This window comes from Leptosomus discolor, chromosome 2 (genome assembly GCF_034619465.1).
Source record: "Leptosomus discolor isolate bLepDis1 chromosome 2, bLepDis1.hap2, whole genome shotgun sequence".
In the NCBI taxonomy this organism is placed as follows: domain Eukaryota; kingdom Metazoa; phylum Chordata; class Aves; order Leptosomiformes; family Leptosomidae; genus Leptosomus; species Leptosomus discolor.
This window is the reverse complement of record NC_141392.1, coordinates 77,031,434-77,167,505: the sequence shown is the minus strand read 5'-3', so window position 1 is coordinate 77,167,505 and position 136,072 is coordinate 77,031,434. Positions and strand designations below refer to the sequence as shown.

The 136,072-nt window shown below is 41.5% G+C and overlaps 3 protein-coding genes across 5 annotated transcripts in view; 2 read left to right on the top strand and 1 right to left on the bottom strand.

Annotated features, from left to right (window-relative positions):
• Positions 1 to 11,097, top strand: part of NR2E1 (nuclear receptor subfamily 2 group E member 1) — a 15,535-nt gene extending 4,438 nt beyond the window's left edge. The window contains 7 exon segments of the mRNA XM_086461316.1: positions 742 to 829; positions 1,121 to 1,356; positions 2,629 to 2,775; positions 7,398 to 7,494; positions 7,880 to 8,029; positions 8,317 to 8,422; positions 10,935 to 11,097. Of these exon segments, the coding sequence (XP_086317442.1) occupies positions 742 to 829; positions 1,121 to 1,356; positions 2,629 to 2,775; positions 7,398 to 7,494; positions 7,880 to 8,029; positions 8,317 to 8,422; positions 10,935 to 11,097 (987 nt within the window).
• Positions 11,098 to 15,294: 4,197 nt separating this feature from the next.
• SNX3 (sorting nexin 3) lies at positions 15,295 to 34,183 on the bottom strand. 3 transcript variants are annotated; one of them, XM_086461313.1, is made up of 5 exons: positions 33,962 to 34,183; positions 19,948 to 20,043; positions 19,443 to 19,567; positions 19,098 to 19,157; positions 15,295 to 15,970 (listed from the first exon to the last, which is right to left on the bottom strand). In XM_086461313.1, the coding sequence occupies exons 1-5, from the start codon at positions 34,121 to 34,123 to the stop codon at positions 15,865 to 15,867; spliced, it is 549 nt and encodes a 182-aa protein (XP_086317439.1). In that variant the 5' UTR covers positions 34,124 to 34,183; the 3' UTR covers positions 15,295 to 15,864. The 3 variants fall into 3 exon arrangements, with proteins under 3 accessions (XP_086317439.1, XP_086317440.1, XP_086317441.1); XM_086461314.1 differs by lacking the exon at positions 19,098 to 19,157; XM_086461315.1 differs by lacking the exons at positions 19,098 to 19,157; positions 19,443 to 19,567 and having other exon boundaries at positions 15,864 to 15,970.
• Positions 34,184 to 40,765: 6,582 nt separating this feature from the next.
• AFG1L (AFG1 like ATPase) lies at positions 40,766 to 108,179 on the top strand. Its single transcript, XM_086461312.1, has 13 exons — positions 40,766 to 40,871; positions 48,710 to 48,933; positions 58,642 to 58,693; positions 59,311 to 59,412; positions 60,835 to 60,965; positions 66,390 to 66,489; positions 69,876 to 69,934; positions 85,473 to 85,555; positions 88,990 to 89,060; positions 89,317 to 89,417; positions 105,489 to 105,629; positions 107,062 to 107,175; positions 107,924 to 108,179. The coding sequence occupies exons 1-13, from the start codon at positions 40,766 to 40,768 to the stop codon at positions 108,056 to 108,058; spliced, it is 1,419 nt and encodes a 472-aa protein (XP_086317438.1). The 3' UTR covers positions 108,059 to 108,179.
• The last annotated feature ends 27,893 nt before the right edge of the window (positions 108,180 to 136,072 follow it).

Here is a 136,072-nt window from a genome sequence, read left to right as displayed (position 1 = left end):
CGCAGCCTCACGCTCCCTTCCCAGGGGGGTCCCGGGCCGAGGCCGGGCGCTGGGTGCCCCAGCCCGCCTCCCCCCCGGCACGTCCCCCCGCCCCGGGCCGTGCGGCCGCAGCCCACGGGGGAAGACGTGAGGGATGAGCACAGAGGGAGCGGGGCTGGCGCCGGGGGGGGGGGGGGGGGGGGCATGCAGCCAGCTCACCGGCTGACGACACGAGGGACGAGAGGGGCAGCCCCTCGCTAAGCCACAGTCCGTAGCCGCTCGATAGACAACCCACACGACTTCCACTCCAGCGGGTCGCGCCGGTGCCCGGGCGGAGGCAGCTCCGTTCTTCCCCCTTCCCGCTCCGGCTGCGCTCGTTTCTACCCACGGACCGTCCCCGAGGGGATGCGGGGCTGGGGACGCAGCGGGCCGGGAGGGAGGCGGGGGGGATGGGGGGGTGGGTGCACCGGGGACCGGGGCGCCCCGAGGGGGCGGTGCCGCCGTCGCTGTCTCGGGTGCTGAAGGCGGCCCAGCCCGCCCCGCCGCGGGGCCAGGCACCTCGGCACTGCCCGGCACGGCCCGGCCCGGCCCGCCGCGGGGCCAGGCACCCCGGCACGACACGGCAAGGTCTGGCCCGGCCCGGCCCTGCCGACGCCCCCAGGGGCGGCTCCCTCCGTGCCTCCCGCCGCCGCGGGGAGGGCGCCGGGGGCCGTCGGGGTGAGCGCGCTGCTCCCCGCGGCCCGACGGCTGGCTGTGTTGCAGGGAGGCTGCCCGGTGGACAAGACGCACAGGAACCAGTGCCGGGCCTGCCGGCTGAAGAAGTGCTTGGAGGTCAACATGAACAAAGACGGTACCTGCTCCCCCTTCTCCTGGGACTGGGGCGGCAGGAGGGGATGGGGTCTTGCTCTCAACCAGGAAGCGGTGTGTGTCACTGCAGAGTGTCCCTCCCCACCCCGGGCCCCTAATGACCCCCCATGCCGCAGCAGCCTTGCCCATTTCTCCCCAAAAAACCTCCTGGTGGGGAGGGAGGGAATGCCCAGTCACAGGGAGGGAGGGAAGTGGGGAAGCCCAGCCGACCAGTGTGGGGTACCCGGTGTGGGACGCTGCAGTGACACCCTCGCCTCTCCTTGGTGCCCCGCAGCAGTGCAGCACGAACGGGGCCCCCGGACGTCAACGATACGGAAGCAGGTGGCCCTCTACTTCCGCGGGCACAAGGAGGAGAGCGGCGGTGCCCCACACTTCCCCACCGCCGCCCTGCCGGCGCCCGCCTTCTTCACTGCCGTCTCCCAGCTGGAGCCCCATGGCCTGGAGCTGGCCGCCGTCGCTGGTACCCCCGAGAGGCAGGCTCTGGTGGGCCTGGCACAGCCTACCCCAAAGGTCAGCCACCACCCCAGCCCCCGGGTGGCCTGCGGACCTCGCTGCTGGGGTGTTCGCAAACCACCAGCTCCTTCCTGCCTCTGGGGTAAACATGGCAAAGAGCGGGGCTAGAGGCCTTGTGGGTTGTGGTGGGGACTCTTTTGTTATGGCCCTAAAAGCTCTGAAGATATAAATGCAAGGGTAAGAGGCCCTCTGCAGAAGGGATATGCAGAAGGACTGACCTATACCCTGCTCTGTACGTTTGTCTCTCCTACATCCTTACACCCTCATGGTTACAGAGGTGCTCCTCCTGCCTGGAGCCCATCCACAAATCAATCTTAAACCATGTTTGATGAGGAGGAGCTGCAATCCCTGAGTTTTCTTCAGCAAAATGCCCATCTCCATAGCAGTGTGGTCCAGAAAGCGCTATCTGTACTGACAAGAGCCTGCACCTTGTCCACACAGACACAAATGTGCCTAAGCAGGCTCTGCACTTCTTGACTGTGACATTCCTAAGCAGCCCAGTGGAAGCACTGCTGTGGCCTCAACTGCACAGGAATTAGCCATAAGGTGATGTTTTTCGTTAACCCACTTGCAATGGCATTTTGCATATTTACAGCACTTAGAAAATCAAAGAAGAGACAACTTAAATAGTTCTCCATTTCCGGAGTTGGTAGCTTGGGAGAATCCATCATGAACATGATGACAACATAGAGTTTTATATCATAATTTTGGAAAATACAAAATCAGAAATTACTTAGCAAGAAAACGTATCACATGCTTGAAAACATAACTCCATTCCAATCCTACACACCCTTTAGGTACTTAAGCTTAGCTCTACGCGTCTGCTTACAGCCTGTTGCAGTTAGGATGCCAGGTAAAGGTTAAGGCTAAATGAGCGCTTACTGCTTTGCTGAGCGAGGCTGGCACCCTAAATCAGCTTCTGAAGCACTTTCTTGATCGAATTGGTACTCTTCTAACTCTGCTACCAGAGGTGTGCTGTTGTGTAACAGAGTAAAGGATGACACCACATTTTTCCCCCTGATGTAATCTCCCTTCAACCCTCCTCCGGGAAACTGTTGCTTGTAGTACAGTTCATCCACACGGATGAGCAGCAGCGAGCAGTTTGGAGTGAACCCACTGAAAGCAATGCCCTCTGCTTGCAGAAGAAGAGAGTGCACACTCTGTGTTGGGCATGAGCACGGTGCGCTGAATGGCAGCTATAGGGGAGAGGAAGAGGAGGCTGCCTTGGAGACCTTGTATGAAGCTGCTTTATTTTCTTTTTGACACTAGTACCCACATGAAGTCAACGGTACCCCTATGTATCTCTATGAAGTGGCCACCGAATCCGTCTGCGAGTCAGCAGCCAGACTTCTGTTCATGAGCATCAAGTGGGCCAAGAGTGTCCCAGCCTTCTCCACTTTGTCCTTACAAGACCAGGTAAGGCATCTGCGGTGGGAGTCGCATCGGCCTGGCCTGCCTGTTAAAGAAGGCTCAGAGCTCAGATTGAGCCCTGAACCTTCAGCCCTAGACCTTTAAATCCATAATGGACTTCAGCAGTTCTGAAGTTCAGGGCAGAGTTTTAGTCTGTCTCTGAAAACCAGGCAGTGATTTAGAAACTATTTTTCTCCAAGTTTATTTCACGAAGCAAGTGAAAATCAAACGAAGAAAAAAATCTAATATAAAGTGAATATTATGTGAGGACAAGTTCTAGAGGAAAAGTCGCCAGGCTGCAGACCAAGCTCAGCATGTCAAAAGGGCTTTGCTACTTGTGGGACTACTGTCCCCTCCATAAAATGGGGAACAGCATCTTACTCTGCTATTTTGGGATGAGAAGTGCTTAGTTAAGCATATAGCCTCAGGATATGACTGAGGTGTTTCTGAAGACCATTCCTCCTCTCCTCTCCTCTCCTCTCCTCTCCTCTCCTCTCCTCTCCTCTCCTCTCCTCTCCTCTCCTCTCCTCTCCTCTCCTCTCCTCTCCTCTCCTCTCCTCTCCTCTCCTCTCCTCTCCTCTCCTCTCCTCTCCTCTCCTCTCCTCTCCTCTCCTCTCCTCTCCTCTCCTCTCCTCTCCTCTCCTCTCCTCTCCTCTCCTCTCCTCTCCTCTCCTCTCCTCTCCTCTCCTCTCCTCTCCTCTCCTCTCCTCTCCTCTCCTCTCCTCTCCTCTTACGCAGCCAACATTTTTTCCTCATTCATGTTGGCTTCAGTGAACTTACAATTACACCAGTATGGTGGAAGCAGAATTTGGCCAGCCCCCAATATTTTTCACCATTAATTAAAATCTTCCCTAATTTGTCTTGTTTTCCTCTATGACAATTTGCCTTTGCCTCAAGTAAATCATATGTGAACCATACAAGCTGAAGCAATTTCTTAATGACTTGATTCTTGATGAGAACTCAGTGTGCTTTGTATAATGCACTAATTTAAAAAAAAAGTAATCAGATAATTATAAAATGGAAGGGAGGAAATCTACGCAAAGCTCCAATCATAAAAGACGTCTAATACTTTGATATGATTGAGCTAATTTCTCAAAATGGTAACTAGAAACATTGTGCCTTAGATGTTACATAGCAGTCATCAGAGGAACTAGTTCCTTTCCATGGGTGCATGTTGAAGTGTTGCAGTTGGTATGCAAATACCTATTTTAAACTGGAAGAAAAGAACTTCTTAGGAAACCAAGAGTGTTTTCTACCTAAAGGTAAATAATGATCATCACAATGTGATATAAAGCTAAGGTACATTGAAATGTTCCTTCTCTAGCACCAGACCCACATTTTGAAATCCTTATTGTGAAATTAGACAAAGGGGGATGCTGCTCAGCTCTGGCTGTGGTACTGCTTCATAGTGAGCATGGGGGGAGCAATAAGATAGGGCCTGGGAGATCACACACACTGTTAGGAAGACAGCACTCCCAGTGTGGCATGCTGCTCTCTAATGCTGTCTTCTGCTGCCACTCCTCCTGTGAGGCACTGGGTCTGTCATACCAAGCAACCGAAGAAACAGGCCCAAATATCAGGGACTAGCGACAAGTGTGCTGCTTCAGCAGCAGCCTCAGCACACGGAGAGAGGCTGAGCCTATCTCTAGAGCAGTGGTGTCCACAGGAGGCTCCTTAGGCAAAGGCTATATTTGATATAATACAGATACAGTTCCCACAAAGTGATCTCTGTTAGTGTGTGGAGGAGGGAGCAGTAAGATTTGGGAGCAAGGGAAGTCTCCATTGCATGTGACCAAGCATATCTCAAACAGCAAGGCCTGCTTAGCTACCATAGCTACCAGAGTGTTCCCATTACCTTTAAATAACCCACCGCCTCTTCCACTTTCATATCAGGGACTAAGGTTAGTAAATTACATATTAAAATCCCAGCCTTTCCTTAACATCACCTTGACTTGCTGTACCTCATTGCAAGCCAGCTTCCTCAAAACTCAGAGCTGGTCAGCTCCGAAGCTTTGACCTGGGCTTCTTTCTGCATGATTCCCCTGTCATATTCAGGAAAGCTGGAGAAGAAATAATTCTAATTTTCATCACCTTATTTAATGAATAATTGGACAGTTGATTTTTATAATAGTGACATTGCATTACTTAATTTGACAACGGCCCAGCTGTAAATGTCTGCACTTCTTTTTTTTGTATTCCTGACATCTGCCTCAGGAGAGTCTAAAGCCTTTTCCTGGCTTTTACTTTTATTTGTGCCCTTCCAAAAAGGCAAGCACACTGTGATTCCAGGACTCTGTGACAGTTTCGTCTTGAAGGCAAGAAAATAAGTAGAAACCAATTTGCTGACAAAACACCAGTCTAAGGATTGCTGTGCCACTACCCTTGGTAAAACAGAGGCTGCATCCCTTCCCCAGCTCCATACAGCTAATCTCATCATGGATTGGAAGCCACACAACAAAAATGTCATGCTTCAAGTTCTGCTGGCCTGCACACCTGCCTAGCTTGCCGGCAAGACAGGTTGGCCCAATGCAGGTCACCAACAAAAGGTCGTACTCACAGGATGGGGTTGATTAAAAGGCAAAACCCAGTCCTTCAGAAAGCCTGCTATTGCTTGTTTCTTTAAAGAAGGAGGGCTGAGTATGACTTCAGCATGAATTACTGTAATTGGTGGTTTTACAGGCTTATGCATAGGCATGAAGAAACCTTCAGCTATTGGGAATAGTCTCTTATTTCTAAAGTCTTCTGACTTTAAAGACTTAGTGGGAAAGAACATATGAAATTGATATCTTCCAGGAACCACCATTCATTACCATTGTATATGCATGAATGAATGACAAAAAAAGTTTTACAAAGGCAAATGAAAGGCTGGTGAATTGTTTCCTATGCCCGATACAGAAGAACGCTGCACATCCATCAGGCAGGATTATCTGGAGGAGGGGCTGGATTCACAGGCTGCAGCAGTTAGGAGACTTATGAGCAGATTCAGCTGCTCTCAGAACAGAGCTGAGACGGGCACCACACCCTAGACACTTCCCCCTCCCCCCCCATTTCAGACAATAATCTGGGCAGATTCCAGTACTGTAAAATCCAATTTAATTTTCCCAAACAGTAATTGTATGCAAACAGAGACAGAAATACTTTCCTGTCACAATTTCCTTAGTCAGGTTATGTAGATGCTCTGCAAAGCACATGGCACAAAAAGCCTGCAGTGACAAGCTGAGAGCAGAGACTCTGAGAGCTCTTCCTGCCGCTCTGATCGGAACAGGGTGGTTTAAAACTCGTAATACTGTGAAGAGTTAGCACATAGATAAAGGATCCACGTTTACTGCATGCTTTTTGTATTATCTATTACTTTCACATATCTGACTCCAAGGAAATCATCGTTCATTTGGTACAACATATTTTTTTACTTTGTTCTTCCGTACAGACTCTTTATAGGCTTAAAATCCCTCTTTCCCATTTTCCTGAGAAGCTAAGCTGCTGCTACTTTCAGGGCCCATAGCAATATCAATGCTTGTGGTTTGTTGTTTTGGTTTGTTTTGGTTTGGTTTTTTTCTGCACGAGTTTTGGGTCGTCTCTTTTCACTGCATGGAGCCACCAGTTGATACCTCCTGAGTTCTCACCCCTCCAAATCTCTCCCACCCTACTGAGAGACATGAAGTCCCAGCAACGTGCACACACCACAGCATGTCCTTTAGACCATGAACTGAGGGCCCTCCAAACCCCTCTTAAGAGCTGGTCTAGGCTAACAATCCACAGATGCCCTCAAGACTAAACATATCTGTTCTGGCTTTGCCAGTCTGCATTACCAGCAGTCTTGTCTCCTCTTCAGATGCACCACTGCCTCTCCACAGAAATCAAAGGCATTGCCTCCAAACGGAGAAAAACACGTCCTCCGTACAACCAGGCAATGTACAAAAATGGCAGAGGACTAGCAATGCTGTCAGCGTAGTTCAGCTGCATACTCAGTTCTCTGAAACAGCTCTTAGTGCCTGGAATTTCTGAGTGATTTTAAGCAAAAAGCAGGCAAACAGGGGACACTGAGAAACCATGTGCATATCCAGACGTTGTGCCTGAAGGAGCTAAAGACTTGCTTAGTAAGGAAGGGGTTAAAGATACATATGTGCTCTAAAGCAGGGCTCTCTCCAGAGTGATGTAATATCAGGACACTGTCCAGGTTTTTCTTCACAAATCCTGCCTTCCCGAGGGAAAGGAGGGTAATCCCTAGAGAGCAATAGGAGAGCACTCGTCCAACTTGTCCTAGGACAGCTGTATGTGCCAAGGGAGAGGAGGAGAGAGCCCACGCTGTGCTGAGAAACACAGGCGAGTGTTCATGTTGTAAGCAAGCTCTCTGGGATGGGAGTTGCCACTCGCCTTTCTCTTTCTCCTCCCTTTTGGTCCACAACATGGTGCACAGTGAGCCAACCTTCAGTGTTTTTCTACACTGCATAGACTTATTTCTACACACCTTCTCAAGATGCTAAGACAAGAGCTAACGAATGCTGTGGGGAAAACACCATGACAGGCATCTAAAGTAGTTTTTAAAATAACAGAAATTTACATATTTAAATTGTTTATAAATCTATAAATTATACACTATGTTATATTGTACATCTATTGTATGACAGCTGATGCTTTTGGAAGATGCTTGGAGAGAACTGTTTGTTCTAGGAATAGCACAATGGGCCATTCCAGTTGATGCTAACACTCTACTGGCTGTATCTGGTAAGAATTGCACAATTTAATGACTTTGTTACAAAAATTACCATAAAAATACATTACTGAAAAAAGAACAACATGTAAAGAATAACAAATTCCTACTGAACAATAGAGCATACCTGTCATTTATAAATCTATATTTAAATGCAAATAATGTTGTTTTGTTGTATTCATGACTGCTTGCATTGTCATTTAAATGCAAATTACTGTGTTTGTTATCATCCAAGAGAAGATTTTATATTAACTTTCATACAATATAGTCAGTTTACATGGAACCAGATAGACAAGTGTGACAATAGAGTGGATATTGATACAGAGGATTTTGTCAGAAATCAATATAAAATAAAGCAAATGCCTTTAATATTATTTATTTAATCTGTTTCTGTTTTAGGCATGAACGGTGACAATACAGATTCTCAGAAGCTGAATAAAATCATTTCAGAAATACAGGCTTTACAGGAGGTTGTGGCTAGATTTAGACAACTTCGGCTAGATGCTACTGAATTTGCCTGTCTCAAATGCATTGTCACTTTTAAAGCTGGTAAGCAGAAAGAATCTCTTGCTCGTCTGGTCTGATAACTACAAGGTTTCTACTTTAAAGCAAAAATGATGTTTTAAAGCAGACATGATGTTTTAACCAGACATAGCTTTATATCATCCAACAGGTTTACTGGTATTGAATTCCAATAGTCAGTGTTGCATTTTGAAAGGCTGACAGTAGAGTGCTGGAGAACTAATGGGAATGTTTAATTTCCATGGATAGCACTAGCTGAACTGTTTTGATCCACCCAAGAGCCAAGTTGAACTAGTAACTGATCTGCTTTCCAGTGCCTACACACAGTGGTTCCGAACTGAGGAGTTTCCGAAACGCTGCTGCCATAGCAGCCCTTCAAGATGAAGCCCAGCTCACTCTGAACAGCTACATTCATACCAGGTGAGCGGTGTTTTCTCTCAATACTTCCTGCACGTGTCAGGGTAAATCCTGCTCTCACTGTAGCAAAGATGACATTTTCACTGCCCAGACTGTTACTGCAAGTATACATTTACTGGCTGTCAGCCTGCTGGGATTTGACATTTCCTAATGAAACAGAATCGTAGAATCATAGAAAAGGTTGGAAAAGACTCTTAAAATCATCAAGTTCAACCATTATCCTAACACTACCAAGTCCACCACTAAACCATGTCCCTAAGCACCACATCTACACGTCTTTTAAATACCTCCAGGGATGGTGACTCAACCACTTCCCCGGGCGGCCTGTTCCAGTGCTTGATAACCCTTTTGGTGAAGAAATTTTTCCTAATGTCTAATCTAAACCTCCCCTGGTGCAACTTGAGGCCATGTCTTCTCATCCTATCGCTTGTTACTTGGGAGAAGAGACCAACGCCCACCTCGCTACAACCCCCTTTCAGATAGTCATAGAGAGAGCGATAAGGTCTCCCCTCAACCTCCTTTTCTCCAGGCCAAACATCCCCAGTTCCCTCAGCTGCTCCTCGTAAGACCTGTTCTCCAGACCCTTCACCAGCTTCGTTGCTCTTCTTCAGATGTGCTCCAGCACCTCAATTTATTCAGACAAATGGAAAAAGCCCTAAAAGGAGAGATCTTCCCCCGGGAAATGATACCTGCTGTGGAACACTGTACAGTTCAGAAGGCTGCATTTTCCTCTACATTTTATTCAATTAAATACCACTAATAGTGATGCCCAAATTGTCACATCTCATGCAGCATGAGCACTTCTCACCCAAGATCTCCAATCCCGATACCATTTCCCCCATTTTGCAGACACAGGAAGTTAAACGGCTCTTCCAAGGTATTACCCTGAGTCTGTTCTCAGGTTGAAGTGCAAAAACATCAGCACTTGTGAATCCCATTTTGGTGCTGCAACAGAGTGATGCGAATCAATGTTTGGGAAGAAAATATTCCCCCATGTCTCATTCAGGATAAGTCCCATGGGATACAGAAACCTTAAAACCTGCTGTAAAAGCTATAGTTATCATCCCACCCACTCCTGGGGTGAGCCCAGGAATGCACAAAATGTACTATTGAAAGTACAGCCCCACACTCTACAACAGCTGGCTGTGAACAGATCAGTAGCCTCCTCCTATGGACCGCTTCAGAGAGGTGGGTCAGGGCAGAAGCCTGAAGAGTGCACCTATAACACCTTCTGCAACAGCTGCTCTTGTTGCTTCAGGACTTCTGGGGAGAGCTGTAACAGGTCTTGTAAAGGTCATGACTGGAATAGTGGAAGAGAAACTTTTATATCATTTTTCCTTCTGAAACTTTGATCTGCTCTCATAATAGCTCTGTCTAGCAGAAGCCCACTCAATATCAGAGATTAGATGGCAGTAGTCTCTGTCTGAAGCACTTCTATTTAGTCTGAAGGGAATGGCCTGCCCTGGGGATGGGAGCAAAAACGCAAATACAATCTAGTTATGGATAGTTCAGAGCAAAAAGAATCACCACTGCATAACAACCTCTTCCTGTTCTTACGGAGACTTTTCCAACGAAGGTTGCTGTCTGGAGACTTTTCCATTGCATTTCTGCATTGCTGGAAATATTTGGCTACTGGGCTAAACAGTATATGTTGTAAAAGACATCCTTTTACAAGGAAAAAAGTGCAGTCCACTGACAGGACTGTCACATCAACTCCAGCGGCACAGGGCTTTCAGCTCGCGTTTCATCCTCAGGCTTGAATTTACCTTCCTGCCAGTGTTACGCCAGTATCAGCCCTTTGATCCCAGTGGAGTTGCTCTCAACAGGACACAAGGGAGGGCAGGCTGGAGAAGCAGAGTGTTTCTCCAAATGACCTACTCCTTCTCTTAGGAAGACCACTGTAAGCATAGGTTTGAGAATCACTGTTGTAAAATCAGCATAAGCACAGCTAGAATATATATCCTATGTTGTGTTGGCTTCAAAACCTGGGAGAAAGGATGGAAAGTATCCTATTACACGAACACATGACCTGGGGATAAAACACAGCTTCTTTAACAAAAAAAAAAATTTCTTTCCGTATGTCCATTGGTATTCAATGTATATGGCAACCGAAAGGGGGTAAAATGATTACCATAACAATCCAGCTAGGTTTAAATTGCACTTTAAATGACAGGGTATTTATTATAGGTCAAGCTCTTCCCTGAACTGCATCAAGAACACGGTTGTATGAGGGCAAGTTAGAGCAGATTCTGTCTCTATATGGCTACTGCTCTGCGGGAATAAACAAAGGAGTTAATCAAAACTCAGAGACATTGGTTTGTATTCTGCTAACCTCCATTAAGAGAGTCTTCCTTGGGGTGAACCTTCTTGCTCACGCGAGTACAGAACACGGGGTTTTAGCACAGGTAGCACCCATCTGTACATTTTGTTGAATACTGGTCTTTTCTATAAAGACTTTCTTTGAAAAAAAATACTTTAAAACTTCAGTAACGTTTTTTCTCTCTGTCTTTCCCAGGTATCCCACACAACCCTGTCGTTTTGGAAAACTTTTATTGCTTTTACCAGCTTTACGTTCGATTAGTCCATCTACAATAGAAGAAGTGTTTTTCAAAAAGACCATTGGGAATGTACCAATTACAAGACTGCTTTCAGATATGTACAAATCCAGTGACATATAAATTACCTTAAAATAAACAATCAGGATGGACTGTTTGAGAAGAACTTTTATCTATGGAGAATAAGCCTCAACTAACAAATCTACAGGAAGCATAAGCCTGGGAATGTTTAGCCTTTAAACCCATTGACAAAAAATACCCCAGTAGATATGATTCTGCTGCTCTGAACAGAGTGATTTAGATCATGGAGAGAATGCTTTGTTCTACAGAAAAAGTGAAAGTGGTTGGAATTTGGCTGCTATTCCTGTTACTACAGGATGGAGGCAATTCAGATGCCAGTCATAGTTAACAAAGACTCCGCTATTCTCTCATTTAACTGGCAGATCTGAGACAAAATGTGAAAGAAGGTACTTTAGTTTGTTCAGTATTTGGAACCGGGTGACCAAACTTGGCTTCTGTCGTAACGTGAGATGCAGTGGCCTTCAGAACTGTTTTAAAAGTAGCCTATGTTGGGAAAATGTTTTTAATATGATAGGCAACATTTAAGACCAGGTTACCAAAACATTGCTTCTGCTATAATACATCATGAAGTGGCCTTCAGAACTGATTAAAAAGTAGCTTATGACTGCAGCTCCATTCTTCCTGCAAAACAAACTGGTGATCTTTGATGCGGATGTCACCACGATTTGTTCGGTTAACATCTCAAAGACAGAAGAGCTTTATATGCTTCCTCCCCAACCTTCCCTCCTTCTTCTTCCGCACACACAGACACACATTCACACACACACCTGAAAAGATACGTGTCAAGAAAGGAAGACTAAAACAGCAAAACCAAATCCAATGGAGATGACCGCTTCAGTGACCTGCTGGCTGTCCTGTTGGCACAGTGCTGAAACCAAAGGCAACGGTGGCCAAACTCTTTGTCAATGAGATGCGCAGAGAAGTGAAATGACTATATTAAAAAAAAAAATAAAAATCAATGGAAGGAATTTTATTTCAAAGAAATAAAGGTTGTTGACTGATACAATGCTAACAATTTCCAAAAGTCTCCAATGCCTTTTTAGAAAACTCCAGGTTCTAATTTTGAAGCATTGTTCGCCTACACACTCTCACACACAAAAACGTTATAAGCTGCTTATTTGATGTATGAAAAAAGGTAGGAAAAACATTTAAAGATAGCTGCTGTACTTTTCAAAATTTGATTTGTTATTAGGAACTAGCACTGAGAAAAATCAGCACTTGGACTATCATAGAATGAGTAAAACTTTTCCTGTACAAAGTGGATTAACTGATTTGTGAAGTTAAAAAGTTGTACTCATTGTATTTACAAAGAATAAAAATATATTGAATTTAAATTACTTTCTACTGTTCTTTTAACGCTTGTCCTTCTATTTCTGGATTAGTTTCTTTCACTGCATCCTACTTACTAGGGAACAGAAATATTCTCTACTAAAACGGATTGCCTTGGATGCTGTGGAGTCTCCATCATCAGAGGTTTTAAAAAACAGGTTAGACAAACATTAAAGGAATAGCTTAGGTGATCCTGCCTTGGGGAAAAGGACTCTGAGGTCCTGCACAGAGCTGGTTTTGTAACTCAAATATACACCTGCTGCAAGGTTTCCTGCTCAAGGAGCTGACACAGCTTTTTCTAGGACACAATACTAAACAGATCAGAGGTCTAACCTAGTATGAGTCTTGTTTCATGTTGTTACGATTTTTAATATCGGTGAATTGTGCAGCTAACAAAGGGCGATGAGTACAAAAACACTGCTTCAGTTCAAAAGATCCCGAGGTTTTATTAAGGTGTCCAGTCATGTAATCACACCAAAGAAAGAGGTAAGCAATTCCCAATGCACACAATAAGTTGGCAATAGGAGAAGGGAAACATAACATACTGTTCATAAGGCAATGAGTGACCGAAGAGCCATGCAGACTAAAATGACAGGTGGAAATGTACAGTGTTTAAAAACGGCTCATTGGTTTTCAGTGTCAAGTAATACAGATCACAAGTGAAATCCTAGCTCTGTTGCCTCCAAGCACAAAAACCCCATGTGTTTCAGAGGTCAAAGTTTTCACCTGAACCCTCTTCCATTTGCAAGTCTGCTAGGTCTCACATTCCAAGACATCCAAAGCATAAAGCATACAAGATCAGCCTTTTGTCAGGTGAGACAAAGCATGGACTACAGGGACTTCAAAGCATCTTCTGTATAAACTAGCATGGAGCACTTGAGAAGGCGTTTATCACAGGGCAGAGTCCATTCTTAGAAAGAAACCAACAAACACTTTATGAAGTGTTCTTCGGGCACCTGTAATAACCTTCAACCATTTTTTGCTCTCTACACTAAGAAGATCTGAACAGGGCAGAAAAATCAATTGTGATTCTCCACTCTGTGATGATTCATTCATGAGATAAAGAACTTGAACACAGCGCTGCGCAGAACCCACGACAGAACACTTGTTTCACTAGGATTCACGCTGCTGTCCCCGAGCAGCAGTAAACACTAACTGCATCCACACTGCAAGGCAACCGCAGGCTGCAGCGCGCTGTGCTCCCGGTGCCCAGACCAGCCAGGCTAGGGGATACAAGAGCGCAGAGCAGGCAGGGCGAGGGCTGCACACCCGTATCTCAACCTCTTACCTGCAGAGCAGACTCACGAGCTGGGAACAATGCCCAGATCCCTGTGGTTTAGGCACAGCTAATATCAGATCACATCTCCCTCCCAGTACTGCAGATTGCACAGAAGCAGAACCAGTTACACTTGGCTAGAGTTAGGGTCCATAGTTAGCCTTGAAGGACTGAAGGCCAAGTGAAATCCCAGAGGCTAGTGCAGATGTTCTGTCAACCTCAGTGGTTAACACTGGAAAGAGGAATACTTTGACATCAAGTATACAGCTTTTCCTTCTTCAGCTTATTTTTTTTTTTTCCCCATAGCAGATGATACAAATTGTGTCATGATCTTTTAGGGATAAGATGGGGCATTTACTTTGATTTCTGAAAGAAGCTTCTCTCAGAAAATAACATTAGAGAAAAGGAAAAGTTTACTATTACCTAAACCTAAATAACAAAACTTCACATACATTTAGCCCTTCTTTCCCCATTTCCAAGAGTAACTAAACTTTCAAGAGTGATTCAACAAGCACATGGAATTTTAGAACTAATGTCACATTAAAAAAAAAAAACAACTTCTTGAAAAGCTGGACAGCTCTGGATTGCAAGTGGGCTCTCTGTTTTGGTCCCTGGTTTCACAAATAGGGCTGTTGGAGAGATTCGGCAGTCTTTGTTAAGTACAAGTGGGAAAAAAAGCATCCAACTACTCAGTGTAGTTAGTCACTAGTACTACATAACCCAGTCAGCCACCACCACCTTGTCAGTTCAGTCTTTTACATTCAGATTTCCATAAATGATGTTAACTGTCTTAGTCAAAGGAAACTAATAACTTTGCCAGTAAGTTTGTAGGATGTTCTTGACAGTGATAAGTAGTATTTTAAGAAGGAAAAAGCAACAGACAAGTCCAAGCCAACACGTACTGTTACCACATAGCACAGAACACTGGATCAAGATTGCTACTAGAGTGTTCTTTTCAAGAGCACCTGGCTAGGTTACTCCCATGTAACATTGGAAGCACTAAGGAAGCTTCTCCAGCCATAGAAGCATCTAGAGAGAAAGACAACTTCAGCAGTGCTGCTTGAGAACTGCAGTTCAGGCTTCAACCACCTGCATTTCACCAGTGGTCACACAAGCACAATGCTACAGCTTCCCCTTCCTTTAATGTTCAGGGAAGTGATCTACAATCACATCTTTTAGCAAGCTTGTATGACTGCATGTCCCTAATTGCATTTGTAGAGCAGAGCCTAATTTAATCTAGGACTAGGAGTTACAACATACTATAGGTCATGTCATTTCTCTGTAGGATGGTGTAATTTTTACTTGATAGTTGAAGCGAGATTGATGCTTCTCATGCCAAACAAAAGTACTCTGTGAAGCCACAGATCTGTTGACTGTCTATCACAAATGGGGTTCCAGCTTTGGCTGTACAACACAGGAACAGCCCTCAATACCTTTATATGTTCTTTAACACTTGAGCAGCAAGTGCCCACATCTGAGGGTATTTAGACCTGGCTGTTAGTAACACAAGGCCACATTGCAGAAGAGCATCACAGTAAGGCTGAAACACCAGTTCACTTAGTATAGACAAGTTCCTGCTTCGCAGAAAGCATGAGATAACCCACACAAGGTCAAGAGTGACAAAACATTTTAAGTGCATTTTCACTTTTATTTCAAAACTTTAGACAAGTTACTTCAGTATATAAATTTGATTTTTTTTCCTCTTACAGAATATAAAGATAATTCCCTCATTACTTCAGTATAAAGTGTTTTACAAGCTTGAAGACAATTGCATAAGTGTTTCTCACACAGGATATCAGAAATAAAGCAGTCTTTCTACAGAAGTTCAGACAGATGACTACCTCAGAAACAGCATAGCAGTTTAGTCAAATACAAGTGAACATGTGACACTACAACTGTGCAAGTTCAAGTAAGGCCAAGTCAGTAAACATTGTTAAGTCATTGCAAATAAGAGTGGAAAGGTTTGTGAGACATTGCAAGGGGTGGATGGTCTCATAGTATAATACTCTTAATCAAGGATTCAGAGGGATTTAGCTAGAAGACAAGTGAGTTCTTTAATGCTATAAAGCATAGGCAAAGGCCAAGCAGTGTACTGATGTTAGTGTAGACTTCGTGCCTGTTTATCCTCAGCATGCTAAGACAAACTACAACCTCTTAAAACCAAGCATAAGAACCACTAATGTTTTAGAAGATAGTTTCAGAACTCAGGTATGTCTTATTTTGGATGGTGTGTAGTTTTTGTCTATTACTTCATCTTGTAAGAACATGTGAAGACAGCGCTCGTTCTGTGCCAGTGGGTGGCCTGCGACCCTGGAGAGGAAAAAACAAGCATTAGTGCTAACAAATCCAGTCTCCTTGCAGCTAGCCAGTGGAGCAAGGTTTTACACCAACAACCTATGGTTCTGCACTTAGGCACAGATCCCACTTCCAGTTCACTGTTGGTGACTAGTCTGATGTCTGGCAGCAAGATTTGGCATTCTCCCCCAGATGAAGTTAGGCCATAGGAACCCTGAGCTACCCCTGATCATTTGGAAGCATGTTATGTCATCATCTATCACCTGCAATTGAGGGGACTATTAAAGTGCCCACCCAAGCATTAGGAAATCTAGAGTTAAGCAAGCCAAGTGAATTTTTACAGGTCTTGGTGCCTGCTTAAGGGCTGCTTAACCCCTCAAGTTCTCAGTCTAATTCAACAGCAGTTAGCTCAGGTAGAGTTAAAGACTCACTCCACCAGGGGGTGTGAAGGTCTTCTGAAGGCTCTGACACTGTTTAGGGCAGTGATTTACCATGGTCACTATTCCTAGCAGGTACAAACAGCACAGCCAGAAGGTACTGGCCATTCTGCTAATTGCAGATGTCTTTAGATGTGAAACACAGGAGACGCAGAGCTTGTCCGCTCTAGAAGAGATCAGCATCCCTACTGTAGATTTAGTTTTGTTCCACATACAGACTGGGCCACCATCCTTTTAACAGTAAAGGAGCAGAAATTGAATTAAAAGACACTCCCAAGCTTGGAAGAAAACCACAAGGCATCGCATTTAAACCCTTAAAATACCATGCAACCTTCTGTGTAGGTAAAAATACAAGAGAATCAGGATTGCTGGAAGCTGATCACTTATGGATATAAAAACCTAAAGCAGTTTGGTTTGAAAAATGTTACATCCAGTTTGGTCAATCAAGATAGGCTTCCTCCTTTAAGAAAGCCCCCCATCCTCCCTAGGACAGCTCATGTCAGCCTTATGGCCTCCATATTTGTGAGAGCATTACTACTCTAAATGGAAGTTACCTAGTTGAACATGTGTAATACATAGTCAACTCCAGTGGCTCAGCATCAGTACTTCCAAGCACTTCCGTGCATCTTCTCCAAATGTATCTATTAGTGCTTATTCCACCACAGGACAGATTCATTTGTCACTACTAAATTGAGGGTGTCCTTTAATGAGGAAGCTAAGCTCTTCTATTCAACATCAATAGATTATTGGAAGTGCAGTCAAAAACCTATCAATCTTGCCAGGTTCTAATAAACTGGCAGCAGTCTCAAGCACTAGTTCACAAGGAAGACAGTCTGGAATAACTAGTTTGACTTTCTTACCCCCTATCAGGCTGAAGTTGCTGGCCTTGAACTTTAAGATACACATGAGATGACATGGCAGCTGCATATTCCTTCTCCCTTTCAGGAAGGCTTGCAAGTTGGTGGCTGAATCGCAAGACCAGATCTGATCTCTCAGATTCAGCCCTCGGTTTCACACAAATACATCACTCTGCATTGGCTTTTCCTCACTATTCTTCACTAAGGTAACCCTCACACATAGCAGATGCTACTTCAAGAACTTTTATGTATCCCAGAGTCAGGTTCAGGCAGAGAAGAGTATTGCAACATAGCCACCCCCTGGGGATACCATTCTAGGTAGTATTGATAGTGGTGCCAGCAAGCTGGCCCAAACCAGCTGATTCAAGTAAGCTGCACTGCTGTGATTTAGTCCCTTTAGATTTTGCATCTAGAGGGAGAAAACAACTCAACATTCACCTTAACACTCCTGGATATCAAGAACTGACATTGGCGTACCAGGATTTTTTTTTTTTTTTGATAGTGATATTGGTTATTGAGGAACTCTTCTCTAGTTCTAGAAACGAAGGCCAGCTTTGAGAAAATAGTAAGTGAATGTATTATGCAAATTACCTTCGGGTCTAAGTTCACTAGTACCCAGCGTACTTGGTACTAAACTTTAATTAGTAATATTTGCCTGATGAGTTGTTCATGCGATTAGAATAAATTGATGAGGCTGAATAACTAGTTGTGCCTGAAGAGCCTTGTTCCAGCTGTACTCAAGTCTGCCACTACATCAATATCCACATTAACAATCTGCTTTTATGTTTCAGAGGAGGAAAAATTGATCAAGAAGTTTTACAGTTCCACAAGATCAATGTATTACTTGCTGTAGGACTGAATAAGTGATACCAGAGAACTAGCCACTCCATTTCTGTCAGCTATACTGAGTTTTCCAGATTCCAGTTATGATGACTGTTTCACTATCATCTGCTTCAGAACGTAAATAGCCCTCTTCCCTGACATATTGCTAGACTCAGCATACAAAACTTTTGGTAAATGCACTTCTGCATTTAATGTAGAGGTCCAAGCCTGCATGGATAAAAGCTGAACTTTGCAGTCATGACTGCCTTGACTGTACAGCCTTGAAAAAACCAAAACATTCTGTCTTACTACAAGCACATCTGCCTTCACATAGTATAAATGCAAAACTAGATGCCTCAGAAATTAATTTCACTTGTCTTTGAACAGAAGAAAGAGCAGTCAAGCATTTTACCTGCTCAGAACCATTAGCAATACCTCTAAATGGAGCCAACAGGCAACTACGTGAAGAAAAAATTCAGAGATTCCATACAGTCACACTTACCTGCACAAGACAGACAGTTTTAGTAAACTAATCACTTGCAACTCCAAACCATATGCCTGAACTGACAAGAAGATTCTAAGTTGTGGCTTAACTCATAGACATCCTCTGTCCCTGTTGAACAGCATTACTATTGAACAAGATTAGAATGCTAGTGGAACTGACAAGCTTCAGCTTTCAAAGGGAGCAGTCCCAAATCCAGTTGCTTTGAACAGTGTTGGCTCTGGAGCCCAGAAGAGCTGGTTAGCTGACAGTACTCCTTCTTACCCACTGTTTGGATCCACATTGTTAAAGAGATTAAAGTAGCTCTTCAGGTCAATATATGGAGAGCAGTTAGGGTCAGATGGTAGAAAGAATCATAAGACTTTGTTGTTATAATCTCTGCTCACCCTTTGAAAGGCAGTAACCAAACCCAAAGTGTCTATTTCAAACTACATGTGTGTACCTCAGGTAGTGTTTTCACATCTTCAGAAAAGATTCTCATGATGATTAGAAAAAATATGTATGATTACACAAGCTGATAATACCTTACTTCCCCAATCAAGGTAAACTGCTGTAAGCTCCATTGTTCAGCCAGTGGAGGATACCTTTTCAGAAATGAAAAAGTAGAACCATTTCAAATGCTATAATTTTAGCAGTAATTTGCATAAATTAACAACAACACTAACATTCATTTCAGCTGTTCAGGTAAGCATTAAGATATCCAAACTAAACACTGGATGAGCAGTGTTAGTATGTCCTACTGCAAGATTATGTGAAAGTTATTATTCCGAACCTAGTGCAGCTACCATCGTTAGAGAATTAGCAGCTTTATTTCAATTTTCTGGAGCTGAATTCTGGGTTTGTCTCCAGATAATTAACACAATACTTACTTGTTTATGAATTGTTCAAGAGCCTGCTTCCTTTCCTCTATAAAGGAATCATCAAATATGCCATCATCTCCTCGGAAGGGGAGCTGACGGAGAAGAGCTTTTCCTGGTAGAGGGGGTACGACGACCTATAAGATTTAGAAAAGTGTCATTAAGTGCAGCCTGCAAGCAAGTTCACTCTACACCTCCTGTGTCACCTCCTCCTCCTAGAGGACCCAATTCAATCGCATCCCTAGCAAAGCAGTAAAACACAACCAGTGAAGAATAGTATCTGCCCATAGAAGTAAGCTGAATTCAGGTAGTTTAACTCTGAATTAAGTCAAAACCATTAAACAGCATCTAGCATTGTAAAAAACTAAGGTTTGCTGAAAGACTGACACAGTGTTTTAGTTCTGAACATTTTCAACCACAGTGTCTGCTCTATACACTTTATAACATAATGATAATGTTTCAGCATCACTGCTCTGTACATCTATGAAGACCTGTATTTACCTTTCGTTTCACCCACCTTGCTTTCTCTTTCTAGTTCATTCCTTAGCCATTCAAAGTCACTGTATCTTCTTCTGACTGTAGATTCTTTCAATTTGAAGATAGGCAGATTTGTCTGAAACAGAGAACATAAGCTATTGATCAGAAATTAGAAGTTTTGACAAGCAGAAGCAAGAAACAAACTGTTAAGTTCCAGATTAGTTCCACTTAAGCAACAACAGTATTGAGAAACGCTGAAGATACAGAAATACAGATAAAGCTCTGTAAGCTACATGAGTAAGCTGCACCTCCAACTGCTTAACTGTGGGCCTCTTGCATGGCATCCTGACCACTGGTATTTTGCCACTATATCACCCAGCAGAATAGCAGATTTACTGGCCACTTGAGGAGACTTTCCTAAGGCTGCACAAACATCTGTTATTCTTACTGTCTCAGAAGCTGGATTCCCAAAGCCAATATATGTACAAAATTGAAGGGGGGGGAGGGTGTAAGAAGGGGGGAATAAAAAAATCCACACAGGCTCCTCCTACTGCATCCAAGGGAGTATTTCAGGTACCAGCATAGGACGTTAACTAAGCTTCCTGTACTTTCCCGCTACCTGATACAACATGGCCTCCAACATCTTTAAAAGCAAAACCAGTAAGTTCTACAGTAAATCCATTCAGGACAGATGAAGCTGAAGATTTGATAGTAGAAGCTGCCAAGTTCGGATAGCTTCAAAGAAGCCAACAAGGCTGAGATGCAACACAACATTCAGTGCTGATGAGCTCAGACTGCTTTGCTACGAAGTTAAACTAAGCAGAGCTTGATTAGGTACAACTTTCCTAACAAGGGTACGAGTCAGCACCCAACTCTAACACCCTTGAAAGACTTACAACAGGAGCCAGGCTATAATGCTGCCCAAGACCATGTTAAATACACAAGCACCCTGATAAATGTCCTTCCACTAACTTGTGTGAGAGTCTATATTACCTCTGTTCATTCTTGGGGCACCGTGTTATCCCATTGTTGTAACCCAACTCGCATGTTATTTTAAGAGTAGGCCTTGAGACAATGCTCTCCTAATGACATCCCCAGAATGGAAAACTCCAAGACCACAATCTGAAGCTTAAATGTCATTGAGATGGCAAACCGGCTAGAGTGTTGCACAAATTTTTGAAGGCGTTAATGACCGACTGAAAGCAACATCAAGAGTCCATAATTGCCATACATAACCAGCAGTAACAGAATAAAGCTTATTGTTGTCAGATTGCATATTCACTCTCTTAATATACCTATAAAGAAGACTTTTGAGGAAAACCCTAGGAAGCTGATGTTCACATGGGACTACAGTTATCCCCAGTTTTCATGTTGGCAGAAGCACTGTAGTCACTCTCTGCCAGCGCCTTTTATTTTTAAAGTTGTAAGTCATCTCACTTGGCTTCTGGTCAGTTTGGGTGGATATCCCTGTATGATAGCATTTGCGGAATGTTATGCTTAAACTATTATTGAGGTATACTTTTGGCTGCTCAAAACAGGTTTAATTGTAAAGGTACTTTCCTGCTCTAGGGAGGCCTATGACCATGGGCCATTGTATTACTGACAGCCAACAACGAGTTTTGGCTGTCGCAGTTCAAAAATACTCGACGAGTTAGTTATGTACTTTCACATTATGCTATTTAGCCCACAATTTACAAGTTAAAGTACAGAACAGCATTTTGGTATGAAATATCTTATTGCTAAATGTTTAGAAGTATTCAAGCTCTCCTTCCCAGGTGAAACAAAACATTGTTGATTGTACCAGTGATCAAAAACAAAATTGCACTTAAGACTATGACATCAGAAGTCAGGCTTTTATTTATAAACACTCTTGTCTTGAGGATAAGAATACCCTACTCAAGAGCAAATAAAGCTAGGTCCCCCAGAGCGCATGAGGGAGATTCCCAGAAGTTAAGTACTGGATTATTTTTCTCCGATTTCAGCTATTGGCTTTTTAGCCAAGTTCAGCCTTCCACTTTACAACGTCAACTCTTTGTCAGTGTCTCTGGTAGAAAGTTCTTTACAATATTTAACATATAGGCTCCCACCTGCACAAAATATTCCATTCTCCTCTCAAGTTACTTACAAGAGGGATTAGAACTGAATAGAAGCAGCTAAAAAACAATCAATTCCCAGGTCTTCAGGAACTCTTTTCATGCTTCTGGGCACGAAGTCTATAAAGTTAATCTCTAAACAACATATCAGGCTTATAGGTACGACGTGGGGGTAGAAGTGCCAATTGAGCTCATTTTACCTTCTATATTCCCTTTGAACTTTTGACATGCTAGTCCAGCTAGCAAGTCAGAGAAAAGGGCAGTTAAGAGTAATTTTTTTCCTTTGAGTTTAAAAATCTTCTCCAATTTTGATTGTAAGTGCTGTAAATGCTCAAACTGAAGAGCATGCTAGAAGGCTTCCATTAAACTAAGTGGCTTACAAGTCACAACTGGACAGAACTACATGCTAAAGAAAAGTGAGCATCCCCTGTCCTTTGGTCTGGATATGAATTACAGCTATCTGCTGAGATCAACTTCTAAACCTCATGTTTCTTAAAACCCGGAAACTGCAGCAGTTCTCCTTCCTCTAGAAATCAGTATTGATAAAGCAGCATTCTTCAGATATGCAGCTGTTTGAAAGGATCTATTTAAAAAAGCAAATTGAAAGTCCTGTTTTATATAGCTTAACTTGTTCACATCTTGGGTCCTGTGTTGGGTTTGTGTCTGGCATGGTTTTGGTAACAGGGGAGGGGGCTACAGAGGTGGATCCCATAAGAGGCTTCTAGAAGCTCCCCCAGCTCCAATTCAGACTTGCCTCTGGCCAAGGCCAAGCCAATCAGTGCCTCTGCAAATAAACACATTTAAGAGGGCAAAAATCTGAAAATCTGTTGGGCAAGTCTTTGTTTGGAAGGAGGGGGATGCGAGAGAAGCAACCATGCGAACACCCAGGTCAGTGGAGAAGGAGGAAGGGTGTGCTGGAGCAGATTCCCCTGCTGCCTGTGGGGAGATGGCAGACCGACCCCCTGCAGCCCACAGAGATCAATAGTGGCCCAGATGTTTGCCTGTAGCTTGTGGAGGACCCCCTGCAGGGGTCCCCACAGCAAGGGACTATGCCCAAAGAAGGCCATGACTCCAAGGAAGCCCATGCTGGAGCAGCCCATCACTGGGAGGACAGCAGCCCATGGGATTGACCTGTGCTGGAGCAGGGGAGGACTGCAAGGACCCTCTCTCCCTGAGGAAGAAGAAGCAGTAGAAACAACTCGTGACAAACTGACTGCAACCCCCATTCCCTGTCCTGCTGGGGCGGGGGGGGGGGGGGGGGGGGGCAGGGAGGTAGAGAAACTGGGAGCAGAGCTGAGTCCAGGAAAAAGGGAGGGGTGGGGAGAACGTGTTTAAGACCATTTATTATCCTTGGCAGTGGTGGTGGTTAAATTAAATTGATGTTGTTTCCCCAAGTCAAGTCTGTCTTTTGCCCTTGACCATAACTGGTGAGTGAGCCCTCCCTGTCCTTCGTCTCAACACTCAAGCTTTTTGGTTATATTTTCTCCTCCCCATTTCACTGAAGTGGGGGGCAGGTGAAAGTGAGCAAGCAGCTCTGTGGTGCTTTGTTGACAGCTGGGTGGGCTTAAACCACAACTGTCCCTATTTTTAACTCAGGATATATTCACATCTGAAGTTACTGTATGTGCCTTTCTCATTAAGGATTATCACCCTGTTTGAGCAGACCGTTTTTTCTTTCAGTAGGAATGGTTTCTGCACATCCTACTGCCTTCATCTACCATGGATAGACAGTTTTCATTAAGCAAGCCAGACAGCTGATGAAGCATGGGCTATCATGGGCAAAAATTTGGTAGAAGACAACCCCAAGTGTCAACAGAAACTTTCAATTTCTACTGAAGTGTCATTTCAGGACCATACAGGATACCAAAAGAGTTATTCTCAGTGTCACAGTTTATATTGAGAATTATCCTTGTTTAGTCACTGAGGTGCCAGTAGCTATTCTGAACACTGTTAGTGATTTGTTTGTCTGCTAGAACAGAGATAAGGTGCAACACTTGAAGTCAGGCTAGTTTCATTTTTACAAACATTTCTCCCCCTGCTCATTCAGTGTTACAGTGTCTGCTTTCTGGCCTGCTGATCTGCAAAGTCTACTGTCATGAAACTCACAACCCAGTTTGGCACAGCCCCTGGAGCATAGCTCATTCCTCTGATAAATTCAGCATCATTACTGCAGCAATTGTTTCTTCTACAGTGTAATAGTTGGTCTCATTTTTATCAAAACCACTTTCAACAGCTTCCTAGTGCTTGCAAGCCCTCAACCTGAAAGGATACTGCATTAACTGAGACATTAGAAAACCAAAAGTCACTAGTCAGAATTGCAGATAAAGCATTACTCCAGAAGGACCAGTAAACCAGCTCTGCAGAAGTCCCACATAGCCCAAAATCCCAGGCATACAAAGATGCCAAGACAAAACAGATTCTATCTAGCACTGTTTCTGTGTCAAGCTACATGTAGACACTCATTAGCCTTTCTCTGACTACTGTCAAACTAACAGTCTGTATTCTGCTGTGCGAGTTAATGGCCAAGCCAGTACACTGGAATGAACATCGTCAGAACTGATGCCAAGTTAAATTACATAGTTAAACAGCAGACCCTTAAGTCACTCCTGCATTCCTCCACTCAGATGCCAAACAAGTTTCTACAGTCATTTGGCTAGTGTTCAACAAACTGGTAATGGGAAGCAGTGGTTGACTGCTAATAGATTTTAGGGCAAAACCTCTATACACAGCAGGCATGTTTCTTCAGCTATATTTATATTATTATAACATATTCAAACCACAAGTCCAACTCCAAATTCAGGAGATCCTCAATTCACCTCAGAAGCAAGTGACAGTCCTACAACAGTAGCTTGGATAACCAGAAAATAGTCTTCTAGCTGCTACTACAGTCAATCCCCAAGCTACGTTCAGTTAGAAGTCCAAAAATTGTTTATGTATACAAGTGAGGAGACTTTCAAAGGCAGAATGCAAGCGGTTTGAATACTAGTCAATACTGTCCATATAGCTTCAGATACACAGTTCTCCAGTGCAGCCATTCTGATATCGAGTTACCTTAAATGCAGGAGGAAAATTAAAGTACTTTAAAGTTACTAATGTATTTAAGTGTTCTGTTATCTAACTTATCCGGTGAGTGGAAAAAGCCTTGCAAATAGCTAGACTTACTCCTACAAATTTGTTTCCAGATAAATTGAATGCAAATAACATTTTGGTTCCTTCAAAGAGCATGCTGACACACTCCACAAGATTGACAATGTCACTGCAGCCCAGTCCACCCCCACAACTGCAGAAACTACACAGCTGTAGATGTCCAGGATAGTTTGAGGTAAATTTGATTAATTTCATCATCTGCCAATATAACACTGCATTGCCCATGTCTCCCACTCTGAACAGACTGAGAATAAAGCTGCACTGTTGCCATAGCACCTACTTTGATGTTGTCTTTTCACGTAGGTTATGGCAGCCTTGATACAAGTCTATTTCCATTAAAATAGAGTGAAAGAGTGAAAGAAAGCACTCAGCTCATTTTTGATAGAAGTTTATGGCCTTGACTCTCAGAAGCTAAATTTAAGCTTCTTACTATCTCTTCATATAAGCTACAATCTTTGTCAAAAGACTACACCCTTTGGCTACATTTACAGTCAGCCAATGGGAGTGCTGGGGTATTAGAGTAAGTAGCATTCAGGATGGATAAAAAAGTGTTAGTTTTCTTAATGCAAGAGCCTGCTGTCCTTCAATACAAGAAACTGGCTCCAGCAGTCCACTGTTATTGCAGAAACCTTGCCAGTGGTTTGTTTCCTTCCCAACTTGACATACGCCACTACCTCCTCATTTCCTACAATTATAAAAACCAAGAAAGAAGGAAAACATGCTCTAAACTTCAGTTGCTAGAAGCTTAGATTTTCACTGTGTACTTTACTGAAGGAAAACCTTTCCCCACTGCAAAAGGTCAGGTAAGGGGCTATTTTTCTAAGTTTCAGTCCTTTTGATGAAAGCAGAGTTCTACCTCCCCTCTTTTATCCACAGTCCAGGTCTACTGAATGTACATTACATGCAAAAAAGTTAATAGAACACTGAAACATCTGACCATATGAATTCACTGAAGTTTTAAACAGTGCTGACTTAAGCTATACCAAGTACTGAGACATGGAGCCAGGAGATGGTTTTCCACCTTAAAGATGAAGGCAGTAAAATCCTAATAGCAACACAACAACAAATATTATCGATCTTTAGACAAGACTTAAACTTTGCCTTGAGCCCAGAGCTGCTCTATGAAAATTAGTGTAGGGGTGTCTGGGCTTTTGCCAAGCAGCATGTACCATCACCTGATCAAGTTCGACATCATGAACAGCTAAATTATGGTGTGCCATAGTCAAAAGGCTCAAAGCAGGGTAAGTCTAGAAAAAGATTGTTTAGCGATTCTTTATTCTTCAGGTTCCATGCTTGGAAGCCAAAGGTAAACAGGAGCCCACTTGAAGGACACATTCAGACAAAGGCTTTTATAACACCCAGTCAGAATTAATAACTCTAGATAATTATTTCACAGTTAGCAAGCCAAAGCCTCCTTTGAAATAACAAATACTGCTTTTGAAGAGAAGGGTTTGCGCCTTTTACACAATTGCAAGGTATAACTACCATGTACTCTGGTCTGTCTTACTGTAATGTCACCATTCATTCCTCACCAAGAACAACTGAAGAGGGATCACATTAAGTTGATGCTTTACCATCATTAACTGACATCTACCAGCTATGGTCAAATGGGGCTGACAAAATTGCAGTGCATTGCTGCAGCTGATACTTTTTATCAGGAACAAAAGTTTTCAATGTGCTTTGCAAGCTAGAGGCAGTCTAGTATCTTTACACTTCACAAACATGCAAGAAACAAGATAAGTACCTAGAAGAATGTATACAAGTAGCAAAAAATTATCTTCATATTTCCAGTTTGATTGGAGCAGTAACATTCACATTCTTAAGCAGCCACCTAACAGCTACAGAAGGGCTGATAGCTCCTGTTCATTAATTTGTAGCATATCTTAACACTTAGGGGATGCTGCAGCTTAGGCCTATAGACAGTCTCTGAAGCTTCATTTCCTGGTATAGAGATGCCTTTAAACCACTCAATATATCGCTTCATTTTCTTCCAGATTTTAGAGTAAGGATGCTATACACTAGCTTATAGTTATACTTTCCAGAATGGCTTTGTGGCCAACACAAACTACTGTCATGTGCCCCAGAAGATCCTCCCATGACAGAAGTTTTGAGCTGGACTCTCAAGAAATAGCTACAGGCGGAATATGTTCATGGACCTGTCTTCAGTTAGCGAGATACCTGGTTTTATACCTTGACCAGAAGGTTAGGGCTTCTCCATCCTTCTCACATTGAAAAAGTTACAGCAGCAATAGCAACTTCAGACTCTCTCTCAGTGCCACAGCTTCATAGGGCAATCAGATTACGTACTTGCTAAAACAGCCTCCAGGAATGCAACAGGCATTGTGCTACCAAGTAAAAAAGCTTAAGAAAATACTTCCCTACAGTTAGAAGGCTCAAATCTACACTGCATTATTTAGTTCCCCAGATGAAAATCAGTAGACACTTGACTACTCTGAAGTTCAAACTGACACTTTTTTGGCAATCCATCTAAAAATAAAGGTGCATCAAAATACTTTGGCATCACATGCCTACCTGGACCACAGCCATCTGTCTTACAAAGATGAGTCACTGTTCTGTTTGATATGGCCTGTTCAGCACTGCACTAGAGTGCACTCTTAATACATGACAATCAAGGCCCACATTGTATGTGCAGAAACAAAAAGAGTCCAAGTCACCAGTTAAACTAATGTACTGATAACAAGCACTATTCAGAGACTTGGTTATTTTATTTACACAGTAACAGACATCAACACCAAACTAGTTCAGTACCTTTGGACTAGGCTCTTGAACCTAGTTTAATCAAAAACCTCTACAGAAAAAAAAGTCAGCTGCTTAGAGCAAACACATGCAATAGACTTTTAAATCCACTCTCCTTGCTTCAGAATTTTCTTTCTTCTAAGCCATTCCACTTCTGTCTCCCTAGTCAGCGTCCTGGGAAGTTCTTTACCTTCCAGCTATCCTTTTCTGAATTATTACCCAATGGAACAGTTAATGTTCGTAAAGATGCAGTACCTGAGCTGTAGAACAGAACAACAGTCATCTGAATCAGTGTATTTTTATTCTTTGTAGTCTAAAAATACCTAACTGGTAGCAGTGTCTAGAATAGGGTATTAAAAGAGTAATTAACTACAGTTAGAGCAGCCTTGCAGTGTGAGGCAAGATTTGCAGTAGTAGAGAAATAAGAGAATTAGTGCTGATTATGCATCCCTAAACACATCCACACTGAGTCACTGTTTAGTCATTACTCCACCACAAGCTTCACTGACTATGAAAGTGAACAATGCTGAAGTCAACAAAGTGTGCCAGCAGATTTGATTCTTATGATGGGAGAAGAGTCTGCAACTTCAAACCCTGACAAACACATGAAGGACAGGAAGTTTGGTACTGCCAAAGGACAGAACATTTCAAGGACACATTCAGCAGATCAAGAGTGCCACTTTGCAAAACCATGGCATAAAACAAGTGCTTTCTGAGCAAGTTATACTTTCAGTTCATTTACCATCTTACTCCAACTTGATTTGATCACACAAGTCAGACTCAGTCACTCAAGTCAGACTACTATAAATACGCTGAAATGCGAATATCGTACCCAAGCTAGATCCTGAAAAAAAAATGGGTTAAGATGAGAACAGACTTTCAAAAGTGGGTCAAGTTTAGCAGTACTTTGAAATACTTGCCCAATTCTTGGAGACCAATACTATTATTAACACTGCAGGCACTTCACAGCCTTGTGTTCATTTCCTTCCCCACACTGGGCCTATGTAGTCAAGTACCTCTGCAAGTCTATCTAGGTCTTTCTGCAAAAGATACAGGAAAGGCAACTGCAGCTTTAAAGAGCATTGGCGACACTCGAGTGATGCATTTCACAACATCTAGAAGCACAGCAGCAAGGCGTTACCTTTCTACACCTCAAGACAAGCCACTGAGCTGTGGAGCCTCGAGAAGCTAAGGTGTGCCTTAGTGCTGACTTTAATGATACCAATAAGAAGCAACATGCCATTCAACATTAAAAAAACAGAATTACGACGACAAAGGCTTTTTGTTTAACTTTGGTTTGGCTAAAAAGAATTCTTTAACTACTTGGACTAGTAGCTCCTGCAACAGGTACTTTATTTTAGTTCTGTCAGTTTGAATATTAATTAACCATCCATCAGGTTGGATGGAGCCTTGAGCAACCTGGTCTAGTGGGAGGCACCCTTGCCATGGCAGGAGTGTTGGAAATAGATGATCTTTGAGGTCTCTTCCAACCCAAACCATTTGTGATTCTATGATTCTATGACTTCTCTGCAAGTTCTCACTAACCATAAACAGAATTTAGCCTTTTAGTCTAGGTGACAAACCAAATTAAAATGCGCAGCACGTAAGTAATTTTTACTTCTACAGAAATCATTACAGATGAAACAGTGTTACAAAGGGAAATCCTCCCAAATGTAGGAAGTTCCTGGGTATCTGTATGCTTTGTTGACAGAACTGCAAGCAATGTGCTTCTCTCCTATGGCACTGCTTTTAGAGTGGGTGTATGGCTCTGAAGTGTGTCACCAGTTGCTGGGATCAGAGTCAGCTTGTAAAGCTTAAGTCTTGCCTCCTTAAAGGATTTAGCAACTGAAGCTGTTGCACAGAATCTGTTTAAGCAAAGATGTTCCTGTTGACCCACTTACCAGAAAAACTATTTGTCTCAGCTACAGCAGAAGTCAAAAGATTCCTGGAACTAGATTGAGGACTACAAACATGTTTCCTAGAATTCAGAGTGGACTGGCTTACAGCCCATAAATAGTAACAGGTATTCACATGCCCTTGTTGAAGAGTATTGATATGCGCAAGCCCACCCTGAAAAGGTGTAACAAGTAGAAGGGAACCACGACTCCTGACTCCTCCGGTGGTGGTTCCCAAGTAAACAGCTAGTAAAGACTTAAGAGAAACAGCACATGGTATGAAAGGGTATTTATCTGATGTTAACTGTTAGTTCACACTGTTCCTCAAGAGGTAAGGACAGTGAAGTAGTTTGTTGTACCACTTCAGCAGGCAGTCTAGTTGATTATGTTAGTTTTAACCACTGCACAGTCACCATACTGTGGTCATCTAGATACCTTTAGATAAGATGCCTACCGTATCAAGTTTAATTTCACTAGAAGCAGCACTTGGAGCTTTATACTCTATTGCATTATTCTCCTTTTTAGCTCCTCCTAAGCCTTCACACAAAGGATACCTTAGAATGGTACAAACTCACTGCCTAACGCTCCTGAAAGAAAGCAAATTCTCAAGTACCCTGTCAAGAATACGACCCACTCAAATTTGCTATTTTAGCACTGCAGGATGGCATTTTCTAACATTTACCATTACTGAACAAGACATTGGACTTTCACTACCAAGCTGCACTGTAGTGACATACCACCACACTGTGTGCCTTCTACCGGTTGCTACAGTGGAAAGGTTTCTGTCATCACCTTGTCCAGTTTGCCAAGAACAGAATGTTATCTAATGCAAGTTCAGACTCAGAAAGTCAATACTTTGGCCAACTGACTGTGAAGTAAGCTGCCACACTGGAAGCACTGTAGATGTTCTACCTGCAGTAGTCTTGGAGAGCTTAACTGCTTATGAAAGGACCATGCATTTACCACAGCACACAGCCATCCTACTAGCCAGCACAGACACACACGCTATGAAAAACTCCTAAGTACTGAAATACAATTGACTTGCTTATCAAGAGCACACTGCTGAGCAGCCTACTCAAAACTCTTGAGTTCCCCATTAGGCTTTCTGACTTCCACCAGAAGTCGATGAGTACAGCCATACAAGAACTAAAGCATGAGGTTGTTCCACTTGTTGCTTTCCAAGCAACAGATAAGCTTCAGCTGCAATACCAGTAGAAAGCTTGCCAATAAAAGTTTTGGGGGAAACTCTGCAGTACTTCACACAAGTACTTTTTGCAAAATATCAGTTATCAGACATCAGTTCAAGAGTCTGCTAGCAAGCTCAGTCTTCCCAAAAAAGTTAAGCTCTAAGATTCAGACAAAGCAATAAAGAGAGAATTACCCTTGTACCGACTTTGTAAACACCATGACAATTGTGGACAATTGTTCAACACAAACTTGAATCTCAGTGTCCTCTCTGACAATGTTTCTAGCTTAGCATGATCTCCAGCCATAACATGAGGCCATCCAATGGCTTGTACCAGAACTTGGCAGCAGTTAAGCCATCTATTTCTGCACCATTTTAATGTGGGTGTTAGTTGAAGACACAGCTTTCCAGATACAACACAGGTAACTCACACTCCATCTTCTAAGGTTTGTTCTGTTGCCACTACCAGCACTGCTGGGGGAAAATGCAAGTGTCAGCTGCTACTTTCTGTGACCCCAAGCAGTTGTCAAACCACAGAGGCTACTGGTGGCTATTGTTTGCCATGCTCCAACAAGCGGCTTATAGTACAAGTATTACCTTTTAGAAATACAATACTACAGCAATTCAAGTCCAAACTCCTCCCATGCTGAAACTTGCATATTAGCAACATGGTCTGTGTTCTGCTGAGAAGCAGTTAATTGACACAAGTTTAGACAGTGAACATAATTCTGCATGACTTGTATTACCTGCTCTGTAGCCTTCGAGCACACAGAGATGACTTGATTTTACAGTTCAAGATAGATATGAATGTACGCAGCTTGGATGTACTATGTGTACAGCAGTGCACAACTGGAAAGGGAATCATCATGTATTATAAGAGATAGTCCTGTACACAGGCATACACAGATGACAGTAAGGAGGGTGGAAGAAAGAATGTTTATACAGTAAACAGTGGGAGGAACAATAGAGAAAGGTCACTACTATCACACTGTATGTTTGTTCAAGTCACTTCTAGGTCTCCATTACAACAGGAATCCTGAATTTTCTACCCCAAACAGTACATGGGCTAGGAGTAACCTGTCTCAAAACCTGTTGTTCTGCTTTCCTTTCTGCTCAAGAACTTCAGTTGAGAATTTTTCAAAAGTTATTACTACTTTTTAATCCCAGCAAATTCGGTCTCATTCCCAAGGCCATATCATGGCTAATTCCCTTTTATATCATCTTCCCTGGATCCAGCAATTCCAAATACTCAGCATCATGGAAAGACAAGTCATCAGGAAGTTAAGGCACAAATACAACCCAGCCAGGTAGAGTTACATCTTTCTGCTAAGTGGACAGCTAGGGTCCTGATAAGGGCAGCATAATGCAACATAAATCAGCAAGATCCAGTTTGTCCTCATACAGAGGCTGAACACAGGCTACAGTTATTTTAGTTTATTCTTCCTGCCCTATGGACACATCCTGAAACATAAGACTAGCTACTGGACACAAAAATTTAGGAGCATCAGAATTAAAGAAGTATCCTCCCTAGTAGCTTTAGATCTCAGTTGATTTTGCCTTTTTTAAGTAAAGTTACACTAAGCTGAGAACTTAGACCTTTAACACCAGAAAATCCACACACAGTTTTAGTCTTGTCTGAAGCGTTTTAGCAACCAAAGCAGCAGCCCTCAGCTGAAGCCTTCCCTGTCATGAAAGAATGTGCACTCTACAGTGTCCAGTGAAAGAAGGTGTGCAGGAGGTCAATGAGGCTTCTTCCCTCTCCATTACTGCCTGTAATAACTGACCAGGTTCAATCAGCTGTGACAGAGTAAAGCCATACAAGGTAGTAGACTCAATTACAAACTACAAAAAAGGTAAAGTCATAAGGGGTAATTTTTCTCAACCCAACTTATCCCTGGCAGCATAGACTAAAAGAGTGCCGTGCAGCAGCCAAACCGATTTGTTTTAGAAGAAGGTTTTAACAACCACAGTCCTTGCCAGCCACAGGCAAGGACTGTGCAGTAGATATGCCATTTTTCTGTCCACTCCTCCAGGCCCTGTTTATGAAACCAGAAACCCTGGGGAACACAGTAATGACTTCACATAGCTTTTTCTCAAGCTCAAGACTTGCCTTTGGGGCAAGTCAGTGAACACAGCCCTTCCAGCTACAAAGGAGTCCAGTGGTACTAAGAAAAAGCATTTGATAGCACACGGTGAGAAACAACCTTGTTTATTAGGCACCCAATTTACATTTCTGGTACAAAAGAAAACAGGAAGCCCTCCCTCATATACACTTACCTTATCACTTCAGCTAGCTTTGATCTAGCACAGGTGCCCACTAGGCTTATTTACACGCTCACTACAGGTTTTTGAAGCTGCTGGAATCCTGAACTTGACCTCCTTCTCAGGGCAGATCCACCCATATTACCACGTCTCAGACAACTAAGAGTTTGCCCTCTTCTATTTACTTAGAGACAAACAATTGCTCACGGCAGCGTGATATTTCAGTCTAATGGCAGTTGTGCACGGCGCTGACGAAAGAGCATTTGGTTGTCTTAACCGAGGTGAGCTGTCTTAGCTACCCCTAGGCCGTAAGACTTATCAGCTTCAGTCCCCTCCAGAAGCTGGGGCCTGCTCTCACACCGAGGATGAAGTCCGCTGTTGCTCAGACATCACCGCGCTAGCTGCGAAACGGGCCCTGAAGGACACGACGGCGGCAGCCCGTCACCGACACCTCGGCCCCGGGAACACCTCTCCCGGTTACATAAAAGCCGGACGGAGCCTCCGGCGAAGCCCAGCACCGGCACACAGGCTCCGCATTCGCCTTCTCTCGCCTTACGCCCGGTTCCCGAGGCGCCGGGCCCCGCCGCGGGAGGGGCGGGCAGGTACCCCGCGGAGCTGCTCGCCGACGCCCCCCCCGCCACCCGCCTGAGCCAGGGCGGGGGCGGCGGGACCAACTCCAGCGTTCCCCGCCGCCGTGCCCAGCCGTGCCCTCACCTTGACGCGGATCTCGTAGGTGGTGAAGCGGCCGCGGCCCACCCCCACCGTCTGCGGGTTGCCCACGTCGATCTCCAGGAAGTTGCTGGGCGGCCCGTAGGCGTCGTTCAGGTTCTGAGGCTTGCTAATCAGCCGCCGGGTATCCGCGATCGTCTCGGCCATGGCGGAGCAGGTGCCTTCCCTCCCCGGAGCGCGGCAGGACGTGAGCGAACGAGCACCGACCGTCGCAGCCCCGCGCCGCCCGCCCTCTTATCGCCCCGCGGCCAGCTGACTGCCCGGCAACGCGCACCCACGCCGCCGCCGCCGCCAGCGGATGCGCCTGTCGCCCGCGCGCAAGGCAGGCTGGGATTTGTAGTCCTCAGGCTCCGCTCCGCTCACGGCGCCCGGCGCGCCCGCCCGCCTTGCGAACTACAGGTCCCGCCGTGCGCGGGAGGCGTTGGGCGGGGCAGCGGAGGCAGGCCTCCGGGGCCCGGCCGCCGGGCGCAGGCGGTGGGGCTCGGCACCGCTCCAGCCGGCGGCGCGGAGGCTCCGCGGGGGGGGCGGGGGGGGCAGGCCTCCGGGGCCTGGCCGCCGGGCGCAGGTGGTGGGGCTCGGCACCGCTCCAGCCGGCGGCGCGGAGGCTCCGCGGGGGGGTGGGGGTGGCCCGGGTCTTCCCGCTGATAACCCCTCTCCCCGCCTTGGGGCCCGCAGTGAGTCCCCTTATGTTGTCCAGGGAAGGAGCTCCTGTGTGGGGCCATGTTGTGGGGCGATGGGTTGTCGCCGTGGGGAGATCTCGGGGCGGCTGGGCTGGGCCCGGCCCTCGGTGAGGCCGAGGCGGGGAGCTCTGTTGAGGGTCAGGAGCGCAGACAGACAGCGGCGACGCGGCTCAGTCAGCGCGGCAGCAGCCGAACCGATTTATTTTAGAAGAAAGAAGGTTTTAACAACACGTGACAACAATGGTGCATTACCCCCGGCTGCAACCTTCCACCTGCGGCCCTTCAAGCGCGCAGGCATGAAGGACCGGTGTTGCTTACAGGTGGGGAACCCCGGGCGGGTTAGGTTGGCCTATCAGCCAGAATCACAACCTAGGTCTCGGTGTGAGGGAGTAAGAAATGCTATTTTGCAACGGGGTTGTCCATGGGCACGAATAAAACTGTCCGTACCAGGATGAGGGAGAAAGGCAGTGCCGTAACCAAGATAGGAAACGGTGAGAGCCAGGATGAAAGGTCTGCATAGGGAATGCTGTATGTGCAAGGTGTTCAGCAAAAGGAATCAGCCAGGTACAAATGTAGGTTGGAGGAGATGCCTACCAAAAGCTCTGCATTGGAAACAGAGTCTAGGTTATTGACCCAAGCTGCAAGCAAGGTGGCAATGTGGTCTGTAGTAGCATTAAATCTTTTAAAAAATGCTTGAATTTTCACAAGTTGTAAGTATTTAATATATCTACCCAGATTTTATATCTTCATAGCTTACAAGGTTTAAGAGTTTGTTCACATTTCATTCATAAAGGACGGGAAAGAAAAACTGTGCTTATAGAATAATTTTTAAAAAAGGTATTTTAGTAACTTGAGGAGAGATAAAAAGAGAATGAGAGAAAGGGAGAAGGGGAGCTGACAGAATTGTTCCCTTCCAAGACATAAGGTCTTTGATTCTTCGGTACCTGATTCAAGTAGATGGTGTGTTATGATAAAAGAAATGTTGCCAAAAGAAGTGGAGTGTTGACCTTGATGCACCTGAAACATCAGTGAATAGAAATTATATGAATCTACTGCTAATATTTCTAAATAACTCTTTCATCTTAGAGATCTTCCAGTTATTTTTTTTTTTTAATCTGTTAACAGTACCCCCCAATGATTAAATTTTCCATCCTTTGAAAGAGTTCTGGTGATGTTCCGTTGCTATCCAGGTAGAATAAGACTGTAGGAAAACTAGTTATATTTTTTCTAAAAAATCTCTGTCTAGGCAGTAGGCAAAATGACAGGCTGCCCACATAACACATCTGAGACGCTCAAGGTTAACATCTGGCAAGTTTGGCTAGCAGTTGTCTATGTTAATAAAAAGAATCAGAAAGCAGAGATGAACCCAAGGTAGCCCATCCATATAACCGGTATGGTGTAGGTGGTTTGCTTGGTAACTTTTCTGTGAATTTCCTGCTCATCACTCCTCCAGTATTATTTCTGCCCCTTACTAGTGTGCCTTCCTTACTGCCTGCCTTTCTGCTAATAGCTGCCAACTATTCACTTGATAATTCTAAACAGAAATGAAGCTGACAGAGTTTTACGAAGTGGGAGTGAAAGGGAGCCTTACCTGAATTACACTAGTTATTAAACTGGTCTTGCAGCAAGGCAAGAAGCAACTCATTAATTCTACTGAGATCCCAGATGCACACGTCTGGATAAGTTTTAGTGTCTTACACAACCTACGCTACCACATCTGACTGCAAATGTGAAAATACGGCAGAGCACTGGCGTTGACTTAAGTATAATATATTGTCTGCCTCCTGGCCCAGCCTGGTTTCATTATGTGTGATGTGTGCCTAATACTGTACATTTCGGAAGCTGGTGACCCTATGATAAATCAAGAATATAATTTGTTCTCACGCCGGTAAATCTAAGAGTGAGACTTAAGTTGAATGCTTTTCTCATGGTACACCATCCCAGCATCTGCTTCTCCTAACAGAGATAGCTGGTGGCGGAGAGCCAGTATGGAGGCAAGCTACAGGGAGTGAATGTTTTGGTGCCTGCATTGGTAAGTAAGGAGGTTACAGTGATTTGGGGAGGTCTCCCATCTCTGTTTTTTTTTTCATTGAGATACAGATCCTCTAAGCTGGAAGTCAAAGGGAACGATGCCCTGCTTCATGACTAGCCTCCCCTGATACCACGTGAAAGCATGCATGCCACACTGGCTAATGAGGCAGAGAGAAGGAATGAAGGTGGGGGAAAATCAGATTCCTGTGAGCCTCCTTGTTTCCTTCCAGCCCTCAGAAAATGAATTCGTTTATTTTGAATTGTGTTTCAGATGTTTTTTGCAATCCACAAGACTGGAGTTAGGCTATCTGTAGTTGTTTCTGCTTGCTAGAAAGGTTCTTCTCTCAGGATGAAGGTAAGCATAAATTCAGAAAAGAAGGTTTTAATTCTGTTTCTGACATGAACTTTGGGCCAAATTTCAAATCTGGAGGGAGAGAGGTCAGCTGTGTTTGTAGGTCCAAAGATTAGATGCAAGAAAACAAGCATTTAAAGTAACAACCAAGAGATTAGGTACTCATGAATTTGTTACTACACATTATTTATTCAGCTATGACACAAAGATTTTCTTGCATAACTTCAAGTGGCCATATGAACACCAGAGTCTCTTATCATGAACCCACAGAAGCAGATATTAATGTATGATTAATTCTTAAATTTGATATAATAATACCTCTCATGTAGGTTTTTGTTGGTTTGTTTTTAAAAGAAAATTCACATTTAACTGGAAAGGAAACCAAATCTCTCCATTATCCAGTCAGGATTCTCCAGCCTGCTGAGAAGTGCCCAGGTTAACATTTTAGTCAACCCAGGCATATTTTGTCAAAACTTGTGGGGAATGCTGACTCAGGATAAGGCAAAACCCACAACACACTGAACTAATTGTGCAATGCTTTATGTGGAAAAATGACTTCCTGATCCCTGTGTTAGCTGACAGTGCTTTGAAACATATTGTTTGAATATATGCATTGTGTACCTATTTGCCAGCTACAAATACTAAGCTTATAAATATAATTTGTAATATCTGTGGTTTATATATGTATTTGTATTGAGATTTAACTATTGTATTCAATTCCTCTTCTCCCTTTTTACACAATATTATCCCTTTGAGCAAAGGATGATTCTCATACACAGTTCTAGATTCCTTAATGTTTAAAATGTCATCCATCAGCTCATGGGATTCATTTCTGCTGTGAATGCCTTGTTCTGAGAGATGCTGAGTAGAGACCGTGTAGCTGGAAAACTGTGCAATGAATTTCTAACACATTGGGTTGTTTGAGCTGGCTGTAATGCAAGCGGTAAACAGACAGTGAAAACGGCTGTAAGTCCCTAAGTTTGGGAACATTTATGCAGCTTTATTAATCTGAGGCTTTATAAGCAATGTAGACTATAAATAGCACATTTGATTGTCTCTAAATAGATGAGGCTAATACCAAGTTTACCCCATAGTGTTTTGACATAATCCCAGGCAAATGGCTTTTGATGGAAACTAGCCACAAAATCCATTTTCGTAGAGTAGTCTGAATGGTCTGTTCTATACCAAAAGTATGTTTCTGTTTGGGAGCCAAAGGCGTTTCCCATGGCGGGAGTATCTTGGAGCCTTTCAGGCAGGTAAACCCTGCCCTGCTTCTGCAGAAACTCAGAGAGGGTCTAGCAAAGACACGAAGACCCTTAGACACGTACACCCCCATAGGGTTCAGCACACCAGGATTTCTAAAAGGAGTGCGCTAGAGGCCAGAGGGGGGTCTCTGGAGGGGTCTTATTGTATGTCTGAATTTTATTCCTGTTAAAGACCACCTATACTTTTGGGTAGCTGGCAGACTCATAATGCATCTGGGTTGAACAAGTGTCCATTTAATTTCTACACAGTTGCAATGTCACATCTTTGGAGGTGAGCAAAGGGACAGGTACAGGGAATGAATTGTACAAACGTACCACGGAATGGATCAGTATCTGTTAGAGGACATCAATCATGCTAATCTACGGAAGTGTACTTGAAAGTCCTGTTCTTTTAGGTTAACACCAAAACGTGGTTTTGCCAAGTGCTTACAGCCAATGCAGATTCAGTTCCTGGGGTGAGCAATACAGCGTATGGTGGCATTTTGGAGTTTGCCAGTGTATAGAAGGCTCATAGTGTTGCAGGGGTTTTATTCACTGAGGTAGACCCAAATGGGAAGTTTTTCTATGCTGCCTTAGATAACAAGGTTAAGAAAAAAGCAGTGGCAATTTAAATAAATCACATGTTTTTGCTGAAGATTATGCTGTCATTTTCTCCAATTATTCTTGACATTTCACCCATTTGTATTGTGATCTGAGTTAGTAATGGAAGAAAAACCGGCTCTTGTTGCCTTGTTTATTCTTTGTTCTCAAGGAGATAAGCTGTTTATAAAGATAAGTTATTTGTTATTTAAATCACTTTTACTGAAGTTGTTTGTTTCCTTGTTTGAGTTTCTAAAAATATTGCAACAATTGCGATGCATCTTTGAGGCGTCTGTTCAATTCACTGTGATTTGTACTGGAATTCATTCCTAAATGGACACAGGTGTTGATAACTATAACATGCTAGAATGAGTCAAAACCAATAAATGCTCGATAAAGGGAAGATGAAGGAAAATACACTGAAAACAGCTCTTTTAAGATGTGATAAATTTGCACTTTAGTTCACTACTTAATTAGATATAGAGCACCGAAGATATGTTTGGAACAACTACATATTTTAAAACAGCCGAACATGTTAGAACATATCTTCAATCACTGTTAATATTTTGAAGATCATAAACATAATTTTTAAAATTAACAGTACTATTCAGGACATAACCAACTTTTGTTTGCCAGTTGTTCTATACTGCCCTGATGCAACATTTTGCTATACTCTTATAAAAAAAAGTTGATTAATAGTCTATGAAAATTACTTGCTTGCTTTCTCATGTTGCGTGGGAATTTAATGCTAGAATAAGACATAGGAATTCTGACATTGCAAACCCAAAAGTCAGTTAAAGCATTTCCTTTGTGCTTTTACCTTGAGCAGACATTTTGTAATCTATTTCTTGCACAATGCACTCTGCAGGCAACATCTACTGAAGCCCCATCCTGACCTTTGGGTGCATTTCTGACAGGAACCGAGGGCCAGCCAGCAAACAGGCGAGTGTTATGGTTAGCGATTCCCGAGGGCCGGTGCCTTTCCCTTGGAGGGTAGGCTTTTTGCATTGTGCCTTTCTGTCAAAAGAGCTTTGCAGCCACAATGGAGGTAGCTGGATAAGACAGTCAGGTGAGGCAGAAGCAGTCGGTGTTCTCCAGAGGAGATCTCAGGAGCCCCACGTAGGTATCTGAACTGATACTGCCAAGGCTTACTGTGGGCAAAGCACACACCAGCCTTTCGGGGCTGAATCAGCCTCTAGGTTTTGTATTATCTTCAGGGAAACCTGCTTTTACGTTAACATATCTTGCTGTTGCGGTTTAAATTTATGTTCATGTAAGAGTGGTTGTACTGCTAACGTGCGGATAATGTAACTCTGGCGAGGAGTATTTGTCCTTAATATTTTGGAAGTATTTGTCTTCAATATTTTATGGGCCATGCTTTTAAAGATAAACAAACCACACAAGCTAGAAATCATCGACAAATGCGGATTCAGTTGGCAAAACTCAGTGACAGCCAAGCTGACCTGAAAGCTGCTGCATCGCATACGGCCACGGTGCAGCACGATACGAATTATAGGCAAGTTGTTTGGAAAAGTTGAGAGCGCGGATATGGCGGTAAGGGACTATAAATGTAATGCTTGGTGGGTCTGTGGTTTGTGCCGAGCGGCCGGAGCCGCTCCGTGGGGAGCGCGGCCCCAGGGCAGGCGCGGCCGGCTCTGCCTCTGCCCGCCGCCCGGCTCCCCAGGGGCTGCCCCGCCGCCCGCAGCTCGGTTTAGGGGGATCAAAGGGAGAGAGAGGAGCCGGGGACCCCCGCTGCAACGACTCGCCCAGCACCGGCCGAGGCCCGGCGCCTCCGAAGGACCGCGGCCGCTGCCCCGGGAGGCGGCGGGACTCCATTTCCCAGCGCGCCCCGCGCCCCCGCCGCAGAGGCCGGGCCGGGAAGATGGCGGCGCCCGTGTCGCCCTTGGTTACTGCGCGCTGCCTGCTGCGGGCTTCGGCGCGCCGGGCCGCCCGCCTGCTGCCGGCGCGGGCCGCCGTCCTGCGGAGAGGTCAGTACCGCCGCGGGAGGGGGCTGGCCGGCCCTGCGCTCTGCACTGCCCTGCCCGCAGCCGGGCCAAGGGAGAAGGAGCGACAGGCTGCCGGGGCACCGCGTAGGGAGGGCACCGCGGAGCGCCCGCGGGAGCCGGTGCATCCCTCACCGCCGCGCCCCGGGTCTCCCCTCCGGCGGAGAGGGAGGCCGGGCCGAGGGCTTGCCGGTGCCGGGCGGGCGGGGCAGGCGGCAGCCGGCGGGACGCGCACCGGCCCCGCCGCGCCGGCCTGTCCTGTGCGTGTCCTTAAGTCCCCCGGCCTGAGCAGGCCCGGGCGGCCTGTCCGCTGACCCAGCCCCGAGGGGCCCCGTGTGCCCGGGCCGCGCGGCCGGGGGCTGGCGCCGGGAGTCGGGCCCGGTCCCCTGGGGCGGCGGCGGGGGTCCGTGAACGGCTCCCCGTGACTTCCCGAGTTAACGGTGCCACTTTCCTCTAGGAAATAGGGCTTCAGCGCGCTGCCTCGTTAAACGCATTCCATTGCGGCTGCACCGGGAGCTGGACGGGCGGCGAATGTGCCGGTGTCTGCCAAAGCTTTTGCTGTGCCTTGGAGGGTCTTAGGGACTTCTTCCCCTTAAGGATCGCCCGATGTGTGATAACAGCCAAGCTGTATCCGGCAGCCTTAATCTAAAAGTCAGTACAATACACAGGTTTATGGGGAACTAGGTTTTGTTAACTTGAAGCTTAGGTTAGAAGCAGAGGTCTTTTTTTCTTCAGTAAGCGCTATTTGTCCTCTACCGGTCTGACCGAAGTGTGAGAATTCATTTGACATCAGGTGGGTCCCAGAGGTCTGAAAGTCAGTCGGCAGATCTAGGAGGATTGATAGACCTAATGTACACACGCTATGTTGTGGTTGTACAGTATTTATACATCCTAAGGAAAACAGACAAGCACTACAGTTAGTACTATAGTTGTATGTATTTTATTTGATACTGGTCTAACACTAAATCTATGTAGACTATTTTTTACAACCAAGATATTACTGTTTAAAAAAAGTTGTCAGAGCAGATCCAGTGGCTTTAGGCATAGTTCTTCAGCTTCTCTGTTAAAGGGAAGGTAGTCCTTACAGATGTTATTTGAGGACATCTGCAGGGGTGGGCAGCCGTCATTGTGTTGATTTATAATCTTGTTTTTATCATGGCTGGTTTATAGTATTTTATTTGGGTTTGTGATTTGCTTTCCACGCTTTTGTACCTTTTCCTTAATGAAAAGACTTTACAAGTAGTATTTGTGTAAAGCTGCAATTTCACTGATAAACTTTTCTGTCTTTTTCTACTTTCGTCTGTAGGTCAGATTGTTAAATAGGGTGTCCATGGAAATTGAACAAGTAATCTTATTTCACAATAATGTCACAGGCATATATGCAAAAAGCAGAACTGTAGTTTCAACTTGTTTCCTAGAAGCTTATATACTGCCTGAATGAAGGGACTGCGAGAAGGCTAAATAGGAGTTCAATGATTCATCTAAGGTCATATAATGAGACAAAGATGGGAGGACAGTTAAACTCCTTCTTCTTGTGTCTTAGCTGCAAACTGCCTTTTCTGATTCGAACTGCTCCTTTCAGCAGGTGTGGGTTTGGGGTTTGGGGTTTTTTGGGGTTTTTTGTTTGTTTGTTTTTAAATTTATTTTTCATTTGTTTTATGTGATATTGGCCTAATATTTTCAGTTTGTGCAGTTAACTTAGCCTCTTCCCCTCACCCCACTGGTATGGTTGGTTGGGTTTTGCTTTTGTAAGCATTTTATTGAGCATTGAAAGTAAATAATTTTTTCAGATGGCCTTCTCTCCCGTTCTTCTCTTTAAGCATTGTAAAATGTTTTGAAAGGAGCAATTGTTAGGTATTGTTATAGGACTGTAAATGTATTTTCTGCTTTATAACCAGCACATGTCCTCTTTCCTGGGAAGCTTGCATGCCAAGTCTTCTGCAGGTTTATGCATGTGCTTAACTTCAATGCATGTGCTTAACTCATCCAAATCCTTGTACAATGTGGGGCAGTTTACCTGTTTGAGACTGATTCTGCAAAACTTGCACGTATATTTAGTAAAAAAGAGACAGATACTAGCATGCAAAAAAATACTGTCTTTTCTGATCTTTTGCTAACTTCACTGCCGTTCCTCTGCAGGAAAATAACCTTTGGAGCTACAAGACTATACAGTTGCTCTTCCTCATCACTGGTATCATCTAAGAAGGAAAGATTTTGCAGCAGTTCTGTTACCAGCGTAATTATGAGTTTAGTGAGGTCTCTGATAACACCATCTGCCTGTTGATAAAAGTGCCCTCTAACTTCGAAATCCTCTTCTTCTGTCATGGCAGCTGTGTTTCATAGGCAATTTTAGCAGCTTTACGTGAAGGCTTTGGGATTTTGAAGCAGTTTGGATTTGTTGTGATCCAAACTAATATTGTGAACTCCAGCTTTGATTGTTGAAAACAGGACTGTTTATAAAAGTTGCTTTCTGTTAGCACTGCCGCACCCCACCCCCTGAAAAGCTCTCAAGGCACAAGTCTGTCTGCAGAGCAGTAATGAACCAGATGTGATTCCTGCACGTTGCCTTAATGCTGGTTTAGCAGAAGCTGTTCCAGCTTCTTGATTGTGACTGTTGGCAAAGGTGGCAGTTGGGTGATTTTGGGATCGTTAACTTTGGTGCAGTTGTAACCTCCATGAGTTTGGTTTAGATGCAGTTCTCAAACAACTATTAGTTGGAAATATTTTTTTGTCTTTAAGATGATAACAGTGATTAACCATTACAGCAGAGTGTCATAGGAAATGGTTAATTCTCCATTTCTTATGTCTTCAGAATATATTTTTCTGCAAAATATGGTGTAATCAAACACAATTCTTGAGTATACTTCAGGGATAATTACATAAAGTTAACTTTCCTTATGCTTAGAAAGGTCAATGTTGTCTTCTAGCCTTCATCTCCATGCCTGAAAACTATTTCTGATCATTCCCATGAGGGAGTGGTTTGAAGCAGGCATACAGCACAAGTATTAAAGGTGATATTCTTTTTATCATTAGTCCCCTGAAGTTTTTGTTTCTGGAATTAATAATATGCATTTTCACATGTACTGTATGTGAGTGATCCTGTACTCAGGAGAATGTTGTGATCTGAAACATGACTTACCTTTTGCAATAACAGGAGTTCAGTTCCTTTTGTTTGATATTTGCTTCTTTAGCTGGATGTTATTTATCTGTCAGGGTTTTTCGTTTTCATCCTATAAAAGGGCTACAATTCTAATCATGTGTTTAAAAGATGTTTAGTTCGAGGGCAGCAAGAGATCTTGCAGATCAAATTTGAATTAATCTGTGGAACTACAGTACTTTTTCTCTCTCGAAAGGGAACAATCATTTAAGTTCACATGAAATCTTTTTGCATTACTGGAATACTTACAGATTAACAAGTTCAAAGATGTCGGTTTCTGCAGTCGTGGAAAGATGACAAAGATGAAATTCATGTCAGGGAAGCCCAAGTTTTTCTCCTAGGCCCTGAAATACAATGGAGACAAGGACCTGCTAGGATTTTTGTCAAGGGAATTGTCTTCTCACAGATTTTAGACATTGCAATGCAAAACCTTACATAATGAAATCCAACTACTAGGAAAAAAATTACTACCAGCATGAGTGGTGTTTGTCTGTGTTACCCTTCTGTGCTCTCAACCTCCTGGCTGCTGTCAAGATCAGTTTTTGATATGCCACAACCTAGCTTCCCTTTCAGATTGTCTTCTTACATAAGTAACTCTAGTGCCTGCCTCAGCTGTGACTGTTGCTTTCATAAGCGGTGTCATTGAAACTCGCATGCCTTTTTCCTGTGTCATCTCAGACATCAGTTCTAAGTGGCAGTAGGAAAACTTGACGACATACTGATTAGTTTTTCAATTTGCTGCTCTTTTCCAGAGCAGAAGGTCGCTGGAGTTAAGAACACTTTTTCTTCTTACATTTTTATATAGGCACTTATCTTTGCAGTGGTAAATTAATGCCGGTTTACAGAAGGTGCCTTAAGTTCCCCACTTTAAAGGAAATTTTTGTAATTTCAGATTGGCGTTTTCATTAGGCGTTCACACATTAGTAAGTTTTTTTTGGCTTTGGTGTGTTTTCCCCCTTGGATTACTCCAAGGCAGGAGTTTTTCGCATGTGTCACTGTAGATCTTCACTGCAGCTTGGTCTGTGATCCTTGGATAGGCAAGCAGAAAGGCAAATCAAAGCAGCTAATTTTATGGCTTGAAATAAAGTGAAATTACACTTAAATACTTATGTTTTAGGAACAGGAATTTAATAAAAGCTTGCAGCTTGGTGGCAACTCTTAAAGAAGCAGGGAAAGTCAGGCTAAATGTGGTGACATCTAACACTGTCCTGCACTCTGCATATGGAGATGGTGGCTGTAGGGCTACGATTAATGTGCTAAATCATAGGGCATTCCTATTCTAACAGTAGTTTCCTTGACGTAAAATTATGGAAGGTAATTGCCTGGTATTTCTCTGCTATGTATTAAAATTTCTAAAGTTTCCTTTTCTTTATCAGTTTGGGAATAGATTACTATAGAAGTATAATTGCTTAAATGATTTTGCAATGTATCCTGCAAAATGCGGGTTCGAATGGAAGACCCACATTTTCTTCTGTCTCTTAGTATAGTTTATCACTTGAAAAGCTGTCTTGTGTTGACTTACCTCTAAAACCCCTGCACACTTTTTGAGAGCATGTACCTTTGTTCTGCAGCTACAAGTTTATCACTTAGCAGTTACTGAGTGTCTCATGGTAGTGTATTATAGTGTACCCCCATCGTATTTAAATCCCAGTGTTCAATATTATTTTTAGGAGAACAGTGAGTAATTTGTCCCATGACACCCTCTGTCATTACTTGTGCATACTGTCCATCTCTGTCATCTGTTAATGACGAAGTATTTTCTTCCACTCCCAGGATGGTTTGCTGTAAGTATGTGTAATGTGAGACAAAAATCACACTTCTGAACAGTCCTACTGGTGTGCTTTGTCCATGGCCAGGAAGGTCATGAACTGCAAATTCTTTCTTATTCCTAAATCAGCTTTTTTCTTTTTTTTTTTTCTTCCAATCTTGTGGTAAGCAGTAGGAACTGGTGGCTTTATAGATATAGTGGGGCACTGGCTGTCCCTCATATTGGAGCTTTTGGAGCCATCAAGCTCTATGCTTTCTGAAGGCACAGATAGTTTAGAGGTACATGTCACAGGACGGAGGTTGACTTTATGTGGGAATGGAATGGTTGAAAACAAGATGAAAAAACTTTGAGAGTTCATCTGTGCCCTTTGGAGGCGAGTCAGATATTGCTGACCTGTTCCTGACAGATTTTTGTCAAACTTACTTTTAAAGTTCACTGCCCATCAATGAAAGTTTTACAACTTCTAGGCTATTAATTGATTTCACTGCCTTAAGTACAGTTATTAATCTAACTGTATAAATACAGTTTATTTCCTTTTCTCAGTACGCTGTGTGTGTCTGGATACAGTGATGTGCTTTTCTTTAGTCTTCTCTAAAGGTTTTACTCAAGTTTTTGCAATAACAGAGTTCAAAACAACTATTTACGTGATCTCTTTAGATAGTGGTGAGCTAATTACTTTATTTCATAGCAGTAACTCAATTCCTTCAGGGCAGGAGAATTTGGTGTGATTATTGATTGCAGATGTAAACAGTAACTGTCTTGCTCTGGAGAAACTAAGGTGTTACTTGCCATAAATAAACATAATTTGATCTGATTGTTCAGCTTTATCGTTGTCTTTTATAACCATATTAATTTTATGTTTCTTATAACAATTTAAAACTCTTCTTGTGCCTCTTACAACATCTCTGTGGGTTGTGACCCATGGTTTAACAAATAGTCCTTTAAATCATCTTTTACTCTCCTATTTAGTTTATTCCTCTCATGAAATATGATGTGAAAATTGAAAAGTGTGTTCCAAGGCAGACTATGTCGGTATTGAATTGAACAGTGTTTTTTCATGTGTGCTTATATTACCCCTCATATATATACATTGGAGTACTCGTGGGGTTTTTAATTTTATTTTATTTTTTCCTCTAATAGTGTTATGATGGTGTCTCGCTGTCGGTTTGTGACTCAGTGTAGCCCTTGGATCCTCTTGTGCAGAGCTTTTCTTTAGCTGGTCATTTCCCATCTCTTCAGTTATTTCCTTCCCCTGAGCACCATACTTTTTCCCTGCTGAATTGCATCCGATTTGCATTAGATTTTTTTATGCAGTTTGTCAGAATTGCTTTGCCTTCCAGGGTGTGTGCAGCCCCCTCCTGACTTGCCATTACCTGTGTGTTCCAAGTCCGTGTACTTTATTTTGTCATATACAGGTCATGAATGGAAATTTCTGGATCGCACCAGGCTGAGATTCTGAGCCCTCTCTGAAACTCTACTGCAAATATACACCTGGCTTAACCATAGTAATTATTCATTACATTTATGTTTTTCTAGCTGTTTTGTACTTGCTCAAAAGTAATTTAATTTGCATCTTACTTTTCTGCTTTATGTATGAGAATGCTACATGACCCAGTGACAAAACTGTTACTGCAATTGAGATGTTTTTGCTCTATGCACCAAGCATGTTACCCGGTCAGAGAAAGAAACTTGTTGACCTCAGGCTGTTCCCAAGGAGCTGATGTTGCCTTTTATTTGTTACGTTGTTATCTTGTTAGATTATGTATTTAAAAAAGAAAAAAAGAACGCCAAAACCACCTGCTTGTACTTGTTCCGCTATTTTTAAGTGTTTTGAAGTTGTGTTGACAGACCTATGAATTTCTGGATCTGCCTTTTTCTCCTTTTTAAAGGCAAATACTGTTTCGTTTTCCTAGGGTTTTGGAACCTCATGTGCCTTCAATGAGGCCTCAAAGAAAGCTGTTGGTGGCCCTTGTGTTGCTTGAGAAACTTACCTAAAGCATTTAGAGATGAATTTCCTTAGATCCCACAATGTTTGAAATATCTAACTATGATACTGTTTTGTTTTTGTTTTTTTTTTATGATACTGGATTTTTTTATCGTTGCTACAGATGGTGTCACACATGATTATACTTAGCCTTTTAAATGACAATGCAAGCAAAGAGGATATTAAACACCTTTTCAATATATTCCATTGTTAGATTTCTGATCTTACCAATTTAGCAAGCCTTCTTTGTAATCTTTATGTTCTTTCTTTCCTAGCTATATTGCATTTTATGACTGGCAATTCTGACTTTTGGTTTGTTTTTTGTTTTTTTTTTTTTTAATATATTATTTAAATGGAATTCCTGCTTGGTCGTAGCCTTGTCTCTTCTAGGCAGAAGGTGATGCCAGCAAGGCAGGCTTCACAGCTATTGCCTTGCTTACTGTGGTCTTTGACTCTTTAAACTTGCTTACAAAACTCTTGTTTTGGTCTCCTGTTATCTGGCTTTTACATTCTTTCTGTCTAGTTCAGTCCATCTTTCTCCAAAGGATTCATCTATTCAGAGAAATGCACTTTAATGGATTTTTTAAAGGGTTTTGCACCGTTTGGAGGGGAAAAAAAAAAGTCCAAACTTCCCTTACAACAGCTGATCCAAATCTTACCAACTCTCCAGCTGGGCTTTTTAGTGTGTGTGTTTGTTAATAATAAAAATAAATGTTAAAACATAAAACTAAAGGTGTTTATCACTAAAGTTAGAAGTTGATTTAATGAGAAACAACAGGGTAACGTACTCTAGTGGTTGTATAGGTAAGCAATGTATATCTGTCTTTGCGTAAACTGTTAAGAAAATTTGTTTATGAATATAAGAGGATGCTTTTCAAAACTTCTCTATTAATAATCTACTTTTCATTTTACAGCGTATACAGCTCGGGCAGATGAGAAGACAGTCACTGGTACTCCTACAGATGCTAATGCCAGAGCCTTACTGGTTTGCAGTGGACCTTTAGAACATTATGACTTTCTGATTAAGCAAGAAGAGCTGAGGAATGATGATCAACAAAGAAGAGTTGTGCAGCACCTGCAGAAGTTGCACGAGAGCCTTAAAGGCTACAGCAACAGTTCAAAAAATCTTCTCTCAAAGGTGAGGTTTGTAATGATAAAATATTTTTTTGCATTTATATTTGCTTCTAAGAATGTGCTTAGAAATGTAAGTTTGTCATTAACATGAGTCTTATTTTTGCAGCTGGGTCTTTACAGATAGATCATTGCGTTTGGATCTCTGTTCTTTCTTTTTTGGTTTGTAAAATTCCAGTGGCAGTCTAGAAGCAACCACGTTAAATATTATTGAAATACTTCTGTAAGAATATCTGATGGTTTCGGTTGTGTCCACTGTCTGCCTTTCCCAAAATGTCATTTGGGTATAGGAGAGAGGAGCCTAGACCAGGTTTTAACTCTCAAGCACTGGTATAACATGTGTGTGTTTGGGTTACATATACTGAACGTTGACGGTTTGTGTTTTAACAGATCATCCATGAATATAAGTAAAATCAGCCAGCAGAGTCCAAGTAATCAGAGCTAAATAATTAAGCTTTGCAAAACATTATATTATAGATCAGACATGACTTTTTGAAAAATGTCCATTCTTTCCAGCATTGTTAGTCTCCAGCTGAGGTAAGGGAAGAAGGCAGAGGTGTGATCTGCACCCCAGTTGTGCTTTTGAGGGCATTACAGCTCCTTTTCAAAGTATTAGCAAAAATTCAGACATATCTCTGCTTCACAATGCCTTAGCAAACATAATGCCTTAGCATTAGTAATGCTAATAGCCTGCTGTTGCAGCTCTGTAACTTGTCCTGTAACAATCTGTGGCAGTATTTTTCATGTCTTGTTCTCATGTGGTTAGTCTCAGATTGTTGCTCTTGTGGCCTTGCACCTGCAAATCTCGATAGCGTTGTTTTGGCAGGTTCTCGTGGGAAGCAACTAGAACTGGTGTGGGAATCCCTCCTCAGCTTTCCTTGCCTCTTGTTTTGTACATTTGAGTTTATATCCCAGAAAACCAAACATAGAGCCCAGCAAAGTAGATAAGATATTTAATTACTTGGTAAATATTAAGCAATCATAGATGTGCACAGAAGCTGGACAACCAGTGAATATGCTTCGTTTGCACCTGATTAACATACTCCAGTCAGCACAAATAGTCATAAACATGGTGAGAAAAACAAGAAGAATAGGGTGTTGGACTGAGTCTGATTATAAAAGTATAGTGCTGGGGAAAAAAGCGTGGCAAAATATTCATTGCCATCATCATCTTTACTTTCCCTGCCTGCACTGGAGACATGCCTCCCTACCCCAAAGAGGAGGTTGTCTGGAGGCTGTCACTGCTCTTCCCAGCCAGCCTCTGAGTGTTAAGACTTTTTCTTTTTCTCTTGCACCACTTTTGTTTTTATTTTTCGTCAGAAGTTAACTTCCACATTTATGGTCGATGTATGCCATCAGCTGCAGACCTTGCTAATGAATCTCCATGTCAGCCTTTCACGGCATCTGTTATGCAACACACCTCACCTCATAAGGGCGTAAATCTAAATATCTAACTCTGTTGAACTTGTTACCTAACCACATACTCCCTGTTACAACCCAAACTTCTGTTAGCACAAATACTGTATTTTGTTTGCATGGCAAGCAAATTTAGTGGTGTAGCATGAGATCAGGGGAGCCAAAGCGTGCGGGGCTCAAGTGCCTCTAAATGATGTGATGTCCTCTGCCCTTGAGGCACCCAATGACAAGTTACTACTGTTAAGCTTTTGGGATGTACATTAGTTTTGAGGCATGAAAAACGTAGAGAAAAACGTAGAATGTTGGTGTGAAAACAAGTATTGTCTGTAAATGGCCTCTGTTGTACCTGTAAATGTGCTGTTTCAGCTGGGCGAGTGTAGCAGGTGTAGCAGGGTGCAGGGTACTGGGACGCAGGCTTTCCTATCAGACTGCCTCCACCATTCCTTGAATGCTTTAAACTCATATATGTAGCTGGAGATGATGTCTTTGCTAATCATTTGCTTGACTGTAAATGCCATAAATGTCTTCCTGTCTCCAGATGAAAAGAAGCAGACTAAATACCTAGGAAGGAGTTGGTTTTGTTGTTTTTTTTTTTTTTTATTGAGATACAGTGAGAAGAAACCTGAATGGGAAATAATTCCATGGAGCACAAGTCAGGCACTCGGGAAGGAAAAACATGGGTGTGGTGAAATACAGGAAGCGAAGTGCTAAGGCAAGACTGCTCCTAGAGGGTCGTGAGCGTGTCTTTGAAATTCTGTTCTGGATGCAGTTGACTTTATCATCCTCATGGGTCCCTTCCAACTTGAGATACTTTATGACCCAGCTTTAAACAGGGGATTTGGCTGCAGGATTCCCTGAAGTTCCTGCCAACCTAAATCATTCAATGGTTCTAACTCTGATATGGGAATTGGAGCTGAACAATGGTTTGGGGTGTATTTTTGCCTACTCTGGCTGGTGGGTCAGCTCATTGCATTACTTACCTTTTTGGTTTTGGGATTTCTTTACTTAAAATTATTAAAAACATAAAACCAGTGTAAAAATGCAAGATATAGTCTGAAAACTGTATGTTTGTGGTATTTCAAAACACATATATCTATATATCTATATATATCATATGTGGATGTGTGTGCCTGTGGATCTGTGTTGTCTTGATGCCTTTGTAGGCTAAATCTTGAGTCTAAACCAGCCCTCCTGATTCAATTTGGGCCAGTACCAAAGAAAAAATAGAAATTTCCTCTTTCAAAGATGGTTATTGCTTATGTTTGGTATCCAAAGCAATATGGCCATGTGCCTGAATGAGAACTGGTTTTGCTTAAGTGTAAGGAGATCAAGCTGGATTCAGCTTGCCAAACTACTGCAAGTGTAATCTGGCAGGCCAGAGGTTTGTATCTTGAGGATGCTCGATGTGAAAAGTTTGGTGGTTTGTTTTTTTTTTTTTTTCTTGTCTGTGCTTCTTTTAAGCTTTGGTGTTGGGCTCATAATATTTTAATTTTTCTATCTCAAAATTGTCTTTAGACACTGTACCTGGACTGTAAAAGAGGAAGTCGATCAAAAAGAAGCCAGTTATCTGGCTTACTCCTGCATTATCATTTGGACATACTGCCAGACTTCTATTAATTTTCATTCTTTAGAAAAAAATGTTTTGACAAAAGTAAGGCGTTGGTCTTACTGTCAAACCTGAGTATCAGTTGACTAGAGCATTTTGATCTTTTCTGGTAAACTGTTTTGGACATTTGAATATTCTGTTCTAAAAGCGCTGCCTTTGAGAATAGTTTTGAGAGCTGACTTGTGTTAACTGAGTGCCCTGAATCATTATGGTTGTTAGAGCAGGTGTCTTTAATGGCTTTGTAGATCGAGCATTATGTGGGTTTGTTATTTACTGTTTCTTTGATTGGGAAGCATGAATAGGGAAGAAAGTCTCTATTGCAGAGAACAAATACTAATCTTATTCTATTTAGGAAATTGTGATGCTACTTTGTCCCTTTATAACAGAGCTAATCGCAGTAAAGCCAGCCTGACTGACACTTTCTTAAAAGAAAAAAGTCAAATGCCATTTTTTAGGTTGAAAATGTGGTTTTCACTAGTTCCTTTGAAGCAGCCCTCTTTCATTTAATGTTGCTTCAATTCCATGCTTTAATTTTAAACCCCCTTTTAAAAATTATTGCATGGCTTGCTGATGCTGGGGAACTAATACTGTAGAACTACTTGCTATTGGGGTAAGTGTTGTTGCAGTTTGAGGTTTTTCTTCTAGAGCTTGATATGTCTGTGGAAATCTTAAGATTGGTAACCAGGTTGAGCACTATAGCACCATGCCATACATCAAAGCTCCAGAAAAGGCGAACGGTGAGTTTTGTGTAAATCTGTTGAAGTCTGCTAGCTCTAATTAAATCAAATCATGATTCATGACGGAGAAACCACAACAACTTCATTTCTCTTCTGCTGTTTTTGAGGAGGTTATTTGGCAGTTCAGACAGAGCTCCTTTTGAGATAAAATGAAGCCAAATAAAGTATGGTTTAAATTCTAGTGCAGGCCAGGTTTTGCTTCAGCAAAGCTGTAATCAACATCCTTAATGAAGGTTTTCCCCACAATAAGTCACAGCTGTGAATAGGTAGTTAGTAAAATCATAGCCATCAGGCACTGTACCAGTTGTAGACAGTAGCATTATATACTTGTTTATGTCTGCATCTGTCAAGGAGTTTTCTAAGTAAGCAAAATATGTTTTTCTGTGGTGGACTTTCAGGGTAGGGATGCTGTTGCAGACTTGGTTGAGTTTTGAAGAGTAGAACTAAGACTTCTCGTGCCAGGAAGAGGTGGTGAGTACTGCTGTCTGGAATTGGCCTGGGTTGAATAGGGTTTGTTTAGGCTTACCACTGGAAGTATTCGTGTAACTAGCAGAAGGCGTCTCCAGGAAGTACTAATGACATAGGGCATAGGTAAGTCTGTATTCATGAATAGGTCATTGGCACTGTCCTCCCATAAAGGCCTGGTACTTTGTAACTTTGAACACGCTAGGAAGTAAAAGATAAACCTCATGCTATAGATGTTCACTTGTTTTTATGGTAAAACAATTGGCATTGGTTTTGCTTAGTGTTTGGTGCTTAATAGGTTTTAATAGATGTAAATGAAAGAAATTGATTTATTTTAAATTACTTAAGGACTTTTTGGAAATAAGTCAGACAGTTTAATAAGTTAAATGTAGTAGTTTGTAGATTGACTTTTTGCTTTTTCAGGTTTCGAGCAGCTTGACTAACCTACTTTTAGCATTGTCTAAGTTTAGCCTATGCCTGAGGCTAAGCTATAACAGTTGCTCCATCACCCGACTACCCCTCACCAGCCAGGGAGGGGAATCGGGGAAAAAGGAGAGCAGACCTGTGGGTAGAAGGGAAACAGGTTTAATGAAACACCACCAATACCAACAGAGATTGATACAGAGCTATACTTAGCAAAACGAACATCCCATTGTCATAATCGACTGGGGAGCAGCCAGAGGAGGAGCAGGAGGAACGTCAGCAGGAACCCCACAGGAGCCCTCTCTCCTCAGGAAACCTTCCCCCTTTATGATCACCATGACATTACGGTGTGGGCTGCTCCTGCAGCTAACTCGGGTCAGCTGCCCTGGCCAACATGAAGCTGGTAATGGCCTGCCCGGCATGGCTGGGCTGGGATTCTGTCCCAGCCAAACCAGGACAAGCATGAGATCTCCTGCGTTGAAAAGAATCTACTGGCAGCATTTTAGAAATAAAAAATAGTGGTGCTTAGCATTTCAAGCATGCTCATTTTTCCTGGCTCTGTCATTGAATAGAATGTGTTTGAGAGGTTGCAGTGAAGAAAAGGGGGAAGAGAGAGAGAAGTATCTCTCTATCAGCCTCTTCTGTAGTCTGATATTCCTTATTTTATTGCCTGATTTCTTCTTGACAGACTTGTAGAAGCCTCTTCTAAAATAATTTGTTCCAGAAATAGAAACTTCTTCACTTCTGAACCATTACAACAGTGGTCTGCTTTGTTTTTAGTTTTGTTCTTCATCAATTTTTTCTAAATAGTTTTGTTCACTAAAAATATGATAAAAGTAGGATTAAGGAACAAATATTTATATCCAATACAATAGACACATTTAAATGTTTGTCCAGGAGGATATGTAACAGGCCAAAGCTTTCCAAAATCAGTAGTCTGGAGGGGCAGGGGGGGGGAAATACAATGGCAGCCACTTCCTTTATGATAACAAAACTGTTTTTTTATGATGTAGGTTTTTTGGGGCACCAGTTTAGAGTGACTTTGAGGGGAAAGAACGACTAGTTGCTGCAAACCAAGTAGGGTTCTGTTTTTTCAAAATTACTCAAATTTGAACAAGGACTTTGATCTTCAACTTAATGAAAGCATGGCCTTGTATGTTGAGATATTTTGAGATCCTCTGAATGGAAGTTCAGGGCTGTAACAGTTTGTATAGACGTTTCAGATCTCTGGCTTTTCAAAATAATACCAATTGGGACATCTTAAGAGTTGTTGAGTTGCTGTACTAATGACTTGAAATAAGCTCAATTATAAGTGAGGTCATGTTTTGAAAGGAGGTATGAACAATAGTAAACATCGTTCAAGACCTTGAAAATGTCTTCAGCTACAACAGCAACCAAAAAAGGAGGCCTGAAAGAGTGGAAGAAAGAGGCAGTTTTGTTAGTGTTTAAAAAAAAAAAAACAACCAACCTGCCGCCTAGAGGCTTGTGTCTTGAATTTTGCACATTTTAATTAACCATCTTAGTGGTTATGCATGTGACATGTATTTTCACTTAAGTTTTTCAAATCAGAGTGTAAATATTCCCAGGAAGTGAGTTGCTTGCTTCTGGTGTCTGAGGTAGGGAGCATGGGAGAAGGTGGGAAGTCATTGCACGTTATTAAAGATAATTAAGAAAGAATAGGAAGTTGTCAGAATGAAGGAGATGTTTTGACCGATATAATTCCTTAGATGATGTAGGATATTGAGTGAATAAAGTGAATTTTAAACAAAAGAGAAAAAATCTAATGTGATAGAATCAGAGCAAGGCGTGCCGTTTTGAAACAGAAATATGTAAAACATTTTGATAGTAAAGGAAAATAAATCTGGGGACACTAATGTCTGTGTCCTTTTGTGGAATAGTAAGTATTTTAGCATATGAATGATTTTCAAAGAAAAGTCTGTAAGTCAACTGATCTATAAAAGGAAAAAAGGCTCTTGCTGTAGCATGTCCTGATGATAATGAAACTTAAGTTATGCTTTCTTAAGTTATTGCAAAGAATGTTGTGCGAATTAAGAAACTTGTAGGACTCAAGGGATTTGACACATTTGTGGTGATGCCCTTGTTTGAAAGGGTGAGTGTGCAAAACATACATCAAAGGATTTCAAAATTCTCCCCTGCGAACTCAAATTTTGTGCATCCCTTAATAGCTTTGGTTTTGTACGTTTTAAGTATTATCTTTGACATCCTTAAATCTTACCATTGTTGCAAAGACAAATTTATTATTAACCAATTGAACATTATTATACTGAGACCCCAAATATAGCTCAGGAAAATATGGAAACGTGGAGCGAGGAGACGCTCATTCGTTTAGTTTGTTTTCCTACGTGTCCCACTTTTCTCCCTTCCCTCCCTGAAGAAAAAAAAAAAAAAGAAAACCCTTATTTTAGGGTAACTGGAGTATCTTCTGCATTAGAGCTCCCCTTTTCTTCTTTTGGAGTGTGTGTTTCGGTAGAGCCAATATCTGTCTTCTGCTTTCTTCCCCCCCACGTACCACTGACTTTCTTGAATGCTTGCTGTACGCTAAGTTGAGCCAACAGCATTGGTTGGATTTTATCAGAAATCCTAGTGAAAGTTGCTCTTTTTCTTATGCAACTTCCAGGCTTCAGAAGGTGCATGAGATTAATAAAAAAAAATCCATTTTATGATCATGCAGAACGGGTAGAATGTCTTGAGTTTCAGTATTAAAGTCTGCTGATCGAATTTACTTTTTTTTTTTTAAAATAAAATACATGTTAAAAAAAGAAAACAATCCAAGAATATAAAAATAAATTCTTAGTGTTATATAATACCTGATAGGATTGAGGGAGTATCCTAAAAGTGTCACTTCTGACAAGTATACGTAAAATATTTCCTACAAACTTCTTTAATTGCTCGAAGAGGATAGGAGTTTTTCTGGTATTCAACTTGCTTTTCGAGATGATCAGCTTAAGCAACTGTGTTTGGATCTGCCACAGTATCCATCTGTTTGATTTATTTTTTTTTTTTTTTTAGCAATTAAATATCACTCAACTAGCTGTCTTCACAAAAAAACCTAATTCCATTTTTTAAATTAACCAGAAGTTGATTTAGAATTTTGTGGAGCCTACGCCATTATATTTGTTTTGTTTAGACAAAAAAACCTTTTTCTATGACATCTTTTCTAGAAATGGTAAGTTCTCTAGTGAGAATAAAATATGACTAAAAAGATGGACTTCAAGATGATTAAACATAATTACTAAACACTTTACAATGAAAAAAAAAGTATAAAAGTGTAGGCATTACTACTTGTTCTGCTTGTATAGCCTTTACAAAGACAGGTAAAGCAGTACTCCAACATTGATTTGTTTTTCTAACTTTGTGTCATTCCTTGTGAAACTGCAAATCACATTAATACAGCCTTTTTATGTAATAAATGTAATGTGATAGTCTTTTATCTTGTTAAGATGACTTGTTAATCTGAAATTAAAAATAAAGAAATTCTTATTGATGTCTCAGATTTTTTTCCCATTTCTCCTTTCTTCGCTGTGTAACTTTGGGCATCAGTAGTTTTAATGAGTGCAAGCTCTCAAAAAGTACACGCTGAAAAATGTTCGTCAATTAAATCGTCTTGCAAAGCTTTCAAGCACTAGCAAATAGTTGCAGCCTTGTCTATTAATGGAATGGTTTCAGAACATCTGAAACCCTGTTCAGCTACAGACTGATGATACAAATTTTTGATTATCCTATTAATATAGCTCTAAATTAAATCTGTAAGTGGGTCTTATATAAGAGCTATGCTTGCATATTTTCTGCATAAACTGGTACTATAGACCTGAGATGACGTCTTTCTACCTTTTGGTCATATTTTCTTTCATATTTAATTAGTGTTTTGCTACTGACTCCCACATTTTGTTAACATGGCACTGTATTTTGAAAAGTGCTTTAGGCTCAAGTTGTTTAGCAATTACCCAGCTCCAAATGAGACCACAGGGTTGCAATTTTAATTTTCCTCTGTTTTGCCTCAGCCCGTAGAACTGTGGAAGTGGAGCACTTTAGAATAACCAGATACTCTTCTGCAGTATTTTTGTGGATGTCAGTTCAGTTTCATGGGTTTGAGAATTTTGTTAAGATTTCCAGTTTTTTAGAAACTGTTTCACTTTAGAATTATGCTTGGAAGCGGCTATGCACAATACTGGGGGGGAGGACTGTTTCAAACTGAAAGTCTTGATGTTATTCCAAGTTTTTCCATAAAAATGTATGTTTGAGTAAAGCAGAATAAACTGTCAGGTGTCATAACTTATGTCCTGAATAATATTAAGAGATTAAAAACTCATAAGCAGCATCTATTCAAGATAAACATAACTCACTTGAGAAAATTATTAATAAAAGGCATACTTTGAAAATAAACCTTTTTTATACGTACATACACACACACATGTACATGTATATAGGTAGATATTTTCACTGTGACTCCATTCATTTTAATCCTGTTTAGACCGGGGGTGATTCTGCATTTAAGATTCAAACTGGAGAGAAAGGGGACCTACAGTGCTCACTGGCGTTGGAGTGCTGGTTTTCTAAATCCTAATGATTTATATCTTAAGCAAAGTCTGCTTTAATAGGTGTATAGTGCATATATCTTTTATCTTTAAATGCTACAATACTGCTTAATTTTATATCATTTTTCCTAGGACTGTTTGTTCAGATGGCTTAATGAGGAAAAGGATTTGTTTTGATGGTAGTGGGTTGGGAAACATTTAATGATTTTTATATGTGTTCTGGTTAAAAGGTGTGTGGGCTAGGACTGGGGATGGGGATATTTTCCCAATGATCTAAAAAACCCCAAACCAAACCCAAACCCTGCATGTGTGTTTGGCCTCTCTTATAGAATTCATACAAATACATTAAGATTGCTTACCAATTCTGAGCTAATGATTTATTCGAGGTTACACTTGGGTAGCTAATGCTGCTTTGGTGGTGCAGTGTAGCTACTTTCTTACTTTACTGCAGCAGTGTGCTTGCTTTTATTCTACCCCATATTCGTATTTATTCTTTTTCTCTTGATTTGCAGCTCTTTGCAAAAAACAAACCCCCAAAAGGTCTTTATGTCTATGGAGATGTTGGTAAGTTTCAGTTGCATCAATTTCAGTGGAATTTTCTATAAATGCATGTTTATTCAAATTCTGAAGTGTCTAAAAGCTTTACTTTTATGTAGCATTTGTTGCTTTAATGAATTTTCCTGGATTAGTTTTCTTCCACATTGTGATGTTATTTAATACAATTACACTCTGAATTCTGGAAGATGTTGGATTTGACTACATTACCATGTATAGTTTTTTCAACACTCGCTGATGCTTAAGAATGCGATTTAGGAATTTGGGAAGTAATGGAGGAGGCCGTGGAGAGGATTTATTTGTTTATTCTAATTGCAGCAATGCAGCATGAAAACACACTCACTTTTCAAAAAGAAACACTAAGGATCGTTTCTGGATGCATATGGAGCCATTTGTGCAACCTTTGGGCCATGTCTGTGGGGATCAAAATTTTAAAACAGAAAAATAAAAATGCAGTTGTTCCAAGTTCCTGAACAGAAAATATAACTGCTTTTCACAAACAGTTTGGTCTTATACTTATTCCGTGAAAGAGTATAGTTTCATTAGTTCAAAGCTAGTGAACAATCATTATTGTAATCAGTACATACTGTTCTTAAACTAACTACCTGTTGCTTTTTTATTTGAAGGCACAGGAAAGACAATGGTGATGGACATGTTCTATTCTCACTTAGAAGTAGAAAGGAAAAAGAGAGTCCATTTTCATGGCTTCATGCTCGATGTACACCAGAGTAAGTGCAGGCACAGGTATCTGCAAGAATTTTATGAAATATGGTATCTATAAAAAGAGTCTAATTCTCATATTGGTATTAATATTAATCAATTTAACTTTATTTAAGTATTTAAGGAAAAGAAAAAAGAGAAGTTAAAGAATTTTAGGATTATCTGTCATACCAGAGTAGATATTAATTGCATATCATTTCTCAAGTATCTTTTTTCAAAAGATTCTGTATACATGATTGTGTAGAAAACTTGGGTGTATGTTTAGGATTAAATCCTGAATTAAATGTTTTCCACTTACCAGTTAGCTTACACGCAATCTGAAGAAGGCAATTGCTAAAACTAAAACAGTAAAGGTTAAATTCAATCTGCATTTTGAATAAGCAATAACTAAATCAGGTATAAGTGCCAAGGAGAATGAGAACTGTTCTGATTGGCAAACTTGATAATACTATCAGTAATTTAGAGGAAAAATAATAAAGGAAGTTCATCCTAAGTTTCAGAAAAGTTTTCTGACAGGGTAAATAAGGAACTTTGTTTTGATGGAGATACTGGTTTAGATATTTCAAAATTTGCTTCTGTTTCTAAATTCCATGAGCTTAAAATACTGTGAAATTGTTAAATAATGCTCTGATTTACAAGTATTGTGACAGCTGCATTCTTCTTGGAAAGCTTTCATCAGCATAAACAACTTCTGCTGCTTTTAGTGCCCTCTTCTTTATCATTGTTGGGTGAGGAGATTTCATGTTTCCATTTCTAGTCGTTGTTTAATCTTAACAAAGGTAGCTTCTTATTGCAGGATCTTTGTTTTCTGAATGTTTTTTATAGTTGGGCAGAATACAGTGCATGAGACAGCAAAGTATGGATGTAATAATTTTAATTTGTGCCAGTATCATCACCTTTACATTTTAAAATATAACTGTTTTCCTGTGTCTGAGTTCTTGCAACTAAATCCATTCTAAGTATACCTTCAGAGCATGCAATGCACAGAGCTGTGCCGTTGATTTGTAAACACCGTAAGGGTTTTCCATACTCGGAGAGAAGATTAAGACAGAAAATGACAAATTACAAAGTGAAACTGAAACTATGGTCATGAATTGGAGCAAGATAAAACTGCACTTTATATCAGTTTTTAAAAGAAAAAATCAGTTTTAAAAGTGTAGGTGCATAGCATTCAAGGGTTCTTTTGATTTTTTTTTTTTTTGTATTACATATTTTGAAACAAGAAAATACAAATCACAGAATCTGTGAGCTTTTAATAGTTGCCTGGATGTGGTTGACGACTGTTTTGCCCTCTTGAGATTGGACTAAATTTGAAGCTTTGTTATTTTTACTGTACTGGGTTACTTTTTATTTGATAGCTAAATAATTTTTTCTCCCTGTCATAGAAAAGAACAATATTTCTTATTTCTTTTCCTGTTTTATTAACTGAGGAATACATCGCCTTAAGCAGAGCTTGCCAAAAAGAAAGGCGGGATTTATGGCCAAGTCATATGATCCAATTGCACCAGTAGCAGAGGAAGTAAGTGAAGAGGCTGCTCTCTTATGTTTTGATGAATTTCAGGTAAGAAGTCAGAGATTACTCCTTCAAGGGAGACTTCATAAAATTTCTTTTGGTCTTAAAATATGACACTTATGACTGCTAATACAGTATTTGAATCACTGGCCAGTAGTGAACTGTAGAAGTTGAAGAGTAGAAGTCATTTCACAGTTTTGAAAGTTTTGAAGATGGTGGGGGTTTTTTCCTATGAGAAAAGATGCAAGTTGGCAGTGTAAGTCCCCTTATAGTGCTTTCATTCACCAGTGTGGTTACTGGTTGTGCAAGCAGGTATTGGAGTTTGGTGAGAGGCTCATGAGTACTTCAGGGTGGGGACCATGGTCCTATATTGAGTCTGTACGTGGCCCAGGAGAGTAGTTGCCTGATACTTGCTTGGCATGCATGGCTTTTGCTGTAGTTCATGTAATGCAACAAAATCGTCTCAGTGTGATTAAGGACGTGGAAATAACAAATTCAACCTAAATTCTTTCCTAGAGTTATTGGAGCCTTTGGCATGGCAGTGCCAGATTATATCAAAGCAACAACTAACATTTTAAGAAACTTCTATTGAATAAAATGTGAAAATTAAAAACACTCATAAAATGATCTTTGCCCAGGCTGACTTGGTTGTTTAATTTGTTTTACACAGCTTGTGAATCTTGTGAATTTTGTTTTAAGGGCATGTCACAAACTTAAGCATAGAATTGCTTTATAAAAAATTTTGGGGAAGAAGCTAGAGGTATTTAGCAGCTCTGATCATATGAGATTTTTTTTAATTCAGAGACAAAATGCGGAACAAGATAAGAACAGATCTGTGTTCTCAAATCGCCAATAGTAAAAGAATCATCTGTTAAGAGTAACACAGGCAATTTTCAGTTAATTTAATACGTTACTGAAATGGATGGAGCAATTTGTATCTCCTAGCTGTTATTTTACAAGCCTCCACACCTGAGAAAATGATGATCAGCTCCCATGAAGGGGAATTTTGTAGCTATAAAGTAGTAGGTGTTCTTGTTTGAAGTTTTCGACAAGGGGTAGCCCTTTGATCTATGGTTTCAGAATGTGTGGGGTCGTTGTAATTGCTGCTGTTTGATTGTTTAGATTGTGCTTTATCTAGTGAATATGAATGCTGGGCTTCCAAAACGTGCAGTGTGAAATCTAAATAGAGACAGTTGTATTTACGCTATGAAGAAATAGGAAGGTTTGGAGAAGGCAGGGAGGTGTGTTAACTGTCATGACATCAAATGCTGAAATGGTAGAAAGAGGCATCTTTTCTATATCATGTATTAGTGTAAATACCTGCTTTTCTGTATAAATGCTCACTGCTTTCATATTCTCGTCTTACTGTGTTTCCAGATTGTCTGTCATGTTTCCACATTATAAGGGGAGAGACTCTGGTAGTTTTTGTTTCCGAATTGATAGCCTGCTCCCCCTGCTGACTTGCTTGAGGTACATCAATCACTTTAGTTATAAAAATCAGCTGTGTTTTTTGTTGGTGGGTCACAGTTGGGAAAGCGATACAAGAATTATGCTTTAAACTGTGTGCCTAAGACTTTGCATTCTTATGTGAATTTTAAAACCCTACTTGTTCTGGATATGTTATAAACTCACAGATTTCAGAACAGCTGGATTTCTTGACTGATTTTCTGTAGCATGGAATGTTACGCAGGCTTTGCCTACTGAAGAGGACTCCCAGTGTTCTGAAATTTTGCAGAAGGCACTGAATTTGGGATAAGAATTCTTATTGACTGCTTAAATAGTCATATTATTCTGCTTAAATAGTCATAAAGTAGTGCAGTGACTGGAAGAACAGCTCACATGGTGACAGAATTAACATTGATAATAAGGAGCTATCCGTAATTCAGGATGTTTGCAGCTTATTTCCCCAGCGGACATAATGGCTAGATTTTCTGCAGTCTGATTCACTCATATTTAAAGACTTGCTAGATTAAAATGAAACTGGAAAGAGCTGGACCCTCAGAACATATACTGCTCTGTTTTGCAGACAAAGCTACGGTCTGTTTTGGCAGATGGAAAGTCAAGTTGGGTCTGTACTACTTTGGCAAAATACTTGTGTGTTGAGGAAATATCAGAAAACTATTGAGATTTGCTTGAAACACTTCAGGTTGCTTTGAAATACCTGTTAGAAAAAAAAAAAAAGAGAATAAACTGAATTTGTCTTAGGATCAGACATCGCTGATACTGTAACAGGGACAGAAAAAGCAATGTTAATGCCCATATTTCAGAGGAACTCAAATGCAGAACTTCAAAAGATAAAAGAATTGCTGAAGTTCCACATTCCTCTGACAGTGGGCTAAATCACAAATGAAGTACCCTGAAGTTAATCTTGTTGCAAAGCCTAGAGAACTGTTGAACAAGTGGAGAGTTGGCTAATTGATGTAGAAAAATAATTCAGTACTTTTAAAAGTAGCTTTATGTGTTTCAAAATACTGACATATTAAAAAATATGAAAATTAATGTCTTAAATGTTTCTTTTTGCAAATAGCGTGTGATAGCCAGGACCTTAGTAATGGCACTAAGCTTGAATTTGTCCATTCTGAAACAGGTGTTTCATCAGCTTTTGCCTGAGCCACAGGGTCTCAGGTTATTAAAGCATTGCTGCTACTTACTGATCTTTGTCATACAGTTTACTGTAAATATTAAAGCCTCTTTTTGAAAATCACAAGAGTCCTAAGCCATTCGAAAAATGTGTCCTCATTTTGAAGAAAAACAGTAGAATTAAGCCATTTGTAATTACAAATTTGATGTTTCAGAACACAGAGGTTGGCCAATAAAAAGAAACTAGTTACTGTTTAGTGATCAAATAACTGTACACAGGTAATTAGAAGCTCTAATTTTGGCATGTGACTGTAACCTATGTTAGTATTGATAATGAAAACAGAATCCCTACTTCTTGGCAAGCTGAATGGTTAATACAGTGTTAGTCTTTATATACCATCGGTACCACTTGGACTTAAAGCAAACTACCATTTAGGGAGCTTTTGCTAACCTGCGTGCTATTAAAAGCCTCTAATAAAAATTAGGCTCTTATTTTTGTGCTAATACTAATTACTGATAATACATGCTTATGTTTGTCATTCATTACGTGGAACTGTACCAATCAGTGGCTGACTGAGTCTCAAGCACTTACACATGTAAATTAACTGTCTGGTGTTTTTTCTTTTTTTTTTTTTTCTTTTTTTTTAATAGCATGAGTCATAACGGAAAGCAGCACTGGGTCATAAAAATCTTTTCTCTTAAATGCTAATGAAATTTCTCCATTCTCTCCATTAGCAGGATTTCCTTTTTGGTAATTTGTAGCCTTTGCTTTTGTTCTCTATTGCAATGAATGCTGGATACAGTAAAAAATACAAGAAATTGCAATGCTTTAGTTACTGATTTTTTACCTGCTTTACCTTGTAGAAATTTTCTGTCTTTCCCAAGCTGTATTAGATAAAAAGAGCTCATATTTACGTCCCAGTTCTCAAAATGGCTCTTGCTTTTTGACAGGACTTTTGAGAAGTTTTTTGTGGTTTTTTGGTGGTGTTTTTTTTTTTTTTTTGTAATAGAGTTGAAAACATCAGAATTCCACATCAAGTAACAGTTCTCATTAATAAGAGAATGTTATTGTTTTCTTTTATATGAGCATTAATATTATTTCCCTCCCTGTTTTCTAAAGGTAGCATGCCTTATAGTATTTTTAAACAAAAAAGTTTGTAACAAAATGATTCAGATAATACATTTTTAAAACTTGTCTATTAGGTTTGCTTTGTGATATAAGAAATTCAGTTATCCCTAAAATGCACATATATGCTGATTCCTTGTGTATCTTTGTTTTTTAAGAACAGGGGAAGTTCCTAAATTTTAGTATTCAGCAGAAATAAATTATCAATAGGTGGGTGCATAAGCAGACATATTAGACATATAGTACAATAGTGAATTACTACATGCTTTTTTGGAATATCAGATCTTAGTGATCAGAGATGTGCGAACAATGAGGGGTGTTACCAACTGTGTAAAAGTTTGTGGGGGTTTTTTGTTGTGTTTTTTTTTTTTTTTTAATCCATGTTAATGCTTTGCATGGAACTAATTAGGAGAAATTTTTGGAAGAAGGAAACTGGTGTTTACAAATGGTTCCATATGAATATTACTGCTTGGAAACTAGCTGCCAGAAATGTAACCTAAGTCTTTTACTGTCTTTAGTGTAGAATTAATTTTTTTTGCTGCCCAAAAAGGTCATTGAGAAATGGGTGAATGACAGGGAGTGATGTGGTGGTGGAGGAGGGAAAAAAATTATACTGGTTAGAATCTTTCCGTAGGTGTATTACTCTCACAACATATACATCTAAACTGGTCAAAGCATAGCGCTCTGTCAATCTGTTGTGTAATGAGTGCGTGTAACTCTCAGCATGCCACCACTTTTTTATTTCCTCAGAATCGGGGCCTGTTTTGGTAAGTCAAAATGCAACAAGTGTCAAAGGGAATGCAGGAGAAACCAGTATAATGATAGTAAAGATGGTTTATTTATTAAGATTGCTGATCTCAGCTGGTGACCTCCTGTAAGATATAAATTGCTGTTGTAACAATGGGCTTTTTTCAGAAAAATTTATTAAGTTTTTTTCATTTGTACAGAGTGGTTTGTTTCCTTTTATTTCTTGGTACTGTAAAGCAAGTTCGTTAAGATAAACTTAGATATTTAAAGAAATTTTACTTGATGGCTTATTTTAGTCTCCCTCCCCCGCAGTGCTACTTGTCCCACCCATTTTTATTTTTTGTTCGTGTTTTGTGCCTGAAGGTTAGAAGAGGCTGACTGTGCTGGAAGTGACTGCGTGCCTTTTGATTATTCATGGACAGTAATAGAAGGCACTTAAAAAGAACAATGAAATTGCTTATTTTTGTGATGGGCCATCTGTTGAATTGTTTTTTGCAACAATCACACAATAGTATCTATGTCATATCATTCTATTTTCAACAGCAGCTGATTATGTATAGTTGGCTACTTGTCTTTATTTCTGAAGTCCCATGACCATTTAAATTCACCTCTGCAAACCTTTGCCTCAAAGGTAATAGAAATGTAAAACAGCCGGTGTGAATTTTCTTTCTCTCTTCTGTTTTTTTCATGTTGTTTCTAATTAATTAGGCCTCTTAAATGTTTAGATCTGTTTTCTATGTCTCCCACCTGTAGTTTTATAATAGAAGTTAACATGGAATCATTTAGCAATTGGTAAAGAAATGGTGGAGTTCTGCAATAAAGAGTGGGCAAGTTTTGAAAGACCGTGGTATATTCACTGCTTATTAATTATCTCTTTTTTTTTTTTCTCACCAGGCAATAATTAGAATCTTTCTCCATGGCTTTCACTAACAAGCATTTTTCCTAGCTACAAAGCCACTTGCAGATCTATTGCGGCAGAAGCTGAAAGCAAGATAAAACAAATGCGTTGTCTTCTACAGGTCACTGACATTGCTGATGCCATGATTCTGAAGCAGCTTTTTGAAAATCTGTTCCAAAATGGGGTTGTCGTTGTGGCAACATCTAACAGGCCACCAGAAGGTAAAAACAAACATGCTACTAGTATCCAAATGCAATGAATTTCAATATCTTACAAAACAATCGTATTAAAATCATATGGTATTTAATACTGATAAACTCTCTAGTCTTCAAGAATCTGAGATACTCCAATTTGTCACCTGTGTTTTTTCGTGTTCTTAAGGAAGAAAGGTTTTTCACTAAGTCTTACTTCTCCCTTCTCTCAAACTCAAGGTGTTCCCTTGCCTCCCCTCAAATCCTTCTGTACTTTCTGATCTTCTCTATCCAAACCAGTGGGAGGTATTTGGGGACAGGGCAGTTGAGGAGGGGTGAAATATTGCCTCTGTTTTGGGTGTGTTCTGCAGAAGAGAGGGGAAATGAGAGTACATTTCTTCCCAGTTTCTAACTTGGAAACTTGCAGACTTGATCCACCAGGTCAAAGGAGAACCCCTTATCAAGATGCCATTTTCACAGCCTGGTTTGAGGTCACTCATTGGGAAATACGTAGATGGAGACTTGTTTCCGTTTCTAACAGTATTTTTAGATAGAGAGTGACAAGCTACGTAGATCCCTTTACGAAGTCCCCAAGTCTGTATGGGTTTTAACCAAGCAGTAATTGTAATTTTTTTTGTAGAGGATAAAAATTTTTTTTATAATGTAGCATTAGCAGTTAGAATAATGCATAATTTCTATGCAACTTTTATGACACATTGATTAATTTAAAATGTTTGCAAAAAATACTGGAGTTACAGTATTAACTGTAAATACCAGTTAATTTTTCTACCCAAATTAATTGAGTAAAAGAGAATCACTAAATATTTACAATGCACTTCATCTTAAAAAACAAACAAACAAAACCCCTCCATTAGAGGAGGAAATAATTTCCTATTGGTTTATTTTCCTTGTTTGAGCAAACAAGATGAAATCACAACTACTGTAGCTGGGTTAACTACAGATAAACTGGGTGCTGGTGCCTTACACAGTTGAGAGCCATCCTTGTGTTTTTTGAAGCACTACTCTTTAAAGTTAAGGAGAAATTTTTATCATAACTTGGGAATTGTATCCCATATCTTAAATTGACATGTCAGTTTGTGACCATTATAATTGTATGGGTTTTTTTTTAAATTCATACTAAATCACTGTGTCAGCCTGAAAGACATCTGTGTGTACTAGCTACCCAACAGAGAATGTCAAGAATGGTGTCTCCAGAACTGAGCTATGTTGCAGTCCAGATGTTGGTCAATGCCTGTCTCTTCTTCCCTTCTCACTACTCCTGCATGCTCATGGTGTGCATCTGAAATCCTCCTGCAGGAGAGAGAGATGGGTTAATGTAGTATGGTGATTCAAGGTTTAAAACTGAATTGAGAGATCGTTTCCTGTGGATACGAAGGGGAAAAGTGGCTTTTTCATTAGAGAGCAGATACAGCCAGCTGCTGACTGTTAGTGATACACTTAACCATGTTAAAGTTCTGCCTCAGGGGAATATGAGGGGAGATACTGAGGTTCAGTGTTGGAGGAATCCCGTTTTCGTTTTTCCACCAAAATTACTGTTATTTTTCTCATCCTCACAAAACAGAGACATAATACAAAACTCACAGCCTTATTAACTAGAAGAACCAACAGAAGTAGCTGTCTTATAGTGCTGTTACATGTTTGCTAATTTTTACAAGTAAATATGCAATTGATTGCTGTTTTAACGAATGTATAGCTATAATGATTTGCGGAGTTATGAATGAGAATGGTACGTGGCTTCGTACAACTTTTGTTAGTAATTCGGGTGTGGAATCACCTTCACATAGTTTTCCAAAATGTTTCTGTGTATGTATCCAATTTTGTGAAAACCATTTTCATAGAGTCATAGAATAGTTTGGGTTGGAAGGGACCTTAAAGACCATCTAGTTCCAACCCCCCTGCCCTGGGCAGGGACACCTCCCGCTAGACCAGATTGCTCAAAGCCCCATCGAGCCTGGCCTTGAACACTGCCAGGGAGGGGGCAGCCACAACCTCTCTGGGCAACCTGCGCCAGTGTCTCACCACCCTCACAGTAAAGAATTTCTTCCGTACATCTCATCTAAATCTCCCCTCTTTCAGTTTGAAACCATTACCCCTCGTCCTATCACCACACTCCCTGATCAAGAGTCCCTCCCCACCTTTCCTGCAGGCCCCCTTTAAGCACTGGAAGGCCGCTATAAGGTCTCCCCGGAGCCTTTTCTTTTCCAGGCTGAACAACCCCAACTCTCTCAGCCTGTCCTCATAGGGGAGGTGCTTCAGCCCCCTGATCGTCTTCATGGCACTCCTCTGGACCTGCTGAAATTTTGTGTGTGTCCTGTTGCTTTCTCATGCATACTGTACCATCTTCCACCATGAGATGTTGGTAGAGTGTAAAAGCTTTAGCCTAGTTGTAGCCTTCAGGCACTATGGGGTATATAGGTTGTGTTAATAACCTGGCATGGTCTTTGCAGGGAGTTTTGGTGATACTTCTTTGAGGTGTCTGTATTCTTGTATTTATTCCTCCTGTCAGTCCTAAGTGCTGTACTGCCTTTTTATAAGGCTTCCTAATATTAATGAAACAGAGCAGCCCGTCATACAGTTTAAGTGATAATATTTTCAAAGAACAAGTTGTTCTGTTATGAACATGTTGGGCAGTTGGATAGTTTCCAGAGAAGAGAAGTTTATGCTGTATAAAATATAGGGATAAATAAGATATAAAATGTTGCTTTGCAGTTTGTTTTTGTTAATTTATATTTTCTTTGAATGCAGATCTGCATTTTGTTACCTAAGATCCTAATTTTTTTTCAAGTCAGTTGTATTTTTAGCAACTTGGCGTAAGTTTACGTTTTTGGTTTGTTTGTTTTTTTTTTTTGCCATTAGGTGTGACCCTTTTTCTTGTTTCGGAATAAGAGGGTGTACCTGGTAGAATTGTTAGAAGATAAAGTGTACTGCAGTGCACTGAATAAGAATGATACTAACTTCATAAACTCAAATAGTGTATTTTAAGTTTGCGTTGGGTTTTTCCCGTCTGCCAAATACTTGGGCCTTAGCAGTTGCGTAGTTTTGGCCTTATAATCATACCGATGTATACCCAGCATTGCAAATACTTTTTTTACATCCTTACTTTAAAACAGATGCTGGTTTTATTTCTTCTGCTAAAATCAGTTATATGTCGTTAGAGATTTAAGTCATCTTTCACTCCCTGCCTTTTTCAGACTTTCTCAGAATGTTCCTTTCTTCCTTAAGAATTTATTGAATTTTCGTACAGCAAAAGAAGATAAATCAATTTTAGCTCTCCTTTTCCGCCTTTTGTTCCTCCTCTCTCTAGCAACACCGAGTTTTATTTGCCAGACTAAAAGACAAGCTGACATTGTTATTAAGACTAAGTAGCAAAATGGTACTGATTTCCTTTCTTTCAGATCTCTATAAAAATGGTCTTCAGAGAGCTAATTTTGTACCATTCATCGCTGTGCTGAAGGTAAGGAGAGTTACCTGTTAAATGCTTTTCAGTTTTTCCTGCTGTATTAATAAAATAGAGGTTTGCACAAGATTGCTTTCATACTAGTTACCAGATAAGATGTATATGCTTTAATAGTTTGGGGCTAAAATAATTTAAGGTAAGGCAAAAAGGAGTTCTTTCTCTCTAGAATTAACATGTCTTGAAAGCTGGACATTTTTAGTGTGACAAAGAGTTACCTTTTTGACTAAGGTAGCAGAATTTGTTTGTTTGGATAGGACTTTCTTACTGGTGTGTCTCTGCCCTGTAACATAGTATTCCTCTAACAGTTATACTGTGTTGTAGTTGTGGACATCTTACATTTATTACACTGCAAAATCTTGGTGTAAGGAAAGTACTGTTTGGTATGTACCCCTCGATTACCTTGTTTCTGGGTCTTTCTCGTGTGTAAGTGGCTTTCTGAATGGGTATTTGTGAGGCTTCACGTAATATTCAACAAGCAGCCGCTTGGGAGCAAGCTTCCTGCATCTGCTGGTGTGGCAGGCCATAAACTGTAGTTGCTTCATGTAGATTAAAAAAGGGAGTATCCTTTCTCGATGTGAATAATACAATCAGTGCTTATTTTGCTATTAAAAAGAACATATGCTGAACTCGCAGTTTTAAGTTCCAGGCAAGTTGCAGAAATTTTTAATTCACAAGCTATGATTGTATTGTTATGTTATTGAGGGCTAGCGTACAGCTCCAGTGTCCTGCTCCGCCTGGATTGATGTGACATGAAAAATGGAAATAGCAGCACTTCTCTACCTCACCAAAGCACTGCCAGCATAAATACATAAATAATGTTAACTATATCAATATCTAAGATAAAAAGAAAGGTAAGGTAGACTTTAGGGTAGGTTTGGCTTAGAAATTAGGAATTGCTGAATAGATACATTGGTTTGGTATTTTGGTTAAAGTGGTCAGAAGTAAAGCAGTTCACAGTGCCTTGGGTTTTCAGTGGGGCATTTTGGAACCGTGAGATTGTTTAATTGCCTAAACAGCTTTGAAAATCCCATCTAATGTTGACATTTGAGCAATTACCAGGTTTCAAAGTTAATATGCCATTGACATGAATGTGGCACTCCTGTGCATCTCAGAATGGCTGTCAGGGAAGTTACCAATGAAAGTGGTTCTCACCTGGATGGCTTTAGAAAAGTAAGAAACATAAAAATAAATGAACAGCCACTTCCACTTCAGATTCTTGAAAAGGATTTATTCTGTAGCTGACTGCATTGGATGCAGGAGAGGACCTGATCATAGAGCATTTTCAAGAACAGTAGCAGTTTCATTTGCATTTGCTTGTTCAAATGCAGCAACCATGGCAAATCTTTCTTTTCTGTATATCTTTCCTTGTTGACTCTTAGTTTTCTTCCTTGACAGATGTAAGGCTCTTTCGTTTCCCTGATGATCAGACTTAAAAAATATCTATCATGTATGCTTATTTGTAGCTTCCTTTTTTTCTTTGTTTGATTAGCTGAAGAAAAACAGTGAAGTGTAGTTTATGCGCATAGAACACCTTATCAGAACTGGGAAAATAATCTAAATTTTTAGAAAGGACCTTGTGGATAGAATGCCAACAGAAGCTCTAAGTGTGGTTTGGTTTAGAGTTGTGACAGAGGATGGAGTAGTGCGAAAAGAAACAAGTAGCATAACCCAGACTAGAGGTAGACAAACATTACCATAATAATGAATGAAGTGAGAAAAAAGGTTTCACTGAACACTCTATACACAAGGGCCTTGTGAATAATTTCTGGATTGCATGTCATAATTTTTTTCCCCCCTTTCTGTTTTAACACTGCTCTAAATATATGTGCCTTTAATGTCACTTTAATAAATGTTACCAATGTAACATGATTCTTTCCCAAAAACATAATGTCTGAAAGGTGGATCAAAGGAAACTTATCAACAAATGCTTCTCTGACCTTAGTTGGAAAATGGAGGGGTAATGGCAAGGCATTGAAAACAATAATTAAAAAATTTCCAAATCTACATTTTGAATTCAACACATCAGAAGTAGGCATTAAAAAAAAGACAACGGAATGTATTTTAATGTAACATTTTAACAATTGACCTTTGCATTACAAAGGCGTGGATAGAACTAAATTGATACTTTTGGCTGTAGTCGTTTGTGAAATGCAGATTTGGGTCTCCCCAATGTGAGTATAATCTGCATCATGGCATTGGTGTTAATGGGTGGAGTAGGTTCTATCTCAGCTGTTTATAATTCTGTGTGACTTTAGGAAATGTAAAGATGCTATCTTCCAGGGCTTTGCATGGAAATATAAAGGAAAAATATTAAATTGGATGCTTGCCAATGTTCAATATACTGTCTTCTCTACCTTTACCTCACTTCAAGCCGTGCGTGTCTGTGGTAGTGTCAGTCTCATCTAACCTGTTCCCTGTCGGTGGCTTTGACAACTCAGACTATCTCCTGTCTTAATTTTCTCTGGGCTCAGAGCCTCCTGCAGGGCTTTTGTTTGGGGTTTAGTGGGGGGGAATGGGTGGGTTGGTTTTGCTTGTTTTGGAAATTAACTTTTATGATCATAAATCGTGAAATAAGGCTTTAGAACTGAAAGTAGTTCAAGTTCAACACAGGAGCTTTGAATTCCTTTAAATATTGTTGGGAAGATGGGATGAATATGAAGTATTGGCAGTACATTTCTGTGAAGAGATGCTTCACCTGAAATATATTTCAGGCCGTTTCCCTTCCTCATAAATGAAATGCATAGTTCCTAGACACCCTCGTACTGTTCAGAAGAATCTTTCCCTGTTTTCGAATGATCAAAAGCAATGTTTTTTTTCCTAGCTCTAGAGTTACCTATGTTCATCCTTGATTTTGTTGTTGATTTTATTTTCTTCAGACTATAATTCCAGTATCTGTATTTGGGTTCCTGTTCCTTAGAATGAGAACTATAAACCAATTTCTCTGGAATAAGCACAAAGGTGAAACAGCGCTCCAGGGAAGATACAGTTACCTTGCAAAGTTTGTCTGTATTCTCACTCTAGGTGGTAGATTTCTGAGAACAAGTGACTGCTGAATGCCTGCAGTGGGAGGTGCAACTGAGAAGTTCCACTCTTTAGGGTCACATAAAAGCTCCAGGTCCTACAGCCAGTGATACATAAAAGCTCCAGGTCTGTGTAGCTGGGCAGGCCAGTAAGACTGTTGGCAGCTCTTCCCTGCCCTGTGTGTGTCCTCTGCCCAATTCTGAACCTATCCCAGTGTTCTGATCTTTTGAAATCTTAAATCGTTTGAGATGTAATTTTTCACTGGTTCTTTAATCCTGTAATTTACAGGGGTTGTTTTCATAAGCAGGGAAAAACTTGCAATTGACCAGATCATTGTTGTGGCTAAAATTCTTTGGGACACAATATTCTCTATGGCAGGACTTAGTTTCTGCAGCAGATAAGAATGCTTCTTCAATCCATGAAATTCTACAAAGATAGAGCTTTACAGAGATAAGAAGTATTAGGAAGGAAAATCTTTTAATTCTATAATTGCAATTAGGTTCAGTGCCTTCTGATTGAGCTTTTAATCTTGTAGCATCTCTTACTGAGCATTTTAAAGTGCATGGAACTCCTAAGTGATTTTTTCCTTTTTTTTTTTTTTTTTTTACAAAGGTAGTTCTTGAAGAGAAAAACATTCATTGCTCACAGTTACTTTGTTCAAATGCTTAGAGAGGAAATACTGCAAAAATTGGTAATCTAAACCAATAAGAAATGCAAAATTTTATAAACATTTTAAAACTGGTTTACAAATAAAGCTATGTATCTTTAACGACTTGGTGTAAGATCTGAAATTAGGCTCTTCAAAAAAAGAGAAAGCGTATTTTAATTTGCTGGTTTGGCAGTAATTTTGGCAACAATTTAATTTTTGCAGACATTTAATGAAGACGTTTACATCAACCCTTAACTGTTCTGGAATCCTAATTCTAATTCAGTGACTAGTTCAGTGCTTCATTCTCTGGACAATCGGGAAGGAAAGCTCCTCAAATAGTTTGTTGTGTAGAGTCTATAACTTAAATGAGCAGTTCTTGAGCTTCAAAAGTTTTCCTGGAACTGTAGTGTGAAGTTTTAAAATGTCAAGCTGAGTCGAAATATCAAATCTGTAACTTCTGCATTTTGTCAGGTTTTCTTCATGCAGTAGAGACCTGCACTGCACTAAGTTCTAACTGAGAGTCAGGAAGTTTTAGGGCCTTTCATAGCCTCAGTATACCGTCACAAGTTACAGTTTTAAAATAAAATATTTGGCTTTGGCTACCTGCATTTTGCTTTAACTGAAGAGGAAAAAATCAACCAGAAACTTGCTGTGAGTAGGACATGCAATTACTGTAAGCTTCCTATAGTGAACTTTTTTTTTTCTTCTGCTATTAAGGACCAAATCATTATTTTTTTAAACTGTTTTGTTAAAATGACTCTTAACAGTGAGTATTGTACACTCCTCTCAAATAGAAAGTAATGTGTTTTTATACACTGTATTGTTCACTGTCTTTCTCGAAATTGGTTCACAATTATTTATTGACACTGTTGCCTACTCTGGTTTTAATTAAAATATAGCCTTTCTTGCAATGCGTGCAACGGAGGAATTTAAAAGTATTTTCACTTTTCAATAACTTAGTTTGAATATGAGAAAAACGCTTGTTTAAAACATTTAGAGCTGTCCCTAAGGTAATTGTGGGAGTTAGTTTTGTACAAAGGCATTTGGTAGATATAAGATGTCTTTGATGGTGCACTCAGCTTTTGTCCAACCACCTGTGTGAGAAATGCAGGGATTTGTTGATTGGCGGATCTGCCTCTTCCCCCCCCTCAAAAAAGTCATCTCCTTGATGAAATTGATTTGTCAGTTTGTTCCAGTCTAATGGTGTGATAGCCCAGCAGCTTTCAGTATGTTGAATAGTTAAAACCTGCTTTTGAGGTCAGTGTCAGCCACTCTGACCCCTGTGAACTGTCACCTGAGTCAGAATTGCAGGGATTAGGCCTTTGATATTGTGATGGCTTCGCCTATCAATTGACTTTTTCATTACTGAAGATGTTGAGCCTTTTGTTTCCCTTCTTAGTATGTAACCAAGCAAACTCCTAAATAGAAGGAGCATTTGTTCTTGTTCTCTCTCTCTCTCTGTAAGTAATAGAAGTACACATCTTTTGTGAAGTGTACCTAATTAAACATAGAAAAAAATTAAACCCAGAAAATATAGCATGATTGCAAGTTTTTGGGGTGGGTTTTTTTGTTGGTGGTTCTTTTTTTTTTTTTTTGGTGCTGAACACCAGTATAATTTCTGGGTAGTTTTAGTTTGACAAATTTATAAGTCTGCCAACTAACAAAACCTTGTATATGGAAAGCAGGGTGTCAGATTAGAAGTTACCAGCCCTTTCATACTCAGCCTTCTAAGCCTGTGTGTGTGCTTAAATTTAAAGACAAGGATTATTTGAATTCTGTAGTTCGGAACACTGAACTGTTACGATATTTTATAGTGTACCTATTGCTTTAGCATGTTCTTTAAATATGGGGCTGTTTAGTTTGTTTATCTTCTGTATCTGTCCTATGCACATGCCTGCTCCGAGACAGTTTATTTAGATGCCGATCAAAACTTTATCTGAGGGTAAAATAGCTGCTACTGTAGCTGAGTGTCAGGCTCCCTGCCTTCTCACTTCCTTTAATTGTTAGGATTTCCTGAGTTCTTGCTTGATTTGTTTACCCCTTGATTAAAATGAGTAAATCAAAGATATCATAGATATGGAATAGTTGATTCCTGCTGTATCAGGGTAAATTAGTCTAATTACACGTGGCAGTTTTATTTGCTTGTGATGTAATGTGAAATGAGGTCCTGCCTCCCCCCAAAAAGCCCGAGCCAATTAATAAAGCTTTTAAGCTCTTTGTCACAGGCCACCGTGGAGGTCTGCAGAGAAGAACTTTAATCCAATAAACATTTCATTTAGATCATGAAAAGAAAGCATGAGGAGAAGCTCCTCCAAGAGAGGGTGTTACCAGCAATTCTAGACATGAAGAGATGTGAGGAATTTGCCAAATTAACCAAGAGGCCTTCATATTTAACACATAAATGTGTCAAAACTAATAATAGAATAATTTAATTTGAGTTGAACCTTATATTGTTAAAATTCTAAGAAGCCACGACTGTTTTCTTCAAAGACTTTACTGTTGAGTTGGATGGACAGGGCAAGGGGAGGTTGTGAGAAACCCAGATAGCAAATAACACTGGCCGAAGCTGGTGGAAAGAAAAAAAAAAAAAAGGAATAGATAATTAGGTGTAATTAGCGTGTATGAATTGTTGTCTCTCTGCCCTTGGCTTGAATAAATTTCAGAGGAAAAAAAAAACCCTAGTGGTGAAAACGCTTTGATGTAAGAAGAGTCATTGTGGTTTGGCAGCATAAAGGCAGTGTTTTATACTTCTTACATAATGGTTGTGATACAGAAAGAGTGAATGGACCCTGCACCCCCCAGCCTGCTTTACAGCAAGGACTTTTGGATTCCCTTGAAACAAAATGCATCAGAAGTTTTCAGTTGTTGGTAATGAGGTAGCGGACCTCATCAGAGCTAAGCATAAGCCATCTTTAGCCTTTGTTTAGATCTTAATCGCATTTTTTTTTTTTTATTCTGGGAAATCCAGTTTCGTAAATCAATACTACTTTTTTTTTTTCTCTTTTTTTTTTTTTTTCCTTTTCCTGCCTGCCAACAGTTCTGGCAGGAGCAAAGGCTAACACTGGGAAAAGAAATACAAATCAAATGTTAAAAGGAAAAACAAGAGCAAAAAAGAAATCTAGATAAATAACTTCATCCAGAGTATAATTCCAATGAAGTACATGTATTAGGGGTGAATTTGACCCTTAGCTTACGAAACATCATGTTATAAATTCCAAGTGAACTCTTGGCGTTTGTTTTTCACAGAACACCACAGCTTGTTTATTAGGAGATTGAAAGTTACAGTCATTATTGGTTCTTTAGCAAAACTGAATGTTATACAGTGGTTTGTGGGTTGGTTTTGGTTGTGGTTTTGTGTATATAGCTATTCTGCAAGGAAGATTTTTTTTTTTTTTTTTTTTCCCTAAGTGATGTGGAATGGGGAGAGCTGTTCAGTGTAATTCTTATTGCATGGACGTTTACTCTGCCATTCTTCTGTTCCCTGACTGGAAAAAAGGAGAGGCTACTTGTCTCCTACCCAGCACAGCCATGCCTGTACCTCCTGAGTTCTTTCACTTTTGTCTGAGTATCTGAAATACTATTCACAGAACAGAACATTTTAAGCGTCTCTGTCTTTATTCATGCACCATTATTTTACAAGTTAATTGTCTATTTTTCCTCTTCTTAGGGGGTAGCTGATTTGTAGCTAGACATTAAAATAAGTTATTGAAAAGTTGTACAATAGATCGTATGTTCCTTGTGGTAGCAAGAATAGTGGGATTTCTTAGTTGTTAAAGTTTTGAAGGCTGTAATGTAAACTTGTGCTACTTCCACTGAATTAATTTTGCCACTAAATTTGTCGCTGCTAAACTCTTCAGTTTAAAGTTTAAATGTTCCTGTCCCAAAAGTAAGAAACAGATTCGTTGAAAAGAATCATATGTGGCAGTATTTCACTTCCCAGATCTTTGTGCTCTAGGTCCATTTAAAAATAATTCACAAATAAAATGTTTGTTATCCAAAATTAACCTGAGCATGATTAGTTTCATTGATATTGTACAGTACACTTGTCTGACACTTTGAAAGTTTTCCTTAAATTGTGTTTGTGTGGATTTTTTGGGTTTGATTTTTGTTTTGTTGTGTTACAGTTTAAAATTGGAACAAGTGTGAAGTGTCTAAGGCTATTGTAGCAATTTACCATATTTTGTTATTGCAAGTAATGAAGGATATGGGGGGGAAAGGCTGTAAAAAAATTTAGTTAACCCCTTAAAGCATTTGTAGAACAAATAGCCTTTCCTACTCAAAGTTGATTTGATCTGTGAAAGGCAACACCTGAATATCATGCAAGACTAAGTAATTATGCCTGATTGTAAGGTATTTTTTTCAGGTATAGGTCACAGGAAATTCGTTTAGGGTAGAGTATGTACAAAGCTAAGAAATATGCAGATTTTCTGTTGTAAGATTGTGTAAAAATTATTTACAGTTAATACTTGCATAAAGGTTAGAAAGGTTGATGAAGTGATATTTAGTTTTGCTTTACTATTCACTGCGTGTCAGAATGTAATTATGACTGATTCATGAAACTGTCTTAGCAATGAACCATCTTTATTAAAATGCTGATCAAGACAAGAGCTGACAGTAATAAAGAATAGAACATTTTAGTCTTGTTGCTTTTGAATGATTGCTAATTACCCCAGAGGTCATGTATAGTGCTTATGAGGATTCATTGACATTTTCTTTAAAGTCTAGTGTTTCAACAACATCTGAACAGGGAGACAAAAACTGTATGCACACCCAACAATGCTTGGACCGAGTTTTTATCCACCACCAAATACCTGATGATGCCCTTTCTCCTTCTCCCTCCCCCTGAGTACATCTTGTTCCCATGGATCAGTGTAGCAGAAAGTTAGGAGTGTTTCAAACTTTAGTTACTCTCTTTTTTTTTTTTTTTTTTTTTTTTTTAATTTGAACAAGGCCAATTTTAAGTAAGCATAAAAGTAGCAGCCCTTTGAAGGTCCTGTACCTGTACCGTGCTTGCTTGTGAAAAGTCTTCTGATAGATCTCCTTTTGGAGCTGCACCAGAGAGGAAGCACTGCACTTAACGCTGTACGCTTCTCTCGGCAGAAGAGGTGTGGACAGACCTGCCCAGCTTATGAGTCCCAGTTGGACCAGTTTCACACTCTGAAATGTACTGGTGATTGTCACTTGCTGATGAGTTTGAGAGTACGCCAAAATTAAAACCTGTGGGTATGCTTTGTAGGTCAGAAGTAGTTTTTTCATGACACACTGCATTTTTTGCTTGGCAGGATTCTTGCTCTACTGCAGTTATGAATCATTTGGGAAAATGCCAATTGTAGTGGTATTCTTTGGGTGGAGAAACCTTTTCTTGAAGTTGCTTAAGAAAGAAGAAATAGTATTCTAGTTGATAATCTAACACTGCATGGAGTCAAATAATGAAAAATAAAAGTGTTTTAGTCTAGTAAGCTCTGTTTACCTGAGGAACCCTTCCTCTGTTGCTGGCTCAGGGCTCTCATCACGTGTCTACATGTTGTGTGATGCGAGAGAATTTTTCTCCCTTAGACTGGATGTAAATGTACAAGAATGGTTGCCAGTCAACAGTCTCATTATTTTCTGATTTGCTGGGGGAAGGGAATACTAGTGATCCTGTGTATTGTTCATAAAGACCAAATCAGCAGGACAGGTGTGGGGTGTTTTTTAGCGGGATGAGGTTTTTTTTTTGGTTATAAGCTAATACAAAGAGTTAGATGCTGCGGATGCATTTGAAAAGGGAAGATGATACCTGTGTGGAAATTATGATTCCTTTTGCTCAGAAAGAGTGATTAGAAGCTGCACTTCTCTGGCTTGCTTATTAATAGTAGATGTTCTAATGTGCTTGTTAAGTATGACACCAGACGCCGAGAGTATTAATTGTGCAGCTTTGCGTGCCTGGGGATAGGACTGTACTCTGCCTTGCTCATATGGAAAGGGTGTTTGGTACTGCAGATGCAGTCCTACCACTGCATTTGCAGGTATCTGATTTGACCCAAGTGGGAAAGGCTGAGGAAACTCAGCAAGTGTGGGAATTAAGGTAGTGATCATCCCACTGTGAAGCACTCTTGCATCTCTGTTCTCCTACACCTCTCTGGAGGTCCTCAGATAGGGTTTGTCTGATCCTGTGGGCTGACAGGGTGATTTGTATGAGGTTGTATGTTGTTTATTGGTTTTCTTTTTTTAATGCCATTCAAATTCAGAGCAGAGAATGACAATTGGGTTGACTTACAGTGGTCTTCAATAAGGTTAAAAAATATCTACTCACCTGCATTATTGAGAGTCACGAGCGGATCACAGTATTTGAGCTCACAGGGAGACATGGTATTTAGTAAAGTTTTTAATGTGGCCAACAAAGCCATCTATTAGCATTTGAGGGGTTTTTGTGACACATGGGAAACGCATGTCTTGAGAACTTGCAGGTTATCCAGTTAACTCTGGCCTTTTGAAATTTTCTGAAACCTTTGTTCCTCTACTTAACTGTCTATCGTGTTGTGTATTTTAACTTCTTGAGCAGTTAAACATTTAAATAGCTATCATTCTTGATTGCAGTAATAAAGGAATATTAGAGGTGCTTATAGGAAGAAAAATGTATTTATATTAGTCTATATTTAATAACTTTCTACGGTAGGTATACTGAAAGTCTAATTTTACCTATTCTGTCTGAAGGTTGTCAGTTTAGGTGTTCTGTCTGAAGTTGAGCCTTGAGGCTTTATCTGTTTTTCTTCTGGAATAAAAACTTTTTATGCCACTTCAGTGGAAATGAGTGCATGATCATGCTGTATTTTTAACTTACTAATTGCGTTTTCAATTCTGTAATTGTATTTGTTCTCTGTATACATAAATACATAAATGACTTCAAAATAAATTGTATGACTAATTAATTTTATGCATTTGAATTGAATAGGATAAGTCAGACTTGAAATATCTCAATAGAACAGAAAATCTGTTGGAAACCCTAGATGCTTCCACAAGAATTGACGAACTGTGGCTTCAATTTTAAGTATTTATTTCAAAAGAAAACTAGGAGTTTAGCCAAGTAGATGAAATTTGAAAGTTTAAATCTCCATCTTAAAAAATGGATGCCAGTAGTTACAGTCGTGGCTTTGACAATTAAAGTCCTAACAATCTGAGCACTCCAGTTAGTTCTTTGGCTGTTGATTAGGATTCCATGGTGGTGATTAGTGAGCGTGAGGATGCAATCACATCTGCAGGGTTTAATCAGTCCAGTGCTGGAGAAGTTAGTCTAAAGATGGAGAGAGAGAAACTAAAACTTCTATGTGTAATCTTAGTAGGGTTTTTCCCCACTGCAAAAAGATGAAGGGTAAAAAGTTGAGAAGCCTACCTTCCCCCCCCTCCCCAGACTTGCTGGGTTTATAAATGGTAGTATCAATAGTCTAGTTCCGTGATGCAGGAGTATAATGTTGTTGACACCTGTGAAGGGGAGAGAAGATGTGTGGTGGTGATCACATACATGCCCTCTCTGAGGTTCAGAGAGTAAGAATTTCGCTCTTACAGTTGTGAGCAGTATTTGTTCCTCCATACTGTGAAACCACGTATCTGGTTTTCATTTTTGCAAATCTAGTACTTTAAGTGTTTAGCTTGGACGTATATGATATTTTTGGTGTGCTCTATTGTACATTCTGATTATATGCTGCGTTTTAAACACTTGAAGCATTTCTCTTGAAAAAAAATATTTACAAATATGAAGCTTTTGCCCTCAGCATTCCTGTGAAGCAGATAAGTGAATGTTTATGTGTGTAGAAACAAAGAACTGTGGTGGGCACCCTTATCTACAAAGGAAACTCCGAAAGGAAAAAACTTTTGGATCTCTGCTCAGTGCATAGCTTTTCTGTGCCCTTTCTGACTCTGGCTTTGAGTAAAGAAGACCGTGTGCTGAATCCCCCTTTAGAATGTCTCCGCCAGTACATTCTTAACTTGGATGAGAAATGCTGCTGTTACTGCCTGGCGGTGCAAGCAGTCCTCCCATTGCTGCTCCTCAGTTCACTGGTACTGCTATCCCACCCTTTTGCTTCTCTGCTGCGTGGAGTTCAGTTTGTGTGAATAACATTGCCTGCACCAGGGCATGTTTGGGTGCCGTTTTGTTGGCGCTAATTTCTTCCACATTATCACTTAATGATAAGTTTCTTTATTTGCACTACTGTTTGATTTTTGTGTTATGTTGTTTTCCAGTAGCACCTATAGATCTGTGCTCTACTGTCATATAGTCACGTAAGGAGAAGGTTGTTCCTACCCTACAAAGCTTAGAATTAACAACAGCAGTCATGTTTTAACAGAATGTTTTTTGGGAGCATGTTGCTACACAGATATAATGTTTTGTTTTAATGGCAGGGGCCATCCATTTTAGGTGTATTTATACAATGACTTACGGAATAGGTGTGAGTCAGCTTTGAAGTGTCTCAGTAAAAATAACAGTGGTGGGTATTTATTCACATGAACATATAGAAGGGTTAGGAAGTTCTTGTGGTCATTTTATTTTTACTTAGAACATGGGCTCTAAATGGCTGAAGAGAGCATCAGTCTAGAGAGGACAAAAACCCCCAAAAAACTGGCCCTGAGGTCCAAGTCAGTGCTTCTTGAGACAGTAATGGGTGAAAAATATGCTAGAGCTTCAAAGTAAAATGTAAACCAGAATTCGACTGAGAATGCTGGTTTGAAAAATAGGAGACAGATTTGAAAGATAGGACAGAATTAAGCCAAACACCCCCCAACCCCCCCACCCCCCCCACCCCCCAACCCGAGAAATTGCTTGGGAACATCCAAGGAGCAGGACAGTAAAATGCCAAATGTTTTTCAAAGGACTAAGTATCTCTCTGTTCCTGTTAACTGCCCCCTATTTGTGTGCTTATGTTGTTTGTTACAGAAAACTGCTGAGTATCAGAATTTGCTTTTTCCATTTTGTTTATTTGGTGCAGTTGACTTTCATCTCCTAAGGAAGCAAAAAATCAGTAGGACTATAATAACTGTACCTTATGTATCTCTGAACGGGGCGCTGCTATTGCCTGTCTGGCTGAAAGGTCCTGTAGCCCAGAATATCTAACAGGCATTTTTGAAATAACCTGTGTAATGTTATGTCACATTAGAATCAATAGTAGTACATTATTGTAAAAATGCAAGACAAGGTTTATAGGGAAAAGAAATATCTTTCATTTAGGCAACTGTTTGTAGCTTAAAAAGGGGCCAAAACTATAAATAAGCTTTTGAGCACACAAGCTCTACCTAAGTATTGTCACTAATGATAGTGATTTTTCCTGAGTAGTGATAATACTAATTACTTTGAAGAAAGAGAAAAGGGAAGGAAGGCAGAAGAAATGCCTCTACTTCATAGCTATATTGGTAATATTTACATATGCAGTTCTTACCTCCAAAACTTTTTTGCTGTAATGTTAAATCATGGAGTCGCAAAAGACTGTCAGTGCATTTAGGGAGTGATAAGTTTGTAGGCAGAAAACAAGTGGACTAAAATACTGTAGCACCAAGTGCGGATTTATATTTCAGCAAGCTGCAATGATCTGCATGATCTAACCCAGTATCAGTCTGTATTTGGGTGCGCAGAATGTCTGCCTGACTCAGCAGTCATTAGCAGCTAAGCCACAAGCATCGTGTAAATATCAGCACAATAAACTTACACCAGCTACGGTGTTCAGGTGCCCTTTTTGTTTCAGCCATACCCCACTCTTAAGTATATGTAGTTCTACATTCACTCTTCACTCTACGTGCAACACAACACCCTGAGAGAGCAGTAGAGTTTGTAAACCCATCTCAAAGGCCAAAGAGATGAGGGTGAATTAGTGCACAATTCTGTGTCTGTTGTTTCCATGAAAAACCCCCCAAGATGATAAACATCATTACTAAATATCTGAGTATCTAAAGTTATTCTAAATAATCTCATAGTCTGCATAGCTGTAGTAAGGTGATTTCTTGGATACACACCGCCCCCCCAACATGAAGAAAATAATACTTGAGCTAATCTACTACTTTCGAAAAAGAAGACATTAGCATTAGGCAGAAAGATGCTGAACAGCAGTGCTTGGGAAGGAAAAGCTAAGTACCCCAGCTTTGCTGTGAAATTTCAGGAATCTTCCTTCTAGCCTTGACTGCCAGACTGATGCTGAAGAGAAGCTTAAACATCCTCCCTCCCTTGTGCATATTATTACATGCCTCTGGAACTTTTTTCTTCTGCTCTGTTATTCTCTTTCTTTGTAAGCTTTCACGAAAAGAAAGGGAATAGATTATAATAATATTGTAGCACCAATGCTATTGTGTTTGCAGTAGCCTTAGCCCAAGATAATGATTTGATTAGCATGGCTTTTTCACTTACCGGAATTAGAGACACATGGATTTTCCTGGGTTTTCTGTGCTTTCAGGATAATTTTTTTTTCCACCTTCTTTCTTCAGCTGTATATCTTTGGAGAGAAGTTGGAGCTTTAAAATAGGTGTAGATCCTTCAGTAATAGCCAAGGGCAAAAAATCGGTGCAATGAGTCATCACAGTCACTCCTGCAGATATTTGTAATCTCTAAGTCCTGTGCAATGCATTTGTTCAAAAGGGCCATTGTTTCTTAAATCACTGATGATAGTTCCTCTAAATTTAAGGGTTGGGTTTTTTTTTTCCCCTGCAATGTCGTTGCTATAAATGAGATTTGACATTTCCAGTTTTGATATTTGAATGGCCTCAAGGAGGGTTTGAAAAATTTGACACACAGAATATGAAACGTTTAACGGGAGTATTAAAGATAAACTAGTAGTTCATAGTGCAGTGAAGAAGCAGAGTGATTGAGTGGATTCTAGCAATCCAAAGAATTTTAATGGTGTTGAATTGCCTACCAAAAAAAGTTTTATTGCTTTAATTAAGTTGTTGATAGAGGTGTATTTTCTGAAATATTAAAACTTTTCCTCCTTTTCTTTTATAGCTTCTTTTGCGTCTAGCTATATAATACCTAGAAGTTGTGTATGGTGGTAGTAATAATAACAGATAAGCAGAGCTATTCCCTTTGCCAGAGAGTGTAAAATCTTGATCCCGCTGAGGTTAGTGAGAATTTTGCTCTCAGCCTCAGGCCTTGAATCAAAAAAAGCACCCTTTAGTACAGCTGGTTTTGAGTTTTCTAACAGAAGCAATTATTGTAACTACTCAGGGACATCTATATCATGCTTGGAATCTTACAGGTTGTTTAGAGGAGGGGAAAAAAGATCCTTTTCTGAGTCACTACAAAAATGAAACCAAATCTTTTTGATATAGAGCTTTGTTCATTCCCCTTTATGCTTTGGTCCGTTTTGCAGCAAGGCTTGGTGTCGTTCATATATTTGATGTTTGACTCATAAAATTTTTAATCTTCTTAGTAGAAGGAAAAGATAAAATTCTTTTTGGCTTACAAAGTAGAAGTAGTTTCAGTTGTCTCTGTTGCTAGAATTTGATTGTGGTCTGTTAAACTTATTGCTGCTAATTTTCTATTTCTAAATGTATATTCTTTAATGTGAAAATAATTATTTTCACACACTCAAAGCACTACCCAGAGAGAGTGAGTAATATCCACCCAGATTTCATTCCCTGTGCTTCTGATCTCTGTTACTTTTCTAGTTGATGGACTTTTGAAAATTATTACATTGTTTTGAATATGTGAATGATTTCCAGCTTATTTCTTTGCTTCGATAATTGTAAAGGAGACTTCAATTTTGTGGTCTTGAATTTCAGTTTTGCCGATCTTATTCATGCTGATGGTTTATCACAGCAATGTGTCTTCTCTCTAACACAGATAATAGTAAATATAGCTCTGGCTTGAGGAAAGCTGTGTTTTGTTTTGTTTTGTTTTTGTCTCTGTAGAAATACTGCAGCACAGTCCAGCTTGATTCTGGAATAGACTACAGGAAACGAGTGCTTCCTGCTGCTGGAAAACTTTACTACCTGTAAGTTTATCTATGATATAGTATTTGCCCTCTTTTTCCTTCTTATTAGCCAATAATTTCCTAGTCAACAGGAAATGAAAAATGTATAGTAGAATTAGCAGAGTGTGACTTTTCCTTTCTTTGCCTTCTGGTCCATTTTGTTCAGCAAACCGCCTTCCATTATGCCTTGATATTAACTTCATTAAACTACATTTTCAGTATCCGCACTAGCATCATTTATAATGTGTGACTGAATAAAAACTAATTAGATTTTTTTGGGGAGGTGTGGTGTTTGGAGAACTGAAGTGACAGATGGTTAGAAAGTAATGAATATCCTCTTGTAAGAGATTGCACAATTCTCTTATAATAGAAGAACATCCTTATTGTATTTAAGTAATTAAGTATTTATAGAAATCCAAAGACAAGGATTCATTTAATGTTGGGTGTTTCCAGTGCTGTGGATTAAAAAAAAAACCCAACACCCTCCTATTTTGACAGATTGTTTCTGTTTATCACGACAAAATTTCTTTAGCACTTTATTCTATATTTGCAAATAAATACATTTAAAAATACGTTCAGAGTTTTGCTTATGGTTGCAGCATATATATGCCTAATAGAAACGTCCTCTCTTTTTTTTTTAAATACTTTGAAACCTTTGCATTGCACACATTTTTCTAGCTCCTGTTTGCTCTTATAGTATTATTTAATCAATGACACCCTGAGCAAGGCAGGCAACAGTAACTTAAAATGAGATGTATAACCATTGTGTCTTTCAACCCAACATACAATTTTGATTTAAAAATCATGTTTCTGTTAAGAAAGGTGCAGTGCTTTCATTGATGTGACAGGTATTTGAAATGAAGTATGTCTATATCACTTTATAATGAAGTTAGAAATTGTAGTTGTTTGTCTGGAAGGAGGAGAACTGCTTAGTAGAATTACGACAGGTAACTCTTCCTGCTTCTGGAATTAAATGGCAGATTTTTTCATGTGGAAAACAGGTCCAAGGCAGGTTCTGTCTTCAAAGTGTGACTGTATGAACCCAAGAAAAGTAACCCTTGTTCTATATTCTTGCCTGGCTCCGCTTTCTTTAAGTTTTGTGGTGTCTGCTTGGAAGTACTGTTTGGAGCTGCCACTATTATCTCAATGTTGCTCACTGTGGCTCTTTTTCTGATGTCTGCATAGCTGTCCCTGCTTACGCCTCTGCTTATTGTGCCCACTGCACTCTGTGACTTTGTTTGATAATTGTGGGGAGCACCTACCATATTCTTCTCTCCCTGTCCATACTCTGAAGAAAGGAAGAGCATGTATGTGATTTCTAGCACATAACGGGCTAAACATGGTGCCTATGGCATCAGCTCTCGGAGGAGAAGAATACAAACAAGTCCCAGGAGTAGTACCCAGCTGAAATATTTCACGGTGTTCTGCTGTAAAATTTGTGATCAAGTGAATGGCCGAGATTGGTGATAAGTCTGTCTCATGTCTCTCATTGGAAGGAAGCTGGCTACCTCTAGAACTTCTTGTGCAAATCACTAGGAAGCAGTGAGAGGAAAAAACCCAAAATAATCCAGTACCTGCCCATGGAAATAAGATACTTATTTCATCGTCCTTTCTTTTTCTGAGGGTATCTCATTCATTCTATTCAAACATGTTCATTGGAGCTTTCAACCCTGCAGAACTACCTTAGTATGTGTTTGGGTTTTTTTTATTTGTTTGTTTTAAAATTAGGTACTATACAGAATTTTGCTATGGATTTTTGAAATTTAGTCAGCAGTCTTGCCCCCAAAAGAAAATGTTCTTTTCCAACATGTTTACATTCCCCTATTAATGATCATAGTATCATCATCACATTTTAAAAAAAATCATCTTGTTGCTTCATAATTTGTGTAGTCTTCATTTAAAATATGCAAGTGAAGGTTGCTTAAAGCCGCTACACTGATTGCTTTCAGATGAGTATGAAACACAATTACAAGATTCCTGATCAAAGCAACTTCCTTGATCTCGGTCACATGTGTCTATTTTCAAAACAAACTTTTGTGGCAATTAGGTGTGAATATCCACCTAGGCATCATATTCAGCTGTTTCTTCTTGTAGCCTTTACATCAAACTTTTTGATAGTTGTATGCATAGACATATGCACACTCTGATATACATGGAATCTTTCCCCCCTTTTATGGCTGCTTTTTTCTGCTTTTGTCTGTTCTTGTTCATTTTTCATTTTGTCAGAGGAAAGCAGCACACAAATACCAATGTTGAGAGAACCTTCTTCTTTTGAAGTTACAATTTTATGTATATCTCCTATTCAGAAAAGGTTTTTTTAAAGTGTTTGAAATGGCACTTGCAGAAGTTTGTGGGTTTTTTTTCCCAAATTCTTTGTATCTACAACATTTGCTATTGTTAAGCTTGAGCTAAAAAGTAGTTACTTCAGTTCTGCTGTTAACATTTTTAAGGTGCTTAAGGCCTAATGAACAGGAAAGTAATTGTGTAACATGCTGAACATCACTTGTTCTTGAGAGGAGGCCTAGAACTGCGTGAAGCAATGCAACTTGAGTGCATCCATGATCTCTAAAAGTAGACTTTTCACACTAAATGAGATTACATAAACATCAGTGAAGCGTTCTATATCCTAGTTCTAGTTTATTGTCTACTGTAGCATTAGTTTATATTCTCATCTTCCAAACTAGCTGAGGAAAAAACCAACAGCTAGGAATATTATCTGTGTTCTTTAAGAATGAAACACAGGAAGGCTGGCCCTCTAACCCATTCAAATGACAAAAAATACTTTCTGATCAGACTGACTTATAATTCTTGTGGCAACCATAAGATGTATATAAACTTTACTTCAGCTCTCAGCCCAGATATTTTGCATTTTTCCTGTCTGTGGTTGATCTTTTCCCAAATAGTATCTGGGACAGAGCGGGGAAAGTGATAAAGTTACTAATGCAGAGATAATGCTGATATTTTGAATTTCATAGTTTAATTTTGGAAAGTGTTTGATCAATACAATCAGTTGACTTGATTTCCCCCCACACCAGAAAGCGGCTCCTATATTTAATTTCAGAGTCCCCTCTCAGAAATTTCAAAGGATACTTGGTTAGGTGCTTGACTGCCTTGCCTTGTCTATTTGCTCTTATTTTGCATGCAAGATAGAGCCAGAAGCCTTTTTTCTCATTGTGTACACATAGTGTTAATGGATCTGCTCTGCCTGTATTGCCTCATTACTGGAAACAGCTCAAAACACAGAAGTCTTTCAGTGTATGCAAATAAGGCAGAATCATCTACCTGAGAGTTAATATTCTCTACTTTTAAGTGTATTCTAAATCTAATGTTTGTATTTAGAGCATAACATCCAGTTCTCTCTTTTTATGGGCAAAAAGCTAAGCAGGCTCAGGCAGCTGTTTGATGTTGGCTTCAAGTGTTATTAATTTCATATTCTATTATTCTTTTCACTGTAGCACAAGTGAAGCTGATGTGGAGGCTGTCATGGATAAGTTGTTTGATGAGCTGGCTCAGAAACAAAATGATTGTACGTAAGTTAATTTCTCTTGAAAGAGAATACATTTAGAACACAATGCCCAATCTCCACTGACCAATTAATAAGTTCCATTGCTGTATATGGGTTGATGCCACACTCAAGTGGCAGTCATTGTATCAGCATTTTGTCTAATTTATGTGTTGAATCATGTGCTATTATTCATCAAGCTATGCATTTCCTATCTGTAAGAGATGAATTTTATAGTAATTATCCAGAGAAGATTGAGTCTTTGTTCATGTTCCCATAGTAACTAGACCAAGGATTCTAAAAGTGCAAGGCAGAGAGCTGAGGCTGAATAAAGCGTGTGGAACCATTGCAGACTTCACGTTTGAAGAGCTGTGTGACAGAGTGAGTACTGAGTCAAATCTAGATCAGTTAATGCTCAGACTTTTCACAGTTTAAAAAAAAAAAAAAACCAACAAAACAAAACAACAAACAAATCCAAAACACAAAACCTCACTGTTTTCCCAAGTCATACTAAATTAAAAGGGCTCCTTTTAACATGGCAGAAAGATTTTGAATTTAACAGGAAAAAACCCCAACTCTCCCCAAAAGATCAATAATAATTCTGTTTTTAGTAATACAGTAAATTCACTCTTAAGTATATCACAGATTGTCTTAAAAAATCCTAATACAGTATGTGCCTGGGCTAACATCATTACTGGAATTTTTTACATACCAATATGCAAACAGCGTTCAAATACTGTTTCTAAAATCTGGATTTTAAGCTGGTGCTCAAGCAAAAGTGTAGTAATCTTGGCACCACTAGAGTAAAGCTGTTGTTGCATGCCTTAGTTGTGACTAGCTGTACAAGGGCTGTTTAGTCCCCAGCCCTCTCAAAAATTGCCAAATTCTGCTAAATGCTGCCAAATTCTCTGCTAAACACATGGGGTGTGATTCCTGAAAATCTCTTTTTGTGTATCACCTCCAGTGGGTTTGAAGACAGTCACCCTAGAAGTTGTGTTGTACTTCAGTGGCACCTCTGCTGACACCTGTAGTTATTGTTAAATGTTCATAACTTTAATCTGGGCCGATAGCACCTTTGATTCAGGATGCTGACCGGTCTTTTGGTTATAACACTATGTTTTCACTTCCTTGCATCTAGCAAGTTGATAACTATTTGGACAGGAATGTCACTGGTTATGTTTCAGGCTGTAGGTTTTAGGCTTTGTTGGTGTTTAGTCTCAGACAAAACTGGTTAGCCATGTGTGAGAATGGAGGTATGTTATGGGTAGAATGGCTTACTTTTTGCTAAAATTTTGGGACTTTTTCTTCATTGTGCCTCTTAGTGCATCAGGAAACAATGCAGTCAGCAAACGCTTGTAAAATTCCTTACTCCAGTGAATGCCTTGTGTACTTATGTGAGATAATAAATTGCTTGTAAGGAGAAGTGCTCTAGTAGCTCATGTGTCAGTGGCCGCTACTTTGGGTCTGAAGGTTCTAATCCTGTTGAAGAATTATGTGGGGTTCAGACCATCGTGGCATAATGGAGCTGAGGTCCTTGGTTTGCGCTCAGAACAAGTAAAGAAAATCCTCATGAAACGTTAAACGTTCTTTAACAGCATCGTTCTTAACGTTGATCACCCAGGACTTGGGCAGTCATGCTGTCTCAATTCAGATACCTTCTGCAGATGTGTTATGGTAGTCTCCAATAGAATAATCACCTGCTTAAAACAAAAACAACATGGCAGACAATAAATGTTTTTCTTTAACAGCTTCTCCAATCATCACTTATTTTCTTTGTGTATGCCTTTGTTTGTTTCTACCTTTAATTGCTATATACAATTATTTATTTTGCCGTGACTTTTGTCTTCAGATCATTGATGTACCTACATGAATATTACATTACTGTGTTGGTAAGGTGGTATCACTGTGCTCACTTAATAGGTAGAGAGCTGTAATCATGAACTTTGGAATTATCCATTAAGTTCGGATGAATGGCTTCAGTTGCCTCGAGGATTTTTTTTTTTTTTTTTTCCATGAATGTAAACTTTTATAGCACTTCATAGCAATAATAAAAAATACCCATTGGTGTAAGCTGCATTAAGACTTTGCCTGCCCTGTTGCTCTGCCCACCCTGTTGCTGTTAAAATCTACTAAAAGGCAAAAGAAAAATTCAGCTGTCAAACCACGAAACCATAAACCATGTTCTTTTTTTATTTGTTTTTTTTTTTTTTCCATGAAATCTTCTAGATTTGCAATGGAAAAATTTATACATGCAGTATCTTTTTTTTAGCAGTCAGAATGGGAAGTCATTCCCACTGATGCCACAGAAGAAATAGGCGGGATCCAGAAGAGTGCCCTGGTGGTTTGTAGCCAAAAAAACCCAGCCAAAGTCAGGAGATAGTCAACATGACAGGAAGTATAAAGTCATTCATATATATCCAAGTAAGCTGGCTAATAGTGGTGTCTGTTTGTGGAGGGATAAAGCAGAAATCTGTAGGAGACATAGCTACAATGTACTGGGTACTGCTTGTGGTATCAAACAGTAGATAGGTTGACAAGTGTCACAAGTGCAACTATTAAGAAAAAGGAAACTAGGAGGCTGAGAAAGATGTAATGAAAAGGAAGATCCGTAGAAGAAAATACTGGATGGGAATTTGTTGGATTTGGCTAGAGTGAATCTGCAGGTTTCTTTGTGGAGGATATGAGGACAAAGTCCCATGGGAAGGCAGATCATGTGAAGGGACACGGGGTGGGGAACCTTCCTAGTTGGAGCCTGTAGCAACCAGGAAGGGCTTAACTGACAGCCCAAGCAAAGCGTCCTAGGTAGATAAATGCAATTCAAAGTTGGGTGTCATAGGGGCCAATGAAACTTATAACAGAATTGAAAACGATTTGCAATTAGTTTTGTATCGGTGATAAGACCTGGTGACAAGCATGGTAAATTGGGAATTTTCATTAATGGGGAAGAATGAGATATAATTGATATTATTGAAACTTCATGGAACAATTCATAAAGTAAGAACGTGGAATCAGTGCTTACAGCCTACTAAAGGACAGAGTGGCTAAAAGAGGTGGGGGACAGTATGCAACATTAAAGACACTGGTTCCTGCCTTAAAGTTAATTAATACAAGGATCTTGAATATGTATCAATCAGTCTACTAATTAACAAACCCAAGAGGGTAGTACTCATAGGGGTCTGTTGCAAATGGAGAATGAGGTGTGCCGCTTCTTGAGCACTTGGCTATAAAAAGCATATAACGAAAAAATACTGTTGTATGGGAAGCTTATGCTGTAGATGAAATGCAGGAAATGGTGAAATGTAATTAGCCTGAAAATTGCAAATGATAATTTTCTAGCGTAAAATGTACTACATCTAGTACAAGGTCGTTTGCTTTGAGCAGCTTTATGGGAGATAACAGAGATGAATTAATCTAGAAATGTAACCAAAAGATACTTCCAAACAGTGAAAGTACATATTTCAGTGTTCAGGAAGAGTGATTTTCAAAAGCAAAAGGGAAGTATGACCAAAACTAACTGGAAAGGGAAGTGTAAACAACAACAAAAAAACCAAGAAGGACTTTTTGAGGAAGAAGATTGTAAAAGTGTGTCCTGTGTCACTTTGAGACAGAATCAAGAAATGTACAATGAATGGCAACTAGTTATGAAGTGCAGGAAAACTAAAGAGAAACTAAAGGTCACGGGCAAATACCATGCCTGCTCAGCTATAAGACTTATTAAGTAAAATGGGAGTTTTGATACAATTTATATTATCTGAATGTTATTGGCTTATACTTATTTGGGGATGGATTAACTTTAGGTAATGCTGTGGAAAAAGGAAAAGGTTTTGCAAAAAATACTTGTTGTAGGTGAAGTAGAGTGAAACACTTGTTTTGCTAAAGGGTAATAAAATAACTTGCAGTCTGTTAATAGTTAGTATATGTTAAAAATAGCCTGCAAATCCATTTTGAATTGTTGGAGTCCTGGAAAACTAGGCTGAGCTCTCTGACTAGCTTTTTATTTTTGATAAATGTTGGCGTGCAAGGGAAATTCCATGGCACTAGAAGAATGCTATACTATCTGCCAATATTAAAAAATAAATAAGCAAAATCCACACAGTTTTGATGACCGGTATAACTGCAGGCTGTCAGTCAGATTTTGTCCAGCAAGGGTAATGGAGAAGCTGGTTCTGGATTCACACAGTGGATAACTAAAGAATGGACATGAAATTAGTTCCGGTCTCCCTGATTTTGTGGAAAAGGTTGAGTTTTGTGGATGCTATTCTTACTAAGACATTGACTTTATGCAGTGTCGAGAAAGTATTTGTTAAATGGATTGATAAGTTAGTTAACTAATATACAAAAAGAATTATTACTGAAGGGTTGTTGTTGAGTGTAGCATTTCTAATGAGCACATTTTTATACTAAGCCCAGCATAATAGTTTTTTCCCCCAGCAGTTTTGAATGTAACATAAATGCTAATACAAATTTGCTGTAAATACAAAGAGCGCTGTATGTATGGGTTGAGGAGGAGCAGTGAAAATGAGGATGCTGTGTGCAGTTTATTTCTCAGCAGAACTGAGATTTTGGGGAGAAGGGAGAGGGTTTGTTTTGTTTTGGCTTTTTTAAATCTAAGCAAACACAAAATTTTACATCTAGAACTTGGGAACACAAGTCATACCTGCAGGAGGAGGAGACTGTCCTAGGCGTAGTGTCTTGGAAATAGATTTAAACATTGTAATGGACAACAGGAGCTTCTGGTCCAGTCTTAGATCACTTAGACCTAATTTCATCTGGGATGGGTAGGGTAGAAATACATAGGAGGGTAGAAAGAGTATTTTAATTTTGAAAACATCTCAGATTGATGGCAGAATGTTAGGTGTGGTTTTGACATCAGAATTTTAGGAAAGACATTGAAAAACCTGATGAGGCTGTTGAAAAAGCCGCATATCACTTCAGCTGGAGAATTTGTGCCCTCAGATTACAGACTTACAGTTCAATTTGTTCAGCTTATCAAAGAAAGGACTGGAAGATGATTTTATAATGTACAGCTGTTTTCACAGGAAAAAAAATACAGGTATTAATGGGCTCCTAAATCTAGCAGAAGGTGGCATAATGAAAACCGGAGACTACAGAGAGATTCCGATTTTAAAAAAGGAAGAAAAAGCACCCATTCACACATTTCAACCAGTGAATGAAGTGGGAGAGCCTCCTTGTACTGTGTTTTGGGTCAAAACTGAGTGTCATTTTAGGAAGAGATGTTTCTGTTTGAGCTCAGTACTAGCTCTTAGGCTTAGCTGTCTCTAAAAATTCAGGAAATTGGAGGCTCTCATGATCTCTTCTGGTCTTAAATTGTGTGAAAGTAGAGACGTGAGAGAGTCGGGGTCCCTGCTGCCTGTTGTCAACTGTCTCACTGCACTGCACGTGCAGTGAACAAGTTCAGCAGCTGGCAGGGGAAGGTGACCAGTCCATCTTGAGGGGATAACCTTACTCAGCCCCCTCGTCCTTTTGGGAGTAGACAATACTTAGTCTACTATCAATCTGTGCAGTGAGTTCACACTGCGTTTTTCCGGGGCGTGTAACTTCCTGGGATTTGAGCAGGGTTTCACAGGACGTGTCTTAAGACGTTTCCCTGATACCAAGCGACCTTTCTTCCAAATTTGACATATTCCTGGTCTACAGCATGGAAGAACTACAACTTCTCACTGAGCCACTGCTAAAGGAAAGTCCAGCTTGAGGAGCAAGGTCTATAATAGCCTTACTCTTAGACAGATAGTAATTGACCGAGACTTTTACAAATAAACATTTATTCACACACGCAGATGCGTGTTCATATGAAGTCAGTTTGAGGCATCCATTCAGAATGGGAATGTTTCAAGATGAAAACTAGTATCATAATGGAAGGTGGATATCAACTCTGTTTAGACTTTTGTTTACATGTTTCCCATGTAGTAAATACAAGATAACAAGATTTTTTTGTGTGTTTGTGAAAAAGTTTACATTGTCAACATCTTCTGACAGAACAATTCCAAATATTTTCTAATTTTATTTAGTTAATGCAATTAACTTTGATTAAACCTATTTCCTCTGTTACATTTGGTTCATAATTCCAAAAACATTATTTAATTTAAGTTAGAGGGATAAGCGAGTGTAATGAAGGGAACTGGTTGTTTTGGGTAGTTACTTTTGATTACACTGAATTGATGCAATATTATCTTGGAGTTGCAATATTATTTTTTTGAGTTTTATGAAGCTGGCAAATACCACTGCTCATGTGGATCTTGATACTCATTGTGGCATGAGTGGACAACATTGTGCTCAAAACTCAAGTTTAACTAATTTAGTTCATATCAAATTCATACACTTAGCTTTTTTGCTTTACTGGTTATGTGAACACGTAGAAAACTAAAAAATGCCGGATCAGAGGATGTTGATCTATTTTAGTTGCTTCAGAGCAAAAAATGAGAAACAGTTTTTCAGATCTGACACTCTAGGCTTTGTGTGTCAGTATGGCACACGGCAGCTTTTGTCGTGGCTCAAAAAGTAGTTACCTACTCACTAGAATGGAGTCCTGTAAATGTGCTTCTCCAGTGTAACCATCGAGAAGAACAATGCTTGGTTTTAATCAAAACGTTTGTTATCATATCATCTTTTCTAAGGCCTCATAAAATGAACAAATGTGGCCAGAGAAGGCTGGGAGAGGCACCAAGCAAAATACTGCCATGTAGTTCCTGAATTTTAATGCTAGTGTTAACTTCCCCCGTTCTTTGTGGCCTTTAATGAATTTTTTCCTGTCAGTTGCTACATCAGTACAATGAGGGATACATTTACCAATGGAGTTAAATTGTTGCAAAACATAATTAGTTAATTTTTTCATTGAGTTAGTACGTGAATAAAAGATTGCTATGGTAGTGGATTCTAAGGAGCTGGTTCCTTACAAGCAAATACAGTTTATAATTGTCCTTGACAAATTCTAGAAGACTGTTTGGGTGGTCAAATCTGGTAACTTTAACTCAACAACGTGTTTTTTAAAAAACTTGTTTTCCTTATCCCTTTTCTCAGCAGTTGTATGTATATCCAAAGTTCAGATGAAAATGCTTTAAGAATAAAATGTACATTAACTTCATTTTAAAAATCTCAATATCCTAAACTAGCAATCATGCAAATGTCAGTCTTACTTGACCCATCAGAGTAGTTTAATTTCTCTGTTTACACATAAAGGTCAGTATTCATTATGGCTTAGAAAAATAACCCTCTACCAGTCCTCTTTCTTCAATTCCCTTTTAAAATTTCGCTTAAAAACTGGTAATTGCAACAGTTTAGCTTGCATCTTGATCTGGTATAAATAATTTAGACAACAGCGCACCTTATACGTAATCTTCCAAGGTGCTGAGGAAATAAGGAGATACAGTCTTCCTCACATTATTATCTTTTTTAGTCTTCCTCTCCCTTGTGCGTAGCAACCACTGCCCTCTGCTGGGAATACTGACTTTGTAGTGTACTCATATTTTAGCCTTTTCATTACAAAGGTTGAATAATTGTATTTCATGGATCCTGTTGTCTTTTCATCAGGTAGTTAAATACATCCTTTCATCCAACTGACAGGTACCGATGAACATAGTGCCTTAACATGATAGGAAAGTATATCTATAAAACTGATTTTGTGGATGGGTAAACTAAAGAACAAACAGTCTTTTGTGTATCAGCAGAGTATTGCCGTATGCATATCCTATTCCTGTAGTCACCCTAGGCAACTGCTTCTGGCTGCTGTTAGAGGATGTGGGGCTAGATGCATCTGTGGGGTTTATTACTCTTAAAGTAGTTTAAATAAGGTCATGTTTTCAGTTTGAACTGGAAAACAGGGCAAGGGAATTTGGGTTACTAACCATTAGCAAACATACTACAGTGTAACAAAGCTAAGAAAATAAATTTAGTATCTATGTTGTAAACGGTTATCTTACTGTGATCTAGAAGTTGTTCAGCATTTCTGTGATTGGGAAAATGCAGTATTTGTGTAGATTAACACAACAAAGAAGTGGCAAACAGTTCCTGTTATGTTGTTGTTCCATTGCAATAGGTGTGTTATACAGACCAGGAGGAAGATGTGGCTCCTAATTTAAATAGCTTGCCCTTCAAAATGAAAGATCTAACTAAGCTTTAAAAAAACAAACAAGAAAACCATACCCAAACAAGAAAAGAAAAAGTCACCATTTTCAAAGGCAACAAGTGATTTCAGAATGCAAGTGTCTGTCTTTAAGTCAATTGAATGTCTCACCTACATGATGACAGAACTCAGCTGCATTTGCAGTTGAATGATTCTGAATCATTTTGAGGGAATTACCTTCATTAAAAACTGCTGAATGCATCCATTGTATAATTTGGTGTCATCTTTAGGGTTGTAGGATTGTTGACTGTAGTTGTAAATAAGCATACCATGGAGTTGTTCAGAAGTGAGCACCATTTTCGGTAACAATTTTAGAATCATTGTTTTCCGTAGTTTGATTTTAATCTTGGTTTTATCCCCAGCAGGAGATTAGCTTTTGCAGCTTAAGCTCTGGTCTGGGAGTCTGTTTTTCATCGGCTCCAGTTGCTTTAAGAATTGAATAGATTTCTACACCCAAAAGAAAAGTTGCCTTATCTAACTCACAAGTATAAAACACACTTAAGAAACTTATTTCAGGTAGAAATAATTGTGATGTAGTAGTATTGTTAGTCAAGCCTCCTTTCTGTTTTATACCTTATTTTATGTGTATTAGGGCTTAATTTTAGAAAGCGCTCCCTTCAGTGAAAGCTGCGTACACCTTGAGGTTTTTGATCCTGTACTTTATAGACCAGGTAATACATAAAGACAAGATTTTTTGAAGCTGACTGTAGTTTTAAGGGTTTGCCTTTTTAATTCAGTTGTTTGCTTCTTAAATGCCTGAATGTACTTTTTTTTAAAAAGTTTCGTTGACCATGGTTTTGAAATCATAACAGTAAGTGCTAATATTTAAATAGACCTGTAAATGGAATGACTTATAAACCTAATTCCAGTAGCTTCTAGGTTTTTGAAAACTTAAAAAAACCCCACAAGAGCACTTGAATTGTGATCTAGTAGCTTATTTAGGGGGAACTTATATGTCATTTTGATGTACATACACTTCTTTCTTATGGCCTTTTGTGTTTTACCTGCTTATACCTGTGGAAATTGTTTGTAGGCTTGTTTGCTTACTGTACAAAATGAAAGAAATGGTTTGGGGTTTTTTTAAGCCTTAACTGTTTTTGGAGACCTTTTCATTGACAAATGCCGTACTTTGGAGTTGGAACTGGAAATTTGGCAGTGAGGGCTTTGGGAGCAGAAACATGCCTTGCGCTGTTCCTCCAGTCTATAGCCGGCTTTAACTAGCTGATAGGTCTTTGAGATGTCTCACTTCTTGTAGGTTCACTATGGATGTCTGCTGCTAGTTAGTAGATAAGCTCTTCTAAGGCAGGAGTGATTGTGTGGGATGGTGAATGAACATGGAAGCGTGCTCTAGTGAGACCAACATTTCATTTGGGATGAAAGGGGGAAGTGGGCAAATATCAATGACTAAAGCAGTATTCATCTGTGTGCAAGAAAATTAACTCAAGCAGAGCAGGTGCAGAAAAGGTGGTCTCTGGAGAGTCCAGGGTAGAATGGCATGCATGTTCTCCCCGCAGGAGGGGGACCAAACAAAACAAGACAAAAAAAGAAGACAGGCGAGAACCTCAGCCACATCAGTCACCCCAAATAACGACCAAGAAGGAAAAGCACTATTTCAGTTAGTAGATAGCACTGTCATACATGAATATAAAATTGTTTATGAATGCAAAAAAAAAAAACCCTGGAAGTTGCAAGCATCTCCTTAATCAGCAGAGGAGCAAAGGTCTGAAACAACTTTCCTCTATGAGACTTTTTATGTGACTAAAAAACTTCTGCTGTGAGATCAAGCAAAATCAGTTCTTAGCAGGGTTCTGTGATGAGGTAACCTGAGATAGCAGGGGGCTGTACTTGATCCAGAAATATCTCCTGCCCCAGGATTTATAGACCTTGAATTCCTGCTCTGTTGATCATCCATGTGGGTGTCAAAGTTGGAAAACAACTTAAACAAAGGATGTGCAGTAGGTATAAGATAAGGTGCAGTCAATAGCAAAATGCAGTTAGGAAATGCCAGAATGACTGTTGCTTGTGTTATCTGAGTTTGTCCCTCCTTTTGCATAGGCGCTACAGTAATAATCATTGCTATGTGATACTGTAATTACATGATCACATACAGCTGAATGCTGCCTTGCATAATTGGCTTCTGTCGTAGTCTGCACCAAAGTTAGTGTGTGATACTATTCTTATTCAAAAAACACACACACAATCCAAAAAAACCCAACCAAAACACCCACCTTTTCACTGTTGGCAATTGTAATCTTCATTTTCTGGACATTGTTCTTGAGGCACAGAGTCCTAGACTGCCATAGTCATGGCTATAACTGAAGTCAGTGGGCCTTGTACTTTGAACGGATAGTGTTCCGTGAAACCTGAAAAATCAGCTTTCAAAGGTCCTCAGCCTGGTATCAAGACCTCACATACACTTTTAACTTGATAATTTCTCTGGCCTCTGTTAGTAAAAAGGAGATAATATCGCTTTCTTGATTCACAGCTGTAGTTGTGGAGATGAATTCATTGCTGCAGGTGAAGTGGTAACAAAAGCTGAAGGAGAAATGCATCATTCTTCTTCCACGTAAGCATTTGAAAAGTCCATGAAAAATGAGATCTTGTGACACGCCAGAAGAGAGGAAAAACACGTGTTGATAAGTGTGTGTTATATGAGAACCACTGTTCTGCATATGGGCAGGCCAAGGATACTGGGAGAGGCAGAAACATCAGTTAATGAAGTCAAGACTGTAGCATATATCCAGGAGATAAAGGTTAAGGGTGCACAGGCAACTGCTGTCTAATGTCTGTGTCTGACTTTTCAGATTTAATAGTATTTTTAAAATGGAGCTTTCCTTTGTGTGATTACTGCTGGAAACATCATTGGTCTGTTTATTTTTGGTGTCTTCCCTCTTAGTAGCTAAAACATACATTAAAGAATATTTTAAAAGAAAGAATAACGAATCAGTTAGCAAATATTTTAACGAACAAGTTGTATAGCCTCACTTTGAGTAGTGTTCAAACAAGTTACAATAACGATTGTAAAATCGCAGGCCAACTCATAGTGCTTAGTTAGGAAGCTCCAACACAAAGCTGCATGTTATTTTAGTCTTTCCTCAGTTTGTCCTCTGATGTGATCTTTAATTACACAATGACATGCCTTTTATTTTTCCACCAGAAGCTTCCGTAAAACTTTATAAGAAACTGCCTTCTTAATTAAATTCTCAGTTTACTACTAATGCTTCAAATGAGTTCTCATCTTTGCTTGTAACTCAGAGGGCTTTCCAATAGATTTGCACTGCCATCATGTCTTTATATTTTTAACCAAGTTAGCCGTGCCCTAACCGTTCTTGAATTATGATCTTCAAATATTACGTCAGTGCTCTATTTTATCAGCCTTACTAGTGAGAGTGTGGCTCCTTTGGAAGCAACAGAAAGAGCTCTATAATTTTTTGTTACTGCTTAATGCGTAAGTTGTAAATATTATCTAGTCTTAAACTGTATTACGGTTTTAGGAAGTTTTGGAGTGTTGGAGCATCTGCACTAAGCTGTAGTTATTGTCAGTCACCTCTCTTCAGGCTGTTGTTGGAACTGGCCCTGGAATATCTTCCAACATCAACAAAAATAAATTTTCTCTTGAGGTGAAATATCTTTTTCTAACATATGCAAAGCGTTCTGTATTCTTCAGTCAATCTCTAAAAGATGAGCTACTTTGTCATTGGTGAATCAACAAAGAAGGATGCTTTATACTTTAATTAAATGGAGTATATAATAGAAACAGGAGATGACTAACTCTTAAAACAGTCCACAGAGAGCTCCAAATAATAAACATCCTACTTGAACTGAGATGATGATAGCTGAAAACGCATTAAGTAGACAGAGAAACAAAAACAAATGAAGGTGAGAACTCAGTCAAGCAGGCTGAAGTGGAGTAAGCGCTTTGTCAGGAGTGTAGCCCATGTTAGTGCTAATGCGTTTTGCATTAGTATGATGCCTATAAAATACTGACTCCTGGCATCAGAGTTAATGACAAAAATCTACAACAGTTTTACCTTACATACACATGCAAGAATAATAATACTGTAAAAAAGATTCTTATCTGTTAATGTTTAAAAAAAAAATATTGCAGCACGTGAAGGAACTGGTAACAAATGGTAAGTGACAATTGTGACATAAATATGTTATGGCTCTGAAGTTGAGTTTTGATCGATAATTGATGAAACAGAAAAGATCAGACAGTGCAGAAACACGCACAAAATCCATTTGTTATTTTTAGAATATTGTTCAGAGGACCAGATTAATCAGGCTAAACTTAATAAGAGGATTACATATATATGTGTCGATATTAGGAGGATTTGCAGCTTCATTAGCAACTTCAGAGGAAGTAATACCTTTATGTATGCTGCTGACTAAAATGAAATATTTTCTGTGACTGCTAGAGTCACACATAAATTTCAGCCCTGGAGGGTTATGCAGAGGACAATGGTAAGTGTCTAAAAGCATTTGCCGCTAGTCTTGCTGACTAGTTTGAGCCTGTATAGTTGGCATCAGGACCCAGCCAGTACCTGCTGCAAGGTGAGGAAAAAAGGCCTGTAGGCAACTCTGTAAAGGGGAGGAGAGGGCTGGTGGCTGCTGAAACAGCCGACGTCTGCTCCTCGGTGGAGCTTTTGGGTAGGGACCATACAGCCCAAATCTCTGGCAGTGGTGTCATCTCGCCTTGAACCCATTTTCCCTGACATTCTCTCCCGTGTGGCACAGAGCTGGTATGTGGGTGCTTGTGCCAGCCTCATACCAGTGTTGCAAGGGCAGCAGGCCAGTGAGAGTGTGACTTGAGAAGCTGTTGGGGTGCCCCTGCATCATGGTCGCCTGCATTTGGAGCATTCCAAGTGTAGCTGGTGGGTTAGAAAAGCTTTGAAGCAATTGCAGGCAGCATGGAAATTGGGCTGATACGAAGGTTAGAGGAATACAGAAAGGGCTTTAAACTGTCCCTGGAGCGTTTGCAAATTTGCTGGTGGTTCCTTCTTTTTACAGCGAGTAGAATAAGGCAGAAGGAAATGAAACGATGTGTCCAAGATGAGAGTAAGTCATGTTGAGAACAAGATTAAAAGCTTTGTCTTCGTCTCCAGGGTTGTGTCTTTCTAAACTTTAAAGGGAGAGAGCTAGAGAACTCCTCTATGTCAAGAGCTACAGCTGATGCCAGCTGAGCCATATCACAACAGACTGGCTGACTTGGAGTTTCACTTGCATCTCACCAGACTTAAGTCTTGGCGGGGAGGTACAGACTTACTCTATTAAAATACTCATGGCTGCTACGCTCAGATCTTTCTGATCATAAAATTTTGGAGTCTCCAAAGACACGTTTCTGCCAACATTTACAGAATATTATCACTTAGCACTGGCTAAGTTTCAGAAATTCTTGTTAAACAGCTCAAAATGACCTGCCTTTTATGTCCTTAATTAGAAGAATTTTTGAATTGCCTGCTTTTTGTGCTGCTGAAGTAGATTGAATTTTTGTTTGGCCGTGATAAAGATGCGTATTGTAACCCTCTATGAACTGTGGTTTTATGTCTGTATAAAAAGCAGAAGTATTCATCTTCCTTTCTTCCCATTTGAAATGCGTTAGCCTTATTTTTGTCCTCCACCTGTGTCTTCCCTCCAGCTCCCCAGGTTTTTCATTTTCGTGTTTGGATATCCACCAACGTGCCCACCAAGTTCTTAGATGTATAGCTCAGCAGCTGGGTGCTTCATGGGTTTTGCAAAAGTTTGAAGCCTTTAATATTTATTTATTTATTTATTTTAGGAGTCAGCTTTTAACATTTGATACTTTGTATTTGGAATGAGGAGGGTGTATTTGTATGGTTTGGGTGAGAAAGTATATCACATTGGGGCAAGACAGATGAATTGCTCAGGGTTTTGGGCTTCGGCAGAAAAGCGTTTGGGCTCTTCATGTGATAAAAGAATGAACCTGAATAGCAGTGATGTCTGAAAATTCTTACCTAAAGAGAGACATGAGAAATTATTTCCTTTCTCACGTGCAATTAGATCACTGACATTGTCCCTGTCAGGTACTCAGCTCACAGGCATACTTGATCTCCTCTGTACTTAACAATATTTCAGTCTTAAGTATGAAATAAAAATTACTGTTACCTACACCGTTTGCTTATCCACTGTCTTAAAATCTCTGGCAGCCTCCTAGTTGTGTTACTTTTAGTGCTTCTATTGTTTTCTTTTGCACTTGATACGGTCATTGTCCAGCTAGCTATCTTCAGGGGGACAGCCTGCCTCACCATGGCCTTCACCACAGGCCGCAGGGGAATCGCTGCTCCAGCACCTGGAGCACCTCCTCCCCCTCCTTCTGCACTGACCTTGGTGTCTGCAGGACGTTTCTCTCACATATTCTCACTCCTCTCACTCACTGCAATTACTACTGCCCAACAACTTTTCCCTTTCTTGAACACGTTACCCCAGAGGCGCTACCACCGTCACTGATGGGCTCGGCCTCGGCCAGTGGCGGGTCCGTCTTGGGACCGGCTGGCATTGGCTCTGTCGGACGTAGGGGAAGCGTCCGGCAACTTCTCGCAGAAGCCACCCCTGTAACCCCCCTGCTACCGAAACCTTGCCACACAAACCCATTATACTATCACTTGTATATGATGGTGAGATAGGTGGTGGGCTAGCTCTGTAATGTTTCCGTCCAGCAGTTCTTTCTGCTTTCTTGAACCTTTTCATGCTTTATTTCATCAAAACGTTTTGAGTTCAGCTACTCTTTGTCCCAATGAGATTTTTTTTTCAGAGGTCATGCATGAAGCTGTTGCTGGTGGCCCTCATAATCATTAGTGTCTTGGTTTCTGGTTAAGAATTCCATAGTAGTGGCTAGGGAACTGAAATGGAGGGAGAAAATGAACAGTATATGTAACTTTGAGGAGAGGATATGGTATGTACTGCTCTTAAATACTGCTAAATACACTTGAAAGTTCTTGTAATAGTTCTTTTCCATAGATATCACAGGGAAGTCATTGTGAATGGGAGGGTGATGCATGAGACTGCAAACGAGAGAGCTGGCTTAGAGACTGAGGCTTTCTACCTGCCTCGGGGGTTAGCTGGTGAGAAGTTCTAGCTTATTCCCATTAATTTTCAGAAGAGTTCTGAACGGGAGGCTTTGCTCTCCTGTGCTTGCTTATAGCAGTTTCATGGGGTTTTCAATTTTTGCATCTAAATAAAAGCCAAAATCCTGGTGATGGACAGCCATTAATAATTGCTCAAAATAACTTCTTGCAGAAGGGTTCTAGTTAAGCAGTTATGCTTGGCCTACAGCCAATTTGTCTGGCAGTTTCAGTTAGAGATATTAGCAGTATTGCAGTGCTTTATACCCGTTTTGTACTGTTGGTACAGCACATTTCATTAGCTGGGAAGGGAGATGTGACATTATCATGCAAAATGCTGCTGATCTCGCTCTATGGAGTAGTTGTGTCCAAGATACTGAACTACTCGCACATGTAAGACTAATGGGACAAGTTGCAGCAGTATGAAGTTTTCCTCCTAAATACAATGCCTTAATAGCTCAAGATAAAGTACTGCCTGCAGTACTGATAGGGCAGATTTTGCAGAAATCATAATCTTCCATGTAATGAAAAGTAATTTTAAATTAATGTATTTGAATGTGTACTTGAATGGGCTACTACTCTTTATGCATATCTTCGGCTGATGATACAGATATATAAATAGAAACTATTTATAGGTTCTTATTAAAGGTTTTTATTTCATCATTACAGGTGAAACCATGAACGAAGGAACTGCTACAAAATTGTATTTTTGTTTATTTCCTGTTGCTTTCAGTACTTAGAACATAAGAGGTTTATTCAGTCTGGGTTAGTCTTGGGTGAACTGAATGCAGGTCTGCTTATGATTTAGTAACTAGCCTATGCATTTGCGGTTAAAAATCTTGCTGCTGGCAAGCATCCTAAAAGCTGTTTGAAGATCTATGCTTTAGGTTGACTTTGTAGCTTAACCGTGTTTTGTCTTGTCTTCTACGGATTATGGTTTATAGTGATTATTTTGTTTGAGGTTGTCAGAGAGATCATAACGTTATCAGGATGCAAAGAGCCACATTTTCAACTATTGAACACAGTTCAGGTAAAGCTGACAGTATGAACCCACAGATACTATGTCAGTAAGGGCAAACAAGCACTCCTGAAGCAAGATATGAAGAAACAAAAATAAGAATATGATCAGGACTTCACCCCCTCTTTTCTGTAATCGTAGTATTTCAAGATGCAGTGTTTATGTATCATTCTGTCATGGGTTTCCATTTCTTACGGTCTGTTTTGTTTCAGCCTCTTGGGGCCAGTGACTATTTGGAGATATCAAAGCATTTTGACACAGTCTTTGTTCGTGACATACCACTTCTTACAATGGCAAAAAGGACACAAGCTCGTCGTTTCATTACTCTTATTGATACCTTTTATGAGCATAAGGTGAGAACCACGCCTTTCCTATATGTGTAATATTTGGAGCCCTAACCCGTAACTGTTATAACTGGTTTGAAGTAAGGCTTTCTGTAGTAATGATTTGGAAAACATAAGCAGAATGAACCAGCACTGCAAAGAAACATCATTCCAGCTTCACAAAAAAGGCCCTGTTGCAATAAAGGCAAATAAGCAGGTTATTGTTTTGATTTCTGTGAGTTTTAAGCGTGACCGTAAATATAAGCCAGAGCTCATTTGCCTTTCTTGATTAGGGAAGTTATTTCTTTCCTAACCCAGGAAAATCACAGAAGTCATGTCATCATTTTAATGATGACAGATTGTGCTGCTAGCTGTGCAGTTGGTTGGGAACCAGTGCCTTCCTGAACAGCGTACAGAGGAGTCGATAGCATACTTACATTAGTGAGTTTAAAGGAAACAGTCGCTGTAGGCTCTGCATTAGGTTGCAGAACTGCTAATGGAATAGTAATGATAAATGCAGCACTTCTTGTGGATTTACAGAGGTTTCAGTCATGGAAGCAAAATCAGCGCTACTAAAGCAAAGAGAAGTTAATGTTTAATATTCTTTAAGTAATACAAGGTATGAAACCCTCTCTTATGTGTGATTACATATGCACACACTTAAATATTTATGCAATCAGGAAATATCAATTGAGCTGGTTTTTTGGGGTTTTGTTGTTGTGTGTGGTTGGGGTTTTTTGTTTTTGTTTTTGTTTTTTTTTTCAAGAATGTCCTGGCAGGGCATAATTGTGGAGACCTGTCTACAATGCAAACATTTTGCCTGCATACTCTCAACAAGTGTCTCCTCCTGTAATAATATCTCAGTCTGTCTTCATTGTAGCCCTCCAGAGATACTTTATCTCACTGCACATTGTGTCTCCTCCCAGCAGACATGAAGACAGCATCCTTATTGTTATTAACAAATAATGTGCACTTGAGTAGCACAGGTGAAAGCATGAGTGGCTCTGCTCAGCTTTCTGGGAAATTTGGAATTTAAACTTTTTTTTTTTTTAGATGGAAATATGGGTGCAGTGCAGTTACCTGCTGAGAGGAACCTAACTACGGGGGGAAAGAAAGCATTGGTTATACTGATACTTTATGGTTGTTATTTTAGAAAGTAAACTTGACTTGATTGCAAACTCATTTCTTGTATAGCAGATATTCCGTGTATTTAATAGCAGAGTTACACTGTTCTTTGAGTAAAAGTTACATGAGTTGTTTTTGCGAAAAAGATCCTGTGGGGTTCATATTCCAAATGACTAAGTCAGGTAAATCTATAACAGAAGTGCTAATAATAGAAAGGAGAAATACCTGGAAAAAAACCAAGGCTGTAATTTGAAGGTTGCTTTTCATAAACCGTGTATTTTATTCTTTTTCTGTAAAGCCCGAGTGATGATATTGTTGCCTGTTTTCCTTCTCTCAGGTGCGTATTATTTGTTCTGCAGTGACTCCTCTTCAAAGCTTGTTCCTGGTAGAACATGACAATGGTGAGCTAGAAGACCACAGAGTGTTGATGGATGATTTGGACTTGAGCCAGGTACATGATATTAACATTGTCTCCCTTCTGTAACAAAATTGGTTTTGGTCTGATAATTACAGCAGCATTTTAGGAAGAGGAATCAAGTAAACATTTAACTAGTGATTTGCTGCTTTTTCTGCAGTGAATCTGTCACTCTCATAATTGCCTGTTATGTTACTTATTCATAGTCAAAGAAAATGTCAGAATATATAGAACCATTTTGTGTAAGTTTTAGGGTCATTTTGATTTTTAATCATTATATCTGTTCAATCATGTATGAAAATACTGATTTAAGTTTAGCTCCTACTTTTAAAATACAGAAATAAAAGATGGTCTGTTCCACCTCTTCCTGGACTGTATAGGACTGCCTCACAGATCCTCACAAACAGTACTGGTTTTGCATGTTACTTATTCTTTTGTTGTTTTTCCTTTTCCCTATAACTTAGTTACTGTTAATGAATTTTTAAGTGATTTGTCTAAATCGGTATACAATTAGTCAACAGAAAAATGAAAATGGATGGTTAATGTCACCACATTGTTTTAAACCCAAATTATTGTTTCACTATGTTCCTTCAGAGTATTGCCTGGCTGAAATAGGTGGTTTTGTTTAATTTTTGGATGTTAATTTTTTTTTTTTTGGTGCCATGCTGCTGTCTTGTATTGTCAAAGCCTGTAAAGCACTCAGCCTTAGGAGTCAGATGGGATGCACTTCAGTACACCTATGTCTCTCACAGTTCTGTGGTACTGTTTTTGTGTATTGATATAGGATTCCGCCAAAGGACTCTCCATGTTTACAGGAGAAGAGGAAATCTTTGCCTTTCAGCGTACTGTCTCACGGCTTACAGAAATGCAAACTGAACAGTACTGGAAAGATGGGGACAGAAGCAAAAAAAGGTTATAATTATAAGTTGAATAAAATGTTGAAGAAGTAGAACTACAGAATTGGAAATCTTTTTAGCACTGAAATAATAATTGCACTTTATCATCTGGACCATGTTTTCTTTCGTCAGTTGTTTTTTGTGCTTAAGACATGAGGACTTGGTTATTTTTCTGTACCACCAGTGTGTGGACATGTGAAATTCTGCCTTTGTTTTCTTTCCTGTAAAATATAACTTTGATGTTCAGGAAGTTTAACGGGATTAGAATTTTTCTGGAGAATTGATCTAGAGACAAAGTTAATGGGCTGTGCAGGGTTCACAGCAGATTTATAATGTCACGTGAAGCGGGCACTTTGTGGCTCATGCACTGCTTCTGTCATGTACAGTGCAGTTTGCACAAAAGAAAAATCAAATGCTTTCTTTATGAAACTCCTGATACTGTATAGGTCCCTGCTAGAATCCTGGAGCTCCTCTGTATTGTATTTTGGGTTTTTTTCCTATTTTCTGTGTGTATCCGTCTGCTGACTTTGAGGCTCTAAGAGTTTCTTGTAATCAGACTGTTGCTCAGTCTGGTTCATTGAAAACTAACGGTTTGAACCAAGAGAGAACCCTGAGGAGGAGCTTGAAGGTACTTGAAACCTCACAGGATTAGGATCTAAGTATTCATGGATGGGGAAAAGAAACTATGATAAGACAGGGTAAGAATTTTGCAGTTCTTGCAAGCCTGGATATGCTGCCTCTACACCAGTGACATATCTCTACTCTGAATTTTCTCAGGCTTCATCTGTACCAAACTTTCCGTTGCTACTAGCACACCTGCCCCTGATCTGGGGAGGGTAGTACACAGTACTGCTGAGGGAATTCACCGGGTTACAATAGGAATGTGTGTTATGGAAAAGATGGGATAGTAACTGATACCTCAAAACATGTCACCCATCCTCGTGTTTGTACTTGAAACTTTGTTTTAGTTAAAAACGCAGTTGTGTCGTTCTTGGTTTTAATCTAACGGAAACAAAATACGGTATTCCGTGTATTGGCTTATAGTGTATTTTTATAAAAAGTCATTTTAAGAGCATATTTAGAAACCCCAGATAGGGAAAAATATTATGCAGGTGGACTGAAAAGATTGCCCTGATTTTTTAGGGAGGAGGTATATAACACATTGTCCCCAAATTTGAGGGATTTTCTTGGATTTTTGCAACATGAACTTTTTTCTTGTACTGTATCCAGTATCAAAATATTCTTCTTAAATTGTTTCAATCGTAGCCCCGTCACAATTACAGAAAGCTTTTAAAAGGGACTTTTGGGGGGCGGGGAGGACTGGAGAAGTCCTGTGCACTTGCATGTGCAATGGCAATACAGATGTTTTGGAGCCGTGTGCTCAGGTCTGGATTTCTGTTCTGATCACTTCTGTTTGTCCTGGAAGTTACTTACAGTGGCTATACCTGTTCTTCAAAGAATCTTTAAAGCCTATTATTTATAGTTTACAACTCAGGCAACTATGTTGGTATTCCCACAAGGGTGTCTTCCGTGGAGAATTTTAATGCCTATTTATGAAAACTCCAATCAGAATACATTGCTTATACCTAAGAATATCCAAGTAATTTATGTATGTTTTCAGAGATTTGTATTAGGCTTCTCAAAAGAGGGAGAATTAAGATTGATGCATGTGTGTCTGTATATACACACACACGTATACTTAATTTATGCATATATATAAATACAGATAAAACTAATGTATATCACTTAAGTGTGTGTGGTTCTGTATTTATAGATGGCAGTCTATACTCACCAGCCTAGGCCTGTGCTGAAAACTGTCCTGAAGCTTCAGCCTTGACTTTTTTCCCAATAGCATTCAAATGCCTCCTGCCTTGTCTGAACGAGAATGTATTGTGGGAAAATGCGAGGTGGTGGTAGTTACCCTAAAGCACGTTGCATCTGGATAATGATTTGCATTCTTTTAAAAACTGTTTATGTGTTTAGCCTGTATGTCCTCCTCCGTCATGTGGTACAGGGGAAGTGCGTAGTCTCGTAGAACACAGGTGAGACGTTTGGGAGGTGTGAGAGAGGAGGTCCTGACAGGTTCTGCATTCCCACAGAGACTGTCCTGGGCCAGGGAAGTGAAGTGTTTCTCCACAGACTGTGTGGGTGATGACCAACCTCCTTTAACCAGGGGATCCTGGAGCCCCCTGGACAGATCGGTTTGTGGTCAAACTGGTGCAGCTTTGCCTGTTGGTATTTGAGGCTTTTCTGCAATCTGAGCACCCATCCCAAACTCCGATACCCCAGGGTTTTGGAAACTCCTAAATGCAGTGGGACTGATGTATCTTTGAAAGCATCTGGGGATGTAGGTGAGCTCTGTCTCAGACCACAGGAGGGAAGTTCCCAAAAGCTTCCAGAGCCAGCACTGCTTCCAGGGCATATTGCTAAATAAAACCATAGTCTAGGCTTTATTTGGCCAGCAAGGAAGCCATCTGATGGGAGTCATTTGTAGGCACGAGCAGTAATCAAGGAGAAGAAATGGGGAATATTCCAGAAGCGTTTTGGGGCTGAGAACGAGAAAAGCTCCTTAAATCACTGTGCAGTATTTGCGGTTGCGATGCAGGCTGTGGGTTGCCACTCTTAGGTCAGGACCGCAAGGAGAGATTGATGGGACCAGTTTGTCAGCCAGCGCAGATGCCGGGGCAGGGATCCCTGCAGTAACCACAGAAGAAGCATATTTATGTCCGTCCGCTTCCCTGAGGAAAGCGAGGCCCTAGATACTTACCTTACGATGCTGCTAACGACGCTGTAGCGTGCGTAAAGCCTCTTTCCGATAGTGAATCTTCTGAGGTCAGACAACTGCCAGGCAACTGGCACTGGCCAGAATCTGTTACTGGGGCACGACGGACAACACTGGGTATGTCCTGCGCCAGAGCGCTGGGTCACCTGTGCTCCCAGCAGTCCTGTCCCCTGCTGCCTGGCCTGCTCCTCGCTGCTGTGAGACAGCAGAGGTCCGTGACTTTTTATTCCCACATTAAGACGTTGTAGTTGCCAAAATGTAAACAGCGAGATGCCTGTGAATAAATTATGCGCACTCCTTAATGGCCTTAAAATGGCTGGATTTCTGCTGGATGCTTCTGTCCCACGTTCAAGTATTGGCTTTTTAGGTTTTTCTTGCAAATTCATGCCGTCTTAGATCTGCAACAAGTTTTTATTTCCTTTTTAGTCATTCAGCAAACATTATTGCCAAGTTACTTTTAAAGGTCTTTTTGAATCACCTTATTGATGTGGTATGACATTTTGCTGTCCAAGGAAGTAAAATCCTTGTGATTATGGACCATGTGAAATGTTTCATGTTGGTTTATAAAGGCCACACCCTGGCTGAGAATCTCTCTGCTAACTTTTTTTCAAATACTTGATTGACGAAGGAATGTTCCCAATGCCCGAAAATTTAAATTACAGCTTCTGTGAGCATATAGACATTTTATATATCTATATAGACATTTTGACTTTAAAGCTGTGGTTTTGTTTCACACTCTTGTCCAGTAGCTGTTACTTACTTTTTTTTTTTTTTTATAAATAATGCAATTCTGTCTTTTAAAGTTACTGGTTTTCAGTATTTACCTTTGCACAGATTGAGGGAACAATTGCAGTATTTTGGGTGTAATGAGACAGCCTTCCAAAGGTCTTTGGAGGGATTGAAGATGCACTTCTTGCTGTTGTCGCTTTTTGATCTAAAAAGGAAAAACATTAAGGGCTTTTTTTGAATAAAGGCAATCATAGTGACACTATAGCTGGATAGATGTCACCTACTTTGCAGCGATTTAAACAAGAAAAAAACTGACCAGGTTTCAAACAGCGCTCAGCGCAGTCACCAGCCATCTAACAAGGAGGAAGACAAGTCTCTCCATCAAGACCTGTCTCTTAAGAGGATCAAGATCCAGGAGTGGTCTTTCTTGCAGTTACCTGGATCTGCATAACCCCAGTGCCTCAGTTTCCTTGCTGATAACATGAGAATGATGTTACTGTCTTCCTCGCTAACACTGGAGTGCTGCCAGGCTTCACTCATTAATATTCTAAGATGCTTGCTGAGGCTCTGGGATGAAAATACTTCAGTAAAGTATGTAAATAGTGCAAAAAATAATTTAGCTACTCAAAGTGGATTAGTTTCCTTGTTTGGGTTACAGAATTAATGCCATCAACTAAGCACCACGTGTCTCTTTGTAGTGATGTTTTTTTTTTTAATAATGCATCTATTTTAAAGAGAAAAAAAAAAAAAATCTTAAGTTTGTGATTAAAACCCTAAAGGATTCATGTCGTTTTCCTTCTGCTTTTAATGACAAATTTCCTGTATGATTCATTACAACTTTAGTTCCTGTGCTTGTGAACTACACAATCACAGTATGTGATATATATATATATATATATATATATACACAATTTGTATATTCTGTTGGGATTTTCCTTGTATTCTGATAAATTTTTATTTTAAATATGTCATTTTGGTTCTAATATATAACAAACTGAACACTGTTAAATCCTTCTGTTATTTGAGAAGAATTTATGTTGTAATAAAGAAAAAAATAATAAATCCAGATTGTAGAAACGTTTTACTTCGCACTGTTTTAAGGTATGTGTTCTGAATAGTTAAGGCTTGTGTTAATGATTTGGTGACTTTTTTTTTTTTTTAATCTCTGTCTCCAGGGGACAATTCCAGACTGGCAGCACTGGCTGTTTCTGGGCACCTGGTTCCCTGGATGAGCCATAGCACTGCAGGCCGTTGCCCTATACGGGGCTCAGCTTTTGGTGGGTGTATCCAGGGCTTGTCAGAAAGGTCCTCCTCCAGGGGCAGTTTAGACTTGTGTTCCTCAGTTCCTGCTGCTGGCAGCCCTAATTTTTGGTTTGGAACCTTTTTTTTCCACTTCTGTGACTCTTTTTCTCCAGCAACTTGAGGGTGAGGTGCTCCAGCTGAGTGCAAACCACAATTAAAGTGCTCTTTTGTTCTGTTCATTCGGGATTCTTACTGGTGAAGATGTTCTTTCATTGTCAGACAATTAGTTCTGTGGTTAGATGTTACAGGTTTTCCACAGCTTGGAAAATTGCCCTTGGGAAGCAGTTAGTTAACATTTAGGCAGGCAGAGAAGTCCCTGCACTGATGGACTGGGAGGCTCAGGGGGTCGCTGCAGCACCCCTGTGCAGGTGCCCTCATGCAGCAGCTGTTAGTGTTGTGAGTGGGAGAGCAAGGCTGCAGCATGACACTTCTCCATGGATGCTGGGGCAGATAGTCAAGATGGTTCTTGCTGACAGGTGGCCAACGGTGTTTTATGGTTTGGGCTTGAGAAACCAGTGGTGGAACATTTTTTTTGGAGGGGTTAAATTTGGGGGCTGTTTCTACACCTTCTACTGGAAACATTCAATCTCCCCATTTCTTGGAGAGAGGGACTGACATAGTGAATGTCAAGCTGTGACCAACTTGCTCCACTATCTTCCTTGAAGCAGTGCAGTATCCAATGTTTGAGAAGAGCATCCAGAAAATTCTTTAATATCCTGTTACAGATTCACAGAGGTTTGCAAAGCAGGAGGCTGAATCCCTGCCAATGGTTGCATACCTTGTTACTTACGTAAACCAACATGAGGATCCAATGATCCTTCTCCACACTGATATAAGATCCTTCACACACACCCCCCCCCCCAATCCTGCAGCAGAGAGCTGTCGGGGTCTAATTAGAAATTTTGCTAAAAAAAAGTCCCTTTGCATGCTTTGCTGCCTTTTCTCAAATACTTCAAGAACAGATGCAGCCAGTTGGCCTTTGCAGTTTTGTTTGTCCAATGGATGTTTCTCTCGTATCCCGCTGATCCCTTTCTTCTTGGAGATGAGCAATCCCTGACGTGACCATCTCTTGTCAGAGAAGAGCACTGGGGTACTTAATCTTTCCTGTTGTTCTGCAACCTCATTTCTGACGTAGGAGCACAGGTTTGTGTGTCTCGGCTTCCCTGAGACCTCTGGGCTTGGAGTTTCCTGCTGCGCTTGGCTTTGGGCCTTGAGAGCTCTGGCACATATGAAATAGGAGGTGTGGGGTCTGGGGGTGCATCTGTGCCCCTGCAGAACGGGAGACGTTTCTGACCTCTGGGTTAGGGCAGCGCCTGCGTTTGCCTTTCTGTCGGCCGAGAAGGAGGACTTGCAGCAGCGGTCTCCTGGGCGAGAGTAGAGGGAGGATGGAGCAGATGGAGGATGCAGGCCACTTGCTCCCTCTCCAGCCTTCTGCATTCTCCACGTATTTGTAAAACAACTTTTGTTTTAAATTGAATTGAATTCTAAGAGCGCCATTAAAATACAGAAATGCTTCTCACTGACCTATTACTCTGCATTCATGTTGGTAAAATTTTGGATGAGTTTCTATAGTCCTCCCGCCAGTTCTTTGTCAGGGTGAAGGGTTTAGTTGGCTCTGTTAATCCACTCTCTAGCTGAAATTGTTCATTTATGTTGTTATAAAAATCCACTCTTTTCCAATGCGAATCCTATATTCCCAGATTCAAGTATTGCTGCCAGTGCAAAGACTTCAAATTCTTTGAATGCGATCACACTGTGTCAGTCCAAAGCCAAATTGCAAACACTTATCCACAATTCCCCTTACTCAGCTTTAAGCTAATTTTTCCAGCAGGCAACAACAGCCATAAAAGTATAGAGAAAGATTATTAGAAGGGCTTAAGAAATGGTTGATCGATTCCTTCACAAGCTGTGGTATAATTCTACCTCACCCTCTTGCAAGAAGCAAAACTTTTCGTTCTGTTACTTAATACATTTTTAGCACACAGGTCTTCAATGTCACAGTAATTAAGAGCGATCACAGCCACTGAAAGACGAAGCACGGAACAAAAGATCCAGTGATTGTTTAAGCTGAAGTTAACTGAACCAGGAAAAGTAAGTTCACTGACATGAAGAAAAAAGCTTTCTTTGTATCCTCTGGTCTTTTACAATTAGCAAAGCCAAACACACTTGTGTAACTTTTTCTGCCTACAGTGGTGGATAATGTTCCGGTCACAACGTGATGTGTTGGGTGGTGAGGTTTTTTCTGGCAGGCTCTTTAAGAGCATCGCTCATGTCAGGTCTTTCCTGTAGCTGAGAGATGGTGCGCCCAACCACGCTTCCCTGTTAGGGAAGGTTCAAACATGCTGCAAACAGCTGACAACGTTAGTTGGGGTGGGAGAGAGCGAAGTTTGTTGAAAACATAGGCAGAGGACCAGTCTCCTCCAGTTGCAGTTGATCATTTCCCGAAAAGTAACATTTCAGAGGCTAGTGGAAAGAGGAGCAATTACTGTCCAGCAAAATTACAATCTGAATGGGCTGCCATTTTCAGCGCTTCGCTAGGATGGCCGTGATTGCTATAGAAACTTCCGAGAGTGAGACAGAGAGGTTTTCCAGCACTGGAAATTGCGAATGGAGAAGGTTAGACTGGGTGCAAAGCCCATTCAGTCAGGCAGCTGCCAGTTGAGCCTCTCTGCCAAGTAGATTGTAGGAAATGCTGATTAAAATGTCCACTGAACGCACCAGGCAAATTAAATTTCAGTCACAGCCGCCTGGCCGGTTTCGGTGGGAAGATGGCTCTGGCACGTGGTGCACCTGAGCTTGCTCTCCCCCGGCTGCCTCTGATCTGGGCGCTTGCCCCCTGCTCACAGGTACGGCAGTGACGCTGCGGCAGCGATGCTGTGGCTGTGGCGGCCTGAGGACATCGGTGAGATGGGGTTTGTGGGGGAAAGGCGATAGCGGCCGGTCTGAAGAAGGATGTCTGTGGGGGAAAAAAAAAGCACCGGACATCAGTGGGGGAGCAGCGTTCCTCCCGACCCCAGCTTTGCCATCTCTCCCAGGGCACAAGCTCAGTAGATGAGGGCTGCTGCCACGTTCACCTCCTTCTGACTGGGCTGGCACCCTCATTTTGCCCACCACCACCTCCCCCCCCCCCCCCCAGCCCCATGTGTTAATATATAAACAGGACTGCTCTCTTTGCATGCACTGCCTGCCAGCCCCTTCCCCTCCAAACAGCCTGTGATGGACAGCTGAAACTGTCCCTCTGGGCCAGAACAGCTGGCGGTACAGCAGAAAGCCTACCTCAAACCAGGAGACAGGGCTGAGCCCAAGAGAGGTCTCGATGACCAGGGCTTGACCCTCATCACCTCTCCAGCAGCTTATACAAGCCCCTGAGATCCCCCCACCCCAGCAGCCCATCAGTCCCTGGCTTTGCTTGCACACCCAAGTGCATCTGCAACTCCAGTAATGTCTCTCCTTAAGAGGCTGCTCTTGCCTCCTTTCCGTAACCCCATACCCTGGTCCTTTCATCTACGCTGCGGGAGGGTTTAATATCTTTTTGTATCCATCATTGGCCTTGGAAAACACAGCAGTTATTCCAGTGCCTTGCTCCCCACTGATCCCCTGAAGGACCATCAGTATTATTAGGCTTTATCGCCATCATTGTTTCAATTCCTCCTCTCTCCTGGGCCTTCTTTGAATCAGCTCCAGGCACTCAGCCAGAAGAGTCTCAGACAGGTAAGCTCAGCCACACGTAATGCTGTGACAGGCTAACACAGCCATTTCACTGCTCCTCCACAAGTTGCCTGCAGCTGGGGTGCCAGCTCAGGCAGCGAAGCCTTCAGCGCTGCGCCCTTTTACAACCACTCCGCTTAGGACAGATGCTTTTCCAGTCGTGCTTGGCTTTGAGACAAAACGACAGAACCGCTTTGTGAATCAGTGGGATTTCCTACCTACCTGTATTGCAGTGTCCAAATATACTGGTTCTTCGAAGGCTGCGCTTGGCAAAAATAAGTTTACATTTAAGTACAAAAAATTATGTGGCCTGCATTAATAACAGCAGTGAGTTTTGTCTTGCAGAAAGGTGAACAATGTAATAAGTCACAGCTTATCAAATCCATGAAATGTTTGCTGTATGGAATATCTTTTTTTTCCAGAAAAAAAAAAAAACATAATTATGCAATTTTAGTAGTAAAGATAATTGGTATTTTGGTCCAATTGTGATTCCGTTCATTTACAATTCCTCAACACGCAGTTCTTTAAAAGCCAGGCTGGCTTCATGCTCTGCTCTCAGAGTGCCTGAAGACAGTGCTCAAGCATCAAGACATCTGCCCGAGCCCGTGTCTGTCATTGCCTACATAGGCTTTTCCTATGCATTGGTTATTTGTTTTACTAATGGCTAACACCGAGCTGTTACAGTAGTGTGTGTGTGTGTATGGCTGTGTATATATGTATGTACTGAAGGCCCTACGAACGGGATTTGTAGTCCATGTGGCCTGTAACTGCTCCCATAGCCATGAGTTAAGGCTTGGTTAATGGATGCCAGTCTGTCAATTCTTCAACAATTTAGGAAATTAGTTATTGACATAATGGAGAAATTATCTGAGTGTATCACAGCAACCCATACTTGAGGACACCTCTGTCTGCTAAGGTTGACCCTGATAATTAGCAGCCTTACCCAGTGCCCCACAAGGCTGAAGGTTAAATAGCTTCTGTGCATCAGATGTGTTCATTACACCAGGATGTCTATAATGGCTTTCCTGAAGCCACAGCAGCTCGTTAATCGATTGTTCTCATTTTACGGCCTTTCCAGGGGTCCCCTGTACCATTACAAAACCTGTGCCCTTGTCCTTGCCAGACTGCCTTTTCCTGTTCAGCCTGCGAACTAGTGTCCCCTCGCTGACCGGGAACCCCCCTGCCATCCCTTTGCTTGCCCTTGGTCGGCTGTACGGTGCTGCTCAGGCACCCTCTGTTCCTCTTCCCCCACTCCTCAGCTCCTCCTTCTGTGAAACTCCAGTGCTCAACAGCCAGCTGCCTCCTGTTTAACCATCCGCCACCGCAGTTTAGCATCCAGGCAGCCCTGTGGTTCTCCTCCGTTTGGTCCAGGGTTTATTTAACTTAAAGTTTTCCCAAATGAGAAGGCAGTGATGAATCAAGGGCTAAGTGTCCTAAGTGACTTGGTGTGGAAGAGGAATAAGGTTTGCAAGGAGAGCACAACCAACTGGCAAACCACCTGCTTCTCTGGTCAACTGCTACAGCTGGAAAGAAAACAGAAAAACTTTCTGGGCTGAGGACACCTTTGCCAGCTCATTTGGAGCTGAAGATATTGATCTGTTAATGCCACATGCCTCTACCTATGTCCCAAGTGAGAAATGCACTGCAAAAGCCTCAGCCCTTGGGTTGAAATCCTCCAATGTACGTGGGCACCTGGCTAGAGTGAAAGGTAGGTCCCTACAAAGGAGGAGCTGGGCTTTAGCACCTCCTGTCTTCTAAACAGGAAGATGATTGAATTTTTGTCTTGCGTATAACAGGATAAGCAGTGTCTAAAAGCAGGGGAAAGTGGGTTTCAGCAGAGCTTCCTATTTCTTGGCTTAAAGCAGACAAGCTCCCATCTTCCCATTGCCTTCACTCCCACAGCTCTCCGACGGTCATGCAAGTGGGAATGCACAAAGCCCTGTTGTGCTACAGCTCGTGGGGAGATTTTACCGTATTGCTTGGGCTGAGATGCTTCTGATGAAGGGAGAGGCTGGAGGTGCTGTCAGGGTTTGTGGCTCCCTCTCCCCTAACTTTAGTGCATTTACTATCAGCAGCAGCAGACAAGTTCAATGCTGTATTTTAAGTAAGTGACTTGAGGCATCACTGTTCCATAACCTAAGCAAAACAGAGAAACCTGGGCTAAGGCAGGCTAAGCAGTAAATCAGCATGAAAGGCTGACTCTGAGAAGAGAAAGCTAGTCCCTAATCCTGTTTTGTAGGAATACCTCTGCATTTGAGCGCATCATATGCCATCATCTAGCTCCACCCTGCGTTGGGATCTCTCCTCTTGCCAGAGGGGAGAGATTTTTTTTTTCCTCACCCTTTCCTACACCAGCGTGCAAGCACTAGCAATGCTCTCTCTTCAGCGGGGTGTTTCAATAGTACCAAGCAGGCAATTTCACAGAAATCACACTCGTTATTTGTGCAGTTCGGTAGCACTTCAAATTGAAATGCGTTCCCTGTTCTTCACTCGTCTTCTCCAAAGCATGCACACGCTGGCCTCTCTGATGGTAAAAAATTAGCAAGCTGGGGCTATAAAATTCTAGATTGACAAAGATCTATCGGGATACCTGTCCTTAGGATAATGCAAGGAGACATCTTGACAGCCTGGGACGCCCACAGGGCCTACATCTGCTGGGGCTCTGAAAATACATCACTTGCTCTATGGTCAGCCATTTCCCCCGACCATAAAACGGACTGTGTGCCCCAGGGCGGTGCCTCAGGCTTTCTCCTACCCTTATTTTTGAAAATACTTTTCATATTTTAAAAATGCTCGGGAGAACTTACGAAAAAAAAAACCCCACGCTGTGGCCTGCAAGGCAGGGGAAGGCCACAAGATGGCAGGAGGGGACCGCGGCACACCGGGCCCAGCCCCGCCGCTGGCCGGGTAGCAGATGTCCCCGCACAAGCTGTCAGCTGCTTCTACAAAGGTAATTCTAAAAAGAAGTGGATAAACCATGCCCAGGCCTTCACCGTGCCGTCAGGCGGAGAGCAAAGTAAAATAAATACAGCTACAACCCTGGGCAAAGATTCCTTTCAGGAAGTGCTGGGGGGGGGGGAATGGAGACTCCAAATATTCAAGCTCCTGGCATGGAAAAAAACGTTAGGTGCCTCCGGAGCATCCTTCAGCAGCAGCTCTGAGGAACACTGCACGACTGGTCGGAGGCCAAAGCCACGCGTGTGGTAGCAGACGGTGATTTGGGGACAGCCTGTACCCCCAGTCAGGCAGGGCGATCACAGCAAGGCGGGCAGGGGGCTGCGGGGAGGCTGCTGTACAGGGCAGCGAAGGGCAGGTGGGCAGCGGAGCCTCATGCAGGACAGGGACGCCCTGACCCTCACCGTGACACAGATTTACGGTTTTAATACACAACCAGTCAATTATTACTTGGTTTTTGGACGTGAGGGCTTCTTTGGAAGTGGGGCTGCCTTGTATTCAGGTAAATACAATATTTCCCATCACTTGATCCTATCCCAACCTTCCCTCCACAGATTCCACCTTGACACAGCCCAAGCAAAATCCTCCCAGCTGCAGTCTACCCTTTTTAGTACACGTTGGCAGCACGTTGGCTTGGTGATGGGAGGCCATCTCCATCCTGGGGTGCAGAAGCTCTTGCGGGGGTGGGGGGCAGTTCTCATTGCTGCTCCTGCATGCAGGGACTTTTGGGCAAGTGGAGCTGGTGAGTAGTGCCGTCCATGCCTGGGACTGTATTTAATTCTGGGATGCTCATTGTTCATACAAGTAGTCTTATGAGAAAGGGGGAATCACCCAGCTTCAGGTGCAGCTGTGAATTTCCCAACTTTAAAGGCAGCTGCGATGACAAGTTGCTCTCTGTTTCTCACTGAAGAAATCTCCCTAGTGCCGTCTTCTTCATCTGCTGGGATCCTGACATTGTTCTCAAAAAAAATCATGACAGCTGGAACAGATTTGGAGTTGATACAACCTCATTTCTTTCCAGATAGTACAAGCCAGTGCCCTTCCAGCTGGGAGGGGCCTGGCTTTTGACCAAGCCTGAAACCCCAATGCTCTGAGATCTGGAGCACTCGTAGGATTTGGCTTACGGTAGGTTCCTCAAAGAAAACACCATGACTAAGCCTTTATAAAAAAAGAGATGGCCCTTGCTTGGGCTTGCTGTGGTTAAGAACTTCAGGAAGCTCCCCAATCCTGTTCTGCCACCACTTCATCACCACAGTCTTTCCACTCCTCTTTCTCCTCCCCTGTGGTTCAGGTTGCATCAATCCTCTCCATTGCCAGCATCCTGAGGAGAATGTTCAGGCTGTATCCTCTCTAAAAACATGGGCAAAGAAGGTATTAGAGGAGATGGGTCAACCTCTGTTTAACATTTACTGGGCTGGTTGGGTTTTTTTAATATCTTTTTTTTTTTTTTTCCAACGGCAGCAGCTCTAGTCTGCTCGGGCTTCCCTGTGTGACTTCCCCTTCCAGGCTCATATCCTCTGCTGGCTGGTGCAAGCAGCATCTTGTGCAGTCAGCTTCTCTTCTTTTGAAGCACCAAACTCTCCCCATATAGACAGCAAGCACCCCACATGACATTCAATGAGCCAGGCATTTGAATGCTTAGTGTTGTCACATATTTATGTACCTTTTAGGCTGTACCTCATAATCCTTAAGCTCTGAAAAATGCTAAATTCAAGGTAAAAATATAGACAAACTTGTTATGCATTAGTCCCACTATGGCTTGCCTAGAGGCAGAAACTATGATTAGACTTTTTCAAATCCAACTATTGTATAAACATGTTGAAGGCAGGCACATAAGAAGAGACTTTTACCAGAAAACTTCACTCCTAAAGAGAACTTACTGGAACAGAAGTCAGGTGACATGTAGAAAAATTAGCCCAGTGTTTCAAGAAACAAGAAAGACGATCAGTCCAGCTAGAGTGAAGGAGAAACAAGAAAAAAAAAAAAATCAGCTTCAATCAGGCATGCCAGGGCATAACCCTCTCTGCAGATCTCTTCTCATAAGGGTCCAAGCCCATGAAAGAACTTGCAATCAATGGATGCTGAAGTCTACTGAAGGAGCAAGCAGGCCATTAATGTAACAAGTCCACGAACTTTGATGAAGCTGACTTTTCTGGAAAATTAGCTGGATTGCCAGGGTAACCAAATCACAAAAGGACACAGGACACAATCAACACATGGAAGGATACAGACATTTGCTGAAAAGTTCTATGGGCACGACAAAATTAAACGAATCTGGATGTCCTAGAAAACAGTTTTCACTTTCATCATGTCTCTTGGCTGGATTCCACAGCATCGCAGAAACATTTCTACAAGAATTGATTACTTCTCACATTCTGGTCCCTGAAGAGCTTCCCACACCACTCAGAATAGGTAGCTCTTTTTGAGTATGGGCTTAGAGGTGAGATCTAAGCCAGCTGGACAAAGCCACCATCCTTCAATTACACATTACTATACATATGACGAATCCTGCCATCAACAAGCTGAAATGAAAGAGAGTAAAAGGACTAGCTGCTTATTTTACCCACATTTAGCAGCAGGATATGCATATAAAAGCAGATAAACTAGGGGGCAGGGGCAACAGTAAGCTAATCTGATGCAGAGAGGAAAGGGAGATCTTTTCTGACGCTGAGATAACCTTCATCTGGCGAGTGATTAAGCATATGGATCCAAGCTACAAAGTAAGGTCAAAAGCAACATCTCTCCAGTTTTGAAGAAGTTTTAAACTCATGGGTTCAGTTCAGCCTAAAACATGGGCCCTTCTGTTCAAAAACTGTATGTTCCCCAAAGGCTGGGAACAGTTTGGATCAGCTCCTGCCTGGGTCTGTTTTCAGCTGCAGTCCTTGCAAATAAGAGTGGCCACTGCAGGACTTCACCTGGTGCCCTGACTAAGCCATTTCCATCTCTCCAGCCACAGCCTTATTCTTCTTACACCCTCTGTACCTTCCTGCACTGCAGTTCTTTGCTCATGCAGATACTTCTAATATACTTCTACTGCTTTCCAGAGGCATGTGGACCTCTGGAAATCTGCTTGCATTTCCTGAAAATCCAACCAAACAAACAAAAAATTAAAATCATTTCTTATTCTTAAGAAGTTGGGTTTTTTTTCCACATAAAAATAAGTTCAGGACTCCCCCTTACTATTTGGAGATCTCAATTCAAACCCCTGCTCTGCCTCCAACTTCTCATGTTCCAGCAAGTCCATGCACCAGGTTAATGGCTTGTGGGTATTGATGACAATGGGATGACAACTGGATGACAACTCCTCCCCTTCATTTGCCTTGTTTCAGCTCTGACTTTGCACAAAATTACCCTCTGGAGCAAGGAGAAGCCAGCAGACTTCACTTAGGGCTTGAGAGAATAAAATTCTTGCATCATCCCAAGCAGATGGGGAGGAAGTGGGAAAGTGCTGGGACCCCACAAAAGGCAAGAGGGAATAAGAAATTCTTGATTTCCACCACCAGCTGGTTTTCCAGGAGAGAAGTCTTGTTTTTAAAATGAGATTAAAGCACTTTTCTAGATACAGATTGCAGGTATTTTGCAAAGATACCTTGGTGCACTCCTGTCAATAGCTACAGCATCTACAAATTTATACTTCTGGATGAAAGGCACTTTATCAAAAAGTTCCTGACAAGCTCTTATCTACACAGCACATCACTGACATACCCATCCGGTGTGAAATCTGTGCAATAGAGGGTTCATTTTGTCAAATTATGAGGAACAAATGGTGCCAGACTGAGTAAGAAGCAGCCTCCAAGATCTACTGCACCACAGATGCAGCACAGTGCACGGAGCCTGGTGACAAAGGCAATACAAGGAAACAGATACTAGGGAAACTAGGAGGCATGAAGAACAGGGGAGTCCAAAGCTCAAGAAGATGAAATAACTACAAACAAAAAGGAAACTACTTATCTGTGCTACCAGATGAGCCGCCGAGCATCACAAATTTTTACTCATGTTGTCCTAAGATGAAAGACACTGATGTCAATCCGTACAGAGGACTTGTGGGCTGGAGAAGGATCATTCTTGTGGTGGGTGTTGAGAATACATTAGTAAAGCCCCAAGCAGGTGGAAGACACAGCCCTTGCAGAAACACTGTCATTTTGATTCTTCCCTTCTGCTTTCTGCTAAGTGCTGTTTTTCTCAGTCTCTCAGAGGTTAAGGACAGATGGGAACCATTAGACCTTTGTGGCTCATTTACAAACTGTTAGTCAGACCTCTTGCGTATCACAACCCTTCGAATCTCACCTGCTTACCTTGCCTGAGACTTGACTACTGTGTCACTCATGCTTTTAACTGCAGTTAGAGCACATCCATCAGAAACATGCCTGTCTTGGCTCAGACACATCTGGAAAACACGCCAACTGCCCTGACAGCTTGTTTCAGTGATTAATCACCTTCATTCCAATAAATCTGTGCTGAGTTTTTCATACGAATTTATCTGGTTTCAGCTTGCTGCTACACATTCCCATAATTTACTAGATTAAAGAGCCTTTCAGTACCTGATATTTTTCTCCCAAGGAAGTTCCTTCAACATCATAATCAATTCCCTGCTCAGTCTTTCTTGATAAGCTAGAGAGAGAGAGTGCTTCACATCTCCCATTGCAAAGCATTTTCTTCAGGCTCTGAATCATTTTGTGTGGCTCTAATGTTCCACCACCCATTTTTCAACATCAATTTAAAACATGCAAGCCATCCCAGTGCCTGTCTCACGAATACCGTACGTGCTCACATTCAGTTGTTTGTCCCTTAGGACCCTTAAAAAAAAAAATAATCTATTCAGAGTCTTAGGCAGATGCAAGCCAGCTTCCATCTGGAAGCAACCGAAAACCAGCCATCAGTCACCTTCCCTGGTGCTGCCATCTCAGCAGGTAAAGAGAAAGCATGACAAGGCTGCCTCCCTGCTTGTTCACCATGACATGATTCAACACTGGAAAGCAAAGCTGCCCCTGCACGGGGTAGTGCTCTGAGCACAGATCACCCCAGGCATACCCAGACCATATCCATGGGGATAAACTCGCCAACAGCACAGAGCAGCCGTGTGCAGGCTGTTAAACCCTCTTACCCATCCAAGTGGAGTGGCTGCAGCCAGACTTTTTACATCCATGCCTGGGAATTGTTTGGGAAAGAGCCAGCAGCTTGGGCCAACGCTGTGCCAGGGACCATTTTGTAGTCTTGCCACAGCTCCAGTACCTGGGAGCGCTCCCCACCGCTGGCCCTTTTACCAGGAGAGATAAACACCATCTTAACACAGAACCAGCCTCCAAGGAGGGAGAAGGATGAAGCAACTCCCTTGCTTTCTCCTTCTGAACCCTCCTTCCTGACAGGTCAGCAGGGCTGAAGATCAGAAAGGCAGCAACAGGCTGGGGCACCCTTTTCCTGCCCAGTGGCGGTCTAAGGGCTTGCACTGACACTGGACAGGCAAGATTTCCATCGCAGCAGAGCCTCTGGCAAGTGCATCAGGCCTCTCAGCGCAGCCTCATGCATCTCAGCGAGAGAAAGGTCACAGGAAGAAAAAGCAAGAAATAAGGAAGAAGAGGCAGTAAAGGCACTTCTGCGTAAGCTCAGAGAGGAGGGCTTGTGCCTGAGGTCTTGCCATCACCATGCAGCTGGGACCAAAGCCAGGCTGGCAGCCTCACTCGGGCTGATGCTTTAGCCCTGGAGGGTCCCTGAGCTGCCCATCCTGCATCAAACATCGACCCAGCACCAGCACCCCGAAGTTTTCTCACGGCAGCCCTGTCCTGCTGTCGCTTGTCAGAGTCAAAACAGCAGTCATCCAGGTACCCAGCACCAACAAAGCTGTTAGCACTTCACACCCCTTATCCGTAGATGAGGCATCCAGACTGAGCCTAAATACCACTTTTTCTACAATTGCAGCGTTCTCAGATCAGGAGGTTGAGGAACATGATTTTAGGAAAAGATAATCTCCTCCCCAACTTGAGAGAAAGGAATAAAAATATCTGATGGCTAATATTTTACTAGGTTTTGACTAGAACAATAGCAACTTTATCTTTTTCCACAGAATTTTCCCCTTTCTTATATTCTGTTAGTGGCAGAAAATGCTGAATCACAAACCTGGAGCTTTTTTTTTTTTTTTTAAAAAAAAAGTATTTCATATGCAGAAGAAACATATCTTACATCATTTCATGCTTCCTGCTCTGCTCTCTGGTGCCACGTTCCTCATTTTCAGGCTGTTTTAAAGGTCAGCTTCACAGAACAAACCCTGACCTCAGACATGGGAAATATGCTGCCTCATCACTCCAAGATCTTTTCTCACATGATTAGTCCCAACATTCCTGCAAGTAGAACAGTCCCCATCACCACTGCCGCAGCCAAAAAAAAAAAAAAAAAAAAGGAAGATATTTTTTCTTTCCATTCCCCAAGTTAATATTCACCAGTATCACAGTGTCGTTTCATAGGCTGGGGGCTACTTCAGCAGTGTAATGCTATTGCCATCTATGGGCAAGTAATAGTCTTACCAGTCATACATACAAGTTAAGTCAGAACACATACCTAAACTGACAACTACTCGCAGGAAAGTTTTAAGGGACTCTAAATAGGATTTCATTTAAGATTTTCCAGTGGCTAAGACATATGATCTGGATAAAAGTTAATTGAAGACAGCAATTACTTCTCATGATATTTGTTTTAATCCTTACTATGTTTTTATTCAACCGGCTTCATTTTGCCTGAAGAATTTTATTTTGACACTATAATTTGAGCAGGTGGGAGAGGTCACATTAAGGTGTTGATCCAAAACAAGCGTGCATACTGTATTTTTTGTGAACAAAAGATCTGAACTTACTTGAAATTACTACTACCGAGAACCAAGAGTTTAAAGACTGATGGAAGGCACAACAGTGATGAACAAGCTTCAGTGCTCAGGAAAGCTGCAAATTAATTTACTTGCTTAATAAGTCTTCTAAAAATGTAAGACTTCAACCTTAGCAAAATAAGCAGTCAATTAATCTACTGGTTATAAATTACATATACCAACAAAACAGTTTGATTGAAGCGTAAAAGTTACTGCAAACTCTTTCTAGCTTGCTTATGTCTCTAAGAATCTGGCTCTTTTTCAGTAACCTAGTGAACCACGTTCATATGAAAAAGTTTTTGTCAGTATCTGTAAGAAATACAAAGCAAACCTGAAGCTCCTCCTCAATGGGAGACTCTACAGGTGACATTTACAAGAAAGCACAACACCACAGCAAGATGAAAAATGAGTTTTCTGTTAAATTATAACTAGCCAGACGGTTATACTGCTTTCAGGTTCATGCTAAAGGCATAGAGTTTGCCTCCCACGCCTGCAGAGCTCATTGCCAGGTGGCATGAACCACAGAATGTTGGGGGTTGGAAGGGACCCCAAAAGCTCATCTTGTCCAACCCCCCTGCCAGAGCAGGACCCCTAGAGCAGGTCACACAGGAACGCATCCAGTTGGGTTTTGAATGTCTCCAGAGAAGGAGACTCCACAGCCTCTCTGGGCAGCCTGTTCCAGTGCTCTGTCACCCATACTCAGTTAACTTGTCAGACTCGGCCTCTTCTTGTCGGTCCCTGCTGAACCACTAAAAGGAAAATGCCCAGGCCCTGACAGCGAAGATTGCCCCACGGTTTGTCACTCAGCAAAAAAAAAAAAAACAAAAAAAAAAGGCAGAAAAAAGCAGCTAAGGCATCACATCCATCTCAGCCCTTTGCCAGAGGAAGGGCACTGTCAGACTGAACCTCTCAGAAGTTGTACGAAAAGAACTGAAGCACAAAGTCCTCCCCTAAAGAAGTCAGAACAAAAATGTTTGGATAGGATTTCTGGAAGAAAGAGCCAGAGGTGTTTGTGAATAAGCACAAGAATAGGCACTTCCAGTGACCGCAGAACTATAAACAAAAGCACTTTTGTGCACTCCCGGATTACTTGCTCTTATTTTCTCTTACAGTCACATGCTTATGTGGGCCTGTACTGTTTGAAAACATAATTCATTAAGACACCTTAAATTGCAACCAAGTATTGTACTATTAATACTGACCTTAACTTTCCTGTTACTTAGTATAATTTGTTTCATAACCGTATCTCTTACATGACCAAATCCCCACTGAATCCTTTAAAAGTTTTTGTTGATATATGCACTATATTTCCAAAGCGTTTCAGATTTATGGGCTCCCCCTCCCCCACCCCCCCCAGTCATTGTTTCATTGGTTCAGGGACATCCCCTTCTTTTCAGCAGATTGAAACATCCAGTAATCTGAAACAGATTTGGTGACCCTATAGCATTAAATCATGCTTTGTGGTGCTTTATTCCTGCTCCAAAAGACTTTATGCATTAGCGGGTACATAAAATTGCACCAGAGACTGAATACATATTGAAAAGTAATAAATGATTCCATATGGTCTTAATTTTTCAAAGCAGTGCACCACTGTTTTAAAGCAATAGTGTTTAATCTTCCAATTAGGAAGATTTTTAAACAGCCCTTCTAACCCACAGATATGGGAACACTCTCACTTCAGATATTCTCCCCAGCTGAGAGATTTGGGTGCACCAACAATTTTCACAGTCAAATGGTGTCCTTGGTTAGCTAGCTAGCAAAGGTACAATTAGCCAAGGCAGTTAATTTCTTCTTTTTATTCAAAAAAGCTTGTGTCATCATTACTGCGAAGACACAGGTCACAAAGCCTCTGTGAGCAAACTGAATAGCATACGTTCCTCTTTAAGCTTCATGTACTTGAACATCTGTCAAACCTCAGCTACAGTTCCTCCCCAGCTTTCCCTCTTTACTTCCAAGAAAAAAATCCATTTTGGTAAAACAAGGCTTATAATACCTCTACCTAGATATATTTTAAGCTTAATGTGCCTATTATGAGGAGCAACAACTGTATTTGGAAACAGCAGGCTCTTGAGCAGATCTGTTCTCAGCATGTATTCAATTATGTGTGCTCACTTAAATGGTACCCCCAAAAAATAACTAAAAAAATAAAATCAGGTCTCATTCTCACTGTCATTGGCTCTCCCCAGGTAAACCAGCAGTGAACAACTTAAGATGCACACCTTTAACACAGTGGTTTGCCAGACTGAAGAAAATTGTTTTGCATGGCAGGTGAGGGTGCGTAGGAATGGAAGAACTCAACTTTTCAGATTCCGGGAGGAGTCCGCAGGGCAGTTAGCTGTAATTGCATGCCCTGAGCACGTTTAAGTGACATCCACATGAGCTGCAAGGAATGTAAGGCCTTTAATACCAGAAGCAGGACCGGGGCAGAACTGAGGCATTAAAGTTCAGAACTGTCCTCCCAAAAGCCCCTGCCTAACTGATGCCTAATCCCGGAGGCTCTGGAGTCCTATTTTTAGGCTGTCAGCATCCCAAGATACAGGACATTCTGCCTTTCACATACCCAGAACCACCCCACGGTGGGCAGATCCATGCCCCTCTTCCCCCAGGCCCAGCGCTGGAATTCGGAGCTCAGACACGTCTCCATGCAAGACGAGACCCACGGCCCCGGCTGCGCAGCCTGCTCAGAGCACATCCAACACATACCAGCGGGCTCCAGCTCCTTACAGCACACTGCTGCGATCACTCTTCCAAGACCAGAGAGCAGGTAGGAGGTGCCCATCGCTATCCCATTGCTCGCTGCAGCGTGTCTCAGGCACTCGGGAAATGTGACCCCCTTCCCATTCCTCTGACTTGATGCAGCTCCTGAGTCAGCAGGCACCCAGTTCCTCAGGGGTGGGGGAAAGAGAGAGAGAGAGAGAGGCAGCTGCAAATGCTTATCATCAACTTCCCCACCATGTGCTGAGCCGCTGACTGCTTTTGCTTAACACTTCACCAGCCTCTCTGAACCCTTTCTCAACTCCCCACGGGAGAACTTCCTTACCCCTGTGCGCCTTGCAGTGCCCCCCATGCCAGGAGACCCAAGGTCAGCTTCTCCCCCCTTCTGCCCAATGGGGTTCAGATGCCTCCCTCTGACCTTCCTGAAGAGTATCTTACCCAGGAGGCAGGTTAGCCTGAAAAGTATCTACTGGGAGGTAGGCTACCCTAACACACGCTCCATTTTCAACCAGCCTGTTGAACCCGTACTGCTGCCTGGGGGAAAGGGTGGGGATTCAGGATTCGTGGCAGCAATCAAGGAGAGGCCGTGACCTAGCAATAACGACATTGCCACGGGGAAGGGAGGGGAGCAGCCTTGGATTTCAGTCCCCTTTTCCAAGTCTACTCTATGTACGTTACATCAAACATTCATCAGAGGACAAAACACAAAGTTCTGGGAAAAGGACCGGGAGCTACATCTCCTAAGCAAGTGCTCTGATCACTGGAGATACGGAAAGACAGGGGAGGGAGGCGCTTGGACTTCTTCCTCCAGGGGCCACATACAGGAGAAAATAATTCTTTGAAGGAACTGAAATAGGCTGCATGTAGGCACCTGCTCTCAAAAGGAGAGGTTAGGCCGTGAGCCTCAGCAAAGGGAAATCCTTTCCTGCAGCCCTCACTCTCTCCACCTGATCCCCCATTAAAGCCTCTGCTATATAGTTGTGCCTTCTGTTGGCAGGTAGAGGGAAGCAGGAGTGTGAAAGGTGGTTATTTGAGGGCTGCGGCATTTAAGCACCACCACAACGAAGCAAGGGTCGCGGCTACATCCCTCTGCGCAGCACCGCGTAGGCAGGGCGGCCACCTCGGGGACATTTTTTGTTTGTCCCACGAAGCCAACCAACACCGCCGCAGTTTCAGAGGCGTAGCTTTCAGGTCTCCCCGTCGCTGCCCGACCTGCGGGCACTCAGCACACCGGACCCTGCTGCCAGACACGGCCCCTGCCGCACACACCGCCCGCGCTGCCTCCCTCACGCAGGGCTGGGAGCCCCCTCTGGGGCGGGCTTCGACTGAGCGCTGAGGCAAGGGGAACGGGGAAACGGAGAGACCGCCCGGCTCGGTCCTCGGTGCAGCGGGAGCTCTGGCCGAGGGCAGCCCTCACTGCTTCAGCAAAGGCTTTTCTCCCAAGCCCGTCCGCACCCTCCCCACGCCGCCCCGCTGAACGAAGGGGCAGCTTCATGGACGGGGCACGGGCAGGAGCCGCACCGGAGCAGCCCCCCCACACCCGCACCGCGCACCAGCGACCGCCTCCCCCCCCCGCCTCACGCCAGCCGGGGCCTGGCGACCAGCGCTCAACCCGGGCCAGGCCGGCAGCCGGTCGCGCAGCAGGCCCGGCCCGGTGCCCAGCCGGCCCGCCGCCGCTTCCCGGGAGCGACCCCGGCCCGGCCCGCCCAGGGCCATCACTGGGGGTGAAGGCGCCCGCACGCTGCGCGCCAAGACGGCGCGGGACACCCCCCCACCACTGCCCCTCCCCCTCCCGCGCCGCATTTTACTCGATTGTTTATTATTTTCCAAGGGGCGGTGGCGGGGTGGAGGCGCCGGCCAATGGGAAACGCCGCTACCCTGACGGGCGACGGGCGACGGCCAATGGGCGGCGAGGGAGGGGCCCGGCGGTCACGCGCGGCTCTAGAGCATGACATCATCTGTTTGCACGGCGCAGCCTAGCTTGGTGCGGGCGGGGCGGGGGCGACGGGGCGGGGCCGCCGCCAGGGGGCGGAGCGGGGCGGAGAGGGGCGGAGTCGTCATAGAAGTCGGCGGGGCTGGGGGGAAGCGGCTGGGCCTGGGCTCCTCCCGCCCTGCTGCCGTGCCGTGCCGTGCCGTGCCGTGCCGTGCCGTGCCGTGCCGTGCCGTGCCCCCCGGCGGCACGGCCGAGCGCGGAGTAGCCTGTCAGGCTTGCGGCGTTCAGCGCCTCACGGGGGGCTGGAGCCCCGGCGGGCGCCCAGCCGGCGGTGAAACGCCCCGCTGAGGTAACGCCGCCGCTCCTCGGGCAGGGCCGCCGCTGCCCGGTGTGTGGGCAACGGAAGGTGTTAAGTTATAATAATGGAGTAATTAAGCGATAAGTAGGTGTAATTAAGCCCGTATGGGGTAACAGAGACGGGTTAAGTGACATGGCCGGGTTGCACAACGAGTCGGTGGCGGAGCAGAACGGTGTTTGGCTGCTCGGACCGGCCCGAGCCGAACGGGAGAGAGTTGGGGCTGTCCGTCCGGCCCTTCGCGGGTGTCGGAGAGGTCCGTGGAGGTCTCGGAAGGGGCAGGAGGTGCGGGGAGGTGGCCACACATCTCCTCGAATCATTGACAGAAACCACTGTTGTGAACATTAAATCTTTTCCTAACGTGAATGTAAAAATAAAAAAAAAAAAAGTGGAGTTTCTTGCTGGATCTTAGCAGTTTGACTCATTCCACACTAATGACAGAAACACAATAATTGCATGTACTCCCAAGTATTCAAAAATTATGATGTAAGCTTTTGAGTAGTGTAATGTCAGCTTAAAAATCAGGTTTAAAAAGGTTTTAAAATATGCAATTAGGCTTTGGTTGTTGTTGGTTTTTTTCCTACTTTCTTCCTGGCCCTGAAAGTATACTTGGGTCACATCCATGGCACATCAGGGACTTGGCTATGGAAGCTGAGATGCTCCTTTAATGGGACTTTAAGAACAGGGATTTCAGGAAAACACCAGTATTGCCGGACTCATAAATAAAGCTGAGGGAGCTGGCAACACCACTCTGCACTGCTATTTGTGGCTGATGTTAAGCGTATGAAACACTGTTAGAAACCTACTTCTATCTATGAGAAGCTGAGAGTCTTTCTCAGCCTACAAGGTGCAGCTTTTCGGTGGGCCCTGGCAATGCAGCTCCAGCAGACGTGGGGCTGCTTTAACAACAACTTTTTAAAATACAGGGTTGAATTTTCCCACTTCCTCAGCTGCATGGCTCCTTATTTGAACAGGTTTTTTGGAGGTTTCATTGTAAACATTTGTTTCTTCCAGAAAGGTGATACTGTTTTTTAATGTGGATGAACGCAGTCACCGTACTCCACCCAGTGCAGAAACAGGTCAAGAATTCTTCAGCCGTGGGCGCTCAAGTTTAGGTGTATGTGGAGCTGAATGCTTCCAGACTTAGAGTTCAGTCCCCAAATTGTCAAGGCCGCTTGAGGAAAGAGTTCATCTCTCCACTGTAGTAATGTCACCGTTTCCTTCTGCTACTGCGCTTCTCTTCCTTCCCCTCCTCTCCGTTAAAGCGGTCAGTCAGCCACTTCACAGGCTGAAGTCCAACTTTGATTGATCTTTAAATTGCCGTTCATCTCTTTGAGGGAAATTTTATAGCCAGAACTCCGTAGCCGTTTTTGGCAAACGCTTCATGTCTCCATGGCACAATTTGGACCCTTGCTCTGTGTCTATCTGCCAGTCAGCCAATCTCCCTGTAATAACTGTGGAACCCATTAGCCAGTTTTAGCCAAACTGAGCAGAAAGGTTAAAGTCTCAGAGTATGAAGTTGGCTGGCTTATAGATGACATTTCCTTCTAATCAGCACATGGGTTGTCTGAATCGGCCACAAAACCTACTGCCCTTTGTCCAGCCTGTGTTTAAAGGACATGGTAGGGAACTGTGGGAAGAACAAAAAACACACTGAGGGAGCTGCCCTCTCGTGGGGTGGATGGGAGGGTTATTGCAGTGGACACAAACTTCTCAGAGACTTGGCTGCAGGTGGCTTACAAAAGAAGCCGTCATATACTTGTTTGTCTGAAGTCCATGTAGACAATGCAGCCGTTGTTTAGTGTAACTGCAATATAACATCGTTTTATTGAGCGGCAGTACACTTTACAGTGGATTTCTATAATGATGTCATGATGAGAAATTCCAGGTCCCCCACCCCCCAGGGAACTTTAGCTCCAACCACGCTTCTGCAGCAAGGTATTTGTGTGAGAGACATGAAGCCAGAAATGTGACCTGCACTTCTCTAGCTACCGGCCCAGGAGAATGTGGGTTATGGCGGAACGAAGGAGTGATCGTATCTGGGTTACCACCGTGAATGCGTACGCTCTTATCTTACGGAAGCTGACGCTCCGAATCGACAAAATGGAAGAATGAGAATGAAAACTGAGCTGAAGATAGCCTGCTGTAGTTGAACGCAGCAGCTCAAAAGAGTTAATCTCAACGCACAAATCACTTATGAGGATTCCCACCCAGAGGGCTGTCACACAAATGTCAGTTCCCCCGAAGCAGTATGCCACAGGCCCCATGTCTCATGGGTCTAGCACAACCCATGTATGGCTGAGATCACCCACGGGGATGACTCGGAGCTGCAAAGTAACCATGACCCTGACAGATCCATATAATCAGGTACCGTGAGAGGTACACATGTTCTCAACATAAACTTGAGCGGGGATAGTAGATAAAAGGCGATACAGAGAAATACACAGCACTGCCCTGAAACACTCGCAGTCTGAGTAGGCACAATAAGTGAGTGAGGCTTTCAAATGGCCTCAGGGCTGGCCTAAGTTTATTCCTGTTGAAATCAGCGATAAAATTCCCATAAACGGAGCCTTTTTGAAAATCCCACCCTTGAGGCATTAAAGTACTTAAAGGAAGAGACTGGAAATCATGCAGGCTTTAGATTCAATTTTGATCAGTTTTTTTACGTACTTCAGTGGGCCCCGGCCACGGAATGTCTTTTCTGTTTTATTCATGCACATTTGGTAAGTAAAATGTGTAGGAACAATTATGCTGTGGTTTTAATTCCGCCTCTAAGCTGCAATATCGTGGGCATGCATGTACTGTGTGGAGCTGTGAAGAACTGGTACCATGACTGGTGTGATAATGGCTGTACAGCTGATACACCAGTCAATTCTGAAGAGGGCAGATAATCTTGCAGCAAAGGCCCAGGGCTGGCACTCAGGAGATCTAGTTTTATTTCTGACATGGGCTTCCTGTATGACCTCAGCGCAGTCATGTAATTGCTCGGTGCCTCAGTCCATCATCTCTTTAATAGGGTTAGTACTTATTTCCTTTCTCCCGCCCCGGCCTGCCTTACTTAGACTGCAATTCTGCCAGGGAGTGGAGCGTTTCTTACCACGTGCAAGGCCTTCACCCAGTACAATGAGACCTAATGGCAACGCCTGTAGAGTAATGCAATGCCAATTAAATAAATAAATCAAGATGATAATATCATTTAGGACTAGATTTGCAGCTTGTAATTCAGCCCAAGGTCAAAGTGCTACGCTTGCCTGGAACCTCGGGACCTAAGGAAGTGCTCCACGGCGAGGTTTCTGCACTGGTCAAAAGCAGCCCCAAGCAGTAGCAGGTTTTAGGAAGGGGCTGAGCGTCAGGCGCAGCTTTGCAGCCGGCCTTCTCTGGGTAACTGCTGAAAGCCACAAGTAGAGGCTCCTCGGAGACACGGTGTTGGACTAAGCGTCTTCTCGTCACGCACAACCTTGTCTGATCTTGGTTCCTGCCTCTTCAATGCTACTGCGGTTCTCCTCCCCTACCAACTCCTAAATCACACACACGAATGCCAGTACCCCAGTTGCAGAGTAGCTGGTGTCTTTTTGAGCTGCCTCACATTCCCGTTAAGGGGCCACGTTACAACAAAAGCCATGGCAGGGCACGCAATGTCGTGACCCAAAATGGAGCTGTGGTAAAAATTATTTTCATTACTCGAACCTGCATTCATTCTGATTAATTCAGTGTCTCCTACTATATTTAGGTAACTGAGGATTAATTGTATGCATGCTGAAATGTTGTCCCTTGTAATAAAATCATGCTGAACTATTCCTAACTTGAGTGCCACTTGAATTTGAAACCTAACTAGACCCTGAGGGCCTTAGGCCTTACTTAGCGGGACGTGTAAGGCATGCGGGACCAGAGCCTCGCTGTTTTCCGATCAAACTGAATGGTTTTAAAAACTCATTGCTTGTCTATAATGCTAAATAAATCAGGAATTATTTAATTTGTCTGCTAATTCCACCCAGCAATCAGAAGCACACCTACTCCTCGATGCACACAGTTGTCTGGTATCAGAGACAACACTACTTTTGTAGTAAATCTAGTCCATAGCTTAGGTCGATACAAAGCTAGGCGAGAACTGATCCATCTATGTTGCTATGTAATGTATTTATAACTACTTCTGTATTAATAGCTTTATGTTCCTTGGCTTTGTGGGTCACCCCTTTAGCCAACCCATAATTAACGACGTCTTCAAGTGAGCTACTTCGGAGGGCTTTCTGCTAAGGCATGGCCTCTGAGAAGGAAGTACAGCGGGATTTATGCCCACGTGTGGACGTGTCTGAATGTGTGCTCCCGTACCACCCGCAGGCACAATGAAAGTCTTCAAAAAATTACTGAACTAGACTCCAGATTTAAAGTTTATCAGAGTAACCTGTGCACCAATAATTTATGACGAGGGGAAACAAGTCAGAAAAGCAGCAGCGCGCTATTAATACCTCCGCCGTGCCTGGCGGCCAGAGCCGGTTTTACGGCGAAGCGCAGGCAGCGGGTGCTGAAGCTGTTCGGCTTGGGCCGAACTGGGCCTGACAAAGAGAGTGGGTATGGAAAAGGAGGGCGGCCGCGCCTGGTTTTGCCGTTGAAATTCCGGTAAGCGCGGGGAGCCAGGGCTAATGCAACCCCTGGAAAGAGTCGTGCTTTGAGACCCAAGCGCTTCCCGCCGCCGCCGCCTTCCGCC

Excerpts from the sequence above, each read along its gene's own strand:
- SNX3 (XM_086461313.1), bottom strand. The coding sequence starts at position 34,123 with ATGGCCGAGACGATCGCGGATACCCGGCGGCTGATTAGCAAGCCTCAG. Across the intron at positions 19,158-19,442 it reads CTTGAACAATTCATAAACAA|GTATCCTCCACTGGCTGAAC; the intron begins GTAAGTATTGTG and ends ATTTCTGAAAAG. Across the intron at positions 15,971-19,097 it reads ACCTTGATTGGGGAAGTAAG|GGTCGCAGGCCACCCACTGG; the intron begins GTATTATCAGCT and ends TTTCCTCTCCAG.
- AFG1L (XM_086461312.1), top strand. The coding sequence starts at position 40,766 with ATGGCGGCGCCCGTGTCGCCCTTGGTTACTGCGCGCTGCCTGCTGCGG. Across the intron at positions 59,413-60,834 it reads CATGCTCGATGTACACCAGA|GAATACATCGCCTTAAGCAG; the intron begins GTAAGTGCAGGC and ends TTATTAACTGAG. Across the intron at positions 107,176-107,923 it reads ATGATTTGGACTTGAGCCAG|GATTCCGCCAAAGGACTCTC; the intron begins GTACATGATATT and ends GTATTGATATAG.